This window comes from Diabrotica virgifera, chromosome 7 (genome assembly GCF_917563875.1).
Source record: "Diabrotica virgifera virgifera chromosome 7, PGI_DIABVI_V3a".
In the NCBI taxonomy this organism is placed as follows: domain Eukaryota; kingdom Metazoa; phylum Arthropoda; class Insecta; order Coleoptera; family Chrysomelidae; genus Diabrotica; species Diabrotica virgifera.
Window position 1 is genome coordinate 219,612,989 of NC_065449.1, and position 119,287 is coordinate 219,732,275.

Below are 119,287 nucleotides of genomic sequence, written 5' to 3' on the forward strand. Positions count from 1 at the left end.
TTGTAAATAGCACCAGTATATGGGTAATCGTTGAAAGTCTTTAAACTCTAGCATAAACGGTTCAGATGGTATAAAAAGGGGTTTTTTAAAATATAACACCCTGTAATTAAAAAAAGGGCAATTACCCTTAAGTTAAACCTATAGCAAAAAATCAATCAATTATTTGCGAATAATTGCGGTTAGATTTCTTCTTAATTTCCGTTACAGTTAGGGAAAAATATATATTTTTTTAAAACATCTTTTTTAAAAACTTGTCAAATTTGGGGCGCTACCCCCGCTAAACGGTGGATGATAGACATATGCTGTTGAAAACAAATCGTAGAAAATATAGTCCTCTTTATATTTCTATAAAAGAATTTTTTTGTAAAAGGTACAGGAAGGGCTACGTTCCGCAAAAACCACAAATTACCCCCTTTAAAGGGGTGAAAAGGGGGATTCCGGGGCGAAATTTTTTCAGAAAAAGTTAGTCCTATAATAAGCACCCCTTAATACACCAGAAAAAAAATTTAACCGGACTTGTGTCCATTTTGCAAGGTTCAACCTCTGTTTCCTACACTATTATTTCGTATGCTTTAAATGATGACGCACGGGTAAAGACTCGCGGACTCAACTGTACGTAGAGTATGAAATGCTTTTTATAATGTAAACAGAGAATTAGCCAGAATGTATGCAGCCATCTATACATAATTCAAATTAAGTTGAATTAGTTGACAAATAATGGATCCATTTATGGTAAAGAACAACTTGGACCAAATAATTAAGTGGAGATATTTTCGCTAAGATATTTTATTTGTATAGATAGGTTGATGATTGTGATTCCTGTTCAAACTGAAGTAAGTCCAACTGTGCTGCTGAAAGTTTAATTTACTATGAATTAAAAGGAGTTTTTGGTTTAATTTTACTAATTGGCAGAGTAAATTAGAGAGTCTGTAGTAAATGGAATTCTGATATCAAAGTAGTGTTGAAATTAAGATAAGTTGTATGAGTCACAGGAGGAAACTGATATGATATAATGATATGTGAATTAATTGGTTATAGGTACCTGAGTGTTGATATTGGAAGTGAAGACAGAATATCAATTGAACTAATAACCTGGCAAAAGTATGAGGTCCTTTTATGTAACATAGACATCTAGGACTAAAATGTTTATGAATTAGGGATTTTTATGTTTTTAAAACAGATTAAACATGAAACAAACCGAAAAAATTAATAATGCAAAAAATAATGAACCATTATAATAATAATAGCTTTATTGCCCAACAGTTTCCCATTTATAGGACAAATACAGAAAAAAAAATCACATAATTCATTAGTATAACATCTACAAAGTAATAGTAGAGACCTAATCTAAGTAAAGAGAAGCCATTTTTAACAAATCATTAAGTGAGCACGAAAAAATATCACAATGATTGCAAATACTATTATAATTCTTACACATGACAAAAAGAGGCGATTTAACTAATATATTTGTTCTTGCTCTTGGACACTTAAATAAAACGTTTGATCTAGATCTAACTCGAGGAACGTTGAAATTAATTTGTGCTAATAAATCACTACAGTCAATACTGTTATGTAATAATTTATACAAAAATGTTAATGAACTAATTTCTCTCCTTAATTCTAAACTAACCATGTCAACTCTACAACATAATGTATTATTATCACATCCACGGTTAGGATAGATTCCATCAATTTTAAATATCAGATATTTTATAAGTTTTCTCTGTACTTTTTCAATATCTTTTGTATAACAATTATATATAGGATACCAAACTAAACTGCAATATTCTAATTTTGGACGTACTAGAGAATAGTATAATAATTTTATTGGTGTTATGTTGGTGAAGTTTCTGCAATTCCTAATAATGAAACCGTACATTCTCATAGCTTCAGAAACTTTTTGTTCAATATGCAAATTGAAAGTTAACTTGCAGTCAAAAATGACACCTAAGTCTTTGAGGCTATTACATTTTTCCAAAACAGAGTTCTGAATTATATAGTTAAAGTTAATTGTCGTCAATTTCCTGCAAAAACTCACTACTTTACATTTTGCAGAATTTAATAGTAGTTTGTTATTAGTACACCATGTATCAATAGCAGTTAAGTTACGCTGAAGTTCTAAACAATCGCCAATAGTGTCGATCTTACAGAAAATTTTCAAGTCGTCCGCAAAACACAATTTTTTACAGTTAATTTCTTGAAACAAATCATTAATATAAAGTAAAAATAATAACGGTCCTAGATTGGAGCCTTGCGGAACACCAGACTTAGACAGAATTAAATCTGACTTAAAGCCATTATAGAATACATACTGTCTCCTTCCTATTAAATAACTACCAAAGAATTTAATTAAATTAACAGAAAATCCTAAATTTGATAACTTGGATAATAAATACGGATGAACCACCTTATCAAATGCCTTCGAGAAATCTGTATATACGACATCAATTTGTCCTTGTTCATCTAATACTTCAGAAATAAATTGTGTCATCACTACCAGGTTTGTGACGGTAGATCGTTTATCTATGAATCCGTGTTGAAAAGGTGCAATATAGCCGCGAACACACGGATATATACGATTATACAGAACAATCTCGAAAATCTTTGAGAAGTTACACAACAGAGAGACAGGTCTGTAATTAGATATATCAGATTTAACTCCATTTTTAAATATAGGACATACTTTTGACTCTTTCCATATTTCAGGATATTTTCCAGTTTCCAAAGACAAGTTAAACAGTTTTTGAAGCGGTTTGACAAATATTCGTGTACAATCTTTAACTAGAAATGCTGGAATCTTATCTGGACCAGTCGTCATTTTATTTTTTAATCTTTTAAAAGCTTCCAGAATTTCATTTTCTTCAAATTTCAAAAAATTAATGGTTGGTAAATTAAAACCGTGAACGCTGATGTCCTCTGGTTCATTATTGTCAGTAGATACATATACTTTTTCAAAAAATGTTTTAAAAGCGTTGACAATATCCTGGGGATTATCAAAAGTATTTCCCTCATAGCACATTTCACCTGGAATTCGCGATGACTTATTTTTAGTATGTACATAAGACCAAAATGATTTTGTTTCAATGGTAATACTGTCTTGAATGTTTTCAATGTAATTGTTATATGCAGTTTTAATTTGCTGTTTAATAACTTTGCGCAATCTTGTAAATTCTATGTGATATATTTCGTTTCCTGTTTTTCTATACTTTTGACGGTTTTTGGCTTTGAGTTTAATATTTTTAATAATATCTGAGTGATACCAATTTGGATACTTATGTTTATAATTTTTGTATACCGGAACATATCTATCAACTATTGTATACAATATATTATAAAATTGCTTTAATGCTATATTTACATCATCGTAATTATCTAAAAAGTCCCAATTAGTTTGTAATAGTTCAGAATACAGAGAAGTGAAATTTGCTTTCCGAAAATTATACATTTTCGAATTAGAATTTGGTAAAAACCTAATTTCCTTTTTTCCCAAATTATTAATCTTTATCATAAGTGCAGGATGATGACCATCTTCTTTAACCAGTGAAGAATTATCATGAATAATATCACATTTCTCTGATGACATTACTAAATCCAACAAACGACCTAAGTTATTAGGCACATCATTGTATTGAACTAAATTAAATAAACTTAAAAAATCTAATACAGTTGATGTTTTTTTATCTAATCTGCTTTGATCTACAAACTTGGGTACATTGAAGTCACCTAATACAACAATGGTTTCATTAAATATATCCAGTTGTTCTAAACATTCAAAAAAGTATTCGAAGTCTTCAGAACTTAACTTATCAATAATATAAAGAACTAAAACATAAAATTTTCTATAACCAACACAACATTTTACAGCTAACATATCGATTAGGGGAAACTGTAGATCGTATGTGGATACATCGATAACAGACGATTTAATCTCCGTCTTCAGCGCTAATAAGACGCCTCCCCCAGTGGTTTTATCTACAACATCAAATTTTCGATCCTTTCTATACACATCGTATTGATCAGGAAACAACTCTAGACTGGACACATCCTTGTTCAACCAGGTCTCACTTAAAGCAATAATGTCATATTCACCCTCACTTACACTAGTATAAAACTCTGAAACTTTAGAGTTAAGACCACGTACATTCTGGTAATAACATATAAGTTCACATCCTACAACACTGTCGGGCTCTATTGGTTTAAAGGCACTACCTTGGGTATACCATTCATATACTTGATTTTGAAAGATCCATTTCCACTCGCATTCATGTTGTTTAGTTCAACCTTTACATTGTTGTAATAATTAATTTGATTTCTAGTTCGATCAAATGACATTGACACATTTTTGTAGTTCCCATTTCTTAGAAATTTAGCTTGCCGTATTAAAGCAAATACATCATTTTCATCATCTAATATGACCTTAATTGGTCGAATTCGCCCTTGGTTAACTTGCCCAAGTCTGAAGAGCTTAATGTTGGCAGTATTCACATTAGGACTTACGCTTGAGATTATTTTTTGAACTTCAGACTTATCGCTAATCTTACGATGATCCTCAGATAGTTGTTGATCCTGTTCCGGCACACCAAAGAAAATAACATTTCGTTTTCTTTTATTTCGTTCGTTGATTTCTTGTATTATTTCTTCCATTTCTAGTGGGTTCGAAGAAGATTTCAAAATCTGGTTATCATTTTTTAGGGCTTGTATTTCAGCCTGAAGTGAGAGAATTAATGATTTTAAGTCCTTAATCTGATTACCAATATGTCTACAATTTATGCAAGACCAGTCACATCCCTTCTCTTCATCATTAATCAGTTCAAGCTCATTTGCACTAATGTTAACACAAGTATGTCTAAATACTTTAGTACACACCGAGCATTTTAACATTAAATTTGGTTTGTATGATTTGCTGCAGCAAGAACATATTAAATTTGACGGCATATTTCCGAAAATACAGCTAACGATACGCTTATGTTCCTCCAAATACTTTAAAAAAAACAACAAGAAACAAAAAACAGACTGGAATGTGTTACCTTACTTTATGAATTCTTGTAATTAGCAAGCAATTAAAAATTATAATATACCTGTTCCAAAACACTAATTGCAAATCACTTTTTAGACTAGTAAAAAGAAATCACAACAAATATCAAATATTAATACGTTGATTCGGTTATTAAAGCCTAACTATAATGAATCACTATAATTATAATTGATGGATTCGACCGTTACTTGATGGAAGTTCATTTTATCTAACAATAAAACACTGAAAACGTTTGTTTTCTATACTTCCACAAAATTTATTACAACTATGTGACTACAGCTGTTTCGGCAGAGTGCCTTTCTCAAGTGATTTAGATTACTATGGGTTTGTCGTTTTAAAGTCTTTAACTGAAGTTGCTGAGTAGTGGGGAGCTGTTTGTTTCAAGTTGGTCACTCAGAATTACATCTGTATTTTTCAATTTATTAATTTCCGTGGATTAGAATAAAGATAGGTTAAGGTTTAAGGCCTTTATTTTGAATATGCAGAATTTGAAACTGTTCATTAAAAGAACGATTATGATCTAGAAGGTGAAGTGCGTATGTTGAAGTGCTCTTTCTTTTTCACTGCCCAACATTCAGTTCCGTACATCATAGCCGGTCTTATGGTTGTTTTATAGAATTTTCCCTTCAACTTCATTGGAATTTTCCTGTCACACAGCACACCACTCGTTTCCTTCCACGTCATCCATCCAGCCCTAATTCTACTGCATGCATCTCCATCTACTTCTCCATTACTCTGTAATACCGATACCAGGTACTTAAAACTATTGCTTTTTACAATCAGTTCACCATCCAAAGGTACAATTTTATTTGTAGTAACTCCATCTTTAAATGAACACTCCAAATACTCTGTTTTTGTCCTACTAAGTTTTAAACATTTTTCCTCCAGAGCTTGCCTTCACTGTTCCAGTTTTTGTACTAAGTCTCTTTCACTATTTCCTACTAACACAACATCATCAGCATACATTAAGCACCATGGAATGTTACCCTGTAGTTTCGCTGTTATCTGGTCCAAAATTAATGAGAATAAATACGGACTAAGCACCGAGCCCTGGTGCAATCCTACTTTCACATGAAATTTATCAGTCTCTCTCACACCTGTCCTAACACTAATCGTTACTCCCTCATACATATCCCTCACAATCTTTACATATTCACCAGGGACTCCTTTCTTTATGAGTGCCCACCACAGTTTTTTACTCCTGTATTTTTCCATCAACTGCCTTATAATGAAAATTGCATCTGTTGTTGATCTGCCCTGCATAAAGCCAAATTGATTCTCGGATATTTCGGTCTCATCACGTATCCGTCTATCAATTACTCTTTCCCATATTTTCATGGTGTGGCTAAGCAGTTTTATAGCCCTGTAGTTTGTACATTGTTGTATATCTCCCGTGTTTTTGTATACAGGTACTGGTATACTGCATCTCCATTCGTCTGGAATTTGTCCAACTTCCATAATTCTATTAAATAAACCTGCTAGCCACCTTGTTCCTGTCTCTCCCAATGCTCTCCATACTTCTCTAGGAATATCATCTGGTCCTACCGCTTTTCCTATCTTTATTTTTTGAAGCGCTTGAGCCACTTCCTCGTTTGTTATTTTGGTGACCATTGCTGCTACTGTCTCCGTTGACTCTACAGGCTACCTGTCAAATTCTTCATTTAATAAGCTGTCAAAGTACTTTCTCTATCTCTTTTTGACATCCCTTTCGTGAACTAGTATTTTATTATTTTCATCTCGGATACATCTAATCTGGTTAAAATCTTTTGCTTTCTTTGCTCTCTGTTTGGCTATTTTATATATCTTCGTTTCGCCTTCCCTGATATCAAGTTGATCGTATAGGCTTGAATACGCTTCTGCTTTGGCTTTTGCTACTGCTACTTTCGCTTCCTTTTTTGCCACGAGATATCTCAGTTCTACATTTTATATTATCAGGATCTAATTGTTCGGTAACATACATCCTAGATATTGAAAATTGGATACTCTTTTAATTGGTTGGTTCTCCATATTTGTAATTGTGTATTTTGATGAAATAAGCGAATAAATACCATGTAGTTTGTGTTATAACAATTAATTTTTAGTTTTTTAGTTTCAAAATCAATAAAAAAGGATAGCTTGTTATCCCGGTTATTTTTATTTTTGGTGTTTTGTAAACGTTTAAAATTCATTCGTTCATTAAGCATCACAACCCTAAGGGTTATAGCTAACGCCATAGTGTTCAAAATCCTATTTTTGGGTAAGATGAATTACTCCTTTATGTCATTCATAGCTTGTTGTGTGTCTTTGCTGTGTAACTCTTTTCTTTTCTTCCTGTCCTTGCACTGAACTTTCCCTTGCATCTATTTTTCTATAAGCGTTCACATCAACTCTATTTCTAATGCTACTTTTCAATACATATACCACAATTTATTTCCTTCACCTAGTTCTTTCGTCCTATGTCCGTTCCAAATCGTCAGTCGGTAGAAGTGGCTAAAATTTCAATCATTATCATTCTTTTTGCACAGAATACTCTAATTAGTTTTTTTGTTGATTTTTTATTTTAAGATTCGAACTCGTTCCTCCTATGTCAAAATTGTTGTTCATGTTTTAATAAATATACCTCACATGTCATGTTTTTAAATACTCCAATGTTAGTGCTTTTCAATTATGATTACTTCCACACGTGTAATATTAATTACAGAGGAGTAACCCATATAATACCGAAATATTAATAACACTATCACCATAACCCATGTGAATGCTCTGCTTGACAGTTTATGCGAAAGGGTTGGACCCTACGCGAAAGGGTTATATTGGACGCCAGTGTCATAAGGGAGAAGAAGTGTTTGCTTTATCACTTTGACTAATTGTTTGTTTGATGAGTAAGGTTTTCAAATAGTGGCCTTCATTTTGAGTAAAGAGAATTGATGAAGAACTGCATTTATCAAATTTAATACGGTTTTGCTGAGGTATGCTATTAACAAGTTGCAAGCCAAATATTTGATGATTTGAGTTGATTAATGGTTTTAATTGCAAAAGGCAAGATGTTGAGTGCGATAGGGTAGAGTCAAAAGGGAAAATATCTGCTTACGTTGACACATTCAGGACTTTTTTCTATTTCCAATGGCGATCAGAATCATTAGTTAATTAAAGATAAAATTAGATAAAATATACATATTATGGTGCTTGTCAGAGGCTTTTTTCAGTGTGACACAACTGACAAAAAAAAAGTTACGTCCGTGATACATACACATTTATAACATTTATTTCAGTTGTTGATAGATGGCCTATAATTCAAAGTTCTTCTCAGTCTTTCAGTGTGTCATTAATGACGTAATATATGATTTTAAGAATGTAAAGAATCATAGCATGACATTTTGGTTAAATCTGACAGTTGTCAGAATCGTGATCGTAATTTGGTATACGCCCTGAGCTTCATTGGTATCGCCACGTACTTAACGGATTACTAGTACAACTTTCATTGGAAATTTCGCTGGAAAGTGAAAAGTGTTGCCTATCCTCTGTGAGTTTCGCTGGTATGGCTGGTATCGCCATCTAGCGGATGACTTACTGTTTTGGCCGGAAATTTAAGAGGAAAGGAGAAAAGCAAATAATAATTGTTAGTCCAGAGAAATAAGGATATTCTCGTGACACATCCCCCTCCAGGTCGAATCCAAATTTTTTGAGTAGTATGGTCATCTATATTAATAACCTGTATGTTTCCTGCAGCCGATTTTGATGATATACATAGTTATAAACAAATGAAGATCAAAAAACGGTAAATTTTCACTTTTTTCATCTATTACCAAAAATTTAAGCATTTTAAACAAATTTGAGAGTAAGAAACTCATAAATCATATAAAAACTTCAATATGGCGTTCGCTGAATATGTCTATCCTTATTTGTTGCTTAGAAAATTGCAAAATAGGTCACAAATTTTGAGATTTTATAAATGTTCATAACTTATGTAAAAATAAAGATAGAACCTTCTTATTACACGGAAAGCTGAAACTTCTTGTGCTGAAATTATATTAAAAATTTTAAAACAATTATTGGTCAAATAGTTTAAAAGTTATTTAATTTGTTTATCCCAATTTTTTTTGCAACACTATAAGTCAGAAAATTATGAGGTTACAGTAATACTTCAGACAGCTTATGAAAGAAGAACATTCATACTATTACCTTAATTAAAAAAAGTGACAAAAGTAATTTTAAACAGTGTAAACTTATTTTGCAAAAACATGTCGATTTTTTGCTTACTTAAAAACAGTTAGAATAACTTTTTAACCCTTAACCGTAGAAAAACTATGTTTTCATATTTAGAAAGACTGAATTTTTATACACATTTAGAAAGAAAAACAATTGTCCTAGGACAATTGGGAACGAAGTTAGCCCCCCCTTTTTTTTAATTCACATGTTCGTGCAAAATAATTTTGCAATGTTTAGAATTATTTTTTGTAATTTTTTTTAAATTAAATGAATGTAAATCTTTTTCTTTCATAAACTATCCAAAGTATTACTGTAACTTCATCATTTTCTGACTTATAGTGTTGCAAAAAAATTAATTTGGGATAAAAAAATTAAATAACTTTTACACTATTTGACCAATTTATTTGAAAATTTGAGGATATAATTTAAGCACTAGAAGTGTTAGCATTCTGTGTAATAAGAAGGTTCTAAGTTAATTTTTACATAAGTTATGAATATTTATAATAACTCAAAATTTATGAATTATTTTGCAATTTTCTACGCAACCAATAAGTATAAACATATTCAGCGAACGCCATATTGAAGTTTTTTATACGATTTATGAGTTTCTTACTCTCAAATTTGTTTAAAATGCTCAACTTTTTGGTAATAGACGAAAAAAGTGAAAATTTGCCGTTTTTTGATCTTCAGTTGTTTATAACTATGTATATCATCAAAATCGGCTGCAGGAAACATATAGGTTATTATTATAGATGTCCATATTATTCAAAAAATTTGGTTTCGGCCTGGAGGGGGTTGTGTCACCAACAAGATATTTTTTTCCTTATTTCTCTGAACTATGTTTCAAATTTATTATTTATTTCTTATTGTGTAATATTTACAACGTAAAGAAGTAACTGGATTGTAATCGATAGTTAATATCAATCAGTAAGTACAGAATTTATTATTCATTATGATTATTTTTAAGATTTTGCTTATCGTTTTGAAGTTTATGTTGACAGATAATATTAGAAAAAATTTATTCTGCAAAAAAGTATAATAATTTAATATAATTATAGTATAATACTTCTTAATATTAACTTATGCATTTATTGCAATTAAATAATTAATTAAGTGCGTAAACGTAAAATTTCGTACAGACTCTATTTAAATGCATTACTTTTTTCGAATCCTGAGAGAACCAATAAGTATATTTGAAAAATTTAAACACAGGATGAAAGACATTATTATCTAGGGTCAAAAGTCCGTGAAAATTTCTGTTTATTTTAATCAGTTACAGGGGTGAAAAAAAGAAAAAATTTAGAGTGATTTTTAATTTTAAATATCTCGTTCAAAAGAAACTTTTTGTTTATTCTAAGGAACTTTAGTCCTTTTAAATGAGACATTTAGTAAAAATTATATGCAACTCTTAATACAGAACGTCAAATTTCCAGTTGAAGTTCACTGACTTGTCACTACTGGCGCTCGCGAATTTTTAATTATCCCCTCTACCTATGAGCTCAGAGCGGATAGATAAAAACAAATTATTTTTTGTTCGATTATAGCGCCATCTATCAACAACTAGAATAAATGTTATAAATGATTATAATCACGGACGTACCTTTTTTCAGTCACTTGCAGCTGAACGCGTTAGAAAGAAATCAAAAAAACTGTGACGCACTGAAAGATGACTCTGTGAAGGAGTATACACACATATCTATATATGAAACAAATGAAATAGATAATTTGGAAAAATCCCCTTACGAATAATTCACACATCCACTATTTCGGGCTGGGAAAATTCTTTTGCATAGAATCAAAGATCCAAACACCCGTTTTTAGAAATGTGTTTCGCCCTCTTTAACCTCTCTGGGCTCATCAGTAAAGATAAGAGGTTGAATATCTTCAGACACATTCCAATCAAAAAACAACATTCGAGACCTAAACATAGCAGGAACGTAAATCTACGCCCAATCTGACAATGAAAGTCTCAAGTTTTAATTCCCTAATTACTTAAAGTAAAATATATGTTTAAAAACAAAAAACAAAAGATGTAGATCTTTGAAACACACTCAGTGATCAAAGATCCAAAGTTACTGGTTTAACGACCACTCGTACGAAATCAAACAAATGAAATAGAGAATGTGGAAAAATCCCCTTACGAATAATTCACACATCCACTATTTCGGGCTGGAAACAATTTTTTGAATAGAATCAAAGATTCAAACACCAGTTCTTAGCAATGTGTTTCGCCCTCTTGAACCTCTCCGGGCTCATCAGTAAAGATGAGTGGCTATTTCATTTGTTTGATTTCGTACGAGTGGTCGTTAGACCAGTAACTTTGGATCTTTGATCACTGAGTGTGTTTCAAAGATCTACATCTTTTGTTATCTATATATGTGTAGATTAAAAGTTAATCAAGTTTTTTTATTAAATTCGTAGCAACATTCATACACTGTACAATTGTCATAATGTGACAAAAAAATCTATTTATGTTCAAAGGATTTCCATGTAGTCTACTATTGTCAAAAACTATTAATACCCTATATCGAAATATTTAAATTTAGTACACAGTGTTGATCGAAACTCGGAATGAGTATATATTTATACATCAGCTCAAACAGGCCTTAAGATCTAAGGCTTCAATGATTTTTTCTATTTCTTCTTATCTTGTGCTAGGTTTTTAGATTCCATCCACTGTCTTCGTTGTCGTCTTTTTTTCCTTTTTGTGTCAGCTTCAGTATGTATTAATTCTTTGCGGACTCTTCCTGCATTTTAGCTACCGTATCTTAGTCTTTTTATTCTCTCAATGTTTGAAATTTTTTGTTGTCCATACATTTGAATTATTTTATTATTAATTTGTTCTATATTCTATATTGTTAATATTTAGGTTGAAAAATACAGTGGACAGGGGTCACCATTTCGTAGGCCTCTAGTGATGTTAAAGCTTTTGGAGACATCACCTTCTATCATAAGTTTACTTTATTTTAGTTTCATTCAGAAGGGATTAATTAATCGTATTATTTAATCCTAGAAGTCAAAATATTTTAATATGTCGACCAATTTATGTCTGTTCATTGTGTACGCTTCTCGAAAATCAATAAACAATATGCTTAGTGACTGATTGAATTCATGTGAGCTGGCCAGGATTTGTTTCATTGTAAAAAATTGATCCATTACTGATCTGTTTGTTCTAAAACCAGCTTGGTATTAACCCAAGTTATCTTAAATTTTGGCATTGCTTGTGCATTTGCTTCTATTCGCTCTTTTGGTATTTGCTCTTTGATCCACCACGTATCAACTCTGTGATTTCTTCCTGTTGGCTTTGACCATCTTCGTTTAGGAACTCTGCTGTGATGCCATTTTCACCGGGTGATTTAATATTTTTTAACCTCCGGTTTTTTAACCTCCCTTTTTCCGGTTTATTGTTTCTTCTACTGGCTACTATATTTGAGGGTATTATTCATCATCGGTGTTTATTATGGTTTAAAAATATCTAGACCATCTGCTAGCTGTTCATCTTTTCCTCCTACTAACTGTCCATCCCCATCTTTATAATATTTCGGTAGAGATTTATATTCACTTTTTTTCGTTCTCTTTTTATTTCTTCGTACTAGTTTCTGAATTTGTTATTTACAAAAATCTTCTTCAATATTATTCACTTTTTCTTCCAGCTACTATATTTTCTTTGTTCTGTATATTCTGTTTACCTCAGATTACTTCTCAGCTTATAGTTCTCTATTGTTCAAAATATCATTCCTTATGCTATTGATTCTGGCTCTATTCCTCTCCTCAATTGCTCTCTTAGAATCATTATTATACCAATCTTTTTGTCTTTTTTGTAGAGTCTTAGTGCTGACTTGGCTACTTGTTGAATCGTTTCTTTGAGTCGTTCCCACCTACTGCCTATGTCTTGTGCCAGATTCTGTCTCGCTACCACTCTACTTGTTTTTGGAATTTCTTTCTAATCTCTTCATTCTGCAATAGCTTACCACGATATTGTTTCACCTGCTGGCTCTTCCTATTCGGAATGATTATCTTTCTTAAATAAAACACCCTGTATTTTAGTATTGTAATGAAATGCTTTTTTGTCGGACATACTTTATTAATTCCCAAATAATAATAAATATTATATATGGAATTTTAAAACATATCTAGTTTCTATAAGTTCGAATCCACCTGCCTATTTTATACGCGTCATTGACCATCATTTGAAAAGGGGATCTAGCTATAAAGATCTGAGAAGATTTTAAGGATTACGCCGTGATGCATTATGTTGTGTGTTTGTCGAACAAATGCGTGTTTATTTTAAAGAGTACACCGATTTGAATTGGTGCAAGGGTTGGAAGCTATTTACAGGAGGGATTAAGTGGGGATCAACTGATGGCCGGCGCTTATCAAGTTTGGAAATAGGCTCAACTGGCCGACCTCTTTCTGTGAAATTTCCGTTAAGCCCCAGATGTGAACAGCTTAAAGTCAGAAATTACCATACTAAATACTCGGCTTTATTTAGTTTAATGGCATTTGATAACTTTTTAACAATTATCTAGTCAAGTGCTTTAGTGGATCAACAACGAAAACTAAAAACGGATTTGCAAAATACTGATAGTCAGTTAAATAGGAGCAAATCCTCGTTGAATAAATACGACAATATAAACAGATTTTCACTAAACAAATTTATATTACCTCACGACCGAAATTCCGGTATTAACACATGTTAATCAATAAAAATAAAGGCTAAAGTGACTGAAAATAAAGTATAAAAAACAATAAAAAATGCAGATTAAAACATTTATTGCCTCAACAATAACTAAAAGCTTCAAAATGGTATTTTAGATGCGCAATGGGCGAAGACACAGAAACCCAACACCAAGCGATCCATAGGAAGACCCAACAAATGATGGTACGAGGGCTGGAGCTCAAGATCGCAGCAGAGACTGTAACAGAAGATACAGGATATAGTCCTATTACAAGAAAAAGAAGAAGAAGAAGAAAATTATATTTTATTTTCTTCTGATCTTCTTGGGCCATCGCTCCGATTCTGCATCGACTTCTGTTTAGACCTACAGCATCTTCGATTACCCGATTCTGTTGATGCTGAGCTTCTGGACAGCTGTTTCTGTAGATACTAGTATCGGCTCTGTACCTACTTCGTTAGACGGAAGTGAGATCGAAAATGTCGAAGAGTATAATATATACCTAGGTCACTCCATCAAACTAGACAAACAGAATCAAATGGCATAGATAACTAGAAGAATCCAAATGACTTGGGCTGCAGTAACAAGACTCAGCGATGTGTTGAAAAACAAAAAGATACCAATAAATCTACAGAAAAGGGTATTCAACAGTTGTTTTCTACCAGTTATGACCTATGGAATGGAGACCATGACACTTACAGAGGTATCAGCCAACAGATTGAAAACGAAGACCACAAAAAGGATGGCTAGACGACATCAAAGCAAAAATGAGAAGAAACTGGCACCAACTAGCACAAAACAGAGAAGAGTGGAGAACTCATGGGGAGGCCTTTGTTCAGCAGTAGATGCAAACAGGTTGAAGAAGAAGAAACCTACTTCCTTGCTTGGCTTTCTTCAGGAATCACGTAGTTAGAACCTGATCAGATGGTCAATCAGTCTGTGTTTTCCTCAATATAATATCTGCACCCTGTTCTTGGTGAGGATATCTTTGGTCTCAAAGAGTCTTCTTATAGCATGGTAGAATAAATTAATTTCTGGCCCTATTCAATACTGCCGATTTCTTAGATGAGCCTGTAGAGCTTCATATCTGTTCTTATGACCTTCTTCGAGTTGGTTTCTGCTGTGAAATTTTATACTGGTGCTGGATACAAACCGCTCTAATGTAGGCCTTATATAACTGGCCAAAAGAACTAGATCTTCTTAACCTCTCTAATAGGGTTGGTCTTGAAGGTGAAAGGTTAGATCAGTATTTTTGCCACTAATGCATTTTCCTTGATTTCCTTAGTATTGCTTGTGAAGTCTAGCTTTTTGCCACAGTGGACTTGTAGATATTTGACGATGTCTTTTTTTGGATCCTGTTTCCTTTCATCATCATTTATTCTCTAGGCAGTTAAACTGGACGTGCTGAGTAACATTGAAACTGGGTCTTCGTTGTGTTGATTTTATTCATCCATTTGTCCGTGTAGTCAGTTGATATCTCCAAATGGTCCTAGTTTTTCAATCATCTTTCTCTTTGTTGAAATATAGTGAGTAAATTCTTCCCGTTGAGGCCTCCTTGCCTAAACTACTTGCATCCTAGACATCTTATGGTCTGTTGATACTTATAATGACTAAGTAAGATATGTATTAAGATTTCCATATAATAAAGATATTATGAGCTTTTCTGTGTTTTCTATGCTGTAGGCTTTTTCTATATCTAATGTGAGCATTCCTTTTCTTTTGTTTCAATTTCTTTGCTGATTTCTCTTACTAGTTGAACTCTACAACTCGTGAACTCCAACCCTCCTGTACATTCAATAGTCTTTCCACTATTTTTCTGAGTGAAAGTGAATGTTTTAGTAAAAATAATGAAATGATCTGTAGATTTCTGGTATTTTTTCGTCTTTCCTGGTTTTCAGTAAAGAGATGAGCTGTGCATTTTTCCGATTGTTTGGAAAATATGCATTATTTAAGCTGTATCTGTACATTATAAAATATGTAGCTGTCCTATCGTTTTCTTTAGAACCTCCTTTAGTGCTATGCTGTGGATGTCTTTTATTGTTGGAAATCTATTTTCTTTTAGTTTTCTTGTCACTTCTTCTGGACTTTCTTCTGTCTTTTCTCTCTATTGGTAATTTGACTTTTATCATTTCGAAATTGTGGTCCGACATTTGAATACTTTATCCATATGACTCCTGTTGGTTGTCCTGTAAGTTTATACTACTTTCAATGTAATTTCACCTTTCCTTGTGTTTCATAGTATGTCTCTTTATTGTCCATGTTGAACTGATAATCAGTTACCCTTAAACATCTAGCAGCAGCAGAACTAATCTGATAATGGCAAGTGTAATCTTAACGAAACATCGTCACAGCAATCATCATCATCATCATCATTTGGCTCTACAACTCTATGTGAGTCTTGGCCGCGTTTACTATTTCCCTCCATTGTTGTCGGTCCTGAGTAGCTATTTCCCATTGCTGTACTCCCATTTTGCGTAGATCACTTCCTACTGCGTCCTTCCATCTCTTTCTTGGGCGACCAACTGACCTTATTCCATCGGGTCTTTCCCAGAATGTGGCGTTTAGAAGTCTTTCGTCATTTGATCTTAGTACGTGGCCCGCCCATCATATTCTGTTTGCTTTAATGTAGCGTACTATGTTTTCATCTCTTCTGTTTGTCTGGAGTTCATCATTGTGTCTTCTTCTCCATTCTCCTGTTGTTTCTTCTCTGCAAAGCCCATAGATAGTCCGCAGTATCTTTCTTTCAAGTACCAGTAATTTTGTTGTTTCCCGCTGATTCAGAGTACATGTTTCGCTTCCATACGTTATTGTGGGACGAATTATTGTCTTATATTCTCTTATTTTTGCTGGTATTAAGAGTATTTTTGATTTAAGTAGGGTCCTTAATGAGTAATATGCCCTGTTTCCTGAAATGATCCTGGCTGCCACGTCCTTTTAACGTCACAGCAATGGCTTTTCTAAAAACTAAGTATAGTTATTCAACGCTGAATCAATACCATCATCATTAATCATCAGCCCTTATTTGTTTATTATTGAACATAGGCCTGCTCCAGATATTTCCATCTTCTTCATCTGCTATCCAATTGGTCACAATTCTTTTGAGGTCGTTGATCCATCGAGTTGAGGGTCTTCCTCGGATTTGCTTGTCTGCCCGTGGTCTCCACTTTTTTGTCCATTTGTCGTCTTTCATTCTTGCAACATGTCCCTCCCATCTCCATTTTTGGCTTGTAATACGTTCGAAAATATCTTCCACTCCGGTTCGTGTACGAATTTCTTCGTTTCTTATTCCATCTCGTAAGCTTATTACAAGCTCTGATCTCTCCATCTTTCGTTGTGTTCTTCTCAATTTATCAGCTGCTGAATAAAACAAAATCAATATTACTCTATATAAAAGGCTACATCAGAGCGTCATGAATATATTTTTTTGGAAGTTCTGCAAACTTTCAACAGTGCGGCAACGGTGAGTCGGCAGTACGACAGTGACAGTGACACTATACTATTAAAAACGAAGACACAATATTCTGATAACAATAATTATTATACTCATAGGCGCGCTAAATGTTGCCAAGTCGGTTAAGTTCGATTTCTTGTTATAGATAATCGATTTTTAGTAATTCCAAGGTGACACATAATCTAGGCATGGGATAAAAAAAGAATGTGTGTACTTTGTACGCACGTAAGAATTTATACTTCTATTATATAATTTCAACGAAATAAATAATATACTACAGATTAGTTGTATTTTATTTAAATATTAAACTTACTTTCTTAAAAAATTTTTCATTAAAACAACCAAAAATTCAAAAAATATATGAATCATCCGGGATTGGAACCCGGGACCTCTCGATCTCTGGTCCAATGCTCTACTAAGCAAGCTATCGAGCCCCTTGTAAGTGACGTCTCGGATATAATTACATACGGTGACAATCAATACGGTGACAAATAGACCAAGTGAAGTATAAAAATGTTATACCTAGATATTTTATTATCTCACTAGCGACGAAGACAAATACAAAGACACAAAAATTATAATAAATAATACATTTACTAAAAACACTAATTAGGCCAGGAACCGAAGCTTTTCACCTCGCAATTTTTACAGAATGGACCGACTTTCTTGAAAATTTAAGAATAAGTAGTGGATAGTCCATGGATCAAAATCTATATCATACCGACAGGCGCTTTTACCATGGGGGTGGTTGCCACCCCATCTCGGGGGTGGAAATTTTTAATTATATTTTGACCTCAAAAGTTGATAGAACATTCATTCTAAGCAAAAAATGTTCTATACATTTTTTTGATAAAATTAATCGTCTTCGATTTATGAGCTATCGAAAGTGTTAGTTTTGTATAGTAAAAATCAATGTTTTTTGGTATACCCATTTACGATTCACCCAATATTTGCCCTAGAAAATTTTTTTTAAACTAAGTTCTTGGGAATTAGATAACCTACAATTTTACATTGAAACATTTTTTCGTATCTCTGATGCTAATCTTTCTATTCTGAAGAAAATGGCATTTTTTACCAAACTACAAAAATTCGTTATTCGTTTTAACTCCAATTTTTTAAAAACTAATCATTCTTAGCCATTCAAACTTCCAGAATCTATTAATAATATATAAATACAGAAGACTGAATAAGGCCAATGACTTAAAGCACCGCTAACTTACATTATTATGCTTACAATAATTGGATTTCAGCATTTTTTTTTCAAAAAATATATTGGTTTTTTAACCGTAACTTTTTTATTTTTTATCTTAGAAAGTTTGATAAAACACAATTTTGTAGGTTTTTAGAAGATCTATAAGACTATTAATATTAAATCTTTTTAAAATCCTCAGTCGCAAAAAGAGGCGACTTTGAAAGGGTTGGTAAAGGTTATTGCATATTATTATAAGTTTTAATTGTCAATTTCTCACTCAATTTTTACCACAGAAAAAATTTTTGCAAACCAGATTCTTGGAAATTAAATAATCTACAATTTCATATTAAAACATTTTTTTGCATCTCTGATGCTAATCTTGCTATTCTGAAGAAAATACCATTTTTTTCCAAACTACAAAAATTTGTTATTCACTTTTAACTCCATTTTTTAAACTAATCATTCTAAGCCGGTCAAACTTCTAGAACCTATTATTAATACATAAATAAAAAAGACCAAATAAGGTCAATGACTAATTTTAATTAGGGTGGTGATTAGGGGGTTGCTTGGTATCACTTTTTCGGTGAAAAAAATAGGGACTGACATTGTTTTCATTATAAGTCACTTAATTTTTTGAGCTAGAGGCTTTTATTTCTGGAGATACATATTTCTAAGTACTTTAAATTAGTTTGAACAAGTTCTCCTCGAAAAATGCATAGTTTTCCCTTCTTTTGACTTTGAAACTACAATATTTAGCATTTGAAGAAGAAGAGCCAACAGAAAATAAAGTATAGCTCGATTACTATTGGTGTTAAAGAAAATTTAAGAAAACGGTTTTATTTATTTTTCAAAAGGTACGTTTTTGTTAAGTATAGTTGTTTTAATAAAACGAAAACTTTTGGAGTTACTAGAAGAAAATATATTAAAACCATTGATTTTTTCGATATAAAACTAATACTTTCGATAGAGAATAAATCAAAAACTATCAATTTTATCAAAAAAATGTATAGAACGTTTTTTGCTTAGAATGAACGTTTTTACCAACTATTGCGATTATAATATCAGACAAAATTTCCACCCCCGAGATGGGGTGGCAACCACCCCCATAGTAAAATTGCCCAAGCAAATCGATCCATTCTGTAAAAATTGCGAGGTTTTGTCCTATTTTAAGTTTCATTATTTGGACTAAATATATTAATCCGGTCAACTTAGACATCAAAATAGTTGGCAAATAACAAAAATTGCCGGAGAGCCAAATTTTGGTGGAGAGCTAGGGTTTACATAACAAATAAAGTTTTAAAAGTCCCATCAATCCCATGTGTGCAACAAAACTTATTAGGGGTCAAAGTCAAAATTTGAGATTTTTTGGATTTTTCTCGAAAACGGTAAGTTTTATCAAAAAAAAAACATAAAAAAAAGTTGTAGATCTTAACATTCTCTACAAAAATAGTCCTTACAATTTTTTTCCTAAGAGTTACCATTCCTAAGATATCGCGATTTTAAAAGTTACTTTATACATTATATGCACATTATAAGCCACTTATATACATAATGTGGCACTTAAGACAAGTATAAATGCCTATTTGTGTCTCTTTTATATAATATATTATACTATTCTGAAATGAAAATATTTCTTCAAAAATCTTTCTTATCAGTCCCAAACTGAATTTCCTCTATGCTCGTGGCCTTGAAAAACATTTGGTTATACCACAGTCTAAAGAGGGATATCCCTCTTTATACTGTGGCTATACCATGTTTTAAAAAAGAACAGATTTGATTGTCTATTGTAAACAATGGCTACAGTATTGTCCGTAGGTCTTGTTCATATTATCTGTTTCTTTTAGTGCTAAAGGTTCAGTTCAAGTGAATATAAGTACTGATTACAAGCATCTACCATTTAGCAGATATTACGGGCTTACAATGACAGTGGTATTTGACCAATTTGACGGCTACAGTGACTCAACAAATAATATTAAAGCTGCAGAACAACGTCGTCAAAATACAAAAACATCATCGGGTTCCGAGATTATCTTTGATGAAAATATAACAGTTCCAGCGAATCAACAACAATTTTTCGCTAACATTAATAATAAATATCGTTTCATTTCCATGTTAACTGACAAATTAACAGCTGCGAATATTGAAGCGAAACAAGCTAAAAATGGCGCAGATGTCCTTATAATTGAGACAGCAATTGAAACATTTAAGGCAGCAAACACAACAATTGTAGTTGGTGAAGATCTTGATTTGTTAGTACTGCTTACTGCAAGGACTCCAGTAGACAAAGTTAATTATTTTCTGAAACCTGGAAGGGCTCAACAGCGAACAGAGATATATTCTTCGAAAAGTTTGTCGGCTTATCCCAAATGCCAAAAGTACATTTTATTTTGGCGACACTACGTCAGCAATGTACAGAAGGGGCAAAACGTCAGTACGTAAATTATTCGAAAAAAAAATTTGACTGACTGCTGTAAAGCTTTTACAGAACTTGATTCCACACCGCAATCAATAGTTACGGATGGAATTCGCTTTATTCTTGCGGTTTATGGGGCTACAAAAAAAATTAGTTGTCTTGATAAATACCGATACTTAACTTTTTTAAAAAATACACGAAACAAGAAACGAGTACAATTAATCATGTCTTTCTCCAACATCAGCATCTGCTGTTCAACATTTGTATCGAGTATATTATCAAGTTCAAACATGGCTAGGCAATGAACTGAATCCAGAAAGCTGGGGTTGGAAATTAATAGATAATACTCTGGAACCGATTAAAACCTTACTCCCACCTGCTCCAGAAAAACTCCTTAATACTATTTTTTGCGATTGCAAAAAAGGTTGCAGTGCCAAATGTGGATGTAAAAAAGTCGGGTTGCTGTGTTCTCTAGCGTGTACCAACTGCTAAGTTCAGTCTTGCTCAAATGTCCAGTTTAGTACAACAGAGGAAGACTCCTGTGATTTTAATGAAGAGACCAATGACTCAGTCACATTTGAACATCCAGCACGAGGAAGAGGAAGAAGATGAAATCGAAGAAGACTTGACTTATGAATCTGATTAAAATATCTAAAGAACTCAAAACAATATTTAACCTAATACTCAATAGCAATATCAATAATCAATATCAATAATAAGGTAATATCTAGAACTTGACCGGTATTGTTTCCTTAAATTATCCCAAGATTGTCAAAACAGTTAGTGGGGTAGGCCTACAGGGGAAACCACGTTAAGAAAAGCGCCGAGTACACTACCTCACAGGTGGTGTGGAAACGTGTGCAAATCATGTATAATGTGATTCTTAGAATCGCGATATCTCAGGAATGGCAACTCTTAGGAACAAAATAGTAAGGACTATTTTTGTAGAGAATTTTAAGATCTACAACTTTGTTTTAAGGTTCTTTTTTGATAAAACTTATCGTTTTGGAAAAAAATCCAAAAAATCTCAAATTTTGACATTTGACCCCGGCTAACTTTTGTTGCACACATGGGATCGATGGGGACTTCTAAAACTTTATTTGTTATGGTATAGCCTAGCTCTCCACCACAATTTGGCTCTCCGGTAATTTTTGTTATTTCAAATGTCTATATAGACCGGGTTATATTCTTTTTATGACTTATTTGCGCGTAAAGAAGTATAACTTCAAAAATCTATTTAAAGAAAGTGTATCTTTTTGTTCCTCTTAATGTCGTCAGACTCGTTTTTGTAATATTTTATTTAATTATAGAGTAATTTTCACAAACTAACATATTCCTTAAATTGGGCTCTGTACCGCCATTCTTTATTACATTACGAATACGTGTGCCAAATATCCCGAAAAAATATTCAAAATTAAAGCCGCAATCTTGGAACGCGTTTTCCGTATCAGGCCTTTCAGCTTCTAGATAATTTCTAGATCTAAATAATATCTAATTCTGAGATATTAATCATTTCTTTCTTGGCCAATTTCAATTGCTCCATATTAAAAATAAAGACCTTAAGCTATCTTTATTAGAATTTATGAAAATTAATAAATCAAAATATAGAGTTATAATAACGAATGACCAAGATGGGAAAAACAACTCTCCCCTCCTCAACTTATTCACATAGAGACTATTAAATGTAGACGCATAATAAAAATTCATTATTTAAGAAAGGCACCTTTGCCGAAACAGCTGTAGTGTTAATAAATTGAAATACTATTCTGCTTTAAAAGTGTCTACAAATACACAAAAGATACTTCTCTAATGAACAAAATATACTTAGGCTTTTAATAATAATAATAAAAATATAATTAGTCGAGGAAATGAAGCTGGAAAAATGGCAAAACCTCGCAATTTTTTCGTCCAGCATCGATTTGTACAAAAATTTGGGATTAGGCTCATTTCACCCTCTAGTTCATTTTATATATTGAGCCGGTTTACGCTTTTGGTTTTTTAAGGGTGAAAACCACCCCTAATTGTAAAAAATTATAAAATAATATTTTAAACTTTAATATTGTCAACATTTGCTTCTTATTAGTTACATAATGATTCTTTTGTGCTTTAAGATATAATATCACAATATTTCAACCCTTAAAACCACCCTTGTTGGAGCTATATATGAAAAGTTTACTTATCCTAAAAGAATAATTTCGGCTTGCATCAATTTACATAAAAATTTGGGGTTAGGTTACCCTGTACTTATTGTCAAAAATTATATAAACACATTGTAAACTTTAATATAGGTAAAATTTGGTTTTGACTGGTTAAATAATGATTGTTTTATACTTTAGGATATAATATCATAATATTTCAACCCTTAAAAACCAGCCTTAATAACATTGTAATTTTTATAAATAGACAATTTAATCGAGAAAATTTTTTATACAGAAAAAAAAGTAGAATTAAAGAATTACAAAAACATTTATTTACACAAAAATACGAATTAACAAATATATAAAAATACACATACAAATAGTTTTTTAGTCATCCAGTATACGAACCGGCTCTGATGTATTATACAGGTACATTGAAAATACCCTATAAGGGGACTATTCGAGTTTTTCGAAAAAAAATTAGTTTTATAAACATAGCTCCTTCATTTTTGGCGATAAAAAGTTTTTTTAATAATAGTTAAACTTTTAGTTACAAGGGTACTTAGGGGGTTGTTTTCACTGTTTTTTTCGTAGAGAAAAACAGGTACCGACTTTTTTTTATCATAAGTTGCTCCATTTTTATGCTAGAAACTATTTATTATTTTTTTTTAAATCTTATTGTATGCTTGAAAAAACATCATCTAAGTTTTCTTGGAAAAATGCAAATTTTTTCCGTTATTTGGCATTGATTATTTCAAATTATGCATTTGACGAAAAAAGCTAACCTTTAACATGCCGTATCTCGGTTTGTATTGGTCGTAAAAATATTATATAAAAACAGTTTCGTTTGTGTTACTAAAAAATACAATTTTGATATTTACAGTTTTTTTGATTAAATGCATATTTTTCGTATTGTTCTCAAAAAACCCTCTAAAAAAGTCGATTTTTCCGCCGAAAAACTGTTACTTTCAACCACGAAAAACTCGAAAAATATTAGTTTTACGAAAAAAATGTAAAAAACATTTTTTTCTTAAAATTAATTTTTACATCGATTTACATGGTTAAAATGTAATAAAAAGTTCCCACCCCCGAGATGGGGTAGCAACTACCCCCAAGGTTTCAGCGTACAGCAGCATGATATAGAAAATGATCCTTGGGCTATTCCCTACCTTCTGTAAAAATTTCAAGTAAATCCATGCTGGACGAAAAAATTGCGAGCCAAAATGCTTCATTTCCTAGACTCAATAAGCTTTTAATAGTCATATTTTTATGGCTTGCAAGCGTGGACGTTGAAACAAGTCCATTTGAATAAGTTGGCCGCCTTTTAATTTTGGTGTTACAGAAGAATCCTACGAATATCATGGATTCAAAGAATGTCGAACGTGGAAGTAACTAGAAGGATAGGAAATCAACCGGAAATAATACTAACTATCAAAAGACGAAAACTTGAGTACTTGGGACATGTGATGAGAGGGCAAAAATACTCATTATTACAACTTATTATGCAAGGCAAAATCCGAGGAGAGCGAAATGTGGGAAGACGAAGAACATCCTGGCTTAAGAACTTACGGGAATGGTTCGAATGCAGTAGTGCAGAGATATTTAGAGCGGCAGTCAACAGGGTCCGCATTGCCATGATGATTTCCAACCTTCGATAGAAGATGGAACTTAAAGAAGGAGAAGTCATATTTTAATAGTTGTTATCATACATCATTACCTAGATACAGGGCCTATTTTACCACTAGGCCCGTGAGGCACCTGCCTCGGGTCCGTATTTTAATGGGGCCCGGAGATATCACCAAACAAAACATGTTTATTACAATAGCAAAACAAATTTTTAAAATTCTTTCATTTTATGAACAGACAATGATAAATGATAATCATAAGAGTTATAATTAAGTGGATAGGCGCAAACTTTCGGCTTCAATGCTCTTTAAATGCATTAATTTTTTCGAATCCTCAAAAAACTAATAAATATTTTTAAAAAAATTTAGACGCAGAATGAAAGATTACATTATTACCGAGGGCCGAATGTCCCTTAGAATAAATAAAAAGTTTCTTCTGAATACGATACATATTTAAAATTAAAAATCACACTCAAGTTTCTTTTTTTTTCACTACTGTAACTTATTAAAATAAACATTATCCAAGATTTCAGGGTTTGGCCCTCGGTAGTAACGTAATCTTTCATTCTGCGTTTAAATTTTTCAAAAATACTAATTAGTTTTCTCAGGCTTCGAAAAAAACGAATGCATTTAAATAGCATTGAAGCTGAAAGTTTGCGCCTATCCCCTTAAGCAATGTTTAATTGTTTAAATATACATTTTATTTATTGTTAATAAAAATTTTATATTCTCGTGCAACTATATTTCTATTAAATAATTAATACATTTAAAAAAAATATTATTATTATTAAATTATATTTAGGAGCCCGAAAATTTTGTAGTGCCTCGGGCCTGATTTGAAGTAAAATAGGCTCTGCCTAGATACCTTTAATTCTAATGTTCAGAAATCTTTTATATAAATCATATTTTATTGTTTAAATGCACACGCAGATTAGGATATTTCAAATTTAAAAATTATTTTTCTAAAATATATATAACCATCCATGCCGACGTCAAGTCTATTTGATGATATCTTACTTCTAAATGCCCTGAATCTCTTTCCAAAACATTCACTATTCCTCTCCTTCTGCGCTGTGCCAAGTTCCATTAAAGGATTATAAAGTTCACTTCAACTCTTGACAGATTTCGTCAGGGCCAGATTGGGACTTTGCCGCGTAGCTGATTCCCCTTTTTGTCTGTCAAAATTAATATTAGCGGCTCGTCAGTCTCGTTTCCCCTCTTTGATCGGTTAATGTTTTAATCCTGTTACTGTCAAACTCATCCCTCGGCTTTGTTATGTTCTTTGAAGCGTAGTGGTCACTTAATTTGGACAAATCTAGATGATCAAATATTTATTGTAAAGAATGTGCCGTCTTCTTTATGTATATAAATAAAACGAGACATTATTATACATATATCTGTTGATGATAAGTCTATTATGCTATGCAATTTTTCATTTTTTTTTGAAGTTATACTTCTTTATGCGCGATTGAGATTGAGGGTGAATTTAAATTGATCTGCGCGCATGCGCACACCGACAGTATGGTATTAGTCGTTATACGGGCTCTGATTGGGTGTTGAAATGATCTGTCAATAATAAATAATTGTTCAATATGAAGGTAAAAAAATGTATAATATATTAGTTTTATTGTTGTGAGGACAGAAACAAAAAAGTTTATAATTGTAGTGACATTTAAATAGTTTTTAAAAGCAACAGGTAGGTAATAATTGTAAATGTATCATAGGTACCTACCTATTTGAACCTACCAAAATACATAGCATGTAATACTTTTATTTACATAATTTAATTACCATCAAAATGTCTATCAATGTTCACGTAATATATTGTTTTCTTACTCATGTTTTGTTGTATTTTTTCAATTCTAAATCATTTTAATTCAAAATCAAAACAATTTAATTTAATTCAAAAATGTCAAAAGCTTAATCCGTTTAGTTAGTCGATCTTCGCACATAATGACACATTGCCTCCGTGGCGAAGTGTTTAAGGCGAATGAACCCCAATATACCAACCGCTCTGATAGCTGGTTCGAATCCCAATAAAAACTTTTATTTTTTAATTTTTTTTTATACATTTTATGATTGTAAGTATATTTATTATATAATTTTATTTTCAGAAAATACGTATTTAGTTAAAAAATGTTCCGACAATTAATGTTCAGTAATCATTTGTGGCATTTTTAATGTGTTTGTGTGTGTTTTATTCTTTTATTATTTTAATTTTTGGCACTGTTTTAATAAAAAGTTTGAGAAGTAGTAAGTAAAATTAGTTTAATATTTAAATAAAATATAAATAAAAAGTATATTAATTTCGTTTAAATCATATAATAGAAGTATAACTTCTTACGTGCGTACAAAATATACACACATTCTGTTTTATTTTAGTTAGCTACTAGGTCTGGATCCCGCGTATGAAAAAAAAGTTGATTAATAGCAAACTGAAAATTTGTTAATAGCTTAAGGGTGTCTAGTCGGATAAACTTTGATATATAAGAACACTGGAACAGGGGCAGTTTTAATTGTGGAACAGGTTAAAAATTTGGAACCGTCAGACCACGAAAACGGCACATTTATTTTGTCCGACAGAATAGACTTAAACTCTCCGAACAGAGATTAAACTCTCATGCAAAAATCAGACTGCTATTTATCACCTGTCATAATTCCGGTTATTTGACATATTCTAGATGTTCCACTCATTAAAACGCCCATTTGGTGATAAATAGCAGTCTGATTTTTGCATGAGAGTTTAATCTCTTTTCGGAGAGTTTAAGTCTCTTCTATCGGACAAAATACATGTACCGTTTTCGTGGTTTGACCGTTCCAAATTTTTAACCTGTTGCACAATTAAATAAAACTTCCCCTGTTCCAGTGTTTCCATATATCAAAGTTTGTCCGACTAGACACCCTTAAGCTATTAACAAATTTCCAGCTTGCTATTAATCAACTTTTTTTTCATACGCGGGATCCAGACCTATTCGTGCTTCGACAACAAATGGTCATTGGCCTGTTACATTATATTTCGCAATCAGATAGTGTAATGTGTAGTGTGTGTCTTAAGTAAATGTCTTGTTACTTAGTAAAGTAGATTTTTTTCAATATTTGATAACAGTGTTCATTACATAAGCTGCATTGGTCTGTCCGCTTAGGTGAGTCGTCCATTAATCTCACGTTACCCCTTTTGTGAATTGGGCTCTAGGTAATATTTGGCTCACTACCAGTAGGGAACTTGCACATTTTTTTTATTACATAATAATGTTCAGTTTTGTATAAAAATGAGATTTCCAAAATTTCACGCTTCAAAAACTAATAATAACTTAGAAGTACAAATTTAAAGTCTTCGGTATCTTAAAATAGGTCAAACGGCCCGTGACGTCACTCAGTTTAACTATATGGTTCCGTTTATGGTTATAATTAGGGATATTCTTCTTCTTCTTCTTTAGTTTATTGGCCTCCACCTATTTTGGTATACCTCGTCGCGAAATAAAGGAAAAATATTTATATTCTATTAACATTTATCGTATGTCATTATAATAATATATACCAGTTTGTTGACATTGGAGTTTGATATAGTTATTGAAGGAAAGGAAAGAAGGTTTACTACGGAAAATAAAACCATTTTGTAAAAGTACAGTTTTCTATGAATAGTTCAAATGATCAAAACACTTGTAACGTCAAATAAATGTATTTTCTACTGACGTTTATAACGTCTAATTTAAAATTCTGTTTACTTTGTTGGAAAAATGTAAATGTACAAACGAGTGACGTCACGACGCGTTTTAGGCCACCTGTTTTGATTTTAATTTTTAATCGCCTTTGGGGGCCAAACGAAAGACCTACAAAAAATTTTTTTTCGAATTTAAAAATTTATGCAAGTTCCCTATTGGTATTATCAATTTAATTTTTATTAAGGAAACTTTAAATCAAACATGTGTTACATATTAGCGTTTATTCAAAATACACAAAATATTATTAATTAGGATAATATTTTGTGATTTATAAAAAAATTTATACTTTGAAATTATCTGTTACGTCTCTTAAAATGAACTCCATAGCAGTAGGGTTGTCATGTGGAACCTGAAATTAAAAACAAAATAAATTATTATGCCTAAATTTGTAGTGTGGAAATAAGTAACAACTGTCAGTTACATTCTTCTTTTTCTAAGTGTCTGTATCCATGACGAATGTCAACAGAACAATTGATCTTGTCAACAGAAGCGCCGAAAATCTGTACATGGGTTGTTTTGAACCAGGTTATAAGTTTCTTTAACCAGGATGTTCTTCTTTACCTTGGAAGTAGCTTTACGTGTCCAAAGTGCCATAGTTTTCGAGATTTGATGGTAGTTAGTACCTCTCGATTCTTCATCATTCTTTTAAGTGCTTCCATATTTGTAACTAGGTCAGTTCACGGGATCTTAAGTATTAGGTATACGATACAGTCACATCTCCAGTGCTTCAATCTTTTACACAAACCTTCAAAAAAGTCCACGATTAAACACCATAAAAAAGGACCGCGAAGACGTAGCATCATAGTATTCGGACATTCAATAGAGAGGTTGTGGCTCTTAAAAAAGGCTCTCATTCTGGTAAAGATTCTTCTTCTTCTTTTTTTTAGACATGACTGTCTACTTTTCAATGTGCCTCCATTAAGTTGTTATTCCATCTTTTACGTGGTCTTCCCACTGATCGTCTTCATATTGGGGAACCGTTTCTCGCCGTCCTTACTACTCTATTTGTTGTCATTCGGCTTATGTGGTCGTTCCAGTCAATTCTTCTGTTTTTCACCCAGTTATTAATATTGATTATAGAGAGAAACTGTAATAATTACCGAGGTATCACCATATCAAGTATCTCTGGGAAGGTATTCACAAGAATAATAGAGACAAGAATAAAAACCCAAATAGAAACAACTATGGAAGACACACAGTGTGGATTCAGGAAGGATAGAAGGACGCAAGACCTAATATTTACACTAAGACAAGTAAGTGAGAGGGTAATCAAGAAGAATAGAGAGATACATATATGTGCTTCATTGACCTGGAAAAGGCGTTTGACAGAATCTGAAAAAAGGACGTATGGAAGACACTAAAAGAAAGAGGAGTCGACAGACACATAATAGAAGTAATAAAGGATTGTACAAAAATAATGCAAATACAGCAAGAATCAATAACGAGGAATCTAGAGAATTTACTACAAGTCAAGGCGTGCTGAGTCCACTGCTATTCTCAGTGGTACTGGATGAAGCGATTAAGAAAGCCAAGAGAAGAATGACAAAACTAACATTAGGATACTGGCAAATGAAACGGACTTAACTATTAGAGCTACTATTTGCAGACGACATGATATTGATAGCAGAAAACAGAGAAGACTTACAGAGCAATCTTGAAATCATAGAAGAAGAACTATCAAACATAAATATATGAAAATTAATACAGATAAAACAAAAATAATAATAATTTCAAATACGAGGAAGACACACGCAATAGAATTAGACGGGAAACAACTGGAGCAAGTGAAATATTTTAAATACCTAAGAGTAATAATCGAATCAAATAGTAAACAAGACATGGAAATAAACGAGAGAATGGGTCTATTGAATAAAAATAAGTATTTACTATTACTTACAAATCATCATCATTCTCTTTGCCTTATCCCTATGCGGGGTCGGCTTCCCTAATTGCATTTCTCCACACAATTCTATCTTGGGTCATATGCTATTACTTACAAATATTTAAGTATTTACTTAATAGTAATTGAACAAAGTCATTTCCTTAATGCTTTGTTCAATTACTATTAAGTCAATACTTCTTTTTACTCAATAGACCCAATAGGACGAACAGGAAGCTTATTTAACACTATGAAAACAACATTTTTGGGGAAAAAATATACCGGAGAAAGTAAAAACGGCAGTTCGTTAAATCAGTAGTTAGACCAACAACCATGTATAGCAGTGAAACATGGACATTGAAGGGGAGACAAAAATCCAGAGTCGATGTTATGGAAATAAGGTTCCTGAGGAAAATAGCAAACAGAAAGAGGACAGACAAATTACGAAACGAAACAATTAGACAGAACCTAAAACTAGAACCAATCAATGAAAAAATAGTGGAGGAACAACTTAGATGGTTCGGGCACGTGTGTATAATGTCGAACGAGAGGCTAACAAAACGAGTGTTCGAAACGAGAGTACAGGGGAAAAACAAAAGAGGAAGACCAAGAGTTATGTGGGTAGATGAAATCAGGAAAGAAGTCGAGAAGAAGGGATTGACATTGGAAAGTGCAAGAAACCTAACGCAAGATCGAAAAGCATGGAGACTACAATGCCAAACTCAACTCCACCAGCCTTACACCTAAAGGTAGAAAGGCTTAGGACTAAGTAAGTAAGTAAGTATTAATATTGTCCACCTTGCATCTCCGTGATATATCTGTACTTCTAGCTCTATCTCATAGTGTCTCACCATCGATTTTCCGATGTGTTTTCATCTCTACTGTTTCTAGCATTCTTTTTGTCCTTCCTGATCTTTCACTTCTGTTTCGAGCTTTCCGTAGCTAGATAGTGTGCTGCCTAGATATTTAAACCCCATCACTTGTTCTATTACCTGATCTTCTAGCTCTAATTTACACCTAAAGGTTGATCTAGCTTTTCCGATGCTCTCTATACTCTATATTTCCAGGTTGTTGATCCATTCTTCATTTATTATGGTGCTGAGGTAGTTTTAGTTCGTTACTCTTTGTACTGGAATTTGGTTGACGTATAGTTGACCTTTTTTTTTGCGTATTTCGGTATGTTTACCTTCAATTCTTAGATTTGCGGTATGATTCCAGTCTGGTCAGTTAAATAATATTCTCCTTGTTCGTTGAAGGATGGATCCAGGGCCGGCGATAACGGGCCTGCAAGGGATGCACTGCAGGCGGGCGCCCCTGTTTGGGGGGGGGGGGGGGGGCGCCAGAATGAGCTTTTATCTGCTTGTGTTATGCAAAATACTTAAATAGCAAAATTAATTTTTTAAATGTGGTTTAAATTCGTCATAATACCCTAATCTGTGTTTGTTTATTTTTGCATATCACACATGTAAAATATACAAAAATATGCAATGCCGCATAGAAATGAATGATTTCTAGTAAAATAAACAAGGTTCTGATACTGTTTTCTTGCCGCCTGTCTAATTTAAATATTATGTACCTATTAATAGGTACCAAGCTAAGTATTAATCCCATATAAAAACAAAAGCGCCGTCCACACTCTCGCCGAAGTCGATCGAGGTTCAACAAGGACGAGAGTGTAGACGGCCACCTTGTCTAACTTTGCCTAACTTCGTTCTACTTCCGAAATCTGTCGGTCTGGCGCGTCCGAGCCAAAGGTATCTTTGTCGGTATCGCACTGAATGTGTTCCTCGCGATGTAGAACGAGGGTGTAGAGAGGCACTTCGGATTTCGGTCAACTTTGGCGAAGTAACTTCGCCGAGAGTGTGGAGCCCGTTTAAAGTCCGCACTTCACTCTCGCCGAAGTCGATCTAGGTTCAACAAGTACGGGAGTGTAGACGGCCACCTTGTGTAACTTTGCCTGACTTCGTTCTACTTCCATTCTCTGTCGGTCTGGTCAAAGGGATCTGGCGGTATCGTATAGATCTTTGTCGGTATCGCACTTCGAACGAGTGTGTAGAGAGGGTACTTCGGACTTCGGTCAACTCTGGCGAAGTAACTTCGCCGAGAGTGTGGAGCCCGTTTAAAATAAACATTTTACAAAAAATCTAGTTTAGAGCTCTTTAGATTTGGTATTATTTCATGTCATTATAATACAGGATAGTTTGTCAGGTGTACTCTGCAGTTAAAAAATCTAGTGTTGTATTCAATTAATATAAAATTATATTTGTTAAGTACTCAGTACTATTATTAAATTACGGTTTCACATTACTGCAGAAGCATAATCTTGAGGCTTTAAAGTTATTATTCTCATTTAGTTAAAAACAACAGTGGATTCAAAACAATATCTGGGGTACAAATGGAAAAATTAAAGCTGAAAAAGAAGAAATGACAAAAAAAAACAATCTTAATTGTCTTAGCAAATTTCTTAAAAAAGTTAAAGTGACGTTGTTTTGTCAGATGATGGGCACAATAAAACTGTAACCGAACTTTATTTTCCGTAGATATTTGCGGATAGCGGGACACCGACTTTAGTCGGTGCCTCGTTGCCCGGAACACACATTTTTAGAACACAAGTCCAAAATGAAGCCATTAATGGGGTAAAAGCTCTTCTATCTACCCCTAAAATCAGGTGGTATAACCACATAAAGTAATACACAGGATGTGCCATTACCCAGGACATCCAAGAACCCAAGGTAACGTTCAGTACAAAGCCTCTTCATTCGTTATTTACTGCGATGGGGAGGGGTGGTGGTATAGCTTGAGGGTCAGATAGATACCACTCCAGGTTTTGGGCGGTCAGATAGGTACCACTCCAGGTTACGCAGTCTCACTTCACTGTTCCATTAGAACATACATAATCTCCCTGAGGCTGGGGTTGTATGAGTATCTGTGTGTATGTGTGTCGGGGGGGGGGGGGGGAGGGGGGCGCCAGTGCTAGTTTCGTAGGCGGGCACCTTATACCCTAGCGCCGGCAAGGATACCTCTATGGAAAGTGTCACTACATCTTTTGGGCGGTCCGCCGATTCGTGATTTATCTCTTGCTATTTTGGCTACACGTGTCTTCCCCATTCTGCTTATGTGGTTTATTCTATTCTATTTTTTTTTCTACTTAGTATTCATTCGTTTGTACACTGTACGTTACGCATATTTTCAGTAATTCCTATCAGTACATACTCTCATATCTGCCCTTTCTAGTAGTCTTTGTGTTGTGGCTGTTGTGGGGGTCTACAGCTAGGCTAGCGCCCTACTGATAGACTTTAAAACCAATCAGTTTATACAAACAGAATAGTCAAAACTGATAAGTAAAATTGCATGGAGTTACAAACGCCAAAAATGTATGGAGGCATAATGATATACATCTTGAATAGGGCGGAAATACGACTGGCATTGTTCTGGAGAAACCTGTCTTGAGGACAGAATTGTGAACAAAATCGCACACTATTCTTAAATTAATCAAAAATTACTTAAATACTTACCATATGACCTGCTAGGTTTACCCAGTAAAAGGCAAATTTGTTTGCTCTTTTATAAAAGCCTTGTTGAATATAGTCGACAGCGTTATATATTTCGATCCTTTCTGCATGTTCCCACTTATCTTTTCCTTTAAACGCAATATTTTCAACCCAATTATAAGTTGCTACAAGAAAAAATGAAATAATTTTACATCGAAAGTTACAATATTTCGGCCATGTAATGCGACATTCAGAGAGATATAACCTTCTACACCTCATAATACAGGGCTAGATCACCGGAAGAAGTGGTCCAGGCCGAAGAACAACACCCTGGCTCCGAAATCTCCGGGCGTGGTATCTAGAGATAACCGCTAATCTGTTTAGAGCTGTCGTAAACAAAGTTATTATTGCGAATATGATCGCCAACGTTCAATAATCCGACTGGGTACTGAAAAAAGAAGAAGAACAAGCAAACAAAATTATATAGGGATACTTTCGATAAATAAATTAGAAGACGCATTGAACTAGCAATGTTTTTGCTTCAAAACTTGAATTGAACTTCAAGCGCTTCAAAAAATAAAGGAAAAGCAGTCGGACTAGATGATATTCCTGGGTAAATATGGAGAGCATTGGGAGAAACAGTAATAAGTTGGCTAGCAAATCTATTTAAAAGAATTATGGAAGTTGGACAAATGCCAGACGAATGGAGAAGCAGTATATTAGTACCTGTCTACAAAAACAAGGGGGACATACAACAATGTACAAACTACAGGGCTATAAAACTACTTAGCCACACCATGAAACTATGGAAGAGAGTCATTGATAGACGGATACGTGAAGAAACCGAAATATCCGATAATCAATTTGGCTTTATGCAGGGCAGATCAACAACAGATGCAATTTTCATTGTAAGGCAACTGATGGAAAAATACAGGAATAAAGGGACCAACGCTCATATGGTATTCATTGATCTTGAGAAAGCATATGATAGAGTTCCTGGAGAGATTCTGGTGGGCACTCAACAAGAAATGAGTCCCTGGCGAATATGTAAAGATTGTGAGAGATATGTATAAGGGAGTAACGACTAGTGTTAGGACAGGTGTGGGAGAGACTGATAAATTTCAGGTGAAAGTGGGATTGCACCAAAGCTCGGTGCTTAGTCCTTATTTATTTTCATTAGTGTTGGATCAGATAACAGCGAAACTACAGGGTAGCATTCCATGGTGCCTAATGTATGCTGATAATGTAATGTTAATAGAAAATAGTGAAAGAGACTTAGAACAAAAACTGGAACAGTGGAGACAAGCTCTGGAGGAAAAATGTTTAAAACTTAGTAGGACAAAAACAGAGTATTTGGAATGTTGATTTAAAGATGGAGTTACTACAAATAAAATGGTATCTTTAGATGGTGAAATGATTGCGAAAATCAATAGTTTTAAGTACCTAGAATCGGTATTACAGAGTAATGGAGAAATAGATGGAGATGCATGCAGTAGAATTAGGGCTGGATGGATGAAGTGGAAAGAAGCGAGTGGTGTGTTGTGTGACAGAAAAATTCCAATGAAGCTGAAGGGTGAATTCTATAAAACAGCCATAAGACCGGCTATGATGTACGGAACTGAATGTTGGGCAGTGAAAAAGAAAGAGAAACAACGAATGCATGTGGCGGAAATGAGAATGCTTAGATGGACGAGTGGAGTGACAAAGAAGGATAAAATTAGAAATGAGTATAGGGAAAGTCTAGGTGTAGCACCAATTGATTCCAAAATGAGAGAGCATAGGTTAAGATGGTTTGGTCATGTTCAACGTCGAGGCGTTAACCACCCAATACGAAGAATACCTGAAGTGAAGATTCCTGGAAGGAGTAGGAGGGGAAGACCAAAGAAGACCTGGGGGAGACGATAAGGCAGGACATGTTGGTAAAGGAGATTAACATTGATACGAACCAAGATAGAATTATGTAGAGAAATGAAATTAGGGAAGCCGACCCCGCATAGGAATAAGGCAAAGAAAATGATGATGATTGAACTAGCAATGTCTGGTTTCATGAACATGCGTAAAACGCTCTATCAGTCACAATAAGTTTGAGAACACTAAAATGTTATGTGTTGTATCTATTACTATATTTATTATGTCTGTAAGACCTGCACATAAAACAGTATGACGTCAACAAACTGAATTCATTCGAAATGTGGATGTACCGCCGAATGCTAAAAATAAGCAGGACCAGCAGAACAACGAATGAAGAAGTACTGAAAATAATGAACACACGTCCGCATCTGGTCAATACAATCAAAATTAGAAAGACGTCATATCTAGGACACATAATGCGCCATAGAGAATTTCAGCAGCTCCAGGTAATATTAGAGGGCAAATTCTAATAGGCCTGGATTCCGCGTATCAAAAAAAGTTGATTAATAGCAAGCTGAAAATTTCTTAATAGCTCAACGGTGCCCAGTCGGACAAACTTGGATGTACGGGAACACTGGAACAGGGTAAGTTTTAATTGTGGACCGTGTAATCCTGACAAGTTTATGACTGTGAAAACTAGCAGTTTGTTTTTAAGTTTATTCAATGGCAAACTGTATATAGTATATGAAAAAATTATACCCGACAAACATGTTGGGTATTTCAATAAGTCCGACACGTAAAACATGTCAACGACAGGATTTATATTGGTGGTAAATAGCAGTCTGATTTTTGCATGACAGTTTAATGAAAGGGTAACAAATCAAATGAAACTTCTGTCCGACACAATACATGGGACGTTTTCGTAGTTTGGCATTCGAAACCTGTAACCTGTTCCATAATTAAAACTTCCCCTCTTTCAGGGTTCCCGTACATCAAATTTTGTCCGCCTAGACACCGTTAAGCTATTAACAAATTTTAAGCTTGCTATTAATAAACTGTTTTTGGTACACGGGATCCAGAGGCCTAGAAGGTAAAAGGGGCGTAGTAAAAAAGAAAAATCCTGGCTCGGAAACATCAGAGATTGGCCCCACACAAGAGGGAATGACTTAATTCGTCAAGCCCAGAACACAGAGAAATTTGCCATATTGATTGCCAACCTAAAAAAAAAGGCACTTAGGAAGGGGAGGTCCTGTAAGTAATGCTCATCAGAAAGAGATGACGTGGTGGAAAAAAATATTCGTGGCTCTGAATCCTTCCTCAATGAACTTATTTAGGACCAAATCAATGGTTACATGCCGCAAAAGATCGACAAAACTATCCAGCAAATTTTCATGGAGGCTATCAATGCTCACATCTGGGAATAGTACTCGAAGGAGAAGTCTAAGACGTATCAATATTATTAAAAAAAATGTTTGATGTAAAATACTAGAAGGAAATTTTATAAGATGTCACCGTCGGCTATCTATCTCCGGTCATATAGATAGTTGATAAATAAAAAAGAAGGATAAATATAAAACTATTACTAACAATCTTAAGTGTATTAAACACATCTATATAAAATCAATATAATACAGTCGGATTTGTGCGAAATTTGCAATACAATAAGTGACTTGGATCATATATTTTTTGCATGGGACAAATATGTGACAAAAAGGAATTTGTTGAATATGCATCTATTGCAAGAAAACGTTAATCCCATATAATCCCATATAATCTGATGAACTTACTAGCTTTGAGCAAACCGTTAATATTTAAAATTCTTCTAAAAATTATGTTAAGTCGTGTAAATTGAAACTTTAGATTATAAAATTAGTCGTGTAAATTAATAATACCCACAAGGAACAAGTTTTCCTGTAGTTGGCTGTATACCATGTAATACAAAAAAAAACAGTAAAATCCTTTATAAAAGGTATATATTTAAAATCCCTAAAAAGGGCTACATCACAATCATATAACTAGTTTTCGACTGGTTTACCAGTCATCATCAGTGCTTACGTGAAGTTTACATGCTGACCACCAAATAATTTAAACAAAATATGAGGGTCAAAGTCCTGTATAAGTAATCCGTCAAGGAAACATGGGTTGAAAATGTTAACTTAAGCGGTTGAAAATGCTAACAAACATCCATGCTTAAGTTAGCATTTTCAACCGATGTTTCCTTGACGGATTACTTATATATGGCTTTAACCCTCATTTTTTTGTTAAATTATATCTTGGTGGTTAGCATGTAAACTTCACGTAAGCACTGATGATGATTGGTCAACCAATCGAAAACTAGTTCTGTGATGTAGCCCTTTTTAGGGATTTTAAATATATACCTTTTATAAAGGATTTTACTGTTTTTTTTAGTAATACCCCGTATTATTCCTACTTAGTATGTGGAATGAAAACTCGCCAACCCGCCTGAAAAGCGTGGCGTTTTAATGTCAAAAAACCCTCTTTAAAGAAAAACATGTCGAATCACAAAACAAACGGAATATTACCCCAGGTGGGTAGAGATAACAACTCACAGTCCCACACCGACAAACCGGTCCGCCTCAAGGATTCTGGGGGAGGCAAACATTCGACTAAACTAAACGTAGGTACATATAACATCAGATCCATGAATGAAGACACTAAACTCCACGAATTAGAAGAAGAACTAACTCATATACAATGGGATGTCATCGGTCTGTCAGAGATAAGAAGAAAAGGAGAACAAAAAATACTATTAAACTCGGGAAACATGATGTACTACAAAGGTAATGAAGATAACACCAACAACGGAGTTGGTTTTATAATAAACAAGAGAATCGTTAGATACATACAGTCCACCAAGGGTATATCAGACAGAGTAGCCTACATTATGCTTAAATTAAAAAGAACGTCGTTGAAAATTATACAGGTATACGCACCAACAAGCACATATAAAGATGAAGATATTGAAAACTTCTACGAAGAAATAACACTCGCTGTGGAAGAAAAGAAAACTAAATTGACGCTAATAATTGGAGACTTCATTGCCAAATTAGGGGTAAGAATAGACGAAGACGAACACAGAATAGGACAATATGGATACGGCGAAAGAAATAATAGAGGACATACATTAATGAACTACTTGGAGGAAAGACAACTTTTTGCTATGAACTCGTTTTTTAACAAAAAACCGCAAAGAAAATGGACATGGATAAGTCCCAACGGCAATACTAAAAACGAAATAGATTACATCCTTACAACAGAAAAAGCCACCATCAAAGATGTTACAGTGCTGAATCGTTTCTCAACCGGTAGTGATCATAGACTTGTCAGAGCCAAACTCAGCATTAATAGCCAATTCGAAACAAAAAAGAAAATGGAAAATAGATCGAAACTAGATATGGGAAAACTTAAGAAAGCAAAAGAGGAATATAAACAAAAAATAAGGGAAAGTATACCGGCCACTAGAGATTTGGAAAACAAAAATATCGATGAAATAAATCAGCTATTAACCGATACATTAGCAAAGGCGGGAAAAGAGGTAGCACAAACAAGAATAAAAAAGGAAAACTATATATCCCAGGAAACAAAAAACCTCATGAGCAAAATAAAAACATTAATAGAACAAGATAAGAGAAGCACTCACAGTAGATTACAAAGAGGTAAACAAAGCTATCAGAAGGAACATCAAGGAAAGTCAAAGGAGAGTACAGGAAGAAAAAATAGAAAAAACCATTGAACAAAATAAAAATATGAAGTGCTTAAAACCACAGCTTGGAAGCATAAAGATTAATAGTATAAAGAACAGAGAAGGCATAGAGACCAATAATATAGAAGAAATTATACAAATAATACAAGAATATTATAAAAACCTCTACAATACAAAACAGAAACCAACACAAGAAATCCTTAAGCAATTACAAATAAAAATAAAAAATGTCAATTCCGACTTACAACCAGAAATCAGTAAGAATGACATAAAAAGAGCACTCAAGGAGATGAAGAATAATAAATCGCCAGGAAAAGACGGGATAACTGTAGATATGCTAAAAAATGGTGGGAAAACAACTAGAGAAGTTTTGTACACACTTATGAATAAAATATTAATGACAAAACAAATACCCAACACTTGGAACGAAGCAGTAACATTGTTACTATTTAAGAAAGGAGATAAAAAGGATCTAAAGAATTACAGACCCATAACTTTACTAAATGTGATGTACAAACTATTAACCAAGATATTAACAAACAGATTAACAACTAAATTAGATGGATACCAGGCAAGAGAACAAGCCGGATTTAGAAAAAGCTTCAGTACAAGTGACCACATTTTAACGATGAAGATATTAATCGAAAAAGCTAACGAATATCATATCCCGCTATACATGGCATTTATTGACTTCGAAAAAGCATTTGATAGTGTGGAACACTGGGCAGTAAAGAATTCCCTACAAAACAGCAGAATAGACTACAGATATACCGACTTAATTACAAATATATATGATAAGGCAACCACAACTATCAAGCTAATGAAACAAACGGAGCCTATTAAAATAAACCGAGGAGTAAGACAAGGAGATACCATCTCGCCCAAGCTATTCAACCAAGCGCTAGAAGATGTGTTCAAACAACTGCACTGGGATGGTTTGGGTATAAACATAAACGGGCAATATCTGAATCACTTACGATATGCTGATGATATTGTATTAATAGCAGAAAGAAGTGAAGAATTACAAAGAATGATCGAAGAACTAGATAGAGAATCGACAAAAATAGGACTGAAGATGAATTACAGTAAAACAAAAACCATGACCAATCAACAAGAAGAACTAGTAATTACAGTGGCACAAACAAGAATAGAACAAGTAAAAGGATATATATATCTAGGACAAATAACTAGATTAAATAAAGAAAATCAGACCGAAGAAATAAAGAGAAGAATAAGGTTGGCCTGGGCATCATTCGGAAAACTGTCTTATATTCTAAAGAACAGAAAATACCCGCAATACCTAAAAACAAAAGTCTTCAATCAATGTATACTCCCTGTTTTAATATATGGCTCTCAGACATGGACGTTAACAAAAGAGAATATGGAAAAAATAGCAAAGACACAAAGAGCCATGGAAACACAAATGCTGAACATTAAATTATCAGACAGGAAAAGAAACGAATGGATCCGTAACAAAACAAAAGTGAAAGACGTCTCTACCCAAGTAGCAAAGCTTAAATGGAAGTTCGCCGGACACACCCTACGGCAGAAGGATGACAGATGGACTAAGATGGTAATACATTGGAGACCATGGAACCACAACCGAAAAAGGGGAAGGCCACAGATGCGATGGTCAGATGACCTGAAGAAACACACTGGGTCAAAATGGATGCAAATTGCCCAAGATAAAGAGGCATGGAAGAAGGAAGAGGAGGCCTATATCCAAGGATGGATGTTTAGGGCTGATTAGATAGATAGTATGTGGTTAGTCACCCTGCACGATCTGGGATCTGGGTGCGAAAACTTTTTTTCCCTTACCTACCCTGGATTGTTTTTGTAATGGATTCGGATATGGATTCGTAATGGTCTTGGTGTATGGTGAGGCGTCGATTTCAAGAAGTGTTGCTGGCTAAATGGGCGCAGTTCCCAAAGGCCATATAAGAAAAAAGAAGTGTATGCTTTTTCTTTTGAGTATTTTTCAGTGCGTCACAATTTTTCGATTTCTTTCAGTTTTTCGATTTCTTTCTAACGCATTAAATTATATATGACAGAAAAAAAGGTACGTCGGTGATTACTTTGGTAATTATTCTAGTTCGGTGATTATTCTAGTTGTCGATAGATGGCGCTATAATAGAAACAAATTTATTTACTAATTATATAATATATCTACGATAAAATCTGTATAATTTATAAAACTATGCAAATCAAAGAAAATACCATTTTATAAATGCAATAAAGACAATTGATTTGTTTTTATGCCCAATTGCAAATAAATTTTGACAACTGTCAGATTTAACTAAAATGTCATGTTAGAATAACTGTTATATTATCACGGACTTACCTTTTTTTCTATCATTTGTGACGCATTGAAAAATGCTCATGAAAAGAACCATATTAAGAACATAATACTAATATATACCTCTTGAAGAGGGGCACAAGATCAAAATAAATGAAAAAAAATACGAAGGCGATCTATATTCGGCAGTGGACAAAATAGTCCGACAGTGGAAAATAGTGATTAGTACATACCAGGTGTATCCACAATTAAATCCAATTGTCCGTTGTACACAGCTACAATTAAATCTGTAGTATTAAGAAGTTCTTCAACTATATGCGTCACAGGTCTCATAAAGTCGTTTCCTAAAGAGTCAAACACTTCAGATCTTTGGTCAACCCACTCTTTGGTAATATTTAACGCAGGAGCAACTTTAGAATTCATAATGGTGGCTAGGTCGTCTGTAACACTAGGTGCACCTAAAATATTTTAAAATTATATTTTTACTCTAATGTATGTATTGTTGTGATCTTTCTTATTCATATGTGATGATATTCTTATATGTAATTTAATTTAATTAATGCATTAATGATAATCTAATTAATCAACTAGATCACATATCAATATGTTTTCAATCTCAGGGCGAATTATAAAATTACTTACTTACTTTCGTGACTTCTAAGTATTTCTCAGTGGTTCCTAATCGGGATAGGAAAAAATAAAATAATACACACATATGGATTACAATTATAAATCAAAATTTTGTTTATTTTATATAAATGGCAATTACTGCTTAATATTTGTTAGATCTTATATTTATTTAATACAAACATTTAAAAATGGGAATCTTATTTCCTTTTGGTTTCCAATTTAAAACTTTTATTAATAATGAAACTATTAGGATTTATTAGCAACAAATTGATTTAAGTTTGATGAAAATCTTCTGATATTAGCGATTATGTTCTTCAATTTTTAATGTGGTATTTAATACAAAAACCCATACATTCATGTCTTGACAAATGAGACTGACCTTGACAAATGAGACTGACCTTTATCTGGTGAACTGCGAATGTCCTCACACAAAACCCGTTTCCTCCTACCCTTGGTTGCGATGAAAAACTCGTCCTGGCCTCCAGTAATGTTCTCCTTTGAAAACAACCTCGTACAGCTCTACGTTCCTGCTTTTCTCGTGATGCAGTGTTCTACCTTTTTCGAACCACTTCAATCAGCTACCGGGACACTCTTTGCTCAAGGAGATTCGTTTCTCTCGACTCGGCCTACCTCTCGTTCCGATGGGTACTCACATTCACGGAACTATACCGGCGTTTTCACTCTTCGTACACTACCGTCCACCACTGGACTTCACCTCTCTACCGCTTAAAACATTCTGCTCTCTCATCCCCATTCAATCCCCTACTTTCTCAATATCCCTTCCAGATTCAAAAATCAACATTCCACTACAAATTTTAATTCGCCGTATTCCTCAATACCAACTTTTAATCTTTCTAAATATGTTTAATGGATTTCAAGAAAAAATAATCATTTCCCAATTTAAACTTACTTTCTACTTTTTACAAAACTTAATGACCTATTATCTATTTCACTGAGTCTTATTTAGCGTAGGCTAATGATCGTATCTTCCGCGAAACACTATAATGGTCCGCGTCACTCAACTTGTTTATCTTAGGCGCATTGTTACCGAGTTTCGTACACTTCTTCGAATCACTTTCTTAAAAACTAAATATAATAATTTGTTGTATACAGGTTGTTCTAAATTTACATGCCCGTGGCTGAGAAAATTGAAGATCTTTTACATTAATTTGAATTTTGCTTATAATTATAAATTTTAATTCTCCTATCAAATAGGAATATAACAAATCCCCGCCTTGTATTCGATAAAATTTATCTGCATTTTTAAATAAATTTTCTCGAGGCAAAACCAACTCTCTGTATATTTCCTTACTTTAATCTCTTGTCGATACTTGTATGGAATCGGGTAAGTCTTTGATCGAAAATTTCCCAAGTTTTTCACCTCAAATGAATGTTCGTACTTTTTCGCCACTCTGTTTTCCGCATTGCTCAAATTTTCGTAGTTTCTTAACATCAACCGCAATTCTTTTTCTTTCCCTTCTCCACATATCAATTTTCTGTCTTTTTCCTCAGATTCTTCACATATGTTTACCGTGCATTCTGCATCCTCGTTTGCATATATCTCCTCTTCAAATACCACTGTTTCAATCATATTCTTTTCACTTTCATTTGTTAGCTTTATTTCTTCTTCTCCTGAGCTCGTCTCTTCTTTTGAGGAATCCCAGGTTTCTTTTGCTTTTGATACTTTCAATTTTTCTTCTTCTGGGCTCAACTCTTCTTTTGAGGAGCCACAGGTTTCTTTTGCTTTTGATACTCTCAATTTTTCTTCTTCTGGGCTCAACTCTTCTTTTGAGGAGCCACAGGTTTCATTTTCTTTTATCTTTTTCTGACTTTTTCTCCTTTTTCTTCTTTGTCCTTGCTTCGTTGCCAAATTCATTTCCATTGTTTGTTCTTTTCCTGATTCGTCCGTATTTTGTTTCTCATGTTCCTTGTCCTGTTCTTCTTCTATGGCTTGTTTTGTTTCCTTCTGATTTTCTTGCATTATTCTTTTTGTTTCATCCATTTTTTGATCCAATTTTTGTTGTGTTTCATCCATTTTTTGTTGTGTTTCATCCATTTTTTGTTGTGTTTCATCCATTTTCTTTGATGTTTCTTCCTGATTTTTATCCATTGCTTGTCTTGTTTCCTCCTGATTTTTATCCAGTTTTTGTAGTGATTCATCCATTTTATCCAGTTTTTGTGACAGGAGTTGCATAAGTTGTAATATCTTTTCTAATTCTGACAATTCTTTTTTTCCTGTTTCCATGATTGTTGTGTTTAAAATATCTTCTTTGTCTGAATTTTCCTCTTGATCTGAATGTTCTTTTTGTTTTTTTGTTGTCTTTGCTTTGGCTTCCTGTCACAGACATTTGTTTTCAAGAAGTACTATCCCCGCCAAATGTGAAATTTTAATAGTATGTTACCCAAAACGACTTTTTCTCCCCCAAATATTATAAATTTTCAATAAATATATCAAATGTAAATATCGTAAAAATAAAGTATTAAATCAGTTATGTAAAATTTGTACCTAAAGAAATCTAAATTTTTATGTTATCAACTGTAAGTATCTCACTTTTTACCACAGGCATATAAATTTCCAACCACCGGCTTTTCTCTTTCTATCCTTCAAATTTGCCACTAGAAATACTTTTCAATGCTTTCCACGTTGGACGACATTTGTTGTGATCTTTTTTATTCATATGTGATGATATTCTTATATGTAATTTAATTTAATTAATGCATTAATGATAATCTAATTAATCAACCAGATCACATATCAATATGTTTTCAATCTCAGGGCGAATCATAAAATTACTTACTTACTTTCGTGACTTCTAAGTATTTCTCAGTGGTTCCTAATCGGGATAGGAAAAAATAAAATAATACACACATATGGATTACAATTATAAATCAAAATTTTGTTTATTTTATATAAATGGCAATTACTGCTTAATATTTGTTAGATCTTATATTTATTTAATACAAACATTTAAAAATGGGAATCTTATTTCCTTTTGGTTTCCAATTTAAAACTTTTATTAATAATGAAACTATTAGGATTTATTAGCAACAAATTGATTTAAGTTTGATGAAAATCTTCTGATATTAGCGATTATGTTCTTAAATTTTTAATGTGGTATTTAATACAAAAACCCATACATTCATGTCTTGACAAATGAGACTGACCTTTATCTGGTGAACTGCGAATGTCCTCACACAAAACCCGTTTCCTCCTACCCTTGGTTGCGATGAAAAACTCGTCCTGGCCTCCAGTAATATTCTCCTTTGAAAACAACCTCGTACAGCTCTACGTTCCTGCTTTTCTCGTGATGCAGTGTTCTACCTTTTTCGAACCACTTCAATCAGCTACCGGGACACTCTTTGCTCAAGGAGATTCTTTTCTCTCGACTCGGCCTACCTCTCGTTCCGATGGGTACTCACATTCACGGAACTATACCGGCGTTTTCACTCTTCGTACACTACCGTCCACCACTGGACTTCACCTCTCTACCGCTCAAAACATTCTGCTCTCTCATCCCCATTCAATCCCCTACTTTCTCAATATCCCTTCCAGATTCAAAAATCAACATTCCACTACAAATTTTAATTCGCCGTATTCCTCAATACCAACTTTTAATCTTTCTAAATATGTTTAATGGATTTCAAGAAAAAATAATCATTTCCCAATTTAAACTTACTTTCTACTTTTTACAAAACTTAATGACCTATTATCTATTTCACTGAGTCTTATTTAGCGTAGGCTAATGATCGTATCTTCCGCGAAACACTATAATGGTCCGCGTCACTCAACTTGTTTATCTTAGGCGCATTGTTACCGAGTTTCGTACACTTCTTCGAATCACTTTCTTAAAAACTAAATATAATAATTTGTTGTATACAGGTTGTTCTAAATTTACATGCCCGTGGCTGAGAAAATTGAAGATCTTTTACATTAATTTGAATTTTGCTTATAATTATAAATTTTAATTCTCCTATCAAATAGGAATATAACAGTATATTATAATTTCTAAAAAGCGTCTTTCACTACTAGTCCAGAGAAATGAGGATTTTCTCAGGACATTCAAAGATCCAGGTAGCTGACTACTTTTTTAGTTATTGCAGACCTATAGCAAGAAAACCTACCTGTTTCCTGCGTAGAGTTCGCGTTCATTTTTTAATTATTAACAATTTAGTGCAAAAAACGCGTTTTTTCGATTTTTTTCACCCCATTAAAAAGCTAAATAGTTGACATAAAAATACAGAATTTGATTTTTTAGATCATAAAAAAAGCTTCAAAAGACTGATTAGTGAATGTTAAAAAGTCAATTTGTTGCTTCAAAAATATCAAAATAAATGAAAATCGATTTTTGTTAATATGTAACTTTTACTGATTTTAACCTAGAATTTTAGGGCTTTACCAAAAGTTGGGTATACCGGTACTTAACAATCGCTCAAAATTTTAGACCGATCCATTATTTAGTTTAAAAGTTATTCTATTTGTTTATCCCAGAGACGTTTATTTGCAATAACATAACACAAAAAATAATGAACATAGGGCAATTCTGAGTATGCGACATGAAAGTAGAAGATTGCTAGAATCAAAATGTATTAAAAAAAGATAAAAATATTAATTAACATAGCCAAAAGTCCGAATGCCAAATTTTTCAAATTTTGTAGTTTATAAACATTTAGAATAACTTTAAAAATATTATCATTAGAAACAATCTTTTTATATTTTCGAAAATATTTTAACACGGATTTTAAAATAAATGAGTTTAGACATGGTTCAATTGGGACAATGTTAGCATAGGTTTCCTTTTTAATTCACAGCTAATTTGTTTATAATGATTAAAGAATCTCATTAAGGCCATTTTAAAGAACGGGATTTGTATTTTTTGCTAAAAAAATTGCACAAACATTGTATCTTTACAGGACTCTCTACGATTTTTCAAAAATGTAGTTCAAATGGTTACTAGGGGAAACCTATAAATCCACCGAGTTAAAATACCGAAAAAGCAATTTCAAGCTAATACAATTTTCTGTATCTTCGGATCAACTCAATGGATTTTCATCTTTATTTTTTTTTAATTTGTATGTAATTTCTACGTATATAAAAAATATGCAATTTGTTTATAAATTTATTAATTAACAAACAGTCTAATTTGTTTAAACCATTCTTGAAAAAATATTTTTTTTAAATTTATTTTTTTAATCATATGCCCGATTTCACCAAAGATACCTAAACAGTTGCCTTATTAAGTAATTCTTATCGATAGGAACTTCTTAAGTCAATACTTAGAAACAATCGCATTTCACAACTAAAAGAACTGCTTATCTAGGAAATGCTTTCCTAGGTATTACCTACGGTGCGTTTGAACTATTTTTGATAAATAAAAAGAAGAGTAAGATGACATTTTCTTACTTTTTCGATTATTTGTCATTATTGTTTGTTTGCCAATTTGGTTTTATTCAGTTTTGTACTATTATAGTTATTTTGTATGTTATTTGTATGTACAGTGAAATTGAGGAAAAGAAAAGAGTTGTAAATTTCACATATGACGAAAAATTGAAGTTGGTTGAATTGTCATTAACGAAATAATTTTAAAATAAATAATATGTTGAAAATTGTTTTTTATTATTAATTTTTTAATGACACACTTTTCGTTATAATCATGAATGGGTTTTTGAAACACAACACTAGTTTGTTAGGTAGTAGGTAGACTACATAATTTTGTCAATAGACCTGTAAAAAACTCCAAAGGATTTTCTATATTTTCCAACACATATTATATTAATAATATAAAAGAAAATACAAAATTTCAACTAATATACTAATTACAGAATAACAGCAAAATTAAAGTAAGAAGCAAATTATTGACAAACGTCACAAGTACATTAGTCAAAATTGTAAAAATATAACCTGACTATCAACGATAAGTAATACCTAAAGTTTAGGGAGAACGAAATCCGTATCCTAACGTAAGGTAATGCTTAAACGGTTTAGGCAATTCGTATCCTATGGTGAAATCCGTTTTAGAGGTAGGAAGTGCCTAAACCCACTTAGGTAATTCTTAAATATTTAGGTATCGTTGGTGAAATCGGGCAATAGTATCATTAATGATCATAGAAAAAGTTAAAGTACACTTTGATAAATAAATTATTTTTATTAGATAATTATTTATTGAAGATAATTTATTTATAAAAGTATACCTTAACATTTTCTATGATTAATAATATTACTATGATCAAAAACATGGATTTTTGGAAAAAATTATTTTTTCAAAAATTGTGTAAACAAATTGTTTAATCAAATAAAATGTCTAGACAAATTGCATATTTGTAATGTACAGAAAAATAACATACAAATTAAAAAAAAAAAAATGAAAGATCCAAATATATTCAGTGGATCCCGAGATATAGTAAATGATAGTAGTTTTAAGTTGCCTTTTTTAGTTTTTGAACTCATGCATTTGTCGGCTCCCAGCTCCCCCTTCACTTACCACGACTAGTCGCCAATTATTGAACTACACTTTTAAAAATTCGCGTAAAATACCAGTATTTTGAAAATGTAAAATGATTCTTTCTACGGACAATATAAGTTATTCTAAATGTTTATAAACTGCAAAATTTCAAAAATTTAGCATTAGGGTTTCTGACTATATTAGATCATTTTTTTATCATTTTTTATTACAATTTGATATCATCACTTTTCTAATTTAATTTGGCATACGCAGAATCGCCCTATCTTCATTATTTTATGTCTTATGTTATTGCAGAATATAGGTCTCTGGGATAAACAAATAGAATACATTTTAAACTAATCAATGAATCGGTCTTAAATTTTGAGAGTTTGTTAAGTACCCCAATACCTAATTTTGGGTGACACAATAAAATTCTAAAGTAGTTTTTGTAAAAGTTATTAACAAGCAACGATTTTCACTTATTTTGCAGTTTGCGTAGCAACCAATTAACTTTTTAACTTTCAAAAATCGGGTTTTGAAGGTTTTTTCAATGTTCAAAAAATTAAATTTTGGAATTTTATGTCAACCATTTAGCTTTTGAATGGCGTGCAAAAAATCGAAAAAATTGCGATTTATGCACTAAATTGTTAATAATTAAAAAACGGACGCGAACTCTAGGCAGAAAACAGGTAGGTTTTCTTCCTATAAGTCTAAAATAACTAATAAAGCAGTCAGCTACCTGGATCTTTGAGTGTCCCGAACTTGGTCTATTTCTAGCCTATTTCCCTGGAGTATAAGGAATATTAAGAACTGAACGATCACTTAAACAGAATGACAACAAATAGAGCAGTAAAGAGGCGCGAGAGACGGTTCCCCAATATAGGAAGACGATCAGTGGGAAGACCACGAAGAAGATGGAATGAAAGCTTACTAGAGGGACATTAAAAACAGACAGAGTCATGTCTACACAAAAAGAAGCAGAAGAAGAAGAAGAAGAAGAAGAAGAACTAAGAAAAATAAATATATCGGAATATTAAAACACTCCGATTCTGAGTAGTTTTTTTATTTATGATTTATGAAAACATTCTGCATGGCTTCTTCAGAGCAGAAGTTAATGAAGAAATAACACATCCCTGCCTTACTGCCGCGCTTAGCGAAAACGCCGTATCTGCAAAAATCTGAGAAAATTAGATTTACACATTTTTCTAACCCAAATGTGCATATCTATCTTATTTGCTTACTAAAAATGACGTAAGTTAAGCCACAATACATTAAACACAACGCATTTTATGCCGTATCTGCAAACATGTTCATGGATACTTAGAATAAATGCGTCATTTGAAAAATACTTAGAAAAAACGCCGTATTTAAAGGTCATTTGCCGTGTTTATCCTAAGCAGGCACTAGATGCGGCGTTCTGCCTAAGCATTTGACAGATTTTTACAGCATGTGTAAAATTTTTAATAAGGTTAGTTTGTTGCCATTTTTCAACGTGATCGGTTGTTTGATATAATTTTTTAAATATGTCAAATAGAAAATAGAACAAAGTTAATACTGCAGAAGGCTATTTTTTCTTTATCAATAGAAAATCTAAAAACACATATGTTTGAGTTGTTGGTGATCAAGAAATAACTATGTATATGAATATTGTTGTTGATGCGACATTGTATTGCTACGTTACATCAGGCATTTTAAACAGTGCAAATTTTATAAAGTTTGTTCGAAATAGGAATTTTGGTACGAAGTATTTTGATCGCCGTACGTCGTAGAATTTCCAAATAACAAATGTGTTATAAAAGTACATAGTTAAATCAATGTATAATAATTAATAATTAAAAATAAACTTGATCGTAAATGTTAATCGTTTCTGGAATATTTTAATTTTAAAATTCAAGAAACGCCCCTTAGCGGCAAACTTATTAATTCCAAAATTATTTCCAACACTTTTTTTATCCATTTTCATGACACACTTTTATAAAAAATGTTTTTTATTCTCCTTTTTCATCGTTATATTGTATTTATTATACAGTAGACTCCCTCTATAACGAGAACTGAAATGGCAGACTAATTACCTCGTTATACGCGGATCTCGTTATATCATACAACAATTAAATTGTGCATACATACCTATATCGCTGTCTAAAATATTAACTTTCTATTATATAGTGATGCCATTCGGAGCAATATAAGTTGCTAAATATTGTTTCTTCGACAATAAGGCTTCGCCATCATAAATTATAATTTTTTTTACAATATTTAGTATCGGCTAATAAATAAACAGAACAGGAAGAACTTTATTATAGGTAGGCGTGGATTTTTATTAAAGCACTACTCTCGATATCTTCAGTGGAGTCGGCTTCAACAGAAAACAGTGGAGGCATGTTGTCGAGTCGGCTAAAACCCACGAAGGGTTGTAACGCCACGGAGTATTAATTAAGTACTACCCTGGAGAACCGCACAGATGTTGGGAATTTATCTATACAGGTACCTAGGTAGTTGGGCTATTTACTTATAGCCATTACAGCGCTAAAAATAGATAAACAATAATAAAGATACATATTTTACGATTTCATTTTTCCTCGTTATAGAAATGTTCAGTTCAATACGAATTTTATGGGACATCTAGTGTACCTCGTTATAAGCGAAACCTCGTAATAACCGTGTTCGTTATAGAGAGAGCCTACTGTATTATAAAATAAGAAAATGCTTAGCGCAAACGCAGTACTGCATTCTTTCTAAGGAGGAAGAAGTTAATTTTTATGTAGTATACTTAGAAAGAACGCAGTAGGTAACATGAGTTTTTAGAGTAAATAAAATATATTTTGCCAATCTTATCTATAAATATGAATTCTATGATATTTATTATGTATATAAACTAGAAAACAAAAAAAAATTCTAAATAGTTTTCAACGGCTAGACATTTAAACAAAAACCGATTTTACTCAAATGCGATCTCTCTGCAGATACGGCGTTTTTCCTAAGGACGGCAGCTTACCTCTTAGTTAATTTAATGTTTTCAAATTTTAAAAAAACTTAAGATGAAGTTAATACTTTCAATGTGAAATAGTGCCATTTTTTGCAATGTCCAAATGGATTTATAATAATTTCAAAACGTTTTCTGTCCTGTCGGACCATCATCAGTGAACAACGTATATTATGTATCAAGTAAATGGAACTAGCCACAGAATGGGGCCAAATGATCCTTAAATTACATAATAAAAGTTATAAAAATGATTAACATTGTGACACTATGCCGATGTCGAAAGATATAGTCAATTCGCTAAACTCAGAGACAACTGGCTAGTGATATTAGTAAGTAATTTGGTCAATTTGGTAAGATTGGCAAAAAAATAATTACTAATTAGTTAATAATTACTAAATAGTTACTAATTGTGCCAATTTTGGCAAAATTGGCCAAAAACTAAAAAATTACCTACTAAAATCACTAGCAAGTTGTGTCCGAGTTTAGCGAGCCGACTATAACATTTTGTTAAAGGAAACATACAGAGTCCTGCTCGAAAACATGGAAGCAGTCCGATGAGATGTGACGACCAACTGACAACAATTTCATTTACTGGATGCAAAGGCGTATTTCATTGATGATGCTACGACAAGGTTAAAAATGTTTTGAATTTATAAATCCATGTGAAAATTGAAAAAAAATAACAATAAAATAAATATATAAATAATAGTTATTTATGAAATAGTTCGTGAAGTAATCGTTTTGCGAACGCACGCGATGTTTAGAGCACGAGCTGTAATATCATTAGGACAATCTGTATAGAAAAATATGTTTTAAGTTAATTTTAAATAACCTTATAAGATATGTATTAGTGGAGTGATAATGACCGCAGGTGAACCCATAAGACGTGTTGTTTTGAGTTAAGAATAAAATATAAAATAGAAGACAAAACACGGGAGAATGAATTATATTATTTTACGTAGAATTGCGACATGCCTCGGCTGATTTAATATTATTGCTTATAATAAACTTCAAAGACATAAATATAGTATGTAGTTAGCAGATGAAGTAGTAATTATTTAAATAAGGACTATAAGGGTTAATTGTGTACCAACCTTTCAACATTTCCTTACATGACGACCCTTGCGAAATAGGTTTTTGTGTGCAGTAAGATGGTAACCACAAATTGAAAAAAGCGGCGGAAAATGGACCAGGAACCGAACAGGAACCCAGTGAAAAAGACACAAGTGTTAAAATGTAAGTAAGAAATTTAGTCAACCTTTATTAAAAATGCTTCCCTCGATTTTCATATATTATTATTGAACATTGAATATTTATCTTTACTATCGAATTTTATTGAATTTATTTGAAAATTTCTATTCGATTTCGATTCTTTGGTATGGTTATTTTTGAATTTTTTAAGAATATCTATCAAATTTGGAATATGAACTGATTTTGAATATTTTTATCTAACTTTGGTATATGCTATCATTGAATTTTTATTGAATTTTTGTCGAATATGTATACTATTATTGAATTTTAATACCCAGTTGTTTTTATTATTGATATTTATTGAGTATATCTATAGATACATCTTCATCGATTTTGTGTTAAATTTTGTATGATATGAACCTGAATTAATAAGTTTTGTGTAATAAGTGATATATAAATGATTTTTTTTAATAATGATTAGGGGTGACATACGTTGATATAAGAGTAAAGCTCTTATAAAGATTAATATTGCTATAAGCAAGCGTCATATTTTTAACGAACCGACCTGATGAGTCGAGATAAGGAATTTGGAGAAGAACTATATAGATTACAAGAAGAACTAACAATATTATAAGCTAAATATTATGAGGCAATTTGAGACAATAAGAAACCCACTGCTCTTGTGGAATTAAGAAGGTACTAAGCGATTTATAGAAGCTTGAAAGCTTATTAGAGACCCACTCTGTGTTTTAAAGAGACCTATTTTATTCATGATTATTCGTGATTATACAATGGATTTAAAGCAAAGGGAAATGTCGTGAAATATGTAGAAGAATTTGATCTATGCAACGAAGGTATACCCGCTTTTATTTAGGTAAAATGCAGAGGTTTCGTGGCTAGTATTGAGTATTATGATTGTTATATGGAATATGTAGAAGAATTGGAAATTTCCTTTCGAGTGAAACCACTTTGATTAGTCGAACGCAGGCATTGAGGGATAGGTAAAAGAAGTGATTATTATGACGTTATATTATGAAATGATATATTGATGATTAAATGACAAATGACTGTTATATGAAGATGAAGTATGTACACTGTAGAAGTGGTATTATATGAAGAAAAATGAAGAAATATATAGTTGTAGTACCAGACAAGAAGAAGAAGAGAAAAAAGGAGAATTTTTAGTAAAATATGTGGGAAAAATGAAAGAAGACACATAAAAATTGCAAGAAAACAAGCAAAATTAAGAAGATACTAATCAAATAAGTAGCTAATCATTGAATTATATTTAAGAATAATAAGCTTGAATTTTTTTTTTTGAAATCTTTAAAGAACCTAAATTATAATGACTTAAATTTTAAATGTAGATAATGAATTTAGGTTAAATTTTCGCGGAAAATAATGGAAGTGTTTGAATAAAGGATAGACAATATCTTACAGTGTTAGTTACCTTAGTGTTAGTATTAGAGAAAAAAGAACCCTAAAAAATGTTCTTTAAACTAGATATGATGAGAGACATTTGTTAATATTTATTCTAGCAAGAGACATTAATTTTTTATTATTAAGTATTTTAAAAGAAGGGACGAATAGTAATTAACCAAAAGACTAAAATAGAGGAATTAATAGAGTAGCCTTAAATTTTTACTAAGAAGAATATTAATAATTATTCACTGCTTATATGACGTAAATTAAAGTAGTACACTAAAAAGACTAAAGACTAGGCTAAAAATTAGGATAAGTTTTATTCATTGTTTTACGAAAGTGAATTAATAATCGAAAAATTAGTACGTGATTTAGTGACAATTACTTATAAACAATTATTTTTAGTTTTTATAAAATACCAGTTTAGTATAAGGAAAAAATGAACTTGTGTGTATAATAGGATTTTTGTTAAGTTAAGTGTCTTATAGCGGCCGATACAGGACCTTAACTATATAAGTGATATAGGGTCTATCTCCAAAAAGGCGATGATGAATATATCTCATTTTAAAACAGGGAGATGTAATATCATTAGGACAATCTGTATAAAATAATATGTTTTAAGTTAATTTTAAATAACTTTATATGTATTAGTGGAGTCACAATGACCGCAGGTGAACCCATAAGTCGTATTGTTTTGAGTTAAGAATAAAATATAATACAGACGACAAAACACGGGAGAATGAATTATATTATTGTACGTAGAATTGCGACATGCCTCGGCTGATTTAATATTATTGTTTATAATAAACTTCGAAGACATAAATAAAGTATGTAGTTAGCAGAGGAAGTAGTAATTATTTAAATGAGGATTATAAGGGTTAATTGTGTACAAACCCTTCAACATTTCCTTACAACGGTGCGAGTGCTATACATTGTTGTTGCTGTTTTTGGACGTAGATCGCCTTCAAGGCCTGTACGATTACGTTTAAATTCATAAACCCATCTTATACACAGTTCTTATACACTTTCAATATTCGCTCAGAATTTTCCTTTGCTTTTAGACCTTCCAAAAATAAAAATTCAATCACTGCAGCATACCTGATTGTTTCCATTGTAAAAATACTGTGACAAGTCGATAATAAATGTCTTGTAAACAAAGAATGAATGGACAGATTGAAATGAAACTTTACATACGTTCATAATATGAAGAGTGTACCAACGTAACAAAATAAAATTAGGCCATTAAAAGTGCCCTCTCTGATCGAACCGCAAATCTTATTGAACAACCTAGTACATAAACTGATCTAGAAGTTTATGAATTCTCTTTTTGTATTGTCAGGACTATTTATATTTTTAAGAAAATGAATACTTAGTTATTAAATTAAATTTCTTTGTAGGTACAGTTTAAATATGTATAATTGATGCATAATGTCTTTAAACGAATTACTGTCTAAATCTATGTCATACAATAATTGAGGGGGTTAGAAGTAAAAGGGTTTTAAGTGCACTTTTTTTAAAATTTACTTTAAGTACAGATTCGCATACTTAAATGGTATTAGAACTTGGTGATAAAACGATTTAAGCATATTTCACACTAGAGTCGCCGTCTATCGCCATTACATTTAGTTCACTCAAACCATTTGCAGTTTGTTTTGGTAGTAAACAGGCTTAACCGTGCGCTTGAACCGTTTTACCACAAAACTATTTTTAGTATTCTGTAAAAAAAATAGTAATAAACGGGTTTAAGTGCGCTTGAACCACTTTACCACAAAATTATTTTTAGTATTCTGTAATGTGTAAACACATGTTAATACATGATTAATTTCAAGTAAATAAATATTAGATTTGTGACCAATTTTAAAGACTAATTAAGTATTATGCAACGTGCCAATTGTAGTTACACTGTGGATAACAGCTGGGACAAAAATTATTAGTAATGTGTAGTTAAAATCTGCACTAGAACCGTTTTACCAGTAACATTTATCAACACCATGTACGGATTCAAGTACATTTTTTAATAATTGAAAAAAGGAAGGATGTGCTAAGAGTAATAATATACCCTTATATTTTTATCATTTTATAATACATTGTACACTGGACATAATTTAGTTTAATGACTCCTAGAATTTATAAAACTCAAACAACTTTGAAGCTGATTATCTCAGAACTGTCAAAACTGCACTTAAACCATTTTACGTCTGGCCCCCCAACTGTTCTGCTTAACACGTTGACGGACAATGCGTCAAATGCTTAAGCAAGTGTTGTGACATATGTATTTTGCAAAGTAGAATAGGAATAAATGCAACGTCTATAGACGTTGCGTCACATTACATCAATGGAAATTAGACGTCTATAGACGTTCTGTCGCTCAACGTGTTAATTTATATTTACCTGTTTTTTGCTTGTCCAAACCCCTGATATTATTAGATACTCGTCCTGTAAAGACATTATACCAATCAATTCCACGTGTCTCAACCTCCACCAATGATTCCATACTATACCATAGACTAAGAGCTTCGTCAAAGTCGCCTTTGTCTATGGCTTTCTTTACTCGTGCAGCTTCTTCCATTATTGCGTCGTATCCATTTCGATCAATAAAACCCTAAAATTAGAGTTTAATAAATCACCTAATTAGTCTTCATGATAAAACTGCAAATTTTTGTAGAATAGGACATAAAATTTTGTTAGTTATTTTCTTTTATAGGTATTTATATATACAGGGTAGCGATAAAGTATGGAAACACAGGAACATCCTGTATATTTTTTGCGTTTTCACGTGCTTAAGAAATACTGATTATTTTTCAGGTTATATTCCCTGTACCTAAATGCCATAATTTCGGAGTTATTGTTACATTTATTAAAAAAATTGTTTTTAAAAAATTATAAAAATTAAATTTTTCGGCTCGGATAGATAATATTTTAGTGTTGTTCTGAAGTTATTTCCTTGTGGCATTTTTATTTTTTATGGGAAATAAGCCACAATTTTACTAAAAAATGAATTTATTAACGTTTCGAAACGTTAATAAATTCATTTTTTAAACAATTAGTTATAAACAATTTAAAACTAAAAAAAAAATCGAAAAATGGCGATTTTCTAGATTTAAGAACCCAAGTAAAGAATATTATTTTTGAAACAACGAAGGGCCTAAATTCAAGTTCAAACCTTATTTTATCAGTTACCGATAAGTAATTTTGGGCTTATTGCATTTTAAAACACTCTTTTCTAATTGTTAATGCAGCCCGATAGCCCGTCCTCTCTTATTATGTGCTTCATTAACAATTAAAAAAAAAACAATATTTTAGAATAAAACGTTCCAAGAATTCTTGTGAAGAGATGATAAAAGAAGGTTTGAGCTTGAATTTAGGTACATCGTAATTTCAAAAAAAAAATTTACGTGTGTATTTGAATCTTGAAAATCGTAATTTTTCGATTTTTTTTTTCAATTTTACATTGTTTATAACTCGGAAACGATTAACTTTAAAGTAAAACTACATCTCTTTTGTTCCCAATGATCCAAGGAATCTAAAATAATATCTAGCCTGGCAGAAAAATTTGATTTTTATAATTTTTGTTTAAAATTTGTTTTAAATAAATAACTCCGAAATTATGGCATTTAAGTATAGGGAATATAGAAAACATGAAAAATAATCAGAATTTTTTAAGGACATCAAAACGCAAAAAATATACAGGGTGTTCCATTTGAAATAAGAAAGTTCATTAGATTTCCAGCAAAATTGAAGATTTGACAACAATGTAATTATCACTATATTATCGGCCGTATTAGAAAACTCTTACCCACCAAAATCTATAAAATCGTTTCAGCCGTTTCCGAGAAATTACTGTGTATCCATACTTTCTCGCTACCCTGTATAAAGGGTTGCCTGCAGCTATAATTCATTCGCTTCCGAGATACGCTAAAACGCCAGTTCCTGACGAGTTATTGGTGGGTTTGTCGCAGGGTAGGCAAAAACCAAGGTTCTTCAAAAAAACCAAAATAACTAGGTTTCTTTGTTTAAACCAGGTTTATTTGGTTTAAACCAGGTTTATCATAAGTCTGAATACTTTAAAAATGAATAAATTATTTTATAAAATAATAGTAATAAACAATAAAAAAAATTATTAAGACAACTTTTATTTTTATTTGCACACACACAAAATGAAAATAACAAAAAAACATCTTCAATGACTTCTGGTTGACTCTTATCTATGCAGTCGAGACGTGGACCCTTAAAACATCAACCGTAAATAAATTGGAGGCCTTTGAAATGTGCCTCTACCGGAGAATCCTCAAAATTTCGTGGACATTGCATACCTCAAACGAAGATGTGCTACATACAATAAGCAATGAAAAATAATTTTTTCTACGAGCGTGCAAAAATGTCTACTTTCGCGCGCGCGTTTTAGTTTAGAAAGTTTTATTTTTCCGCACGCGTGTTAATTTAGATATGTTAATATGGCCTTAAAGTAATTATAATAAATGCAATAAACTAATATTTAGATGTTATTTACGAATTTATTTCAAATATATCTTATTGTGTTCATGATTTAATGAAATTAACGCGAGAATTCGATGAAATAAAATAATTTTGACATAATATTCGAAAGTCAAATCAGTAGACAATAACAGTGGTTTTGAATCGTTGTCATGGAAACCAAGATCGCCGTCATGCTAACCAATTATGCTGAAAGTTTGAAAGTTTGGTTTTGACAACCTTGTCAAAGAATTAATTTGTGTATGTATTTTCATATTAATAAAATTAATTGATTAAGATTTGGTCATAAGACTCATAGAAAAAATATTGTTCCTAACGCTTGCAGAAAGTCTCATTTCCGCACTCGACTGCTTGCCGAACTCCCGCTTCGCGTCGTTCAGCAAACTGCAGTCGCGTGCGGAAAAGTATGACTTTCTACATTTGTTAGGAAAATAACTATTTCAGCACAGTGAAAGTTAGAAAAACATTATATCTAGGCCACATACTGAGAAATGATAAGTACGAATGTGCTTAAATAATTAACCATCTAATAAGAACAGCTGAAGAGAGAGAAGAGTTTTCAATTGTAGTAGGCAACCTCTATTGAGAAGAGCGCACTTTAAGAAGAAGAAATACTTACCAAGTTAAATAAATATGGTCCATACGAAAGTTCAGCATCTAAGGGAGAAATCCAAGAATCGCCAAGGGCAACGCCTTTTAAGTTTGATTCTATTTCACCTTTTTGTATGGCCTAAAATTACAAAAACAATACAAATATTTGACATAGTTATCTACTACCTTGAGAAAGTACTCTTAGATTAAAAGTTGTGGTTAGGTATTTTAGGACAGTGGTTCCCAACCTTTTTCCCATGATCGACCCCTTAGACAGGTTTCACCAGTTGTGAATACTATAATCGCCCCCCTCCCAATTAAATTGAAACAAAAATAATTAATCAGTACAATATTTATTTATTTTTACATTTCGTAAAATGATAAATGGTTAGTAATAATTGTTAATTTCGCATTTGGCCCTGATGTCCCTCACATAATTTTTGGCTGGCTCACATAATTTTGTCTGGTTCAATGTTGGTTAATAGCAACCTCAAATCCCCTCTTTCTATTATGTCGAGCCTATTTGTTTGTTTGTTTTTCAATACACATACAGAACTAATACATTTCTCCCCTAGATATATTGTGGGGAATGCAAATAACAGTAATTTGATTGCATTCCACAAGATTGGACCAACTTCTTTTATCCGCGGCCAAAATCTTTCATACCCACACACCCGAAACAGACTTTCAGAAGGACATGGCTTTGTAACTTCCACGCTCAAAGGATCGATAAACCAAGTTGGCATTTTCAGACTATTCAAATCTTGGAATCAGGACTGCAGAACTTCTTTCAATGTTTGAAGGACAAGGCAATATGTTTAAAGATCATCAGAATCGCCACAAGGAGATTTTAAGTTGGGAAATTTGGTGAGATCTCCTCTTTGTATATTTTCTTCAAAAATAGATAGTTTGTCAATTAATGCTCCGACTACTCCCTTCGATTTGGCCATATTTATGTTCTTCCCTTGTAGTTGCAGGTTGGTTTCATTTAATTTTTCAAAAATATCTGATAAGTAAGTGATGTCATTTCGCTTCTCTTGTAGGGCTATACTCAGTATGGGGTCAGTAGTATTAAAAAAATTCAATAACAGTATCCATGAGACTGAAGAGCTGCCGTAAGCAATTACCTTTAGAAAGCCGACGGATTTCCATATGTAGTAGTAATAGTCCAGGACGGATCTGTTTTGAGATGGACGTTGAGAGGTGACTCAAATTTTTTTGCAGAAATTGCTTGAAAATAGCTCAAATAATAATATTTGAGTTATCCTCCCACTCAAAATGGCCCGGAACATTGTTTAAATAGTCAAAATGTCAAAATATGAAGGAAAAATTCGATTTTTCTATTGGTTTTTTGATTATAACTTTAAAACTGTTCATTTCTGAGAAAAGTTGTACTGACATAAAAGTTGCGTAATTAAATTTCCTATAACATAAAATTGGTCAACAATTTAAAAAATAGTCACTCTTGTTGCAAAATAGCAATAATTGCGAAAAAAACCATACAAAAACAAGTATTCGCATTTTACGTTTTTAAATCATTTGTGCTACACTTAGGACCTTCATATTTTACCCAGATAAACTTCATGATATAGTAAAATAACACTGTATGTTTCATAAAGATCGGTTTAATAGATTTTGCAAAATAAATTTTGCAATCCAGCTTTCGCAAAAAAAATTCATTTTTTTAAAATGTTCCAGGACTAGAAAAATAAAGCACATAGCAAATTGAATATTTTTTTTGCTTATAGAAGTGTACTGTACCTTTCATTTGCAATTTGCAAAATTAAAATCGATTAATTATCACGCCGTCAGGAAATGTTTTAAATAAACATTAATTTTTGGTGCTACGCGCAGGACAGCGATATTCGATTCACATAAGTTGATTTCCACCAAAATTTGTTCCAATCTTTATGTAATATATTATAAGAACAAAGAAAATTTTTGCTAAAAAAAGTGTTATTTCAAAGGATAGAGTACCTATGTGTTTTTATTTTGCAATAAACAACTTTATTTATTTATATCGAAATGTAATAAAAATTAAAATGTATCAATCATTATCAAAGGTCATTGGAGTGCCCAATCAGAGCAAACTATCCGCTGTCCTGCGCGTAGCACCAATAATTAATGTTTATTTTAAAAAAATTCCTGACGCCGTGGTAGTTAATGGATTTTAATTTTGCAAATTGAAAATGAAAGGTACGGTACACTTCTATATGCAAAAAAAAATTGAACTTGCTATCTGTTTTATTTTCAGTTCTGTAATATTTTGAAAAAATGAATTTTTTTTGCGAAAGCTGGATTTCAAAATTTATTTTGCAAAATCTATTAAACCGATCTTAATGAAATTGACAGTATTGTTTAACTCTATTATACAGTTTTTCTGGTTGAAATATGAAGTTCCTAAGTGTAGCATAAATGATTGAAAAACGTAAAATGCGAATACTTGTTTTTGTATGGTTTTTTCGCAATTATTGCTATTTTGCAACAAGGGTGACTATTTATTAAATTTCTAGCCAATTCTATATTGTAGGAAATTTAATTACGCAACTTTTATGTTAGCACAACTTTTCTTGGAAATGAATACTTTTAAAGTTATAATCAAGAAACGAAGAAAAAGATCGGATTTTTCCTTCATTTTTTGACATTTTGATTATTTAAACAATGTTCCAGACTTCTTTGAGAGGGAGGATAATTCAAATATTATTATTTGAGTTATTTTCAAGAAATTTCTGCAAAAAAATTTGAGTCACCTCTCAACGTCCAAATGTACTAATATTTTTACAGATGCGCCCTGGTCTATAATGTATGAAATATCTCATCATTTTCGTCACAGAGTGCACGAAATATTCGACCATTCTTTGGTTTTGCTTTAATTTTATTTACTGCATCTATGACAAGACCACCACAACTTCGGCCGTTCGTTTTTTGTTCGAGCGGTTCGAGTCAGATCAGCAGGGTCGGTACCTACTCTCATCATTCTTATCCCACTTGAATCTCTTTCTCTTCTGTGCGGATGTTCGCACAATACGAAAGCTCGATCAAAGGAAAATGCAGAATTTATTATAATGTATTACTTACCTATAGAAATAAATTGTATTATAATTAATCGCAAATAGCCCTCTGTTACTAGACGAGATGTTTGTTATTATTACCTGCATCGGTATACAGTCGAACCCGCTTATTAGAATCCCTGTTATAGGAATATCCCGGTTTATGGAATATAAATTCAAGTTCCCGAAACATTTCCATTTACTCCTTAATAAATTTATCTGTTTATTGGAATAGGATCTAACTAGATAATACCGCTTATTAGCATATTTTGCAGGTCAAAGAATATTTTTTTTACAATTTACGAAAAATTTAAATTATGTTTGGTATTATGGTTTGTCGTCAACGGCCTGCAGTGCTGGATTAGATATTATTAGGGTAATAAATATTTATTACTTTGTTAGATACGAATACCAATTCGATCTTTAGCATGGCCGACAAATGCATGGGTCATAAAATAATTTTTATATGTCTACACAAAGGCACTGTTGCCTGTTATAAAATTGTTAGAAGCAGTTTATTTAGAATTCACTCAAAGAGTACCTACCTGTTTGCAAGATGTAAATTATGGCTTTGTTAAATTCGAAAAGAAGAGAAAAGAACAAGAATGTAACAATCCATTTCTTGACGCCAATAAAACTTCTATTCAACCAATGGATTAAGGATGACCACACGGATTAACAACATTAACAACGAAAAAGCTATAATTACCAATAATTTCTCAAGAAAAAAAAGTAATTTTGTTATATTTGCATTATAATAAGAAAATATTTACATATCTACATATTGCATACATTTCATATTAATTCCCCAATGTATTCATTCACATACATGTAATATGTAATTTGGTATTTAACACATACATAGATAAGTACTAGTTACACTACTGTATTGTTGACGTAAAAAGACCTAAAACCATTTACATACACTGATTATGTAGGTACATATATGATATACATATTGGCATAGTATGTAATAAAACTACATATTGGCATAGTATGTAAAACTACACATTGGCATAGTATGTAAATAATATTATTACGTATATTCGGTAACACTTATTTCGACTAGCCACCAATGATCGGTTATTAGAATATCCCGGTTATAATAATATTTTTGCCTTGCACAAAGGCTATTCCAATAAGCGGGTTCGACTGTACATACCTATTTACTTTTTATTATCCTATGGATATCTGATCGAAAGTATTGTATTTTTTTCTTAATTGCCCATTTCTAGTTTCCCGGATGCGCCGGAGATCCCATATCGCCCCCTTTGCTCTATCGCCCCCTGAAAATCTCAAATCGCCCACAGGGGGGCAATCGGCCCCCGGTTGGGAATCACTGTTTTAGGACATCTTCAGATTTTATTAGAACTTATTTGCTTCTCCCATTCCTAGTGGCCGACTATTACTACGAGGGTCATTCGTAAAAAAAGGTTCCCTATGCCGCTGAGAAATACTGCGACGAGCTGGGAGAAATCTGGTAGCACTGCCTTACACATTAAATCTTCCTCTTTCTTACTCCATTACATTCATCTCGCTGCATTGCCAACTGTCGGCCTAGCAGCCTTCGGAGATAGAGGTTCCGGTCGCTGTTACCACCAGCCACCAATGTGAAATTCAGGCTGTTGTAATTTTTTAATGCAAAATGGATTTCATCTATTGACATTCATGGTGAGAAAACCGTTATTGGATGTTGGAACGTGGAATATAGAGGGTATTAAAGGAAAGACTGCAGAAATTCAGCAAGAAAGTATAAAAATGAACAGAAACATTCTAGTGCGAACTGAGACCAAGAAAAAAGGACAAGGAGTAGACGATATTGGAGAATATGTACAATGTACACATATATAGTGAAGTTGGAAAGGATTAACGTGCCAAAAGAGGAGTATCCATACTCATTCATAAGAAGTATAAAAATGGTAGAACAAGTTGGCAAGCAATAAACGACAGAATAATAACAGCAAATTTGACCATAAAAGGGCGTTGTTCATTAATTGTGAGGATATGCGGATCGACTGAGGATGCAAAAGTGGAAGAAAAAGAACAATATATCGCAATTTTAGAAGACACCATAATACAGATTGGTAAAAGTCGGGAACTCTTAGTTTTAGGCGATATGAATGCACGAGTTGGCAAAAAAATAAGAAATAATGTCATTGGAAGTTATGGACAAGAAACCCTAAATAATAATGGCGAGCGGTTAATAGAACTTTGTACGCGAAATGAACTAAAAGTCATGAATGGATTCTTCAAACACAAAGATATACATACTTACCCGTGGGTTCAAGCAACACGGAATTTGAAATCGATTATTAATTATTGTGGCCCAAAAATCGAAATTGAGCATTTCGTTTAGATTTGTTTCGATCGATTTGAGAAGTTAAAAAAAGTTATTAATTGTGGCCCAAAAAACGAAACTGAGAATCCTTGATGTTAGAGCATATAGAGGAGCAGAAACTGGAAGCGACAATTACTTGATAAAATCCAAAGTAATACTACCTTCATGAACCCAACAAAAACAGGCGGTCTCAGCCTTAGAGAATGGAGAGAAAATTGAAGCTGTTCGATATAATATAGAAAGTTTAGAACACCACAGTACAAAAATGCTGTACAGAAGCCGACTAGATAATATATTGGATGAAGGAAGGATTGTCACAAAACATAGAAAACGTACACCAACACATTATTTCAAGTATACAACAAGCCGTCAAAGAGGCGCTAGGTATAAAAGAAAATAGAATACATAAAGTTAATAGCTGGCAGAATGAACATCTACAAGCACAAAAAGAAAATAAACAACAACTGTACCAAAAATGGTTAAATACTGACCGGATAGAAGACAAGAAAAAATACAAAAACTCCCTCAAAAAATTTAAACAGGATATATGGCAGATAAAAAATGATTCATGGGAAAAGAAATGTAATGAGTTGTAAACGTACATAGGTAGTAGGAGGAGTAGAGAATCGTGGAGATTTATCAAAACATTGAGTTCAGATACAAGAGAAAATGTAAGGCTCGACAACATAACAACAAATACATGGGAACAGCATTATAAATCTTTGCTGACTAAAGACCGCCCACAATACATGCAAAAAGAATCAAACACAATAATAGTAGATGGTGAAGAAATAATAATAACAACAGAAATGGTACAGAAAGCTATCTCACAATTAAAAAATGGTCAATCACCTAGCCCTGACAATGTTCCGGCAGAACTAATAAAATCAGTTTAGAAGAAATTAATCCGAGTGATCACAGAATTCCTTAACAGAATTATTAACGGAGAACAAGTTCCGAAAAGCTGGAAAGAGGGCTGGATCTCTTCAATAAACAAAAAGGGAAGTAAAAGTGATGTCAACAATTATAGGGGAATAACTGTAACAAGCACAATGAGCCGTTTATATGGCAGAATACTAAAAACCATTATTTGCGAAGAATATCAACCCTAAGAATCCGAAGAACAGTGTGGTTTCAGGGCCGGTCGATCTACGATCGATAATATATTCTGTCTAACACAGGTTATGGAAAAAAGACTAGAACGTGGACAAGACACACGTATACTTTTTATCGACCTAACGAAGGCATTTGACACAGTGCCCGTGGAAAAACTGTGGGAGGTTTTGGACAATATACACATTTCTATCATCAATACCATACAATGCCTATATAAAATTCTATGTCAAGGGTAAAGCGAGGTAACCATCTGTCAACTAGATTCCAAGTAACAAAAGACCTTAAACAAGGGTGCTGTTTATCTCCCGTTCTTTTCAATATATATACCGACGGCGTTCTCTGACTTTGGAAGCAGAAATGCAGTGGTATGGGTATACCAATCGGAGACATCACACTATACACTTTGAACTACGCAGACGACCAGGTGGTAGTTGCCCAAGATAAGGAAGACTTAGAATATATGACGAGAAAATTGATGGAAGAATACATGAAATGGGGTTTAGAGGTAAACATAAAGAGAACACAATATCTACACATCGGAAACCAAATACAAAACATATCTACACATGATGTAGTCAGGGAAGATGCACTCTGTGGAAGAGCTGCCAGAATATCGAAATTTGACCATGTTCGAAATAAAAATATCAGAGAAAAATAGGTAGGCAGAAAACAATAGTGGAAGAGGTACAACGGAACCAACTCACTTGGTATGGACACGTTCAACGAATGGGAGACGAAAGACTTCCAAAAATAACAATGAGATGGATACCGCCAGAGAAACGAAAAAGAGGAAGGCCACCGACCTCCAGGAAACAAGGAATTACAAAAGCCATGTCAGAAAGAAATCTACAAAAAAGAGACTGGTTAGATCGACAGGCTTGGCGATTGAGTACCGCTATAGAACCGGTTATATATATACATTCATCGTCAGTTAATCGAATTTATGGGTAAGGTAAAAGTGAATATATGTTCAACATCTTAGGAAATGGTGTAGAGAATTCAGTGAAGACCAAATGGAAACTCAAAATGAATCTGAGGCTTCCCGCTGCGACCTTCGGTGAATTCTCTAAACATATGTGCAATTTTACCTATAAACTTCGATTAATTGACGATGAATATCAATAGGTGAAATTCATTTTGCTCTTAAAAAACGTATCACAATAAGGCTGCTAGGCCGACACTGAACAATGCAGCAACAGAGCATAGAAAAGGCAACAGCAGTGACCAATTGGAAGAAGGGAAAATTTCGCGCACTATTACTGCGCAAATCGTCGGCAATTATTCGCATGTACCAGACAGTGTAGAAAATCGCCAGTGTTGCCGATTTGTACATAATTATCAGATTTACTTAACTTTTATGACATTCTGATAAAAAATATTTTTTTATCATAATTTTATACGTATGCCTATGGGAATTATGTCAATAATTGGGACATAATACAAAATATTGACGATGAATGGCGATTGTAATTTTAATCTTTTGCAGAAATTCCAGAAAATATTCAAAAAAATCTCTTACTGGTAATAAAGTTGGTGCATTAACTGATATTGCAGCAGTGCAGAAATAAAAAAATCACTTTTTCTTAGATATCGTTGTTTGTCCACGTTCAAATGCGATCTGTGAGCAAATATTGAAATAGTTTTAGCAAGTGAAGAAGTAAAAGAATGTTACTCCTTTCAAACAGACAAAAATTGTTAATTTATTTTAATCACACAAATTCTTCATTTTCACAAGATGAGGAAATTTTATTTGAAAGCGTTCCAGATGTAAATTAGTTTTATTGCAGAATATGATATTGCATATTTTGTTAAAAGTATTTTTGAATTAACAAGTTAAGTTGAATAAAATAACTTTTTTCTTAATGTATTTTTACTACCCTTTGAAGCTACCGAGATCAAAAATTTTTGGCAAAATTGGATCATTTTAGCAGGGGCTTAATATATCTTAATATAATGACATCGGCAACACTACTGAACGAACACATCACATCACCACTGAGTTGTTGTACACTCGTGTACACTCGATCAATGTCGGCTCCGTACTTTTTAACTTCAAATGCGGCATCGTAGTGCTGGTAGTCCATGCTGGTTGGTTTATTATGCTGTGGCAGCGAGACGAAACTGGTGGGGAAAGAGAGAGGGGGAGATGATATGTAGGTCAGTGTTGCCAGATTTCTCGAAGTAAAATATTGCTGATGATAGTTTCCTTCGATAATGGGAAGACCACTTAGAAATAAACTAACAAAGTAAAAATATCTAAGTCAAAAAAAAGCTAACTTAATCAAAATTGAAATACCTACTTGGTATAATACAAGTGCAATTTCTGCTGCCATTTTTCCACCGTATGACTCGCAAAATATGTACAATGGTACGGTCTTAAATTTGGGCAACTGTTTGTAGAAATCTTTCATAAATTCCAAAAAATCTGTTGCAATTTGAGTATTATTTTTTGCGTACAAGTCATCACTGGTTACATATCCAAATCCTACAAAAATTACAATTTATTTTGAATAAATTAATAATTGATAAATTTTAACAATGAATGACAGTAACATGGTATAGATCAAGATTACCAGATGTTGTTTGATAGAAATTGTGAAGCATTTTGGTCTTTACACGAGGTCGTATATACAGGGTGTCCCAGACTAATTTAGCCACGCTATATCTCTTAAACGAATAGAGATTTTCCAATGGGACAAAAAGTTATCTATTCTACTTGTAATACACTTTAATATGGCGTAGAAAAAAATCATCCCCTAAATATTAATTCCTTAGTTACAACCCCTAACTTTAATTTTTTTTAATAGCACCCTGTATATTTTTTTATAGTTTTGGATATGGGTTCCTATCGTCTATTTAACAGATTTATTAAAAATAAAATCGGTTTGTAAATAATCAAGAAATCAATTTATTTTTTATTTTTGTTAATTAAGTTTCCAGGCTAATTTATCCAGGCTATATTTCTTAACAAAATAGAGATTTTTTAAAGGGGCAAAAACTGATCTATTCCATTTTAATATTAAACTATTTCCACTTTAATGTGGCGAAGAAAAAATCATCCCCTAAATATTCATCCCTTAGTTACAACCCCTAACTTAATTTTTTTTAGTAGCATCCTGTACATTTTTTTATAGTTTTGGTTGGGGTCTTCTATCGTCTATTCAACAGATCTTTTAGAAATAAAATCGGTTTGTAAGTAATCAAGAAAATATCAGTATATTTTTTATTTTTGCCAATAATTATGTGTCCCAGACTAATTTTTCCGGGATATATCTCTTAAACGAATAGAGATTTTCGAATGAAAATTGTTTTTGTTTTACTTTCATTCTTTTATTTTGTAATATTGACGATTTATCTAATTTCAGTGACAATAAAGCAAAATATTTCTTTTCTATTCTATTTTTTAAGGCTATCTTGATTAATTTAACAAAAATAAAAAATAAACTGATATTTTCTTGATACCTTACAAACACATTTTATTTTAAACAATCTGTTGAATATACGACAGAAGACAACATTCACAACTATAAAAAAATGTACGGGGTGCTATTAAAAAAATTAAAGTCAGGGGTTGTAACTAAGGGATGAATATTTAGGGAATGATTTTTTCTGCGCCATATTAAGGTGTATTACAAATGGAATAGATCAGTTTTTGCCTCATTCGAAAATCTCAATTCGTTTAAGAGATATAGCCTGGAAAAACTAGTGTGGGACACATAATTGACAAAAATAAAAAATAAACTGATATTTTCTTGATTACTTACAAACCGATTTTATTTCTAAAAAATCTGTTGAATAGACGATAGAAGACCCCAACCAAAATTATAAAAAAATGTACAGGGTGCTATTAAAAATAAATTAAGTTAGGGGTTGTAACTAAGGGATGAATATTTAGGGGATGATTTTTTCTCCGCCATATTAAAGTGTAAATAGTTTAATATTAAAATGGAATAGATCAGCTTTTGTCCCTTTAAAAAATCTCCATTTTGTTAAGAAATATAGCCTGGATAAATTAGTCTGGGACACTAAACAAAAATAAAAAATAAATTGATGTCTTGATTATTTACGAACCGATTTTATTTTTAATAAATCTGTTGAATAGACGATAAAAGACCACATCCAAAACTATAAAAAAATATACAGGGTGCTATTAAAAAAATTAAAGTTAGGGGTTGTAACTAAGGGATGAATATTTAGGGGGTGTTTTTTTCCACGCCATATTAAAGTGTATTACAAGTAGAATAGATCACTTTTTGTCCCATTCGAAAATCTCTATTCGTTTAAGAGATATAGTGTGGCTAAATTAGTCTGGGACACCCTGTATATCGACTTATAACGGCGGATCCAGCAACCTGGCAAGGTGGGGGCAATGAAATAAAAATTTTCTCGTCACTGGCGTAGGCAGGATTCTTTTTCGGAATGGGCTATTACTTTCTTTTTCTTCATGTTCCATATCCTTTTAGAACGTTGCGTTAGCATCATAGCTATCTTAATTTTATTCACTGCCACACTAAATGAACCACGAAGTGCTTCTTCGTCCTGGACTGGGTTTGCCTTATATTTTCACTTGCATAATATTTTGTAGCAACCTATATTTGGGACCTCTTATTACATGTCCGAAATACTCCAGCTTTCTCTTGTTGATGCCTTTATCGCAGTAGTCTGAAGCGTTCTAGTGTTGTGGAGTTTCAAATCTTCTCCACCCAAGAAACTCTTAAAATTCTTCTAGAGCACCACATCTCTAAAGCCTCAAGGCGATTTAGTTCGATTTTATTCACAGTCCAAGTATACCATACAGTAAGACCAAGTACACGTACTTCGATTTTAGCAGCGAAGTAGGCGGGCGCATCCTTATTGCCAATTTTAGATCTCTGTTACATTTGGACATCCTTCTAAAAGCGGCTTTTATTCGGAGGGTTTTTAATAAATGATCAAATAGATCTAACTAACTCTGCTTTGTTAAGTATACTTAATTAAAATGGACATACATCTAGAGATGCATCAAGTCAAACTAGTTTGATTTTACTCAACAAACTTGAGTTGACTTAAAAATCAAACTTTTTGTATAAAAGAGTTTGACTTGTCTTGATTTCGATATCTTTAGGTTTGACTTGAATTCAAACATCTTCAAACAGTTTGAAAAGTTTGAATATTACGCAACGTGTTTATTTTCAATTTTAAATGAGGCCGCCTATGCCTTTATTTGTTCACTACTGGCGGATGAACAGGGTGGTGGGGGGGGGGGTAGCGGTAATTCCCCCTCCCAACAAGGTCCAAAAAAATTTTTTTTACAAATTTCAATAAACATAGAAATGTTGTTCTGAAGCTATTTTCTTGTGGCATTTTTATAATCAATTACTTTTAATGGAAAATAAGCCAAAATTTTACCAAAAAAGTGATTTTATTATCGTTTCGAAGCCCAAATCGAGTTTCGTTGTCAAAATACCAAATACTACTAAAATAAACAAAAATGTTGTTGCTAAGTAAAAAAATTCTTCTAATAATTTATTTAATCTGACGCATTTATATTGTATTTATATTTGTTTATTTTAGTAGTATTTTGTATTTTGACAACGAAACCCGATTTGGGCTTCGCAACGTTAATAAAATCATTTTTTTGATAAAATTGTGTCTTATTTCCCATTAAAAGTAATTGATTATAAAAACATAGAAATGTATTGGCTGATACGATATTTAAACCGCAGACAGACAAATAAAACCCAATAAACGCGCCAGTTAGGATAATTATTAAGAAAGCTTAATGCATATTATTTATACATTATTTTTTTTTAAATTTAAACCCAACATTTGTAACCTGTATCCGAAAAAAATTTAAATTGTTGTTGTAGATATAAAACCATATAGATCTGGATCCCGCGTACCAAAAAAAAGTCGATTAATATCAAGCTGAAAATTTGCAAGCTTACCGGTGTCTAGTCAGACAAACTTTGATGTATGAGAATACTGGAACGGAAGAAGTTTTAATTGTGGCAAAGGTTAAAAATTTGGAACGTCAGACTACGTAAACGTTCCATGTATTTTATCGGACAGAACTTCCAATTGATTTGTTACCATTTCATTAAACTCTCATGCAAAAATCAGACTGGTGTTTATCACCAACTGGGCACTTTAATGAGTGGAACACGAAGAATGTCAAATGACAGGAATCATGTTGGTTCTCGTAATCTGACGTTCCAAATTTTTAAAATGTTCCACAATTAAAACTTCCCTGTTCCAGTGTTCCTCTACATCAAAATTTGTCCGGCTAGACACCGTTAAGCTATTAACAAATTTTCAGCTTGCTATTAATCAACTTTTTTTTGGTACGCGGGATCCAGGTCTAATAACCCTATGGTTAGTCTTGAAATTTAAAGAAATACCAACGAATATACAGCAATACTATCTAACTTTTGTATTGTGGTACATATTTTCGAGTGAACTGGCAGCTTGGTACCACATGTTTTTTCGAACTGGCCCTAAGATAAATAAATGCCTTTTTTAATAAAAGAAAGTCATAACAATTCCAAATAATTTTATTTTGAGCTGTCCATTGAAAAACCAAATAGTCTTATTTTATTGTAACCTTTAAGGGCATAGGCGTAACATGTCGCTTATCAAAATGTTCAATGTGTTTTAAATGTATTCATTTTTTTTCAAATCCTGAGAAAACTAATAAGAATTAAAAAAAAATTAAACGCAGCATGAAAGATTACATTATTTCTGAGGGACGAACATCCCTGAAAACTTCTATAATGTTTACTTTAATAAGTTACATTGGTGAACAGAAAAAGGAAAATTTAGTATTGTTATTAATTGCAAATATTTCATTCAAAACAAACTTTTTATTTATTCTAAGAGACTTTCGGCCCTCGGTAATAACGCAATCTTTCATTCTGCGTTTAAATTTTTCAAAAATACTTATTAGTTTTCTCAGGATTCGAAAAAAATTAATATCTACATTTAAAAATTTTAAATTAAAACACTTTTGACTTTTTGAAAATTTTGACTTTTATGTGGCACTCATTGTATTATTAATTTTCTTATCTTAATTGGAAACTAATAACATGTCTATCTCGACAAAAAAGTATATCTACTAAATAAATTATTTTTCAAAATCTTTCAAACTAGTTTGACAAACAGTTTGAATTTTCAAACCTGTACGATTGACCAGTTTGACTTGACTTGAAATATTTGTCAGAAGGATTGACTTGAGTTTGACTTGAAATTAAGTCAAACTCAAGTCAAGTTCAAACATTCAAGTCAAACGTGCAACTCTACATACATCCAAAGTTTGTAAATTTATTTAAAATTGCCTTAATAACATTTAATAATTATTTTCTAAAATATAGTTAAACTTGTAATTTGGTGTAAAGTTTATCAGTAGTACCATAAAAATCAACTATATTTGTTATTTAATCACTATTAGACGAAAACGCAGTATTGCTCGAAATATATCACATAAATAAATCACACAAATTTATTAATAATATTTTCTATATTAATTTTAAATCAAAATGAACATGGAGTAAAGCTAGACCTAAAAATCTATTATGACTCCTTTTGTTTCTAAGCCAAGTTTTAAGGCGTTTGAAATCAGAAAACGATCGTTAATTTTATATAATCAATTTTATTTAATTTCTATATTAATTTAAAATCAAAATGAACATGGAGTAAAGATAGACCTAACAGTAACAATCGATCCTGACTCATTTTGTTTCTAAGCCAAGTTTTAATGCGTTTAAAAGCAGAAAACGATCGTTCTGCACGTGATGTACTAAAAGACAAAGCAAGCAATATTTTTGTAATAGTATTTTACAATGTGAAAACACATCTTCATCGCAAAATTTAAAGCTTTGCATGACTGAATTTTTACTGTTTGTACTTCAGATCTTAAAATAGCCTCAGATGAGAATGACATTTTTTGAAACGAAACTGACTCATTACTTTGCCACAAAGAAAAAACAAATTACTATTGATATCTGGTTTCTGGCATTAGATGGTAATAAACAGATTTATTGTGAGAATTTTTCATTTATTATGTTCTAAAGACTTTTAATAGTCTTCGATTCCAAGGAAATCTGTGTTATGTTTCAGTTATTCAGTTATCAACAGGACACAAAACTCACTATTTATTTTCAATCGTCATTATCTCTTTCCTAAAAAAACTGTCAGTAGACACTAGGCGAGGTCCCAAGAAGGGGGCAATTGACCCCATTGACCCCCCTTGGATCCGCGCCTGTCGACTTACCGGTTCCGACAGGATTATCCACAAACAGAACATTAGCCCATTGTACCCAAGTAGTATTCCTAGGATTTAAATTTGAATCTAATGGACCTAACTCCTCAAAGTTTCCATAACCTGTTGAAGATGATCCTGGGCCTCCCTGTAGCCATATTAGAAGAGGTCTATCTGTTGGTGTAGAGACATCTGCGGTGGTATAATGAAGCCACCAAAATAAATTAGCACCAGGTCTTACTTCAGAGAAGCCCCATTCTTGATCTGTTGGACCAAAACCTCTTTTTCCTAAACATGATACATGAAACTATGATCAATTATTTTAAAACTTTTATAATAATTATTGGTATTGTCTTTTATATTTATTTATTATATCAAATAGGAGGTGATTTTAATGCACATGTGGGTCAATACAAAAGATGATATGAACCGATATACGGGGGACTAAACTTCGGAAATAAAAATGATAGTTTGGGATGATTTGGATATGGATATGGATGATAATATGAAACTTGTAATCGAACTACATACAGGGTGAGGCAAGTAAAGGGCCTATTAGAAATATCTCGAGAACTAAAGGCAACAGAACCATGAAAATTGGAATAAAGGGGTATTGAAGGATGATCTATTAAATGAAAATATTTTCATCTCTTTCCAACTTCCGGTTATACCGGAAGTTGCTTATAACTTCGTTTTTTTTTAATGGGACACCCTATATATTTTTACATTTTTGGATTCTCTTCGATGTCTTCTTTCTTAAAATTTGAGGTTTTGTAATATTATACAGGGTATTTTAAAAGATAATTACGTTTTTTTATTAATTTCGTAGCAAAATTAACACCCTGTAGAATTGTAGTAGTTTGACATCTAAAAATCTACTTACGTTCAAATGATTTTTAATATACTCTACTATTGTTGAGAATCATTAATATAGCTAAATTTTTAATTTTAGTATACCAGGGTTGGTCGAAACTCGGAATGAGTATTTTCTGAGTTTTCTTAAATGGAACACCCTGTATTTAATATTGTAATAAAATTATATTTTATGGTACTTTTTTATTTCTTAAGCATTCCCTTTACCTAACTGCTTTAATTTGTGCTTAATTGTTAATCGAATCAACAATCTTAACTACATAAGTATTTTGATAGCTAAACCATTATTGGTAATTTTAAGGACCAGTCTGGATTAATATGTATTTATTTCTGAAAAACTATTTGGGATTAAGTATTTTCACGGCCAGCCTAATGAAATTTTACGTATTTTTTGTTGCAATTAATGTTTAGTTTTAATCACCAATAACTCAAAAACTAAAGCAGTTAGGTATAGGGAATATATAGGAAGAAATATAAAAGTACTATAAAATATCATCTCACTACAATACAAAAATACAGGCTGTTCCATTTAAGAAAACTCAGAAAATACTCATTCCGAGTTTCGACCAACCCTGTATAGTAAAATTAAAAATTTAGCTATACTAATCATTACTAATACTAATGATTACTAATAATACTAATGATAACAATAGTAGAGTATATTAAAAATCATTTGAACGTAAGTAGAGTTTTAGATGTCAAACTACTACAATTCTACAGGGTGTGAATAATAGTGAATATTGCTACGAAATTAATAAAAAACGTAGTTATCTTTTAAAATACCCTGTATAATTAAAAAAAAAACCTCATATTTTAAGAAATAAGACATCGAAGAGAATCCAAAAACGCAAAAATATACAGGGTGTCCCATTTAAAAAAACGAAGTTATAAGCAACTTTCGGTATAACCGGAAGTCACAAAGAGATAAAAATATTTTCATTTAATAGATCATCCTTCAAAACCCCTTTAATCCAATTTTCATGATTCTGTTGCCTTTAGTTCTCGATATATTTCTAATAGGCCAGTTATCTGCCTCATCCTAACAGTTATCACCCCATTCTTTCGAAGAAAGAGAGTCAACCCGATATGCGCAAAATAAACAAAATCGTTCTAAGGCCTTAATGACACGAAGAAAAGGTATTCGTGAATGTATGAACCCCAAAATAAATCAGTGGGGCCATAAATCAACAATAGAATTTCGTGAAGCTAGGCAATAAGGCAAGAAGCGAAATAGAACCAAAATATCGGAAAAGATAAAAAAATTTGAGCAAAAATAGTAGAAAAAAATAGTTGAAACAGATAAGTAAGTCTATTACCAGAGAACGGCAGTTCTCGCCAGTGGCGCACACCAACACCCCCCTACACGCAACATTATAATATATACACGAAATTTTCGATTTTCTAAATCTGACTGATTTGAAAGATGGGCCAAGTCCCATCTTAAAGTTCAGGAAAAGATTCATATGTCAACCATCAATTTTGGTCCAAGGGTGTGGATTTCACGGCCCTTTCTATTTAGGGTCTGTTTTTCGTTCTCGTCCCCAAAACTTCCAAAAACTTCAAAAATTTAATTCCGACCTTTGCGGCTTCCAATTGTACTGATCATTACCTTTCCAACGCATGTCTAATTTTGAAAATCGGTTATACCATTCAAAAGTTACCGAGCTCAGAAATATGACTCAATTTTTATTTAAAAAAGGGAAAATGTTTGGGGAATACGTATGTATTTATGTATGTGTGTTTAAAAGTTACACCGATTTGAATTTTTTTCTGTGTTTGAAGAGGGGGTCAGGGCCGATTCAGAACCGGTGTAGTTTGTGACTTTTGACCACCCATAAGCCAGCTAGGGAACTTGGTAGGTACAAAACGGCATATTTTTGGGGGGTATATATCTTCGGATCAAGAAGAGACAGGAGAACTGCAAATACAACAAATCAATAGTGCTGAGTTAAGCTTTCAAATGGTGTTTAAGCCGTCAGGATCAGGCATACACACGGCTCAGTATAGCCGAAAAACTGAAAAACTATACTTTGAAAATTGTGGTTTTTCGACAATTACTCAAAATTTCAACCTACGAATTACGCAATAACTGAGCATTTGTAGAAAGACTCTAGACGAATCTAACGGTGTATACATCATATCCGGGAAAATTCGAATTTTTAAGTGATAGGCTTCATAAGTATGATCAAATCTATTTCCTACGGGAAAAACGGTTTCTCAAGCTCAATAATTCCTGTAATAGCTTCAGTTATCATACTTGACCTTAAATCCATCAAATACTACTGGTAAATACGTTTCAAACTCATGTTTACTGATCAAAATCGGTTAAGCCTTTTAGAACCTATTAAGCTACAAAAGTATAATCCAATTAACGATTATTCCCGAAATGCTTTATGTAGTTGTAGTGAATACGACGCTAAATTTGATCTGGCAACGTGCATTTCGACTTCATTTACCGGTCATCTCAATATTTTTTCAATCTATTTCGAATAGTGTACATTCGATGGACATTAGGTCATTTGGGAGATAATGCAACAAAGGTGACCATTTATAAAACTTAACGAGTAATAGAGGAATATTGCATTCAACTTCATACATTTAATTTATAAATAACTTTGAAAAACTCCTGATACAATAATAAAAACCGCTAAACGCCTTAAAAATGAGTGGCGCATACAATATTCCAGCTACAAAAGATCTGATGTGAATATTACGTGGCGCGAAAATGTATTTTCATTTTGATGTAAAACAAAATTCTAGTTTTATTTTAAAAGATTTTTCCGTAATATTTGCTAAATTTGAAGTAAACGCGCCACAAAATAGTTTCAAAATTCAAACTGTATAAAAGTTACTATTTTGTGGCGCGTTTACTTCAAATTTAGCAAATATTATGAAAAAATATTTTAAAATAAAACTAGAATTTTGTTTTACATCAAAATGAAAATACATTTTCGCGCCACGTAATATTCATATCAGATCTTTTGTAGCGGGAATATTGTATGCGCCACTCATTTTTAAGGCGTTTAGAGGTTTTTTATTCTTGTTAGACTGACACCAGTACTATTAGAGATACAGTGATTTAATTACTTGAAAAAAGCTATAAAGATTAGAAGGAAAACAAGAAGGATAACGATTAATTTAGCAGATCAACAATTGAACCAACGGAGCCAATCGCAGTATGTTCTTCTGAAAGTGCCGTGCCTTTCTACGTAGGCCTCCACGTTCATTATCTGGTCAGGTGAGATGTTGCGAAGCATTTCATAGCTGTACATTGTTGTTCATTGGCGAATATTACGCAGCCACGACCTCTCTTTTATAGCCCCAAATATGGCAGTCTGCTTACTTTTGATTTCATTAAATAGTTCCCTATCCTGAACGCCGCATCTTATTAATACTTGTTCATTTCTAACTCTGCCATTCCATAATATTCTAGACATTCGGCACAGACACTACATTTCAATAACTTCAAGTTTATTAATGAATCTAGGCTTTAACGTCAATACTTCTATTTCATACAAAGGAACAGGCCAAACGTAACATCTTAGCATCTTGCATCTTATGTAAGTTGATCTCTCATTTTTATTAATAAATCTCCTATTTCGTTGAAATATGTATATGTATCTGTACTGTTTCCAGTAGAAATTAAAGATAACTCTTTTATTCTTGGCATCGAATCCCGGCTATTGTACATATTTTTTCATTACATTCAAAGAATTGAAAAATCTAATTTTAACGCAAGATAAGATACCAAATTTGATAATGCCATAACAGTGTCAATAGTGATATCCAGTTATCTGAGTTAGTTTATCAACGCAGAAGTGGTTAGTTCCTGGCAAAATAAGTAGCAACTGTAGAAATCTGACATTCCTTCTACTAGGTATGATATACGAAAAGGAATCCTATCAAGAATCGAACCATCGAGGAAAACACTCATGAGCATGAAAACATTTTTTAAAAGGTCAGACCATAGTCTAGATCTCAGAATTCGAATGATCAGGATATTACTCTAAGAGCTAAAGCCGAAAAATCACCGTCATAAGTAATTATGAAGTTTGTCATGTGAAATGTGTCTATTGTATATTGATAATTATGACCTCTTTCAGGCTGACACCTCAGTGGATACAGGAAGTAGCAATAAGGGATGAAAGGGGAAAGTTAGTGTAGTCTTTAAAAGTTCTCACCTCCTATTTTGTTAAACCTTCATCGATTTGCATGAAAATTGGTGACTAGTTAGAGCATACCGCAAGAAATAAAAATGATTTGGTCCCAACTTGCACTTTTATCCTGGGGGTGGATACCACCCCTTCTCGGGGGTGAAAATTATTTTGTTAAAAATAACCTTACAAATCGATAGAGGGACAAATTTTACGTAAAATTTGTTATACCATGTTATTAAAATAAATTAATACTTTTTGAGTTATTAAAGATCGAAAATTTGTCTGTTTAAATAGGGAGTAGTCGCGCTCACTTCTGTAACGTGAATAGTCGCGTGTTAGATTCTATCTCAAAATACGAATTTAAATACGGATTTACAACAAATTTTTATTTTATAGTATTTGTATTTACTTGTTATGTTAGAAATATTATTTCTAACAATTGTTAAAGCTATTTGGCTCTCCCCAAAGCCATAAATTCCGAAAAAGAAGAAGAAAAAGAAGAAGAAAAAAAATAATAAAAAATAAAAAATTCCTACGTATTACTACACCCATCCTCGAAGCACTTACGAATTTTTTTCAAAATTGCAAAATTTTTCATCAAAGTTATCGCGAAAAAAGATAAAATGTGAGATTCTATCTAACGGCGCGACTACTCGCGGGTTAAGAGCACATGCGTGAAGTTACGGATGATAAAAAGAGCATATTAATTAATTGTGTGTTACTAAAATATTATTTTTATATTATTTCGATATTATAAATTTAGCAAAAGTGTATTCGAATATGTCAAATGTACAGAAAAAATTCAATTAAATATCGAAATAATACAAAAATAAAATTTAACTAACATACAATTAATTAATATGTTCTTTTTATCATCCGTAACTTTACGAATATGCTCTTAAATAGAAAAATCTTTGATCTTTGATAACACAAAAAGTATTGATTTATTTTAATAACATGATCATCATCATTCTCTTTGCCTTATCCCTATGCGGGGTCGGCTTCCCTAATTGCATTTCTCCACACAATTCTATCTTGGGTCATATCAATGTTAATCCCCTTTGCCAACATGTCCTTCCTTATCGTCTCCCCTAGGTCTTCTTTGGTCTTCTCCTCCTACTCCTTCCAGCAATCTGCACTTCAGCTATTCTTCGTATTGGGTGATTAACGTCTCGACGTTGAACATGACCAAACCATCTTAACCTATGCTCTCTCATTTTTGCATCAATTGGTGCCACACCTACACTTCCCCTAATATACTCATTTCTAATTTTACTTTCTTTGTCACTCCACTCATCCATCTAAGCATTCTCATTTCCGCCACATGGATTCGTTGTTCCTCTTTCTTTTTCACTGCCCAACATTCAGTTCCGTACATCATAGCCCGTCTTATGGCTGTTTTATAGAATTTTCCCTTCAGCTTCATTGGAATTTCTCTGTCACACAACACACCACTCGCTTCTTTCCACTTCATCCATCCAGCATTAATTCTACTGCATGCATCTCCATCTATTTCTCCATTATTCTGTAATATCGATCCTTAGTACTAAAAACTATTGCTTTTCACAATCATTTCACCATCCAAAGATACCATTTTATTTGTAGTAGCTCCATCTTTAAATGAACATTCCAAATACTCTGTTTCTGTCCTACTAAGTTTTAAACCTTTTTCCTCCAGAGCTTGTCTCTACTGTTCCAGTTTTTGTTCTAAGTCTCTTTCACTATTTCCTACTAACGCGACATCATCAGCATACATTAAGCACCATTGAAGGTTACCCTGTAGTTTCGCTGTTATCTGGTCCAAAATTAATGAGAATAAATACGGACTAAGCACAGAGCCTTGGTGCAATCCTACTTTCACATAAAATTTATCAGTCTCTCCCACACCTGTCCTAACACTAGTCGTTACTCCCTCATATATATCCCTCACAATCTTTACATATTCACCAGGGACTCCTTTCTTATTGAGTGATCACCACAGAATCTCTCGAGAAACTCTATCATATGCTTTCTCAAGATCAATGAATACCATATGAGCGTTTGTTTCTTTACTCCTGTATTTTTTCATCAACTGCCTTATAATGAAAATTGCATCTGTTGTTGATCTACCCTGCATAAAGCCAAATTTATTTTCGGATATTTCGGTCTCTTCACGTATCCGTCTATCAATTACTCTTTCCCATATTTTCATGGTGTGGCTAAGCAGTTTTATAGCCCTGTAGTTTGTACATTGTTGTATATCCTTGTTTTTGTAAACAGGTACCAGTATACTGCTTCTCTATTCGTCTGGCATTTGTCCGACTTCCATAATTCTATTAAATAGACCTGCTAGCCACCTTCTTCCTGTCTCTCCCTATGCCCTCCATACTTCCCCAGGAATATCATTTGGTCCTACCGCTTTTCCTTTCTTTATTTTTTGAAGCGCTTGAGCCACTTCCTCTTTGGTTATTTTAGTGACCATTGCTGCTACTGTGTCCGTTGACTCTACAGGCTGTCTGTCAAATTCTTCATTTAATAAGCTGTCAAAGTACTTTCTCCATCTCTTTTTGACATCCCTTTCGTGAACTAGTATTTTATTATTTTCATCTCGGATACATCTAATCTGATTAAAATCTTTTGCTTTCTTTGCTCTCTGTTTGGCTATTTTATATATCTTCTTTTCGCCTTCCCTGGTATCCAGTTGACCGTATAGGCTTGAATACGCTTCTGCTTTGGCTTTTGCTACTGCTACTTTCGCTTCCAGTAGCAAAAGCCAAAGCAGAAGCGTATTCAAACCTATACGATCAACTGGATATCAGAGAGGGCGAAACGAAGATATATATAAATAAGAAACAAAGATATATAAACGAAGATATATTTTAATAACATGATATAACAAAATTTACTTAAAAATTGTCCCTCTATCGATTTGTGCATGGTTTATTCTGTTCATCTACTAATGTTAGTAAAATGAATATTTTATTGCCTAATTAGTCCAGAGAAATAAGATTTTTCTCGTGACACATCCCCTTCAGGCAGAAAGCAAATTTTTTGGGTAGTATGGACATTTATATTAATAACATATTATTATGTTTCCTGCAGCCGATTTTGATGATAAACATAGTTATAAACAAATGAAGATCAAAAACGGTAAATTTTCATTTTTTCGTCTATTACTAAAAAGTAAAGCATTCTAAACTAATTTGAGAATAATAAGCTCATAGATCATATAAAATATTTCAATATGGCGTTCGCTGAATACATCTATCCTTATTTGTTGCTTAGAAAATTGCAAAATAAGTCATAAATTTTGAGATTTTATAAATGTTCAAAACATATGTAAAAGTTAAGTTAAAACCTTCTTATTACACGGAATTCTGAGACATCTTGTGCTTAAATTATATTTTAAATTTCAAAGCAGTTGGTCAAATAGTTTAAAAGATATTTAATTTGTTTATCCCAAGTTCATTTTTTTTTGCAACACTATAAGTCAGAAAATTATGAGGTTACAGTAATACTTCGGACAGTTTATGGAAGAAGAACATTCATACTATGGACTTAATTAAAAACAAATGAAAAAAGTAATTTTATACAGTGTAAAATTATTTTGCAAAAACATGTCGATTTTTTGCTTCCTTAAAAACAATTAGAATAATTTTTTTACCGTTACCCGTAGAAAAATTATTTTTTCATATTTAGAAAGACTGAATTTTTATACACAATTAGAATGAAAAACAATTGTCCTAGGACAATAATAAGGGACGAAATTAGCCCCCTTTTTTTAATCTACTTGTTCTTTCAGAATAATATTGCAATATTCAGAATTATTTTTGTCATTTTTTTAATCAAATAAAGCCCGGTTTTTCAGTGAGCGGTTAAAATTTTGGTTAGCTAACCTAGTTTAAATTTAACCAATATTTTAACCCTTATATCGTTTTTCAGTGCTTTAAACCAAGATGTGCAATTCTATAGATTTTTGACAGAAAAATAAACAAAATAGAATTTCATAACCTATTTTATAAATAACAAATAACATAACATTACAAAAATGATTAATGCATTCAAGTTCCGATTCTTCATCTGATGATGAAGATATAATCAAGAATATAATAATACATAATACAATATTTCCCGCGATAACACAAAATGTCATAATTTAACTAACCTCTTCTGTCAGCAAATATAGATAAACGTCTGTCGGAAAATTCGGAGTTAAACCACCTATGATAGCGAGTATCGGTTAAAATATTGGTCAACTTAAACGGGTTTAAGCGATAACCTAGTATTGAAAAACTGATTAATCATAAAAATTTCGGTGACCGAAAAATCTGGGTTAACCCAGCACGTGACCCAGCACTGAAAAACCGGCCCTTAATAGTGTAAATCTTCTTCTTTCATAAACTATCCAAAGTATTACAGTAACTTCATCATTTTCTGACTTATAGTGTTGCAAAAAGAAACTTAACTTGGCAAACACAAATTAAATAACTTTTAAACTCTTTGACCAATTGCTTTGAAATTTAGGGTATAATTTAAGCACCAGAATTATCAGCATTCCGTGTAATAAGAAGGTTCTAAGTTAATTTTTACATAAGTTATGATTATTTATAAAAACTCAAAATTTATGAATTATTTTGCAATTTTCTAAGCAACCAATAAGGATAGACATATTCAGTGAACGCCATATGGAAGTTTTTCATACGATTTATGAGTTTCCTACTCTCAAATTTTTTTAAAATGCTTAACTTTTTTGTAATAGACGAAAAAATCGATTTTTTTTTATTTTTGTTTGTTTATAACTATGTATATCATCAAAATAGGCTGCAGGAAACATATAGGTTATTATTATAGATACCCATACTACTCAAAAAATTTGGTTTCGGCCTGAAGGGGGTTGTTTCACCAACAGGATATTTTTTTTCCTTAGTTCTCTGAACTAAGTCGGAGTAGGAAAACTTCAACCCGTTGAGCGCTATTTGGATTTAGTGGGCGCCATAGACTTACTGGAATACTAATTTTTTATAGGCCTGGATCCCGCTTACCAAATAAAGATTATTAATAGAAAGCTGACAATTTGTTATTAACTTAACAGTGTCTAGTCAGACAAACTTTGATGTATGGGAACACTGGACCAGGGGAAGTTTTAATTGTGGAACGTGATTTTAATTGTGGATTTTGTCATCCTGACAAGTTTATGATTGTGAAAGCTAGTAGGTTGTTGTTAAGTTTATTCAATAGCAAACTCTATATTATACAGTTACATTATATTATAATATATAAATTATATTATAATATATAAAAAAAATTTGGCGACAAATATGTTGGGCATTCTCCGGCACGTAGAACATGTCAAATGACAGGAATTCTGCTGGCGGTAAATAGCAGTCTGATATTTGCATGAGAGTTTAATGAAAGGGTAGCAAATCAATTGGAAATTCTATTTACAACAAATACATGGGACTGACGTTCGAAACCTGTAACCTGTTCCACAATTAAAACTTCCCCTACTCCAGTGTTTCCGTACCGTAAAATGGGGTTACTTTGACCGCTGGGGTGAATTTGACTGAAAACATAAACTAGAGACTTCAGGTCTCTAATGAAACCTAAAATTAAAGTAGATAAAAATAGATAAACATGAGCAAAAATTAAATTACTAAATAAAAACTAACATACCCAAAACTACTTGTAATATTATACACAATACCACTAGTACTCGCATTTTGTAGTCGAAGCAGTAGACTGAGTAACTGAGTAGTATTCTTATAATACGAGTATACATATCCAAACCAAATAAGATATTTTTATATATTTTAAGTGCCGTTACATTTACAATTCTATTATCTGTACGTTAAGAAATCAATTTCTTTTTAAGTGATTAATCAGTTCAATATTAGATATAATTTCGATTAAAAAATAATTCTTTTGTTGTCATTCTACTTCAAGTTTTAAAAAGTTTGATCAGTTTTTATCATACTGATAAAATTTTTATAAACAGTTTACTAATATCTTTTTAGATATTTTTTAGTTTGATAATTCATATTTTATGTTTACGGTCTCTTTGACCAGAAAATTTTCCTCTTAAATGAAAAATTTTCCTTTTTTGCCCAGGTGTCATTAGGTTCAACGAGTTGTATTATAGAATCAGATATTTTCAGTTTATCAGCGTGTCGCTTAACTTGCAGGTATCTGTCTTATATTTAATTTAATTTTGGTTTTTGTTGATGTGGTACATTTCGAAAAATATTCTTTTTTATAGTTGTTGTTTGCTCTATCCAAAATCCTGACATCTGATAAATTAAGTGTGTAGCCTGTTCTGTTGGAATGCAACACAGAATACTTTTTCTCTCTTTTGCCATCACTTTTTAGCTGCGTTATTCTTTATTTTAACCACTGCTATGTTTGTCCATCGCATTCAAGACAAGAAAGTTGGTAAATCAGCTGAATCTGATTTAGAAGTGGTGTCTGGTTTGTAAGCTTCGAGAATAAGCTCCAATTGAATATATTGTTGCATTAAGCTCTTTTGATTGTGGAAATGTTACTCAGCATCTTACTTATATTGCTACTTAAATAAACCATTTACGTAACGTAACCATATGTTAGTTTCTTGAGAATTTTATTAGGATAACTGTTATTTAAAATTACTTTCTATACATATTGTATTTAAAATTCTTTTTTATGAATTTTTTTAAATATTACTTTTAATGTGCAAAATGATGTTCTTCGTTGCTACAACAGTGTTACCTTTCTTTGATTTTTGAGTGCTGGAAGAAATAATTAATAAATCGTCCAAGTCGGTTGGTTTCTGATACCAATACTAAATAATCTTATTACCTTAATGTCTAAACAGGAACATTTTTTTCTTGCTCAACTTCAAAGGTTCATTTTAGTGAAGGTGAAATCCGTTGAAGATATCCAGTGTAGTTTGAATTTTTTTCGCTCTTCACCTTTTGCGGGGGCGCGTTCGTCACTTCTTGCCGGGGCCCGATCATCTTTCTCGGCGGCGCTGGGCTCAGGACACAACCCTGTCTTAATCCAATGTTGCTGTCAAACATTTTTGATTTTTCATTTCTTGTCCTTACATAGCTTTTTGTTTTTTCGTATAGACTCTGGATGTATCTTATTAGATCTTGTTCAATTTTTCTCTTCTCTAGTGTTTTCCAAATATCTTCTCAATTATGTCGAAAGCTTTTTCCATATCTATAAAACATGCATGTATTTCTTTTTGTGTTTCAAGAGCTTTTTCTGCTATTTGTCTCATTATGAAAATCTGATCGTTCGTCCCTCTTTCTTTTCTGAAACCACTCTGGCTCTCCTCAAAGGTGTTTTCTAGTTTTTCTAGTAGCCTGTTTTCTAGTATACTAGCATAAAGTTTTCCTACTGTGCTTCCAAGTGTTATTTCTCTATAGTTTGAGCATTCTTTGCTATCTCCTTTTTATACAATGGTGTTATAATGCCTATCTGCCAGTCTAGTGGTACTTTCTTTTCTCTGTTAGCTTGGTTAATGATGTTAAGTAATTCTAGTTGTCTTTCTTCATTCATGTATAGTCTGTTCGCTAAACTCAGACGCAACTTTCTAGATATTTTAGTCGGTAATTTTCCCAATTTTAGTAAAATTGGCAAAAAATAATTACTAAATAGTTAATAATCACTAAATAGTTAGTAATTTTTCCAATTTTTGCAAAATTGGCAAAAAACAAAAAAATTATCGACTAAAATATCTAGCCAGTTGCGTCTGAGTTTAGCGAACCGACTATATTTGACAATTTCTGCAGTTATATCGTTATGTCCTGGTGCTTTTCCCATCTTGATTTTGTTGATTGCATTTGTTAATTCTTTTTGTGTTATATTTCCTATCTGTTCTTGTTGCTCTTGTGGGGTGTGTTGATTTTTGTTTTGTTCTATCTTATTCCCTTCTACTTGTTCCACTTCCAATAGTTCTTCAAAGTGTTCTCTCCACCTCTCCATAATCTCATTCTCTTCTGTAAGTATGTTTCCATTCTTATCCTTCACGTTTTTCAATGTACAGTAGAACCTCGGGCCCGAAAAAAAAATTTGTTATATCGGGAATTTTTCAATATCGGGGTTTGTTATATGGAGGTTAAATGCGGCCAATATTCGTTAAAAAGGGGTTCTTAAAGCCGAATTCAAACCTCTATATAACGAATTTCTCATCGCTTAACCCTGTCAAAAAGCCCTGTCGCATCAGCATTGTAAATATCATCTGCATTGTATCCACGAGTCAAGTCTGGCAATTTAGCTTTCCGATTGCAAGTTACATAATCAACGGCAGCACTTTCAATACAAATTTTTTAAAACGAATTTCGTGCCTCTTTTTGAACCGATCCAACCAGCCATTACTGTCTCGAAAGTCTGGAATTTCGTTTTTTCCGATTATAGCCTTATTTATCCATAATTCGAAAAAATGTCTCAAATAAAAGTTACCTAATTTTACGTAAGAAATCCGAATCTGCAATAAAAAATGTTGGCTCCTATTTAAAATTTTAAAGTAACCCCCCACCCCACCTCCGTGGGGAGTCGTGTTTGATGCCATTCGATAAATTTTTAAAATGTATTGAATAAGTGTATTTTTCAGTTTTTCGATCTGATGTTCATTTCACGAAATATCGCGGGATTCGTATTTAAAATTTTAAATTTACCCCTTCCCCTCTCCGTGAGGAATCGTCTTTATTATCATTCGATAGATTTTTGACAAATATTGGGCACGTATTTTTTAGTTTTTAGATCTATCGTTCATTTCGCGAAATATTCGCTTTTTTCTTGTGAAACTTTGTGGCTCACCTATTTCCTTACCCAAATCGTGGCCCTAATCGTCAGATTTTTGAAATGTTCACTGTTTTGCATGTACTTAACTTACCTTATCTTAATCTGGCAATTTCGAGTTTTTCTAAGGATAGATTTTTTTTCGCCCCCCCCTTAACAAACGCCCCTGTGTTTAGAGCCAATATATGGTAGAGGTACGTCTACGGGGTACCAGGTTTCTCCCCATATGATAATCTGACGCGCTCGAGTTACTGAAAAAATCCCCGCTTGAGCTCCCCTACCATTATTTCGAAAATAAAATAATTTGGTCGAGTTTATTTAATTTTATTTGATATGCTACAAGTTTTTAAAATAATATTAATCATAATATATAAAACTTAACAAATTGGTTCTTTCGAAGATTTATTTTTGAAGGCATTATACTTCGAAATTGTTGGTTACATTGTTCAAAATAAAATACGTAGCAGTTGGATTGTCAATGGTTAACAAAAACAAAAAAAATATTTTGAAGTTATATGTACTTCTTTAGGTAGACAAGGCGAAAACGGCGGGTTCTTTGGAGAAAGTATTCATATGAAATTTTTTTGCATAATCACATTCGTGAAATATTCCAGAATAAGATTCAAGAAGTCGCCCACGCGAAAAGTGGTCCAAATTCTTTTTAACAATTATTTTTTAATCAAATTGCAAAAATCAATATTTTCGGCTTGGACAAATTTTTTTAAGGTAAAAATATACACCACAGCTTTGACCAACTAATATTATTTCCTATTAATGTTTTTAATTTCAATGTTTTAAATTATTAATCTCTTTGACATTTATGTCAAATTTCCAGTAAAAGCTTACAGATTTGTCACTACTGGCGCTCGCGAATTTTTATTTATCCCCTCTACCTACGAGCTCATAGCGTATATACAATTTTGAAAAGATTCTTACGAAAGCATTTTTGTATCTCAATCTTGCCCTTGCATTTACAACTGTATTCGATTTGCATCGACGTGACGTCACTGGAGATGCGACTCGGCATATCGGTGTGAGGCCGTTCGCACATATAGCTACTAAAAAGAAACTAAATTAGTTGGTAACTAGAATTATCAACTGGTTAAAAACTGTGGCTCGCACACTACGCTACTGAAAATTAATAAAACGAGTCACTTCTTGACTGTATTTTGTACTGAGTAGCTTTGTTAGGCTGTGTTTAAGTTTATACATGTTGTTATGAAGCTATTTTCTTGTGGAATTTTTGTAATTAACTATTTTTTATGGGAAATAAGCCACAATTTTACTAAAAAATGATTTAATCAACGTTTCGACGTCCAAATCGGATGCCGTTGTCAAAATACGAAAAATATTAATGAAATAAACAAAAATGTTGTTGCTTAGTAAAAAATTATTCTAATAATTTATTTAATATGACTCATTTATATCGGCAATTCAGACATATATTATACATTTTAAAGTAGAAAAGTTTAAAATGATATTATTGTTATTATTTATCGTCACCGTTGCATGTAGTTGTATTTTTAAAAGCATATCACATGTTATGATTTTTGTGGCGGATATTCGTGAGGTGGGGTTGATTTCATGTAATCTAATGAACTATCTTTCAGTAAGGTCGTCCCAGGAACGCACTCATAGATATTGGTAAAGTCCAGAGGCGTGCAGTCTATGGAAGCGGGGGAAGCGCCGCTTCCCTATTTATTCGTCAATATAAGAAAATATATTATTAATTAATATTTAATAATAAAATTTTTTCCCTAATCCAAATAATCTACATATTATTACCTAGCCAATAGGCATTGAAAAATACTAAAAATTACTTGCGTACGAACGAACTCAATATGCACACAATTCAACTATTTGGTCCACTCCTGGCAGAAGCGCATCTCAAAATCGCCGCTTGCCATGCAGTTGTCCCTTTTAAAATTGGTCAGGGTTCAATGACCGCAGCCACTAGTCGCGCGAATTTTGGTATGCCATGGAAGCGCTCGTCGTATCGCCTTCCCGAAAGTGAGATGCTCCGACTGTTACTGCTGCTAAGGGGTGCTTAGGTATTACATACATTCGCTTAAAGAATATTTCGATTTAAATTTTTTGCAGAGATATTTCCTTTTACTGATCTTTTATTTGACATTTTACAGAAATCAAATGGTATTGCATTTTTTATAAGACAAATTGATGACTTTATTAATACGATAATTAAAAAAACGAGAGCAGTTTAAAAATATATGGGATAAAACTGAACATATGGGGTTTGAACATGAAAGAAAAATAATGAAGATTGATAATTTCGGAGACAGAGAGACAGAGAAAACAGAGGAAACAAAGAGATCTTGTGATAATATTCTACAACAAATGAATTCTAGCTTTCAAAATTTTAACGACTTAAAATTTGTAGAATTATATATAATCTTAATATTTCTAATTATAATTCATCAAAATTTCCCACAGAGGAATTTATGTCATTACGATTAAATAATGAAAATTTTTTGATATCCCAGCTTTGCATTCCCAGTTAAGTATCATTTATGAAACAACTGACATGAATGATAAAGAAATACCCAGAAATCTGGGATTTCTTTATAACTATTGGTTTAAACAAGTCGCTGTGTAAAGTGGTCAAGTTGTGTGAATTAGTACTACTAACTATCCCAGCCACAAGTGCATCAGTTGAACGAAGTTTTGCAGTATTAAGATGCATTAAAAGTTTGAAATTAAGAGTTTAAAAGAAATTCAACAAGCGAAGACAGACTTTGAACCTATTATCCATTAAAAAAGACTGCATTAAACAATTATCAGAAGTTGATAGGAGAATAGACCTCGAGTATAAATAAGTGTCATTTTAGTGAAAGTTGTGTGTTGTGGAAAATGCCTCGGAGTATATATTTTTTTAAATATGATTCTTCTTTAGGAAACCAAGCCAGGCGCGAGGACTCAAGGCCCGAGCTAGCAATACAGATCAATGATAGGTCACTAGTCACTAGAAATAGCGGGAATAGAGTGCCTCATGCATTCACGCGTCATGGATTTAGTGTGTGAGTCCTTGTACGCAGGACGTCTCACATAATTAAATACTTTTCTGATAGAGAGCCCCTGCGCATCAGAGTGTTATCAGATGGAAAGTTGCTCGACCCTCGACCCTTAAGAAAATATTTTTATATTCTTATTGAATCGCTTCCCCTTTCGAAAAAGTCACCGCACGCCACTGGTAAAGTCTTCTACTTCTACTAAAATGTATGTCTGAATTGTCGATATAAAGGAGTCAGATTAAATAAATTATTAGAAGAATTTTTTATTAAGCAACAACATTTCTGTTTAATTCATTAATATTTTTTGTATTTTTACAACGGCATCCGATTTGGACGTCGAAACGTTAATAAAATAATTTTTTTTAGTAAAATTGTAGCGTATTTCCCATCAAAACTAGTTAATTACGTTTATAAACGCACGGATGTTTTTCACTTCTTGCACTAATTTTATATTAAACGACTCTTCCGCCAATTTCGCGTTTTAAACTTTAATAAAATATCACAAAAGACTAGAAACTAGTCCCCAAGCGACCTGCATGTCCAGTCCGCTGTCCACTGATCACTCCCGCATTAGCATTATAGACCGGCTGCTAACTACTAGCGCTGTGTGCGGACACTCATGAAAATACATAAGCAGTGACGTATTTTAATGAGTATCCGCACGCAGCGGTCACAGCGCCATTAGTTAGTAACCGGTTTTCAAACCGTTATTTAGTAATAAGCTGTCTTCGACTGTAAGTGCAGGTCGCTTGGGGACTAGTTTCTAGTTTGCTGTGATATTTTATTAAGTTTACCACGCAAAATGGCGAGACCGGCAGACCAGGCGTTGAATATAAAATTAGTGCAAGAAGTGGAAAAACATCCATGCCTGTACAACTATACGTTAAATGAATATTCGCGCAAAGACATCACCGAAAATGCTTGGAATGATATAGGAAGAGAATTAAATTTAACAGGTGTGTATTTACTATATATGTACATGTGTTTATTTAAATTAGTACAAAATAAGCTATACAATATACACTGACCGACAAAAAAGTGGTCACCCTTTAAATTTTCGAAACTAAAATTCATTGGAAATTTTTTACACTGTTTCATATTGTATACTTCACATCTATATACAGTATGTCCCTGTAAGTTGTATCCATATGGAAAACTTTTTTATTATTAATTTTACGAAAAAAAGTTATTCTTTATAAAAAGCTCTGCATGGTCCAAAACCTAAGATTTAACCATCAAATATCAAATTTTTTGAATAGTATACGAGGTATGTCAAAAAGTTTGAATTTCACTCAAGAGTAAGGTAGCTTTATTTTTCACAATATTGAAAATTGCTATTATGAAAAGTTGTTTGGAATTAAAAACTGTATTCTAGTATGCAATTACATGCTTCTAATTTAAACATTTTTTTTGCAAAATTATGTGTCCCTATGTAACTTAACATTATTTTTAGTTATTTTTATTCAGATAACTCTTTTATTATTAATTTTACGAAAAAAAGTGATACTTAATAAAGAGTTCTGCATGGTCTAAAATCTAAAATACCACCATCTTTTGTCAAATTTTATTAATTTTATACGAGGTATGTCAAAAAATATGAATTTCGCTCAACAGTAAAATACGTTTATTTTTCACAATATCGAAAATTGTTATTATGAAAAGTTATTTAGAATTAAAAACTATGTTTCAGTATGTAATTACATCCTTCTAATTGAAATATTCTAAACTATAAAGGTACTTTACTTTTGATCTAAATGTATCTTTTTTGACATACCTCGTATAAAACTGATAAAATTTGATATACGATGGTTGTATTTTAAGTTTTAGACCATCCAGAACTTTTTATTAAGAATCACTTTTTTTCGTAAAATTAATAATAAAAGAGTTATCAGAATTGAAATAACTGAAAAAATAATGATAGTTATCCATAATTTAAAAAAAAAAAAATTTTCAATTAGAAGGATGTAATTGCATATTATAATATAGTTTTTAATTCCAAACAACTTTTTATAATAGTAATTTCCAATATTAGAAAAATAAAGCTACTGTACTCTTGAGTGAAATTCAAACTTTTTGACATACCTCGTATAATATTCAAAAAATTTTATATTTGATGGTTAAATCTTAGGTTTTGGACCATGCAAAGCTCTTTATAAAGAATAACTTTTTTTCGTTAAATGAATAATAAAAAAGTTTTGCATATGGATACAACTTACAGGGACATACTGTATATATATATTTTTATCCGTTTACAACGTTCTCCGTCTTCCGATACCCGTTCGCCATTCCTCTCTGTTCGCACATTGATCTACTTGCAGACCTCTTTCATACATGGCTTTGTTTATTTCGCCTGCCAACTTTTCCTCGGTCTACCTCTTCTCCTTCTACCTTGTGATTTCCAGTTTTATCCTTGTTTTGAATTCTGTCTTCGTGCATTCTTTGTACGTGACCAAACCATCGTAGTTGTATTTCGTTGATTTCGTCATTTATTGTATGTGTATGTGTGACCTTCATTATTTCTCGTATACTTAACATCTTTCGTTTTTAAAACAAAAACGGCCATAACTGCCATAAAACGGCCATAAAACAAACAAATTTGTTTTTCAATTAGAGGAATTTTTTCTGTATTTCTAACTCTAAATACATAACAAACTAATATATTACAATTATTATCTAAATAATACACTGTTTTGGTTCTAAATATTTTTTTTGTAAATTTTTATTTTTTTTATATTTCTAATTTGTTTTTTCTGTTATTTTTTAATTAGAAGGCTATAAAAAAAATAAAGTAATATCGACATATCGAAACGAATTACAAACAATAAAAATTACGACTTAACTTGAACAAAACTGTCTAATATCGGGTATTATGCGCCAAAACATCAATAAGCGTTTTCATACGATTTGGAAAGGAAAGAAACAATTTTTTAATATAAACTTGAGAAATACGTTCATATTCTTCAATAAACATATTTTGAAGTTCTGCAAGACTTTCAGGCTGGCCTAGTTGACTTCTAACCCCACGATGAAGTTTATCCCAAAGATGTTCGAATCTGAATATCATATTCAGATCAGGGCTGCAGGTTGGCCAATCTAGAGTATTAATTCTTACTTCCCCCAAGTACTTTGTCACGATTCCTGCAGTGTGCGACTGTGCATTGTCATGCACAAAGGCGAAATTATCTCCAATAAATTGGCCAAATGGAACTACTGCTTCTGACAAAACATTCTCTCTATACCGGTGCGAATTCAGGGGGCCATTGATGAAAGAAAGTTCAGTTCGAGCTTCAAATTAAATTACAGTGCAAACCCTGACATCACAACCGCCAAACTTTCTTCTCTGGGACATAATATAAGCTTGGGCATATCTTTCAGTTATCCATCTCCAAACCCTATCTCGGCCATTGCCAGACTTCAAAGAGAACCGCGATTCATGAGCAAAGGGAATTCTGCTCCAATCCTGTATATCTCAGTGTTGATGTGGTCAAGCAAAAATTAAACCATTCCTACATGTCTGGTTTGTAATTCAAGCGCAATATCCGGCCTTCTTACCATTAGTCCTCTTTCATTGACGCGTCTTCTAACCGTTCTCTCACTTATATTCACATTTCAAACCTCCTGCAGACGGTTTATTGCAGCAATTGCAGTGAAATTGCGATTTCCTAGATCCATCACAATAAAAGATCATTCCTTTGCTAGGTAACTCTTCTACAACCGGAACCAGGTCGACATGTGTATGTACCAGTCTTTTTAAAGTGATGGTTTTCCGTACTGTAGTTTTTGGAATACCTAAAGTTTCGAATAAATAAACTTGACTTCTTCCATCTTGTAGCAATGAAATAATTCGAGCAAAATCGACTGTAGATAACACCATATTATCTTAATTATTCACTTAAGGTGATACAGTAGCGATCAACAGGTAGTCAAAACGCGTTCCAAGATTGCGGCTGTAATTTTGAATATTTTCTCGAGATATTTGGCACACTTATTCTTAATATAATAAAGAATGGCGGTACAGAGCCCAATTTGAAAAATATATTAATATGTGGAAATTACTCTGTAATTAAATACAATATTAAAAAAACGAGCCTGTACCGTCATTAAGAAGAACAAAAAAATACACTTTCTTCAAATAAACTTTTTTATCCGATGCCTATATTTTGTGTCATTTTGGAACTACATACTAATGAAATAAAAAAATTTAGTAGTTCCAAAATGACACAAAATCTAGGCATCGGATAAAAAAGTTTATTTGAAGAAAGTGTATTTTTTTGTTCTTTTTAATGGAGGTACAGGCTCGTTTTTTTAATATTATATTTAATTACAGAGTAATTTCCACATATTAATATATTTTTCAAATTGGGCTCTGTACCGCCATTCTTTATTATATTACGAATACGTGTGCTAAATATGTCGAAAAAATATTCAAAATTACAGCCGCAATCTTGGAACGCGTTTTGGCTACCTGTTGATCGCTACTGTTTCCTCTTAATCGAAATCCACATTTGAAAAGCTAAATTAGTCTTTCATTAAATGTTTTCAACTTACAAGACAAACAGGACTACAGAAAGCAACAACATAAATGTCAAAACTAAGTCACAAATTGTCAAAATCAAGCTTACATGATCACAATAAATATTTAAATTGTTAAGCTATATGAAACAGTGTATAAAACTACCAATGAATTTTTATTTTCGCAAACAGAGTGACCACTTTTTAGCCGGTCAGTGTATTTCCTTTACCATGGAAGAGCAGCTCCATGGTATGGAGTTGTAAAATATGTAGTTAGATAAATAATTCCTTGGGTTATAATGGGGAAGACTCTCTTGTCTTGGCAAGAGTCTTCAATCAATGTGTACTCCCTGTTCTAATATATGGCTCTCAGACATGGACATTTACAAAAGAAAATATGGAAAAAATAGCAAAGATAGAAAGATCCATAAAAAGACAAATGCCTTAACATTAAACTATCAGACAGGAAAAGAAACGAATGGATCCGTAAAAAACAAAAGGTGAAAGATGTCTCAACCCAAGTAGGAAATTTCGCCGGACACACCCTACGACAGAAGGAAGAAAAATGGACTAAGACGATTATACATTGGAGACCGTGGAACCACAAACGAAAAATGGGCAGGCCACAAATGCGATGGTCAGATGACCTGACGAAGCACACTGGGTCAAAATGGATGCAAATTGACCAAGATAGAGAGGCATGGAAGAAGGAAGAGGCAGCCTAATGGATATTTAGGGCTGAATATATAGATAGATAGATAATGCGGAAGATTGAGTTGTTATTACTTCAAGATTTTGTGGATGTATTATCTCGGGACCTCCAACCGCAGTATTGCGTTCTTCAAATGTTTGCGCCTTATATGGTCATCATCATCATCATTCAACCTCTTCCGTCCAGTGCTGCACATAGTGCTCCCATTATTCGCCAATATTCTTGGACAGTCGTTTAATTTCGTCCATCTAGTGTGTTGGTTGTCGTCCTCTGACCCGTTTATCTTCTCTTAAGCGCCAGTTAATTAGTTTTCTGTTATATCTTGAGTTTTTAGGTCTCGCTACGTCGCCTGCCCAATTCCATTTCAGCTAGGCTATGCATTACGACATCAGGGATATTTGTTCTCTTCCTCAGGTCTTGGTTCATTATATTGTCTTTTTTTATTTCTTGTTTTGTTGTAGTTTCGGCTACGATTTCTGAAACGGTAATGTCTCCTCTTGCAAAATATACAGCAAGACTAACTAATGTACCCCCAGTTGCCAGATATTTGGAACAGAAATGCATTTAAAAGAACGACATTCGCATTCGAAAGAAATTCAAAGGAAAAAATAGTATTGGTTGCCACTATATTAAGCGGTCTACTGTCGCGTTTTTCTTATAGATTACGGTCTACTGAGGGAAAGAAACGATAAATGAAAGGCAACAAACCGTTTGTAGTCAATATTTTTATTGCCATGTACATTTTCAGGAATATACAATAGACTTGTTTCTATTCTTTACTATTTGTATAAATAACACCCTAATCTTTTCCCAGAAGGGTTTGCCTAAATAACAACCTCTATTTTCAAATAAAATGACCTGGTAAATTTACAAAAATTATTTATGTCTTATACGAGGAGTACCTGTTTCTCGCATTTTAAGGGACGTCAGACAGGTATATAGATAAGGTATTTTTTTAAGACCGTTGGCGCAAAATTTCGTGCCAAAGCTTTTTAAATGCATTCATTTTTTTTTCAAATACTGAAAAAACTAAAGTATTTTTAAAAAATTTAAACGCAGAGTGAAATATTACATTTTTCCCGAGAGCAGAAAGGCTTTGCAAACTTCTGTAATGTCTACTTTAATAAGTTACAGAGGTAAAAAACAGATGTTGTTCTGAAGCTATTTCCTTGTGGCATTTTTATGATTAATTATTTATATGGGAAATAAGCCACAATTAAAATGAAAAAATAATTTTATTAACGTTTCGACGCCCAAATCGGGTGCCGTTGTCAAAATACAAAATATTACTAAAATAAATAAAAGTGTTGTTGCTAAGCAAAAAAATTCTTCTAATAGTTTATTTAATCTCACTCATTTATATTGGCAATTCAGACATATATTATACATTTTAAAGTAGAAGACTTTAAAATGATATTTTAAAGTTAATAAAATTATTTTTTCATTTTAATTGTGGCTTATTTCCCATATAAATAATTAATCGTAAAAAACAGAATTTAGTGCGATTTTTAATTTTAAATATCTCATTCAAAAGACTTCTAAGGAACATTCGGCACTCGGTAATCATGTAATCATTCATTCTGAATTTAAATTTTTCAAAAATAGATATTAATTTTCTCAGGATTCTGAACTGCACCTAAAAAGAATTGGTCCCAAATTTTGCGCCTACGCTCTCAATAATAATTAATAATTAGGCTGTATCGTTTTCCCAATAATTACATACTTATATTAAAAATAAATTTTTTTGTAAATAGTTGGGGTACATGTATTTTGGTAGGTAATTAGTAAATAGAGTCGTCTGTCATTTTACATTTATTTTGTTCCAAATGTTTATTACTTGAGAATAAATCTTTTTTCTGTAAAAGTTTTCTTGCATGTCATCATTTTCTGCAAATCCTTTAGGCATTTTAGATAGCGATCGATAGACACACTATATGCAGCGGTAGACCGGATCATCGGGGTAGACCGCATACTATAATATCACCTACATGTATGCACTTAACCAAACTTATATGGAATCATCTGATATGTTTTATTATTTTAAGCGAATTATTGGTAAATTAAATTTTCTTCCATCGCATCTCTCAGGTTGTAGAAGTAAATCAACATACCTGCGAGCTATTAAAGTTGGTTGGATGAAAATTAAAAGAATTTTTTTACCGATCATAATATAATAATATATAATAAGCGAGTCTTCTACAGCTGTCACCGCTTCTCGCATCCTAATTTCCAGCGTTTTATGTCGAAGCAATCTCCAGTTTTTAGGTCTCTGGCGGTCATTGCATCTTCGACATCTTCTCTCCAGGATCGTTTTGGTCTACCTCGATTTCTTCTGGTGGGTGGAGTCCATTTTTATATTTTTTTCGGCCATCTATTTTTGGGCATTCTCTGAAGGTGTCCATACCAGTTAAGTCTTTTGGCTTCGATTGTGTCTATTATATCTAGATCAATTTCCATTTGTCTCCAAATATCTTCGTTTCTCACTCTATCAAGTCTAGTGAGTCAGCAACATCGTCTCCAATAGTTCATTGCCATGGCCTTAATTTTTGACTTGTTTCTTAGGTTGATTTCCCAGAGCCCAGCGCCGTACAACCCAATACTTTATATTCTTGTTTTATACATTCTTCTTTTATTTTCTTTTGTTATTTTATTACTCCACAATAATCCGTGTAGCTGTCTGGTGGCTGATCTTGCTTGGCCAATCCTGGAATGTATTTCATCCTTACTTCCTGCTTTTGAAGTTATTTGGAATCCTAAGTATTTGAAGACTTCTGTTGAGTTTATAGTTCCCATTTCAATTTGTAGGCGTTCTGGTGTTTCTCCCACAACTAAGTACTCGGTTTTTTGTATATTAATTGTAAGGCCCCACTTAAGTCTTCCAGTTTTCTGAGCATATAGTCTATATCACTCTCGTCTTCAACTAGAATGGCTTGGTCGTCAGCGAAGTGTACTGTGTACAATATATCGTCATCGATTGGGATGCCCATATTGCAGCACTTTCTTCTCCACAGTGAGAGTGCCTCATTTAAATATATTTTAAAGAGTGTAGGTGCTATGCAGCAGCCTTGCTTTAGGCCCTTACTAATAGGAATTTCTCTCGTTAATTTGTTTCCAGTTGTAATGTTTACCGTCATATTTTTTTGAAAGCTGTTGTACTGCTTGTATATTTTTTTTGCTTATTCCTTGTTTTTCCATTGCTATCCAGAGCATTGAAAGTGGTACACTATCGTATGCCTTTGTCAGATCAATAAAAACTATATGGGTGGAACGGTTGTGGGCTAATCTTTTCTCAATAACCTGCTTTAGAGAAAATATGCTGTCCATACAGGATCTGCGTGCACGAAAGCCATTTTGTTCTTCTACATCTTTCATCTCTTTTTCAATTTTATTTTTTATTATTTTTCCATAGAGTCTTGAGAGTGAGTTTATGACACTAAGCCCCCTGTAGTTTGAACAATTTTTTCTATCTCCTTTGTTGTATATGTTGTTAATATGTGCTTTTGTCCACTCAGGTGGTAAATCATGACCTTTATAGAATAAGGTGAAAACATACGCAAGTAATTCTCGTAATACTTTTAGTATTACGTATTTTTTTTAATAACTAATTGGTTTGATCCTCCTTCTCCTAAGTGCCTTCTCTATTGAGGTTGGCGATCAATGTGGCAAATTTCTCTCTGTTCTGGGCTTGATAGATTAAGTCATTCCCTGTTGTGTGGGTCCAATCTCTGATGTTTCGGAGCCAGGATTTTTTCTTTCTTCCTATACCCCTTTTACCTTCGATTTTGCCTTCTAATATTACCTGGAGCTGCTCAACTTCCCTATGGCGCATTATGTGTCCTAGATATGACGTCTTTCTAATTTTGATTGTGTTGACCAGATGAGGACGTGTGTTCATTATTTCCAGTACTTCTTCATTTGTAGTTTTGCTGGTCCAGCTTATCCTTAGCATTCAGCGGTACATCCACATTTCGAATGAATTCAGTTTGTTGATGTCATACTGTTTTAATGTCCAGGTCTCTCAGCCATATAGTAATAGAGACCACACATTGGATTGATAGCAGTTGTTTTTATTCCATATCTCCGCTATTTTCAACTTTTCGACAAAAATTTTTTTTTTTTTCATACGGTCGATATTTTCCGAGTTAATTGTACTTAAAGTAGACGCCTATATTTTTGACTCTGATATTAATCTACGCGTTTTTTATATTGTAAAACTATAAAAAAAAATTAATGTGCTGTGTTTTGGCTATCTGTGGGCAAATTTTCAGTCAAATCGAAGGACATGTTTTTTGGGAATGGAGCAAAATATAAAAAACGGTATTTTACCGTTTTCCATACAAAAATAAAATTTTTAATCAAAACAAGTAATTGGACTTCGTAAGTCCCAGGTTTTCACCCAAAGTAATCGAAAGTAGAACTGGAAGTCGATATTTGAACGCTTCGTGTAACTTTACGCCGATTGATAAACGATTTTACTAATTTTGAGTCATTTTGACTAAACTTTGGGTCATCACTGTTTAAACAGAAATTACTTCAAAACCGAAACTAAAGATTCAAACTCAACTTTTCAATACGCTTCGATTGATGTGTTACATGTATATGTAATATTTCTGCGGCTATAACGGCACTTCAGGTTAGCACTTTTTAACCGGAAATGATATCAAAACCAAAATTTTACATTTGTTCTCATCTTGCTAAGGCACGTCGAATGATATATCGGTTACACTATTTCGGTGACTTTAAAACAGTTCATACGGTTGCAATTTTAAAACCGGAAGTCCGATGTCAAATTTCTCATCTTTAATACCATCCTTGGGTTATAAGCTTTCATTCGACACCTTATTTGTCATTCTATCTGTATTAATAACGGAGGAGAAAGACAGACGCGCAGACAGTCATGAATCCGGAAGTATATATTTGTTCTCTTCTTCCGAAATCGCGTCCAATAATAAATCACTTGTACTATTCCGGTGACTTTAAAACAGTAGGTACTTCTGGCCGCATTTCTAAAACCGGAAGTCCTAGGTCAAGTTTCTCAACTTTCTTGTCATTTTGCCTGTTATAGTGGAGGACTTATATTCTCAGTCGGACGGACACACGGACAGACAGCCTAGGTCAAATTTCTCACCTTTATTACCATCCTTGGATTATAAGCTTTCTTTTGACACCTCATTTGTCATTCTACCTCATACAATGACGTAGGAGTTATATTCGCAGTCGGACAGACAGACGGACAGACAGCCTAGATTAAATGTCTTACCTTTAGTAGCATCCTTGGATTATAAGCTTTCATTTGACACCGCATTTGTCATTTTACCTAGTATAAGGACGGAGGAGTTATATTCGCGGTCAGACAGACCGACGGACAGACAGCCTAGGTAAAATTTCTCACCTTTAGTACTATCCTTGGATTATAAGCTTTCATTTAACACCACATTTGTCATTCTACCTGGTCAATTGACGGAGGAGTTATATTCTCGGTCGGACTGACAGACATCCTAGGTCAAATTTCTCACCTTTATTACCATTCTTTGATTATAATCTTTCATTTGACACCTCATTTGTCATTCTACCTGGTACAATTACGTAGGAGTTATATTCGCGGTCGGATAGACAGACGGACAGACCGCCAAGATCAAATTTCTCACCTTTAGTACCATCCTTGGATTATAAGCTTTCATTTGACACCTCATTTGTCATTCTAACTGATGCAATGACGAGGGAGTTATATTCGCGGTCGTACAGACCGATGGTCAGACAGTCTAGACCTTTAGTACGATCTTTGGATTATAAGCTTTCATTTGATACCTGATTTGCCATTCTACCTGGTATAAAGTCGGAGGAGTTATATTCGTGGTCGGAGAGACCGACGGGCACACAGCTTTGGTAAAATTTCTCACCTTTATTACCATCCTTGGAATATAAGCTTTCATTTGACACCTCATTTGCCATTCTAGCTGGTATAAGGACGGAGGAGTTATATTCGCGGTCGTACAGACCGACGGTCAGACAGCCTAGGTAAAATTTCTCACCTTTAGTACCATCCTTGGATTATAAGCTTTTATTTGACACCTTATTTGTCATTCTACCTGGTATAAGGTCGGAGGAGTTATATTCGCGGTCGGAGAGATCGACGGATACAGCCTAGGTAAAATTTCTCATCTTTAGTATCATCCTTGGATTATAAGCTTTCATTTGACACCTCATTTGTCATTCTAGCTGGTATATTGACGGAGGAGTTGTGATTACAGACAGACGGACAGACGGACGTGGATAATTCAAAGTTTTCACATTTTTTCAAAATTGGGTGAAAACAATAACTTATTATAATGCGTTATAATGACATTTTTGTGTCCCTACTATTAAAACATTATTTTTTCCATTTATTTCCATTGATATATTACGAAAAAAAAATGTAGATTTGTTTAAATATATACCAAATCACTATACAATTTTCGTGGAACCCCACTTACAACTTGTGAACCCCCATTTTTATTTCACGCCAACGTAGAGCCCCGTTGAGTCCCTCGTGGGTCCCTAAGGGGCCACCTGGACCACTTTGGGAATCACTGGTTTAAACTAAAATATTTACAAAAAACTATTGAAAATGGTTATTCCTTTTTGATAAAACATTTACGTCTATAGCTTTCAAAACAGCAGGTTTCAAATACATAGTGATTCCATATAAGTTTGGTTGAGTGTACATTCAATAATAATAATTCTGCCCACGATTTTATTCTTTTATTTACATTTTAACAGTTATGGCGCAAAAAAAATTAAATAAGCAAAATAGGCACATCTGAAAGCAAAACATAATAATCTAAATAGGTATGTTTTTGTTTCAGGAAACGAATGCAAGGATAAGTGGAAAAACTTAAGAGCTGTATTTGTGCGACATATGAAATCAGCGCCAAGTGGCTCTTCAAAATCAAAAAAGCCTTACTACCTTACAGATGCAATGCAGTTTGCTTTACCATACGTAAAAGTTTTAAATTCCGTGACGTCAGTGAATTTGCCAAAGCGAGCAGAAGAAGAATTGTGCGATGATCAAGAAGAAGAAAATTCGGATGATTCTGTGCCATCTTCAATCGTTTGCTCCTGAAACAACACTATCACCGTTTTATCAACGTTACTCATCTTCAGAGCGCAAGGATAATAAAAAGTCAAAGGATAATACGCATGAAAACTTCGATGAATATTTCAAATTAAAAAAACAAAAACTTGAAGCCGGCATGACTCCTGTGCAGGAAGCCAATAAGATGTTTTTGCTGAGCTTACTACCCGATATGAATCTGATGTCGTCCAAGCAAACAAGAATATTTAAGCGAAAAGTCATCGATTTAATGGACAATATCTTACAGGATACTCCAAATATTTTGAGCCCAAACTCAAGTATTTCTACAAATACACAAGTCTCGACAGGGTTCGAACCTGTATATCTACCGATCCAAAAAAGAGAAGCAAATACCTCGCCTCTCCATAGTACGGAAACATAATATGTAAATACAAATAATTTAATTTAGCTACCGATATCTTAAGTATTATTAGTTTTAGTTATTAGTTTTAGTATTAATTAGTTTAGTAGTTTATGTATTATTAGTAATTTAGGGTGTTGCATTAATAATTGTCCATATAGTAACTGGAGAAACCTTAGCACAAAATACGAAGATTTAACCTAAAACACTTAAATAAAATGGGGTTCCTTACTGAGTTACAGGGTGTTTTATCTAAAAATTTAAAAAATATTTTTGCTCAGCATATTAACACTATTCAACGTATTATTTTCATACTTGTCAGAAAGTGCAACTATTATACACCCTACTAAATTATGATAAACAAACGTTTCTAGCTACTACCAAAGGCGTGCGACAGGGGATAGTGAATGGTTGACCCTTCTCAAATTCTACGCCACTGGAGGAATTACTATTTTAGTACCATTTTTAGATTCTCCAATACTTTATACATAAAAAATATACTCTTCATTGGTAACGATAAAGTCACTAGTTTTCGAGATAGTTGAAGTTAAATAGGAAACGGCAGAGTTATTTTGATTAATTTATGAGATGATTCATGTGATTAAAATTTAAAAATTATTTGTACCCAGTACTTTAAAACTATTTGGCGTATCCTTATCATACTTGGCAGAAAGTGTAGGTACTGTACATCCTACTAAATTAAGATAAATAAACGTTTCTAGCTACTACCAGAGGCGTACGACAGGGGATAAAGTCTGGTTGACCCTTCCCAAATTCTACGCCACTGACGAAATTGCTATTGTAGTGTAATTTTTTGATTTTCCAATACTTTTAATGTAAATAATATACTCCTCATTCGTAACGATAAAATGATTAGTTTTGGAGATATTTGAAATTAAAAATGAAGCGACACAATGTATTAATCAAAATAACCGTGTCGTTTCATTTTTAACTTCAAATATCTCGAAAGTAAAATAACGTTATCGTTATGAATGAAGAGTGTATTATTTTCATAGAAAGTATTGGAGAATCCAAAAATTGAACTAAAATAACAATTCCGCCAGTGGCGTAGAATTTGGAAAGGGTCAACCATTCACTTTCCCCGTCGTACGCCTCTAGTAATAGCCAGAAACGTTTGTTTAACATAATTTAGTAGTTTGTACAGTACCTATACTTCCTGCCAATTATGAAAAGGATGCGTCGAATAGTTTTAGAATGCCAAGCAAAAATAATTTTTAAATTTTTAGATAAAACACCCTGTAACTCATTAAGGAACCACATTTTGTTTAAGTGTTTTAGGTTAAATCTTCGTATTTTGTGCTAAGGTTTCTCCAGTTGTAACGTTACGTTTTCCCAGTGTAGATTTTGGTCTAGTTCCCATTCATTTCACGCTTTTATCTTAACTGATTAGATCTTAGAGTCCCTATCGGCATGTTTTTCTTAGAAACACATATGTGCTATCGATAGAGTCGACCGTTAGACTTTAATAGCTTTCTGGTGAATGATATGGGCCTTGCATCCCATAAGTCATCTTAAGTATTAGGTTCGCTAAGCCCTTTTACGAGTGGTAAGGAAATCTGTTCTTGAATATCTCTCACAGTTTCCCATAATTTTGATTGGTTCAAAACCCCACCACTCTCAAAGGACGCCAAAGATTCATAAAAACCACAAATTCTTAAAATTCTGCATCATTTGTGAGTTGAGTTAATATAGTCATTATGTGAGATCAAGTTTGTTCGTGTATTGTGGGCCCCGCCGATTAGGCAGGTAAGAGTATTAATGATTGTTTATTGGTATGTACAATAATTGTACAATTGCGTTTTCTATTTTTTTAAAGGGTCCACCTTTCACCTTCCACCTTCCACCTATGCATTATGTTGTCCAGCTGCTATTTTATGAACACTGTTAAATACTATTATTCTTTCGACTGTGTCGTAAAGTTGAATTTCTTCATGGCCATCTTCCACACCTTGAGAGCCTGCCGGCTTACAAAGGGACATCCTACCCTCTAACAGATGTTTTAAGTAAGTCACTCATCTTTTACTTATTGAAGAAATTAGTAGAGACGCCTTTGTTATGTCCAGGGCAAGGACAATTGTGTGTTCTTTCGTGAAATAAGTTCAATGACCTAAAGTTTTCGCCCAGTTTGTGATAGTGACATTCTGAACAGTAGGTCATACTTTTAGTATGAAGTTGATGATTATCTTTTTATTTTTAAATAGGTGATCATTTAAACTATAAACATTTACATTATGTAGATATTTTTCTGAGTATTATTAGAGTGTTATTAAGTATTGTTAGATAGGTATAAATATAAACAAAGAGCTCTTTCTTTTTTTGTTGTAAGTGAACGGTAAAATTTCTAGTTTTTATTTAGAGTATGGATTTTTTATTTTTTCTAGTAACTACAGTTCATTTTTTTTGAGTTAATAATTAATAGTTATATTCGTTCACTTACATTCCATTTTTTTAGTATTACTTTGTTGGTGAATACACCAATTTATATGCAGTGATTGTTATTATGTCGCCAACTTTTGTCTTATAGATTAACGGTTTAGGTATTTTTTGGTTTCTTAATTTTGTTGTTGGCGATCTTATACTGCGTATACACTGTACGTATTGTGTAAATATTGAGATTTGGTAGAGTATTTTAATAAATGTTACATTGAAACTTACGATGTCGTATTTTATTTAATTTTTTTACAGCTCAACATTAGTACATTGATGTCTTGTCGTAGCATTCTTGCTAATTTGTTATTGTTGTGTTATGTTTCGTTAATTATTGTTCCTCTGAGTATTTTTTGGTCAAAATACCTGGCGCCCTATATTTTCGTTTGAGTATTAAGTATTTCCGTTTCCTTAGAGTCCAAGTGTCAAACCAGCAGTTAATGTTATCTATTTACCTTTTGTCTATCTTCGTTTCATTAGCTCTATTTGCATACCATTGTTTATTCATTTAACACCTTTCATTGTAACAGAAGCCCAACACAAAGAACCATGCCCACATCTCTTCCGACTGAGCAACGTGGCCATTGTTTCGTCAATGTAGGCGATTGGACCTTTCTATCTTCGGTCATTCCTTTATTCCATCTAAGGATAATATCGTCCTGATCCTTCTGGTTCAGTCTTCATGACCTCTTGTCCATCTGATCGTTATACAGTTACTATATGGACAATTAGTAATGAAACATCCTGTACAGGGTGTTTGGTAAAGAATGGGCCATAGCTTAACCTTAGATTCCTGAGGTTAAAATAGGTCGATTTAAGCTAACTTAGCTTAGTACAAAAGTTGATAATAACCTAAATGTCAAAGTTAAACTTTTATTTTATTTATTCTTGAATATTTCCTGGCAGGCATGGGACAACAACACTAAATTTGGTAAGTGGTGCTGGTATTGTACATTCCACTAAATTATGTTAAACAAACGTTTCTGACTACTACCAGAGGCGTACGACGGGGGAACATGAAGGGTTGACCCTTCCCAAATTCTACGCCACTGGCGAAATTGTTATTTTAGTGCAATTTTTTTATTCTCCAATACTTTCTATGTACAAAACATACTCCTCATTTGTAACGATAAAGCCATTAGTTTTCGAGATATTTGAAGCTAAAAACGAAGGAGCATAATATATTAATCAAAATAAGTGTGCCTTTTCATTTTTAACTTCAAATATCTCGAAAACTAATTACTTTATCGTTACGAATGAAGAGTATATTATTTGCATAGAAAGTATTGGATAATCTAAAAATTGTACTAAAATAGCAGTTTCATCAGTGGCGTAGGATTTGGGAAGGGTCAACCATTGACTTTCTCCTGTCGTAGGCTTCTGGTATTAACCACAAACGACTATTTCAACATAATTTAGTAGGGTGTACAGTACCTACACTTTCTGCCAAGTACCATAAGGATATGTCAAATAGTTTTATAGTACCGGGCATACATAGTTGTTAAAGTTTTAAATAAAGAATAAATTATTAAAAAAATACTACTTTAAAAAAATTTGACATATCCGTGTGATACTTAGCAGAAAGTGTAGGCAATGTACACTCTACTAAATTGTGTTAAATAATCGTTTCTGGCTACTACCACAGGCGTACGACAGGGGAAAGTGAATGGTTGACCCTTCCCAAATTCTACGCCACTGATAAAATTGCTATTTTAGCATAATTTTTAGATTCTCCAATACTTTATATGCAAATAATGTACTCTTCATTCGTAACGATAAAGTCATTAGTTTTCGAGATATTTGAAGTTAAAAATGAAAAGACACACTTATTTTGATTAATGTGTTATGCTCCTTCGTTTTTAGCTTCAAATATCTCGACAACTAATGGCTTTATCGTTACGAATGAAGAGTATGTTTTTTACATGGAAAGTATTGGAGAATCAAAAAATTGCACTAAAATAGCAATTCCGGCAGTGGCGTAGAATTTGGTAAAAGTCAACCATTCATGTTCCCCCGTCGTATGCCTCTGGTAGTAGCCATAAACGTTTGATTAACATAATTTAGTGGACTGTACAAACCAGCATCACTTACCAAATTTCGTGTTGTTGTCCCATGCCTGTTAGGAAATATTCAAAAATAAATAAAATAAAAGTTTAACTTTGACACCCTCTATGGTTAATGCGTTGTCCCTACATGCTGAGCGAACGCGGCTTTAGTCCCATAGCAACGCTCAATACAAACAAAAACCTTGGCCGACGCGGTGTAAATTGATTTTGATTGTCATAATTTTCTTGGCTTGATTAAAACGGCATAATATTTAGCCATCCTTTTAATTCTACCCCAAACGAGCAGATACCTACACCGAATAGTGATTCTAGGTCTGCTCACCGTGGCTGTTCCAACCGATTAGAAATACAGTCCGCTCTCAACCCCAAGAAATTAAAAAAGAACAGCCCGTTTCATGGTCCTTCGAGTCGGATTCCCAGTCCATTAGACTACGAAGGGGATACCCAGTTATCAGCACGTCAGGTAAACTTAGAGCGAAGAATACAGGTCAGTTCCTCACATTGTATAACTTTAATTTGCATTAGCGTGGAATACACATTTTTTAAAGTCAATGGATGACAGTTCGAGTTCCTGATATACATTTTAACTGAAAAATAATCGTCAAATTTCAATAAAGCCTTTTTTACCCATTCTGAGCTTATACTTAAGCTTTTGAAGCCTACCATTGGCGTGGATAACATAATTTTAAAGTTACAACTCGTTTAAACATTCATTTGCCTCACCATAGGCGCAACCAAATTCTTTAAAAATAATTAAAATATCTAATTTTGCCTTACCATAGGCGAGACCAATTTCATTTAAAACTAAGTAAAATATTTTAAATATTATTTTGCCTTCCCATAGGCGCAGCCAAACGCTTTTAAAGCTAATTAAAATATTTTAATTTTATTTTGCCTCACCATAGGCGCAACTAAATTATTTTAAAGTTAATTAAAATATTTTACATTTAGTTTGCCTCACCATAGGCGCACCCAAACGCTTTTAAAGCTAATTAAAATATTTAATTTTATTTTGCCTCACCATAGGCGCAACCAAATTATTTTAAATTAATTAAAATATTTTAAATTTAGTTTGCCTCACCATAGGCGCACCCAAACGCTTTTAAAGCTAATTAAAATATTTAAATTTTATTTTGCCTCACCATAGGCGCAACCAACCTCCTTTAAAATTGATTAAAGTATTTTAATTAATTTTGCCTCGCCATAGGCGCAACCAAACTTTCCCAAGGTTAGTAAAAATATTTTAATTTTAATTCCAAACCATTCTAATAAAAACTGTAATATTAAATTAAAATTTGATTGCCATTGGCGTACCTGATTTGTATAAACAGGGTCATCAAGTTATATATTACGACTTAACTCTTACTGTTTAACGTTTTTAACTTAGTCAAACCATGGCAGAAGAAGACGTTAAAGATAAGCTTAAATATTTAGTAGCTCGTCGTGGTATAATTAAAGCCTCCTTAACCAGATTTGATAACTTTGTAAAAAAATGCGTTACTCCGTTATCATGCACCAGTCGTATTGACTTACAAATTCGTTTGGATACTCTAAAAAATCTTCCTCTAGAATTTGAAAAAATACAAGGTGATATTGAACAGCTTTGTTTAACAACTGATCTTCCTGAAATTAATCTTCAGGAAGATGAAAGAAATGAATTCGAAACCAGATATTATGCCTCTATGGCCAAAGCAAAATTCATTCTTGAGCCCCCAACTCCACCATTAGCACAGCCTTCTTCAATCACTCCTCCTAATCATCACGTAAATACCTATTTACCCCCAATTCCTTTACCTGAATTTCAAGGAAGCTATGAAACTTGGGTAACCTATAAACAAACCTTTGAAGCATTAATCGATAAAAATTCTAATATTCAGAATATTGAAAAATTCTATTATCTCAAAGGTAGTTTAAAAGGCGAAGAAGCTCAAATCATAAAGTCCCTTTCTGCTACTGCAGAAAACTACGATGTCGCTTGGAAATTACTAACTGAGCGCTACGAGAACAAGAAAGCCATTACTCATGCTCATATCAAGGCCATTGTTAAATTAAACCTTGTTAAGAATGAATCATCCCACGCTCTAAGAAAATTTGCAGACACGTTTATAAATCACTACAAATCATTAGAGAACCTAGGAGAAAAAGTCTCCGAATGGAATGCTATTTTGATTTACCTTTTAACCTCAAAGCTAGATTTAACCTCTCGTAAAGAATGGAAAAAGGTTACCAAAAATATTCAATCACCTACTATTAGTCAATTCACTGAATTTTTAAATGATAGATGTAAATTTTTGGAGTCTATTGAATGTAAGCTAAACTCAAGGGGAAATGATAAAAGATACGATCAAATTCCTAAACAGTCATTTAAATCGAATAGCCATTCACTTTTAGCTCAAAACAAAAATAAATGTCCTTTATGTGCCGACAACCATTTCATTTATTCTTGCACCAAGTTTCATAGCATGTCTGTACCTGATCGATTTTCTGAGGCCAAAAAGGCTTTTTTATGTACCAACTGTTTACGATCTTCTCATAAATCTAGTGAATGCAAATCTACCCACCTTTGTAAAACCTGCCAGGGTAAACATCACAGCCTATTGCATAGAAATAAAGTCATCAGTAGTACGAGTGAAACCTCGCCAACCCACAACTTTAATGGTTCTGCATCCACCTCGCAAAATGCAATTCTCCAACCAAATAATTCCACATATTCCCAATCCCCTTGTAACTTGCACTCAACCAATCAAAGCCCTAATTCGTTTATATTGTTATCAACCGCCGTTGTGAAAACACTTAACAAAAATCGTCAACCTATACTAACCAGAGCAGTTCTAGATAGTGGTAGTCAATCCAACTTTATAACGCAGGAACTTTTTGAAAAATTAAATCTTACTTTCGAACATGTTGACTTGCCAATCTCGGGAATTAATTTATCAACTACTTCCTTAACCAAAAGAGTCAATTTAGAAGTAAAATCCTTAAACGGTGATTATACATTTAAAATGCCTGCTCTTGTTATCGATCGTATTACCGATTTAACGCCTCAACATTATATCAACACTACTCATTTAAATATACCTGACAATATTGTTCTTGCTGATCCCAATTTTTATGACCCCTCTGAAGTACATATTCTCATAGGAGCAGGATTGTTTTTTAATATCTTAAGCTCAGGTCAAATCAGGGGTAATAAAAATCAACCAATTTTGCAACAAACCAAATTGGGATGGATTGTTAGCGGTCCCGTCCCTCCGAGTGCTTGTTCTTTGAACACAACTATTGACTCTTGCTTATTAACATCTTCTAATGACCAGCTCCAATCTAGCATTGAAAACTTCTGGAAAATAGAAGAAAATTATAACTTGTCTTCTTCTTCTAAGTATACTCAGGAAGAGGAAGAGTGTGAAACTTACTTCAAATCTACCACAATACGTGACAACACGGGTCGTTTTCAAGTGAGCCTGCCCACTAAACCTCAAATTACTCAACTTGGTGAATCTTATAATTCCGCTGTAAAACGATTTTTGTCAATTGAAAGGAAACTTCAAAGAAAGCCTTTGCTAAATAAAGCATATAACGATTTTATGTCAGAATACATCACTTTGGGACATATGTCTCCCATTGGTCTACAGACGAACAAATCGAGTTCGATAATATCTTATTATTTACCACATCATGCTGTCGAGAAGCAAGAAAGTATAACTACCAAAACCCGTATCGTGTTTGACGCATCATCTCCCACCTCAACAGGGTTGTCTTTGAACAATGTACTCAAGATAGGACCTACTGTACAAAGCGATCTATTTTCTATAATACTGCGTTTTAGACAACATAATTTTGTTTTAACAAGCGATATTGAGAAAATGTATCGCCAAATACTGATTGATCCTGAACAACGTAATCTTCAACGCATAATATGGCGAAATACTCCTACGGAAACACTTTCCACTTATCAGCTAAATACCGTAACTTACGGCATGGCATGTTCATCCTACCTAGCAACAAGGTGTCTCAAAGAAATATCAATTTTGGTAAAAGACGATTTTCCAATTGAAAGTAACATATTAGAACTCGATACTTATGTTGACGATGTAGTGACTGGTGCCTCCACCGAGGAGGAATTAATCTTAATTCGTAAAAATCTAACCTCCATTTTAGGTTCATTTGGTTTCGTTTTACGGAAATTTGTCTCCAATAGTGACGCTATATTGCCCAATCTAAAGTTAGAAAACTCTAACGCTGAATATATTATATCAGACTCACCCAATAATAAGGCTCTTGGCATATCTTGGAACTCTCAAGCCGATTCGTTTAATTTTAAATCTAAAATAAAACCTCCTTCAACTCTAGTAACAAAAAGAACGATTTTATCAACCATTTCATCAATTTTTGATCCTCTGGGGTTCCTTGGACCCATGATTATCCAAGTAAAAGTTTTAATGCAAAAATTATGGATCCTTAAAATTGCATGGGACGATCCGGTTCCCTCAGAGATTTATAAGACTTGGAAACATTTTATCGATAATATTTCACTTGTAAATGCATATAATATTCCAAGACAAGTTGTTTCAAAAAATTCCTCAAACTTTGAGCTTCATGGGTTTTCAGATAGTTCGATTAACGCATATGGCGCTTGCATCTACATAAGATCCGTTAGTCCACAAGGCTATATACTCAGCAATTTACTCTGCGCTAAATCACGCGTAGCTCCTTTAAAGGCGATTTCATTACCTCGACTTGAGCTTTGTGGCGCTCTTGTTCTTGCTCGTCTTGTTAAAAAGATAACTGATCTTTTGGATTTCAATATTCAAAGAACTTACCTTTATACCGACTCCACAATTGTTTTAAATTGGTTATCTCTTGAACCTCGTATTTTAAAAACCTTTGTCTGTAACCGTGTATCAGAGATACAACAATTATCAAGCATTGTCAATTGGTATCATATACGCTCCGATTCTAATCCCGCTGATATCTTATCCAGAGGATCCACCCCTACTGATCTACATAATTCTGAATTATGGTGGCATGGTCCCACGTTCTTATCTCAACCAAATGAGACCTGGTCCACAATTAATCACATTTCTAACTTTACAAAAAATTTAGATCAGGATTTACCAGAAATAAATCCAAAATCTATTATATTGTCCACCCAGGAAATCAAATCTGATATAGTTTCCCTGCTTATCGAAAGAATCTCCAGCTATTCTAGACTTATCAATGTAACCGCATATTGTCTAAGATTTATATCAAACCTCAAGGTTGCCAAAGAGTCTAGAATGTTTGGTGATCTGACCGAGCATGAAATCGAAAAGGGAAAAATACTTCTTATAAAGCACATTCAATCTCGCAATTTTCTTGAAGATATTCAAATCCTAAAAAAGCAAGGTCAAGTGATGCCTTCCAGTAAACTTAGCTCCTTGCATGTTTTTATAGACAAAAATGATATTATAAGAGTTGGTGGTAGATTGCGAAATGCCGATCTACAATACTATTCCAAACACCCTATTTTACTTCCTGACAAAACCCATTTTACTGAACTCATTATTTCCCACGAGCATCAACGAAATCTTCATGCAGGAGCTCAAGCAACTCTATCATTTGTTCGTCAAAACTTTTGGCCCCTGAATGGAAGAAATGCTGTTCGAAAGGTTTTACATAAATGCATTCCTTGTTTTGAATCCAGCCCTAAGACCACCAAAAACCTAATGGGAGATTTACCCCCTTCTCGCATCACTATGTCTCATCCCTTCACGCGCTCTGGCGTAGACTATGCTGGACCCTTTCTCTTGAGAGAATCAAAGTTTCGTAATCGTCGCTTAAGTAAAGCATATATTTGTGTGTTCGTGTGCATGGCTACAAAAGCGGTGCACATCGAGCTAGCTAGCGAATTAACCTCTGAATGTTTCATTAGCGTTCTAAGGCGTTTTACTTCTAGACGCGGGTTGTGCACCGATATTTATTCTGATAACGGTAGTAATTTTGTTGGAGCCAACAACGAGCTACTAAAGATTCATGATATTTTAACAAATTCCAATATTAAAAACTTCTCCCAAGAAAGCAAAATTAATTGGCACTTCATTCCCCCAAAATCTCCTCATTTTGGCGGTATATGGGAAAGTGCTGTAAAGTCAATAAAAACTCATTTACGTAGAATCCTAACTGATACTAATCCATTGTCTTACGAGGAATTGTATACCTTGTTGGTGCAAATTGAAGGAGTACTGAACTCCCGGCCTCTGTTTCCTCTGAGCAATGATCCTAATGATATGGAAGCCTTGACGCCCGGACATTTTTTAATTGGGCATCCTATAAACATGGTCTCTGATCTAAAGTTAGAAGGATCCATAAACCGATTATCCCGCTACCAGCACTTGCAGCTTATGCTCCAGCACTTCTGGTCTAGATGGAAAACAGAATACCTACATACACTACAGCAACGCTACAAATGGCGCTTTGAGAAAGACACACCCAATCTGCTAGGCAACATGGTTCTTCTAAAAGACGAACATTCTCCTGTATATCAATGGACTCGAGGCCGTATTTGTGAACTTCATCCTGGCAAGGACGGTGTTGTGCGCGTTGTTAGTGTATTAACTTTAAATGGAATAGTTAAACGCAGTGTAACTAAAGTTTGTCCTCTACCCATCGAAATGGACACTGAAACTCTCTAATAACTAAATTATATCAAAAGAACTTTTTTATTCATTTTATTCATTTTTGTTTCCTTTGTAAACGTACCTTGTTTTTTATGCTTATAACCAATTTGTTCTATTTATTTTATAGTTGATATGCATAGCCTCAGCCAAGACTTCGTCCAATCTATTATTTTAATAATTTTATGTATTTAAATAATCCAAGATTATTTCAAGGGCGGCGGTATGGTTAATGCGTTGTCCCTACATGCTGAGCGAACGCGGCTTTAGTCCCATAGCAACGCTCAATACAAACAAAAACCTTGGCCGGCGCGGTGTAAATTGATTTTGATTGTCATAATTTTCTTCGCTTGATTAAAACGGCATAATATTTAGCCATCCTTTTAATTCTACCCCAAACGAGCAGATACCTACACCGAATAGTGATTCTAGGTCTGCTCACCGTGGCTGTTCCAACCGATTAGAAATACAGTCCGCTCTCAACCCCAAGAAATTAAAAAAGAACAGCCCGTTTCACTCTATTTAGGTTATTATTTAGGGAGCGGATTTTATGCTAAATGCTTATTGCATGCATATTTCGCATATTTGAAAACTTTACTAAATGTTGCATATTTTTAAAGAACCATGCATATTTTGAGCCTATTTAAAAACATTTAAGTCAAAAAAAAAATTAATTTTTTAATTGTACACATAATATTTCCCCGCACAGGCTGTCGTATCTATTAATGAGAACTACCTGAAGAGAGACGGCTCATTCACTGCCTTTTCATTTTTTCTTAGAAAATACCCGATCTTTACACAAAGTACTTATAGTGGTTATAGTACGCCGTTATGAAATGATTGTAGGATGTTAAAGTGACGGTTTACCGGGAAATCCGAATTTTATTTACTTTTATTATATTTAGTACAATTTGTATCCCAATTTAGTAGGTACCTATAATCCTGGTGATTTTTTTAAATCCCCTATTGTTAAGAGAATTTACACCTTTAACCATAGTTTTACGATTTTCTAACGGAAATTGAAATATTCATGCTTTAGATCAGATCCCGTCTTTAAACGGCTTTAAAACTTTGGAGGACATATGCGAAATTTTTAATGGAAATTTTGAATGTTGTTCTGAAGCTATTTCCTTGTGGAATTTTTATAATAAAATATTTTTTATGGGAAATAAGCCACAATTTTACTAAAAAAATGAATTTATTAACGTTTCGAAACCCAAATCGGGTTTCATTGTCAAAATATATTTTGTATTTTGTATTTTGACAACGAAACCCGATTTGGGCTTCGAAACGTTAATAAATTCATTTTTTTAGTGAAATCGTGGCTTATTTCCCATAAAAAATACTTAATTAGGAAATTTTGAAATTGATTTTGGTGCAGAATTTTCGGCTTTAACAAGTTATTTTAAATACGCCCCAATTACTTCTGTTAATGTTGAAAAGAGTTTTTCAAGTTATAAAAATATTTTATCTGATCAAAGAAAAAGTTTCCTCGTAAAAATTTTGGAAAAACACATTGTATTGAATTATAACCGAAGATAGTGATATTGTTGTTTTATTTTAAATAGGTAACTATTGGTATCAGTTTTTGTAAAAAATGTGAATAAATTGCATATATAAAAAATAATGATTTTATTTGAAAGATAATAAATAAGATTGCCGCACACTCCCTATAAAAAAAAACCCTAGAATAGATAGTACAGAAAATTTGTGGTTTCTCCAAATGCGCATTTTTTGTAATTTTTGTGCATATTTTGCGCATATTTCGTAATTTTTTACTGCATATATATGCGCATATTTCATCAAAATTGATCGCATATAAATCCGCCTAGTTGTTATCAACTTTTGTACTAAAGTAAGTTAGCTTAAATCGACCTATTTTAACCTCAGAAATCTAAGGTTAAGCTATGGCCCATTCTTTACCAAACATCCTGTAATGTTCTGATTTAAAGAAATTAAATAAATAATTCCTTAGCTGACAGTTATTAAAATATTTTTTTTAGCTTCAACACATTCTCGTATTGGAGTATTTTTCTTGTGAATAGCAGGTGCAAACAATTGTACTAAATGTATAATATATTATAATGAATTTTTTTGACTCCTATAATAGTCCAGGGCGCATCGGTTTTGAGATGGACGTTGAGAGGTGACTCAAATTTTTTTGCAGAAATGGCTTGAAAATAGATCAAATAATAATATTTGAGTTATCCTCCCTCTCAAAAAGGTCCGGAACATTGTTTAAATAATCAAAATGTCAAAAAATGAAGGAAAAATTCAATTTTTTTCTTCGTTTTTTGATTATAACTTTAAAACTATTCATTTCAGAGAAAAGTTGTACTGACGTAAAAGTTGCGTAATTAAATTTCCTACAACATACGATTGGCTAAAAACTTTAAAAATAGTCATCCTAGTTGAAAAATAGCAATAATTGCGAAAAAACCATACAAAAACAAGTATTTGCATTTTACGTTTTTCAACCATTTATGCTACACTTAGACCTTCATATTTCACCCAGAAAAACTTTATGATACAGTAAAACAATACTGTAAATTTCATTAAGATCGGTGTAATAAATTATGCAAAATAAATTTTGCAATCCAGCTTTCGCAAAAAAAAATCATTTTTTTTTAAATGTTACAGGACTGAAAATAAAGCAGGTAGCAGGTTGAAATTTTTTTTGCTTATAGAAGAGTACTGTACCTTTCATTTGCGATTTAAAAAATTAACATCGATTAATTACCACGGCGTCAGGAAATTTTTTAAACATACAATAATTTTTGGTGCTACGCGCAGGACAGCGGGGTTCGATTCACACAAGTTGATTTCCACCAAAATTTCTTTCAATCTTTATCTAATATATTATTTTCTTACTCTATATTTTGTTGTATTTTAATATTTTAATTCCACAAAAATCAAACTAATTTTATTATTACTTTTGAAATATTGTTTAAACAATTGCTTATGTTTAAAAATAATAAACTTTTATTCTCTAAGTTAAAATATATGAACAAAGAAAGTTTTTGTTAATAAAAGTGTTATTTCAAAGGATAGAGTATGGGTTTTTATTTTGCAATAAACAAATTTATTTATTTATATCGAAATGTAATAAAAATTAAAATGTATCAATCATTATCAAAGGTCATTGGAATGCCCAATCAGAGCAAACATTCCGCAGTCCTGCGCGTAGCACCAATAATTAATGTTTATTTAAAAAAAATTCTGACGCCGTGGTGTTAATCGATTTTAATTTTGCAAAATTACGAATGAAAGGTACATTACACTTCTATATGCAAAAAAAATGTCAACTTCCTATCTGCTTTATTTTCAGTCCTGTAACATTTTGAAAAAATGATTTTTTTTGCGAGAGCTAGATTTCAAAAATTATTTTGCAAAATCTATTAAACCGATTTTAATGAAATTATTAGTGTTGTTTTAGTGTATCATAAAGTTTTTCTGGGTGAAATATTAAGGTCCTAAGTGAAGCATAAATGGTCGAAAAACGTAAAATGCGAGTACTTGTTTTTGTATTATTTTTTCGCAATTATTGATATTTTGCAACAAGGGTGACTATTTTTAAAATTTTTAACTAATTCTATATTATAGGAAATTTAATTACGCAACTTTTATGTTAGTACAACTTTTCTCGGAAATAAATACTTTTAAAGTTATAATCAAAAAACGAAGAAAAAAATCGAATTTTTCCTTAATTTTTTGACATATTGATTTTTTAAACAATGTTCCGGACCTTTTTAAGAGGGGGGATAACTCAAATATTATTATTTGATTTATTTTCAAGCAATTTCTGCAAAAAAATTTGAGTCACCTCTCAACGTCCAAATGTACTAATATTTTTACAGATGGGCCCTGGTCTATAAGACGAAAGAAACTTAGCAACACTGTCTTGTAATTCTTTAGCAGCAACAAACGGCTCTGCATTTTATATTGTTTACATACAATGTAGGGATGAACCCAAACCTCCTTTTTTTCTGCTTTTTGTGTCTTCTGTTATGATAATAAAGGTTCATAACTTCATTACTTGAATCACTAGATAATTTTAACGCGATTATCTTCTTCTTGTTCCATTTTCCTAACGAAGGTTTACGATCACTTTTTTAAACGCTTCTTTTTTTTTGCAACGTGAAATATCTGTTCAGCACCGAGGTTAGCCCAATCACTGATATTCCTCAGCCAAGAATTCTTCTTTATTCAAAAGCCTATTTTCCCTTCTACTCTTCCTTGCCTGATGACGTGTAGAAGAGAGTATTTATCATTACGAAGTTTGTGTTTTTCTTATTTTAATTGTATTCATAAGCTTTCTGCCATGTCCCATTTGTCATAACACTTCTTGGTTTGAGACTTTTGCACTATTTTGCAGTCCAAGGAATTTTTAGAATACGCCTATATAACCACATTTCAAATGCCTTCAATTT

The 119,287-nt window shown here is 32.8% G+C and overlaps 2 protein-coding genes across 3 annotated transcripts; one reads left to right on the forward strand and one right to left on the reverse strand.

The window, feature by feature from the left end:
• Positions 1-28,646: 28,646 nt before the first annotated feature.
• LOC114330950 (retinoid-inducible serine carboxypeptidase) lies at positions 28,647-85,141 on the reverse strand. 2 transcript variants are annotated; one of them, XM_028280401.2, is made up of 8 exons: positions 84,855-85,141; positions 74,185-74,460; positions 68,237-68,421; positions 59,461-59,571; positions 56,739-56,949; positions 41,915-42,139; positions 33,835-33,995; positions 28,647-28,789 (listed from the first exon to the last, which is right to left on the reverse strand). In XM_028280401.2, exons 1-8 carry the CDS (start codon positions 84,958-84,960, stop codon positions 28,721-28,723), a joined length of 1,344 nt encoding a protein of 447 aa, XP_028136202.2. In that variant the 5' UTR covers positions 84,961-85,141; the 3' UTR covers positions 28,647-28,720. The 2 variants fall into 2 exon arrangements, with proteins under 2 accessions (XP_028136202.2, XP_050513115.1); XM_050657158.1 differs by lacking the exon at positions 33,835-33,995 and having other exon boundaries at positions 84,855-85,124.
• A 6,554-nt stretch (positions 85,142-91,695) lies between these two features.
• Positions 91,696-103,816, forward strand: LOC114330948 (uncharacterized). The gene is made up of 2 exons (XM_028280399.2): positions 91,696-91,947; positions 103,061-103,816. The coding sequence occupies exons 1-2, from the start codon at positions 91,794-91,796 to the stop codon at positions 103,315-103,317; spliced, it is 411 nt and encodes a 136-aa protein (XP_028136200.2). The 5' UTR covers positions 91,696-91,793; the 3' UTR covers positions 103,318-103,816.
• Positions 103,817-119,287: the final 15,471 nt, after the last annotated feature.

Coding starts and splice junctions, on each gene's coding strand:
- LOC114330950 (XM_028280401.2), bottom strand. CDS start 84,960: ATGTATACTCGTATTATAAGAATACTACTCAGTTACTCAGTCTACTGC. Junction 56,950..59,460: donor GACCATATTTATTTAACTTG/GTAAGTATTTCT, acceptor CTCTAATTTTAG/GGTTTTATTGATCGAAATGG. Junction 42,140..56,738: donor TTTGGACAAGCAAAAAACAG/GTAAATATAAAT, acceptor AAAATATTTTAG/GTGCACCTAGTGTTACAGAC.
- LOC114330948 (XM_028280399.2), top strand. CDS start 91,794: ATGGCGAGACCGGCAGACCAGGCGTTGAATATAAAATTAGTGCAAGAA. Junction 91,948..103,060: donor AAGAGAATTAAATTTAACAG/GTGTGTATTTAC, acceptor TTTTTGTTTCAG/GAAACGAATGCAAGGATAAG.